We start from the raw sequence: 118807 nt of genomic DNA on the forward strand, positions 1-118807 counted from the left end.
TCATGATTAATGTACTGTATAAAGGTGAGAAGTCAAAACTCTCTTGCTCTTTAATTTTGTAATGATTTTTTCTTTGGTGGAAATTGGAGATTTCAATTTACAAACTGTCATGCAATGTATCCTGAGTATGAAGAGTGGTTGCACTTTCTAACATGAGCATTAAGATCAGAAAGCAATAAAGAGTTAAAATATAGATGAATGGACTAAAAGTGAAACTCAGGATTCATTAAACCTAAATGTAAGTATAGAATTACGATGTGATTATGGACCAGTGTATAACCTTCCAGCTGGGAAATGCAAAGGAGGATAATAATTGCTGATTATATATATTTTCCTGTCAGTTTGTTGTGCGCTGATTTTCATTTGCTGTAGAGCTAGTGTGACCTCTAAGAGTAGGTCCTGAAAGGTCTCCCATGTGGTGATAACATGCATCATTGGTTATCGAGGGCCATATGTGTACAGATTTATGTTTGCATGGGTACTCGAAGATGTAGGACAGATTTCAAATCAGACACACTGAATAGAGGAGGGAGGTGGATTGTGGGGGGAGTAAAGAACAAAGAAAATTAGAGATTATAATTAAAAGACATACTTTGGTTTGAATCTAAAAACAATCATAGTTAGTACATCTTCATTCTATTCGTAAATTCTACTGCCTTTTGATCATTTCTGAAACTATGGATTAGGCTATAAGATAACGATCTTGACATGTGAACAACCTACCAACATCCGGGCTGCAGACGAAAGATGGAATCAGGAGAAAAACAACTAATCCATCCATAACTGTATGTCTCGCTTTTAATGCTTCAGTTTTTTATTAACTGGTGACCTTCAGAAATTGATTTTCATACCTTTCGAGTCAGAAAAGTGAACTTATTCAAAATGCAGAAACATAACCTAACATAAAACTAAGCACCTCAAAAAACAACATTATTTAACATTAAACCCTGAAACAAAAAAAAATAAAAATAAAAGAACTTAAAACACTTTTCTTAAAAGAAAATCCATTACGCAAAGCCTAAAATTCAGCTAAACAAAACAAAAACCATACATTTCATAATGATAAAAATGTGTGAATAATTACAAGTTGTTTATATGTTTCCTTAAAAGTTGCCTTTACTTTCTATGATGTCCTTGGATTTTCTGTTTTTTTGTTGTGTTGTATTTTTAGAAATGTCTTATTTTATCCTACGCTGTTATATTTTGCACCACTATACTATCTTTTTCTATGTTTGAAGTCATGTTCAGCAAACAAACTAAGCTAGAATAAGTTGTCTCACTAGACTCTGTTCCTCAAAAACAAACACATTCCCCAAAATATCAGCTGCTTCCCGAGAATATTTTGGACTGAATGAGAATCGGAAGTGTTGAGTGGTGCATAGTTGTGTGTATTTTTCTCCATCTGTGGAGGACAACAGCATGTTAGACAGCTCATTATTGAAGCAGTTGGAGATGTCACTCTGACTGGGCACAGTATGGTACAGCCATGATCTTAAGACTTAGCTTAAGACGTTGTCATGGAAATCAGCAGCAACACATTGGACACTTTCATTGGTGTTGGCACAAGTGCTGCCTTCTGTCTGCAAGACATGTGCATGAGAATGAATACGCAAGTCTGTGACTTAAACTTAAATAAATTACACTGAGGCACTAATGGTGGCAGGACAAGAACAAGTCCTGCACATGGGCGCAATGGGATCTTCCAAAGCAACCTTAGATGTAGACCGTGCAAGATGGCAAAACAAACCAGCACATAACCATGTTAGATCTGGGCGTAAGATGATGAACTGTCTACATGAATATCATAACCAGTTAACTGGACCAAAGTGCAGGAATATCTATGCTGAGTATGGGTTGGAAACCCCAAATTCAAAATAGAAGATACCTCCAAGACTTTAGAGGAAGGCAGTAGTGATAGAAGTAACAATCCCAAGTGACACACTGGTAAAGGAACAGGAGAAGCTGAAGAAATACCCTAGAGTTCAAAGAGGAAGTAGAAAAAAATGTGGAAAGTCAGTGCAACAGTAGTAACTGGAGCACTTTGGGTTGTGACCCCCAAACTGAGAAAATGGCTCCAGCAGATTCCTACAACAACATCAGAGATCTGTGTCCATAAGAGTACAGTTACAGGATCAACTAAAATACTGCCTACAACTCTCGAGCTACAACATCTCTACTAGGAGACCCATGGTCGGAGAAGGCCGTGCCTGTATTGGTTTTCTGTAGGTCCCACAGAATACAAATGTGCATGTTAGGTTGGCTGCTGATTGTCTGTAGAAGTGAGTGTAAACATGTGTGGCAGGGGCAGCTGCGGATCAGTCTTTACAGGAAGGTTGCGTTTTAGCGGGATCGTCAGGGGATTGACCCCCAACCCCACTCTCTGACAGTGTTTAGGCAGAACAAAGAACTGCACTGCAGTATATATATATATATATATATATATATATATATATATATATATATATATATATATATATATATATATATATATATATATATATATATATATATATATTTATATATATATACCGGTATATATTTATGCATTATGATTTCATAAAACCAAGTGAAAATTTTATGATCTCATTTCAGAATTGTTGTCCCTACAGTTTTTGTAAACATTGTTGTTCACTCTGTTTTTATACTTTTATTTTGCTTGATTAGACATGTTTCTTATTTTATTGTTGATTTGGGAATTTTTAAATTGTTCTGGCCTTATATTCTAAAGAAATAAATTTGACTTGACTTGACTTGTGATTAATACCAGACATAGCCATTGACTACTGTAGCTGTCATCGCTTTTGCTACTTAGCACTGTCTGGACTTCAGAGCATAGCTTTTGAGCTGTGAAAAAAGACCCAAGACAGCACAGTCATTTATATTCCAAAGACAATACATTGTGTTTTGTTGTCAATTGTACTAGCTGGCCGCTGCTACTGGCTGAGGGTTGGCCTGGATGTGGCCTGGATAAAGCTTAGTTAAGTGTCAGTCAGCTTGTGCAGCAAAATGCAGCTGGAAAATGTGGTCGTCCTAACTCCAGCTCCACAGGTTCTCTGGCACGGCTCGAATAAAGAGCTGGGAGCCACAGCGGATTGTTCACTAGCTCCCACAGTCAGTCAGCCTGTGACTTGCGTTGGACCTGCAACAGACTGCATCAGGTCTAACTGCGAGTGGTGTGCTAAACAACAGAGGACCCCAGCAAAGCTCTCATAGTCCTTGTTTCATCTCTGGCACCACTCATTTTGGTGGCTGTTTGGGTAGCAACGTTTGAGAGGAGGATGTTTGGGCAGATTTGATCAGAACCAATGTAAAGTAAGCTAAGCCAGCCAAGCTAAAATAACGAACTTGATGACTGAAATAAGTTTCCAGCTCTGCACACTCATGGCGCCACATAGTACAAGGTAGAAACATAGACTGTATAAAACAACAGGTCAGGTGACCCCATTGGCTTTCATTGGTTTTGAAGCCTGTTTTTCTTCGTACGGAGCACAGCCATGTTGCTCAAAAAGCTAATGTGAACACACCCACTGTATACAAATCAAAGTTAGCTTTGGCTCCCAGCTCCTTAACCGAACCCCGACAAAATATCTACAGAGCAGCCGTCAGACGTTTACAGCAGAATATACAGTTTAACATGTTGACTTGAATGACAATCATGATTAGCTGACGCTGAGTTAATACAAATGGGTAGTTCCGTTGCTAAGCGCGGTAGCGTGACAATTAAGGATGGGAAAGTAATAATGGTTAGCCATTGGCTGGATCACTCGCTGAAATCTATTTAATGCTTGATATAAACTTTGCTGGTGTGATATAAAAAAATGAATCCTCTTAAGAAATAACCCAGAAGTGTTTAGGTTAGAGGCATGACAAGAGCTGGTCACATTTTAGAAAGGGAGTAAAGTGACTACAATGCTTCGTTTATTATCTCCTTAGATAATAAAGGAGATAATAAAAGACTCTGAGGTGTGTTTTCCTCTAATCAGAGCCCTTTAGATGCAAACAAAGGAACAACCTCGAGGACAAATAGGAGATACTTCCATCCCACAATTTGTTGTACACAACAGTTAAACTTGAATATTTTCTTGCAATCATAACAACTGGGATTCATGTTAATTTATGACGAAAGTAAATTGGTTTTGTCTTTAATTAATATTTTTCAAATTTGGCACACATTACAGATGTATATAATCACAATGGCTCTATTTGGAGGCATATCAGCGAGGATGATTGTTCACCTGATGACTTATCTGTTTATTTCAGAGTTAATTTTTTTTTAATGGAAAACTTTGCTTCATTTGACAAATTGATGCTCCCCATTTAACGAACCCAGAAAGAATGTGATTACCTAAATCTTTAATATATCCTAATTTCAAGTCAGTTTTCCCGTGGCATAAACTTGAATATCTATAATATATAGCACAAATATATTATCTGTATATTGCAATATGTACTTGTCCTCTGAGCAAACATTTGTGTAAAGGGTAAATTTATGTAATTGCTTTTCGACTGATCATTTGCATGCCGTAACATCGGTTATTCCATCTGACCGTGGGGTGTCAATCAGCTCATGCGGTGTGGGCAGCCTGTTCATGTGAGTTTGGCAGACAATAAAATCAAAGTGCTTTTAGTTTATTTCTCTGCTAGGTGAACAGGGTGATACAACAGGGTTAGTTAGTTTGACTGCTTTGCTACAAGAAGGTTCCTGTTTAAAATCTCAGCTGAAATGTTTCTGTGTAGTTTGTTTGTTCTCCCTGGACTTGTGTTGGATTTTAACTCTGGGTGCACAGACTTCCTCAACAGTCCAAAAACATGTGTTTTAGGTTTTTAAGTTATTTAAAACTGTCCTTATGAGCGAATCTGCATGATTGTATGCGTCATTTGTCGTTGTGCTGCCCTGTGTGGCCCTGCAGACTGGCATAGACTCCAGTACCTTCCATGACCTCGAATTGCATAGAAGTGTCTATGAAAAATGAATGAATGAAATTTAAGTGAACTAGCAAAGCAAAAATAAAATGCCAGAGCAAAGAAATGTTGACTTCCGTCTCCTGAGGTACAGCAGGTGCAACATGGAGTGAAGTTTGGTGAAAATACGACAAAACAAAAAAAGGGACTCTGGATAATTTTACTCTGAGCTGCGTCTGTAACGTAACTCTGAAGACATGGAATGACAATCTTTCATTCCCAGATGGCCTCAAAAAAGTGGAGGACCAAAACTGACATAATTAGAGATAAAGGCAAAAATATATATATTTTTCTTGTTTATTGACCAATAGTAGAGGAGCTGGACCGAGAAGGGCAGCCCTCATTTGCATAATGTGGCAGAAATGCATTTGGTAAGGTAAAAAGAGGAGACAAAGGCATGTAAAAACAACAAATGCATGTGTAAGGAAACGGAAATCACAAAATATATATATTTTTTCATCACAAAGCGTGAATAAGGAAAAGGAGAAACAAAAAATATATATTTCTGCTTTTATTTTTAATTATGTCAGTTTTGGTCCTCCATACAGATAAAGTTATGCAGGAGTTGATACTTCAGACACCCAAATACTCGATGTGCTTTAAAATAAAATGTTCTATCTCTCTCCCTTTAAAAAAAAAAAAAAAGAAATAATCCCTTTAAATCCTGTAGGGACTTTGTGAGTTCACCAAAAATGTGATTTCAAAGTAAGGCAAGAAAACACACCTTTGTGGTTGCTTCTACAACAAAGATGAATTATGAACAGATGAAGAAACACCATGTACATAATATTCTGGGCTGTTTAAGAACATTTAATTTCTTTCATCAATAAGATAACCCAGTTCAATATATTTTGCTTGCATCCATCTGCATTCCACCGACAGAGAGCTGATGTCACTCACAGGATCCTTGTATCTCCCGGTCAGAGCCGGAGGATATTACAGGTATATGCTTCTCCCTTTCCGTTCATGCCACAAGACACACTGTTATGATTCCTGGGTTTTGAAGTGGCCCTTGGATTTCTGGGTTCAGTATTCTATCTTTTTAATTTCTGTTTCACAGCAAAATCACTTTTCTCTAGTCACATTAGCTCCTGAAAAGGGAGATAATTTGCTTAGAATTGGTGTAATTCCTATGTGGTTAAAGCTATATTTTTGTGAAAGCCACAAAATTAAAGATGACTGGCTACATATTAATCACATCTCGATTCTTTATTGTTCTATTTCTAATCCACTGTGTTGGTTAAATACGAACAAAGACTAAGAGAGGGAGAGAAAAATATTGCTGTCCATGACCAGTAAGTTTTGTGTCCGATCCCTGACCATGCTTCATTCAGTTGACTCTTGGTAAAGCAAGATGTTGCTGAATAAAAAATGTCCTGTCTTTGTCAGTGGAACATGCAGCAGAGCCGGCCTTGGTTTTACTGTCTTTGCTGCTTTTTGCATTGTTTCTCCTGCGACAAGAAGGACATGACAGGCTCCTTCAGGATGCCCTTAGGCTGCCCTCAGTGAAGTGACAAAGTTCCTAACACGACTAGTTCAGCCGCCTCTGCCTCTCCAACCATTGCGGCTGCAATGTTTTTCAAGTGTTTTTTTTTTTCAGCAGCATCTTTTTTTTAGCAGCATCCTTTTTTTCAGCATCATATTTACCTTGCTTGTACTTGGGCTTTGTCCCTATTGCAGCTATGCACATGAAAGGTTTGGGCTTGGTGCTCTAACAAATCTAACCCCAATTGCCCGTTTTCAGATGACCATTTCACAGAGCACTTGTTTCACTCTGTTACTACTTTCCAAAACGGATCAGAGTCATAGCCGTGAAGGAAAGAAATACTACTGTTCCACGGTTTCACCCAGTGCACCAGGACAGACTAAAGGTGTTTCACATCTGTTTGAATGGGACCCACATTGATAGGCACATCACTTGTTTTTTTTTTTTTTATTTGGTTCAATAACAGCTTATAATTTATACATGACTTCTACGTTTGCAGAAATGGAAGAATAATCACAAACTCCACATAAAACAATCATAATATACAATCTGATTATTATGGACACCATTTGTATGATTAAAAAAACAAGATGTGGTCTCAAAGTATTTTGTGAAACTGTCATGGAAAGAATGTTTGCCAGAAATTAAGAGACAGGATCATTTATTTTTTACTTGCAAACTCTGTTTGGTTGTATTTAGGAAAGGCAAATTTATTTGTATAACATACTTCAGCAACTCTGCAATTCAAGGTGCTTTTGCATGTTGAAAACATGAAAAAAAAATAAAATAAAATGATGAGTCACAGTGCAGTGGCATAATACAAAAAAGTTAGATTTAAACTAGAGTTACACTGTAGTACTGAAATGAATGATATTGAAATTTAAATTCAAAATGGTTTAAATAATTCAGTCAAAGGCAAACGAGTGAGTTTTTCAAATGAGTTTTTTACTTTGATTTAAAGGAGATGAGGTTTCCGGCTTTCTTGCAGTTTTCTGAAGCATAAAAGCTGAATGCTGCTTGTCTATGTTTGGTTCTGATTCTGGGGACACAGAGCAGACCTGAACCAGAAGATCTGGATGGTTGATATGGCAACTTTCCTAGTCCTAGTGAGAACTCGGGCCGCAGCACTCTGGATCAGCTGTAGCTGTCTGATGGACTTTTTAGCCAGACCTGTGAAGACACTGTTGCAGTAATCAAGCTGATTGAAGATAAACGCATGGATGAGTTTTTCAATATCCTGCTGAGACATTAGTCCTTCTATCGTGGAGATATTTCTTCAAGTGATAGAAGGTGACATTTTAATGTAATGTATTTAGGCATTTAAATTATAGTCTTTACTTAACCACATAGTTAGCCATTAAAAGAATGCTTGTTTGGCCTAGGAAGACATTATATTTTGTATTAAAATAAACCAGTGCCTCCTTTTGTTTTCAATATTTGCTTTTTGACTGTTTTATAGTATATAGTTACTGTTTTATAGTTTATAGTTGAGGTCACAAATAACCTGGGACATTATTTGCGAGGACCCCACAGTGGAGGGCCCCCAACCCTTCACAGCTCAGCCAAGTACATCCAAGTAGGCTACATGCTACACTTCCTCGTGGTTAAACCAACGCATCCACCTTGTTTGAAGTAAACCATGAACAGAAATCAAAAAAAAGACACAGGTATGCTTAAGTAAATTCCTTAATTTGCTGGTGAGATTAATGAAGACACCCTAATAAAAATGGGGCATCATTTTAAGCGCTTCCTGAAGCATATTTGCACTGAATATGGAATTACACGTTTTTCACGTGATAGCAGACACATAGGAACCCCCAAACATTTAGGTTTCTGAAGGAGCTGTGATTGATGCTGCCGGCTAAATTAAGAGGAAAGAGAGATTAAAGGCTTAAAGGAAACCAAGCCAAGGCTGTTGCTCTTATTTGGTGTTTGAAATTAGACTGAATACTGAATAAATTTGGATCCTCTCAGACAAACCATTCCCACCGGTTATGCAAATCAGCCTCCAATTTCACACGATAATCTGATAATGTGCTGCTTTGTTTGCGTTATAGAGCACGTTATTGGTACTGGTTTAACAGAGAGAAGAGCAGAGCAAACAGCTTCACAAAATAAGCTGATTTGTGGTCAACAACCTTTTTGACTCTATTGCAGAAATGTGTGTGATCCCCTGTTTGGTGGCACCTTGCAGAACTGGGCTTGGCCTAATAAAAGCCTGTGTGATGTGAGACAGACAGACCGCCTTTTTGCTGTGTGGAGAAATCTGTTCAATCACCATGGCTACTGGTCAGAGGAGAGCCCCCGTTGTGGTCATTAGGCTGTCTCTGTCTGCCCAGCTCACAGGTAACAACTCCCTGTCTGTATTATGGATGTGAACGCGTGTATATGAGTGTGGGCTCAGGGTCGCCTGTAGATCTGCTGTGATTTAATATTGTAATTACCTCCTTTTATTAAGTGATGACGTTATGAAGCATCATCTGTAGAAAACACCTAAACTGGATTCTCAGCAGACTCCCCCTGCCTTCCAGCAGCAGCACCGATGGGAGAGTGGGAACATGAGAAAGCTTTGAGCAGTATTGATTCAGCTGAGTACTCTTAGAGCCAGCACCAGAGGATCTGAGAAGAGAATTATCCATGCACTATTTCCTCCCCTGCTCCTGTGTGGAAAATTCTGCACTTCCAGCTTTCTGGTAGCCTACATACAACTGAAACACACACACAGCCCCCCCCACCCCCACCCCCCTTGCAATTATGTGCACTCTAACACACGCTGCCTTGTGGTTTGAGAATAACAGCCATCTGATTTATTTATAGTCAGTTTGATTAGCTCAGCATATTTTTTTCTGTCAAATTAATCTTAAAATAGGGCACAAATAGAAGGAAAAACTACAAAGAGAATCACGCTTCCGAAAGAGGGAATTTTATTTATTTATTTATTTTCCCCATCATTTCCACGTCTCGATAATTGTCATTTTGGGTTTTTTTTTAAAGTGATCCCCGAGGTACCATAACTTTGCCCGAGGTCGCAAAAGCTAAAACAGACTCAAACTTCAATTTGACCATTAGTTCCTATTAAGAGATTATTTACAACAGTCATAAAGCAAAATAAATATCTGAGGCGCACAGCATTGTCTTAAGGCTGATTTATGGTTCCGCGTTACACCAACGCAGAGGCTACGGCGTAGGCTACGCAGTCCCCTACGGCGTACGCCCTGCGTCGATTTAACGCAGAACCATAATTCAGGCTTTATGACGCTTTGCCTTGCGAGTATCCCCCGCCTCTTAAACTCCCCACCCGGCTTCTCCTGAATAATACACGGCAGACCCCCACACCCCCCCTCCCGTGCGCTCCATTCCCCTGCCTTCCCACCCAGCTGTCCTCAGTGTCCAATGCAATGCGCGCATTTTTATCAAGCTATTCTGTGAGAGCCAATCCCCGCCGTCCCAGTGATCCCTGCACACCGGACGCCCTCCCATCTGGCCCCCGCACACGTAATCCGCGGAGCGGAGAGGCAGGCGCACAGTCGCCCTGGAGTTGGTCTCGGATGGAGATCAGGGGAGCGAGATTTGCTCCAAGAGACTCCAAGAAACCACATCCGTCCAACCTCGACCTGGACACTTGAATCTTGTCAAATGGGCTGAAGGAAAGTCTTGTAAGTATGCGACCAAATGCATGAAGTTCAATGTAGGAAAAAGAAGAAAAAAAAAAAAAGGTGGGGGGGAAAGGAAAGCAGTGTTTTGTTTAATCCAGCAGTCTGTGCAAACAGATGCTTCGCTTGGAAATTAAATAATGCTTTAGGATTTAAGAAAGAAGATTATAGAAGTTATTAATGTTGTTTTTTTTATGAATGTGAAGCCGGGCTGAATGTGACGCTCATTGTGATGAGGTTTGGGTTGGCGCTCAGCGCCGTAACCAGGCGGTTACGCATTTCTAACCATCAGATCATGTGTATTTTGTTCTTCATCCTAGTCATTTCGTGTGTGCGTGATTTGAGGCAAAACTCGTTTTCCAATTGCCACGTGAAACATTAAGCCTATTGTTTTTTTTTTATTTTTATTTTTTTTTATTTTTGCGCAATTGAACTTTTGAAATGCTTCCCAGGACGTATCAATGCACAGATGTTGGCTTTGCTTCTTGGAAAAGTTTTAACAATATGTTTAACAGCTCGTGCTGCTCAAAGGAATGCTGATGAAAGGCTGTATAAGAGTCAAACTTTGATAAATTCCAATCACCAGACAGCCTCCCCATGCTGGCCCGGAGGTCGGCGAGCACTGATAAATGGTCGCTATTATTTTTCAGCTGAACAATGCGCGCCGGCTTTGTGTGGACCATCTGTCATAATATCGACATTACAGCAGCGCTCCTGACCCAAAGACACCTGAGGAGCAGAAAACAAGACAGCAATCAGTCGAAGCCTCCACCCGTCTGTGGCCGAGCCCGACCCGTGATGTGATCCGTCTGGGAGGATGGGAGGATGGGTGCGTAAAACGCAGCCGGAAAGCGGATCGCCACCGGAACACGCACCGGTGCAGTTGGAACATGCTGCGTTCCGTCAGGATACGAGACACGCACACTGCGTGTAATATCTGTAATATTACCCAAATGTACGGAGAAAGCTCTGCTTTGCGCATCCCCAATTCTCGGAAACAGTCTTTGCGCATCTGACTTCCTCTCGGAATTTGGGGCCTCCGGCACATGGCAAAAGCAGCCAGACTGCCATTTTCAGGGTGGGCACTCCGGGAGAATGCACAGTCTCCAAAATAACACAATTCATCATGAGGGATGCGCACGGAGTTTTGAGTCTGCAGGTAATTTATTGCAGCTGAGACAGAATCTTTTAAAGGAGACTGTAGGAAATGCGCTGCTAGTCTCTCCATGTGCAGTGCCAAGCACTAATATGCCTTAAGGTTAATGAGGCACTCTCCATAAATTCTTCTGCCATCTGGATGCATTGGGTCTAGACGCTTAGAGCAGCACTACAATTTACAGGCTATGGAGTGTGCACAGCTTGCTTTAATGAGAAAAGTACATTCTTTTTTTAAAGTGGGGCAACAATATTTTTCCTAATGCTGACAGCAGATTGAGTGGATTTAAATTTCTTGCACAAAAATGGGGTGGAAATATCCATGTCTATCTCTATGAAGCAGTCTAGCAAATGAACAGTCCCAATAGATGCTGATGTGATCTGCTGTGGCCTTACTTCCTTCCCTCTCAGGGCTGAGTTACATTTAATTCACTTTAGCTTTATCCCGCCGGCAGAAAAAAAGTCAGCAGCCTCTTGCTTGCCTCCCAATAAAGAGCAGCAAATGTCCAAGTGCATGTCTGTTTAATTCAGTTTCCAGTTGCTCTTACAGAGTCATCAGGGAGGGATGAGTGAGCAGAGCAAAGCCAATGTCTTCCTGCTGCTGCTGTAATCTGGACAGGGGAGCATTTGGATGTCGACCTGTCTCATCTACTGCAGGAGCTATGATCATCATTCATGTTCAGCTCATTATCACATGTGATGAGATTCATCAGCTGCACCCTACAATTATGTTGAGAAGCAACCTGCTATCACAGCGGAGAGGCTCTCAGCCACAGATATCTGTTGTTCCTCCATTACACGCCTTCACTTTCACAAGAGAAGACAATCCATATTAAAAAGTAACGCTGCTTTAGTTTGTCTTTGTCAGTGAAAATGCGATTTTAGCATCAGGGGGTCCCATACGCTTTTCACACTCCCTCACAACACCCAGCTCTGGGCCTGCTGCCTTTGTTCTTTTGAGTTCAAATACAACACCCAAACACTATAATCCACAATTTAAAAAAAAACCCATCTGATAATGACGAAATTTGGGAAAATAAGAGGTCAAGATAATATATATGTATGTATATATATATATATATATATATATATATATATATATATATATATATATATATATATATATACATATACATATATATTTTTCCATCTCAGACTTCGTTGTCTGAAAAGCAGAGGTTTTTATCACAGCTTTTAACCTGAAGCATTTCTGTTTTTACGCGCTTTGGGAAAGTTAAAGCCTGAATGAGTTCACATCAGCAGGGACCAGTGTTTTCATGTAAAGGGGTTTTGCTTCCTTGTGCAGTGGAGGGTAAATGGAGAGGTTAGGTGATGGAGACCCCTGGCCCCTGCCTCGGGCATTGCGACATACTGCCATCTAGATGAGTGGTTGACATCTGACCTCTTGTCTGACCACGGGCCCGGGCTCTGCTCGGGTCAAGCCAGGTGACTTTCAAGAGCCTATTGGCCGGTTCAGAAGCATATGACATTTGAACTCTTTCTACTTCAGGACCAAATGTGCTCTTTTAGTTAATTAATAAACTCACAAACAGTGTGTATGTTTAATATAGATGCCTTGAAATTTTAGATTAGTGGGTTTAAAAAAAGAAGAACCGCTTACTGTAATTAGTGAGTCATAGCTGTCTTTATGATTAATAATGTTAAACATTTAGTCCGCAAACTGTCTGCTCTTTCACCTTCTTCTATCTCAAAGCGTGAACTATAATGTTGCACTTAGATGTGGAAAATATGAAAACATGGAGCCATTGGTAGAGGTCAAATGCAGGTCCACGAGCAGATTTTACACCAGATTACAGCAGCTGCGTTGCAGCTTTAATCATTAGATATAGTGAGACGCAAACTCGCACCAAACTCGTCACAGCTTAAAGAAACAGCCCGTCTCAATTCTGTCACAACATGCTCTCTCATTGTATCAGTGCGCAAGAAATTCCCTGTGGAAATTTTGGAATCTTTCCCATTGTTCCTAAAGGAAAGGGGGCTTTCATATGGAAGTGGGGAACGCCAGGAAATGACAGGCATTCTTTGTGGACTATTTGAAAATAAACTTGTGGCTCCTTGCTTCCCTCTTGACAACCAAGCAAAAACTAAAATTAGAGGAGAGGATTATGATCTGAACAATTCCTCATTGGCTTTTTCGCTCTCTTTCTCTCTTTTTTGAGTTGTTTCCGGGTGCAGCTTTTCCCCCCTGGTGTATATTTTTGTATTTAGCGTACTGAAGAGACATGCCCTCAGAGTTTGGGCCAAAGAGCTTTCATTGAGAGCTTTTCACTCTTGTCTCTACAGGTTTTTGAATGGTCGTGTTCTTATTTTCCTCCTAATTTGTCCTTATTTTGCCTTATCTCCACCCCACCCCCACCCCCACCCCGTGGCTTTAAACTCAATCCTGCTCCTTGAGCTGTCTTTTATGAGGTGTGACAGTGAGGTCTGGTTGCAGAGACGGGCACTGTGCCCTGGAACGTACAGCTTTACATTCAGCCGGCTGTGGTAAAGCTCGGGGAGGACTTAAACTCCCCACACCCCTTTACACTTCTGCATTTACAGGAACTCCCTTCATTCTGCTGAGATGGCATGAAAGTGCACAATAGGACGGAGGGGAGAAGGTTAAAAAAAAAAAACCCTGCCGTCTGTAACTTCACAGCTGGTGGTACCTCAAAATGAAAGAACATTGAAGCATCTTTTTTTCTGTGCTTTTTAAACCCAGTTATTATACATGGCCTCCTTCCTTTTGAGTTTGGATAACCGGTTTTGTTTAACAGTTCATCCTTCTTAACACACTCACACCTCATACCACTTCTCTCTTTCTGTCGCCCGTCTTCCTCCTCCTCTTCCTCCTGTTATTTTTCCCACCAGACCAATGGTAGTTCCCAGGTATTTGACCAGTGTAGCGTAGCCGGGAGGCCGGTTGTTCAGTCCTCGGTTAGACAAAGGCAGCGTGCCTCAAGGAGAGGGATGAAAGGAAACTGGGTTGTGCAGCCACTCCTGTTTACAATCGGAAACCTCCTTAGTGAGGCTGTAGAGCAAATAACCACCTTCTCTCTTCCTTTTTTCTTTCTTTCTTTTCTTTAACAAGCTCTGAGACTATGAGAGTGTCCCTGTCTTTTTTATTTTTTTTGTTTGGAAGGAGCAGTCCCGTGCATGTGCGGACTTTATAGTCGTGGGTTGGTGTGCGCAGAGAGGAAAAAGGCGCTCTTTTACATCTTCACAGAATGAATCTCAGCTTTCTCTTCCCTACACCTGACTGGTCTGAGCTGACAGATGGTGCTTTACCTTTTAAAGACGATTCCCGTATTGAGGTTTGTATGTGTTATGCTTTAAACTGCTAAAAGGAGGGTTGGAAGTTAAGAAGGCAATGCCGGAAAATTAATCCTTTATGATGTAGCAGATGCTGGAGTCGTCTGCCATCTTTACATGTTACTCGTGAATTATGTTTTCCATTTTATGCATTATAAGGACTGTATAAATGACATTGATTCAAATAACTCAGATCTAGAAAATTTGATTAGAAGCACTTAATTAAATGGAAAAATTTACTTAAGTGTAGTTATTAAAGAAAAAACAGATTTAGGAGAAAATAAACATATTCTTTCATTAATAGTCATGTATTTGTTGTTGAAGATTTGTATTAATCACCAGAAAATTGTACTCCTAAAGTAAAATCTTTGTGCCCTGAAACTTTGTGAAGTCACACAAACACATGTTCCTTTTATCTGGATCATTTTTAGTCAGACATCTACAGCTAAAATAGACACTTGTGCTATGAGGGTAGGTTTTTTTTTTTTTTTACTGTCCACATCATTACATGTTCTAGCTGAATTGCACATACTCAATTGTGTTTTCCGTGTCTCTGCTACATTTCTCTGCCCGCTCTAGCCCAATGCTGCTCCGACTTCTGTCATCATCTCGGGTGGTAGTCAGGGGGAGGGAGCGGAAGCCACAGGAGTCTTTTATAGCTCCGGCTCCAGAGACAACCTGTTCTCAGGCACCTCTCTGCTGGCACTTTTTTATGACATCATAAATTCCCCCATTTCCTCTGACCAGCCCTAGGTGGGTATAAAGGACGTACCTGGACAGTAATCGTCTGTCTGGCCCTCTCCTCTGTCAGCTTCCTGATGCTGCTGGTCAGACTCTCAAGACCTCCTGAACAAACACACATCTCTCTACGGCGAGGATCAACAGAGAAGGACTTTTTTAGATGTGTGGTTTTTCATACACATGTTTTATGGCATCTTTCTTGGGACTTTTGGGTCAGGAAGGACACCTGGTACCAGTGTTAGGGGCCTTTTTTCATGCGTGCCCTTCAGACCATCAACAAAATCCCACTCTTAGTCCAGTTGATATCTTTTGTTTGCTGAACTTTTTGGGATGAAGAGCAGAAAAGAAAGGATTAGAGGAAGAAAGAGGAGATTTTTTTTGGAGGGGGGGACCCTCAGGAACATTCATCGCTCACATTCATTTGACGCTCGGCTCGGCTGGCCTCAGGGAGGCTGGAACAATACACGCACCAGCGTGACAACATTCCTTAAGGTTAAAAAGGTCAGGGGTCACCCAGTGACCCCACCCTGCCAATCAGTCCCAGGGCACTAACTCAGTGCCTTTTTGCTTTATGTCTTTGCACTTGTTGAATAGACTCAGCACCTTGTGTTACAATGTGCCCTTTGCTCTCTGATAGACTACAATGGCGTAGTTTGCTTCTAACAGTTTTTTAACGCTTGTTAAATCAGTTTTAGCTGATGTTTTGGGTCATTTAAATAATCTGTGAGCAGGGAGCATACATTATCCTTTGAATTTGAAGCTACAGAGCCCCGTGACCAAAATGGTACACAAAACAAGGAGAGGCAAGAGAAAAAATAAATTAACCATAAAACATTTGATGCACAAATTCAGTTAAGAGTAATTTGGCCAGGTTTGTAATGTGAGGCACTTACAATAACCTTACCAGATGATTTGCAGGGCTTAATTATATATATGGTATAAAAACAGCCACTTCATGACAGCTAAGCTACAAATCAGCCCACAAATACTAATAATCAGTGCTAAAATGGTACCGATCTGGAGGGCCTCAAAGTCATAACTTGGTTCTCAGGAAAATCCAAATTCACTTTTTTTCCTGTGAAAACTGTGGCACATGCCATGGGCTGCTATTAAAATGTAGCGTATGCATGTGTAGGCACGGAGCGGCGTGTGAGCGGCTCTTCTCAGCAGACTGCACGTCTGTTAGTCATTATGACTGAATGTACAGTGTATAGTGGAGTGGACATTCAGATACATTAAAGCCTCACCCATAACCACATCGGACCACCCCAGAGATACACCGCTGGCACTTCCTCTGCTAGCCTCCACCGCGCTACCTCGAGGGAAGCGTGCTTTGGGATTTCCGGGGAATGCTCTGGACATTAATGTTTTGTTGATGAGGAAACTTTCCAGTGAAATTAAAATTAAATGTTGTCAGATTCCCAGAAAAGCTGGGGGAATTTCTGTTCAATGTGGGAAGTGTCTTTTGGGTCTAGCTAATGCGTGTTTATGTCTGGTTTTGTTTTCTTTTAGATGATCACGTGATTTCTGGGACTTCATGAAGATCATTTCTGTCAGGTACAGTATGCTGAACCACAACATAAAAACATACTCATAAGAAATATTTTCTTCGACACTGAATATTAACTAAGCGCCACATCCCAGCCCTCTCCTTCTTGGTGGATTAGCTACCCAGAAAGATGGTTAAAAAAAGCCCCGGATTCTTTTTTCCTGCACAATAAATCCGCTTACAGTAGAGGAAGGAGATATTGCTCTCCGTTAGTCTGCAGTTAGAAATGAAAGACTATCCGGCTGCAGCTGTGGAGGAGCTCCAAAGATGGGGACGTTTATTGTCAGGAACAAATAGAGGCCTTTTTATTTTGTGTAGCAGCTGACGCCTCTCCCCACCCACTCCTCTAAAACCGCTTTTGTCAGAAATGTAGAGTGGCCTGCTCAGGCAAGAGTGAGGGACCATGAGAGTTTCCGTGCAGGAAAAAAAAAAAACTGCAGGGTTTGATGGTGATAGGTTTGTGGAGAAAAGGCCCGGCTGTTTGCCATATGGTGTAATTATCTGCTATTTCAAAAGATTATATCCCTCCACCAGTATATCAGTATGGTGTTCAAATGAATAATGTGTATGGCCAAGTATGTCTGTGTGTGTGTGAGAGAGATAAAATGGGTAATGTTGAGACTCTTTGCACCCCCCCCCCCCAATTTAAGCTAAGTTTGCTCTGATCTAACCCCCCCCCCCCTCCGAACCATCTCTCCCTCCTTCCCACACACACACACACACACACACACACACACACACACACAGATATATAACACAAAAGAAATATTCCGCTGTAGAGAGGGGGTCCCCTCAGAGGGCGCGACATTGAACTGGGGGGGATTAAGAAAAAATGGCTGGCTGACACAGGGGTTGCCATGGCAAATCCCTCTTTTCTCCTCTTGTCGACCCTCTGCTTATTTTTCATTGTATATCTCATTGTGGGGTGAAGTGTAAGTGTGTTTGTGACTGTGATGGAGTGGGGAAGATGTAATTTGGCCCATAAATTCAGCGTCTTATCTGTAGCTGCCTTGCTTCACCCTTTGAGGAGACGAAACAAGAGACATCTACCTTGCGGGCCACACGGGTGGCGTGCAGGCACTCGGCTGTTTTTTTTGTACTTTACAAGGTGACAGTGAATATTGTACTACATTATTGGAAGTTATTTGCAGGCCAATATATTCCTTGTGGTTATAAAAAAATCATCTGTGCATTGTTGCACATTCATAGAGGCTAGCGTGCCACGAGAGAATGCAGAGGCAATAACTCAAAGACCCAGCATATTCACGGGACAAAGGGCATTTTGTCTGTTTTATTACTTTCTGAATTACAGCTGCAATAATGTGACACATTACTCATCCATTGTAGCCAGTGTCTTCTCATGTTAGCTTGATGCCGGCCTTCCTTGCCCTGACAGAGTAATGGATGCAGGTCTGGCTTGCACAATGACATCAGCACCCCGAGCAGATGAAATGGGGCGATGAATGGCCGTAGATCAGCGTTTGTCATTCTGACGTCAGCCCCTGCTCTCTGTGCAGCCAGCGACCCAGTGCCGGCTTTGCTCAGCCTCTGACATGATCATAGTCTGCGGTTATACGCAGCAGAGGGGGGTCTGGAGGAAGCTAGGCTGCACAGTAGGACGTCAGCATTGTTCCCTAGATTCCCATCTGAGTTAGGGAGGATTTGAAGATGGGTCAGTAATGTCAGATCAGTTTTTTTCAGTATAACAATATCACGGTACCCTTATTTTCCTATATGTTTTACATTTCTATGAATAAAAACTCTTCTGAACTAAAAAAAAACATGATTTTGCAAGCAATTTTTAAAATGTTTGTCTCTGCTAAAAAAACTAAAAAAATGGCGATCGATAGAATTTTTTCTATTGAAACAATGCCACACCTAAGATAGATTATCCTTTGTTGTCATTAAGTAAAAAACTTAAATTAGCAACATTTCAGAAGCTTTTGGGGATCATTTAGGTTTAGGATCATTTAGACATTTTATTTCTCAGTTATGTGACAGCAACTGATTTCTTTCCCCTCTATCGTGCTGCCATCAGAGAGCAACGTCTCAAAGGAAGTCTAATATAGAGACTATAACATCACTGCAGCTGCATGGCTGGATGCCACCATAAGAAAAAAAAACAGAACGTCCTTGTTTCTTTATAATTTTGTCTGAAAGTGGCTTTCAGAGACAGGAATGCTCAGTGCTAACAGCCTCTTGTTCATCTGTGTTTCAGATACTGGTACTGCCGCTTCTCCTCCGAAGATGAAAGACTTCAAGTTCCTGTGATTAATGGGATGGAAGTAAATACTATGAAGCAAAACTCCACAGTTTATGTTCAGGCTTAAACACATCAAGTAATGCTTTTTGTATATAACATGATCAGAACTGTCAGTGCCCCATGGAAAGAAGACTCACACTGCTGTCGTCTTGTGTCGTCACGTCCCACTGTTGTGTAACCTGACCTCTGCGATTTGATGGTCATCCCTGTCCCCTCGCTTCCCTGACTTCCTGCCCTCCCTCCTCGGCACGCCGCCTTCTCTGTCAACTCAGCTCACAGTCACAGCTGCTGTCCCGCCTGCCTCGGTGAACATTCAACGCTGTCGGTGAGTTTTGGATTGCATAAAAAACCATCGACCGTTGACTGTGCCCCGCGGCTCGCGCTGACGACGTCAAGAATGAGGAAAAAGAAAAGAAAAAAAAATCGTGAACAAAAGGGCATGCGGGTGCCGTATGCAAATGCCGAGAGAAAAAGAACCTCATCCGTACATGCACACAAGTGCCACTCTGTTTCCACTGTACCCGAAGACCAAAGGTCACAATCAACATTCATTGCTGTCGCTGGGTTGGACTGTGTAGTAAAGCTCACTGAACAATGAGTGCAACTGTGGCCCAGTTCTGCCTGACTCGCATCTCAGCCAATCAGCCGACCGGATGTGAAGCACTCTGATTTCCTTATTTATATACTTCTTGTTTTTCACTTCTATTTTCCCCTCTCTACTTCCCTCCCCGATGCTGGGAGTTTGAGGGGGAAAAGCGAGATAGACACAAATAGACTTCTGGCTGCTTGCTTGTCCTCTTCCTCCTCTCCTCTAATTGATGGTTATGTGTGCAGCAAGGGGGAAGGAAGCGCAGTGAATGTGTAATCATTTGGAGTCTCTTCTCCTTTAGATGTTTCATCCCTCTCTTTTTTGTTTGTCTAATTATACACTGAGCTCAGTTAACTGTGTGTCTGTTCTGGCAGGAAAGGCGGATTGGCAAAAACAAGGACAAAGGAGCAAAAAACTGGTAAAGCGATTACAGCACTGAAAATGTTCTCTGGTTTTGAGTTTTTTTCTGACATATTTCTTCCTGGTACTGCTGCTCCGCCATGGTACGACACAAGTCATTTTCAAATGCATAAAATGAATCATTTCCACCTTTCTGACTGAGGATGTCTCATTATATCTGTTTGATGTTCATGAGAGACTGTCTGGTTTCATGTCTGCCTCTGTGTGTGTGTGTGTGTGTGTGTGTGTGTGTGTGTGTGTGTGTGTGTGTGTGTGTGTGCGTGTGTGTGTGTGTGTGTGTGTGTGTGTGTGTGTGTGTGTGTGTGTGTGTGTGTGTGTGTGTGTGTGTGTGTTCATGATAGAAGACCTGTCCCCTGATCTCTGGGAGCAATATGTTATTTTCCTCTGATAGTAAAGCTTGCTCTCTCATGGGGTAAGGCAGTCTATAACCTTGTTTTCCTTCTCAGTCTGGAACTGCCCACCCTAGTGTCATTTTTCTTTGTACCTTTCTGCGACAACTCTTCCTGTGTCCATTCTTTTTCCAACATAAACACACATCTCCGATACGTTTATACTTGCATTGATGACTCTTATATTCCTAAGAAATCCTGAAACATGCTGCAAAGTCTCACCGGTAATTCACTTATTAACTCAATAAAGTTTAATCCAAGCCAGTTTATGGGCGTCTTATGTTGTTATTTGCTGCGGGATCACACAATTAACTCATATGCAGTGATAATTTGCTTAAGGATACCCCTCCAGCTTTATCGCTCAGCTGGCTGTACCACTCTCTCTAATGTACTTTCTCTGTCATTTAGTAACCAAACCCCATGTTCATTCCCCCCTCTCCCAAGTCTCTGTATTATTCATAGAAAAGCACTCTGTGCAGTGGTCCGGAAGAGTGGACGTGATGTAATAGCGGCTGCGAGCATTGCTCTGGACTGTCATTTGGGACAGATTTATGAGACGGGAGAAAATGTCCAGTTTGTTCAGCCATGTTGGTGCAGCCAAAGGCTGAAAACCAAAGAAATGAAATATCTAAATAACTGAAAAAAAGATGCTTTTTTTTAATGAAGTCATTTGAGACCTGATGTGTAACTTTCTGAATTAGATTCAGAAAGCTCTCACATCAAAGACTTGAAATCCGCTGACGAACCCATCTGTGTAAATGTGAGTGTTGAAAGTGAAGAGAAGAGTGTGGGAATGCAGATAAAAGGCCACGTGTTGGTGTGAACTTACCGAAGATTTGGCTGTGGCAAGATATCATCACCTAGAAGCAGTGCGGCTGCAGCGAAACTGATGCAAGCGTTGGTGATTGGTTATTTTGCAGCACTTTGAAGCGATACTATCTCCATCTAGTGTTGAGTTATTTATTCAGCTCAGACCGTCAGTGTTTGAATCAGACTAATCTACAACACAAACCACAAAAGTAAACTAACTTTTACATGATATTATTTGGTATTTGTGCATTGAATCATTTAATTTTCTAACAAGGCTGGAAACTATTTATACGTTTGTCATATGTCATATGAGCAGTTCAAATGAACTCAACAGCACGTTTGGGGTCTGGATGTAAAAGGAGAACTGATTACTTCTGACGAGAGTTTCAGCATCTGTTTCCTGACTCATCAACAAGAAATAAAATAAAATAATTTGTCTGTGCAGATGTGTTGTCTTTGGTTTTCACCAAAAATGGTGCTGTGCATTATTTTGCCAAACATCTCCACTTTGATCTCATCTGTACATTGCCTTGGGGTTTGTTTTAATGTAGCTTTGCATCCCAGATGTCATGCTGCTTCTCTCTCAATCTTTTATTATTTTTCTTTTAAATTGTGTGGTTCTGCTGATGTTTATTAAAAGAGATGCTACAGAAAAACGGGGCTGAGAGAGAGAAGAAGGCATGCAAAGAGAGGCCACTGGCTGGGCGGCAAACCTTGGCCTGTTACACAATAAGCCCCAAACATGGGCCACCTACTGAACCAAACAAACTGTCCAGCAGACAGCCTCTGTCTTTTTAAAGATGAAAGACTCACTCCTTTAATACGTCCAAGACAACAAGCCATATATGTGTAGTGTTGGTGTCATGAAATTTCACATGTAGTATTTCAACCAGAGTCTGAGATGTAGCTCCTTGGCACAGTCAGACTTAAAGGTAAACTTGCTGGAATGTCCACTCCTAGGAAGATGGGAAAGTGTCTTAAATGTTTTTTTATTCATTAATAATCTCCATCACCGTAGAATTCAATTCCAATTCTCCAATTCTCCAATTCGGCTGTATAACGCTTTCCAGATTGATGGATAACAACAATTTTCTAATGATCATTGCTGATGTCTTTCCTCTTTGCCATTGCCAAAACCTTTGCTTTTTAGAGGTTACAACACTCGCTAGTGATCAATCCTATGGCTGTGGGTCTCTCCTGGGCTGGTCCTCCCCAGTAGGGTACAGCCAGTGTCTGAGGGGGACCTGATATGATAAGGATGCTGGTGGCATTAAACAATGATGATAATAACTAAATTATTAGAGTTATTAGAATTACTTTCACATTTGTTTATCTTTATTGAGGACTGCACATTAATTTATGTGTATATACACACAAATGGATATATGGTAATTGACTGTATAGCTGAATGCATAAATATGACTTCATATTGGCATATTCATATTAGCATTTAAAGATAAATGTACATATATTTCTATACATAGATAATATGTATATGTTACTTTCATGTAATCGATATATATCTATTTAAATCTGGTATTAACCAATAATTAAATGTATATATGTTTATGTGTGCAGATAACTGCATAATTGTGTCTAATTTTGAGACACAATGAAAAGATGCGAAAAGTGCGTTCTTTTTGTTTGTGTTAAAGAGACTACAAACATATAAATCCTAACATCTCAAAAAACCTTTTTAATTGCATTTGTAAAAAAAAAAACTGGACAGACATCCACCAGACCTAAAAAAATAGTGGATTCCCTTCTAATAAGAAATCCAACGTACATAAAAAACATGAGAAGATTATTTTGCTAAATCTGTAAAAAACGATTACAATTCAAAACGGTATGAATTGCATGATAAGATTTATATGTCTTTTCTTCTCCACTGCTTGTTTCACACTTCTTTTCTCTTTTTCTTTTTGAGTGGAATAGGAAAGTGTTGTATAGTGTAATTTCCTGATTTATAATGGTGGTACTTGTGGTTGGTATTCACATATTTGCTAAACTAAATTTATTTGAAAATACATTTCCCAAATTCCCAAATTCCACAATTTACAAATTAGTTTACTAATTAAAAAGCTAAACTAACGGACTGGTTAAAATCTGAGGTCCTCCTCAGTCATGTTACCATATGACTGATGTTGGGAATGTTTGCATTTTTTCCTTTTTCTTTTTTTTTTGTCTAGGTGTGTTGCTGTTTTATGACTTACCATTTTTCAATCATCACTGAGCCAGGCTAAGTTACTGAGTCTTACATTAGGCTTACAAGTTAACTGAAAATGTCCTTTTATTCATTGATTAAGTGCACATCTGACTTAGGTTGATTGACCACCAAACTAGCTAGGGAGTTCAATGTTCAAACTCTGGCTGGGGCCTTTCTGTAGGGAGTTTGCATGTTCTGGGTTGTGTGGGTTTAATCTGGGTTTGCCAAGTACATTTAATAACCCACAATATTTGTTTACTGAGACTTTTTGTGTTTCAAGTTTACATCAGTTGCATTTAATGTACAATTCTTTTGTTTGTTTTTAGAATGTGCCTGGAAAAATTGCAAGAATGAGATAAAAATGCTCAGCCTCTTTCTTCCTTCCTCCACCAAAAACACACCTCTGCATCCCATCCCTTCTGTCAGTTGTCATAATCGGGGAAATGTCACAACAATATTAACTCTCATTTAACATCCTGCAACATCCTGTATTTGTTTGGCTGTTGCTTTCTTAAAAAATACTTTTTCAAGCCACAGCAGTTTTTGATGCATTTTCAGCCACCGAACTCGTCCTCTATGGTGATGCAGCTTACTGGTGTTACATCTGACAACTAGCGGCAGCTCCACCGTTCTGCCTCCACCTGCTTGCCTTCAACTTGTGCTCTGTATGCATGAGATGAATTCATGTAACTACCACAGAAACAAGAAAATGCTTATGTTTTTACAGTGCCCCAGCATTCATAGATAACCGAATGTTTCCCATAGTATCTTTGGAACACTTTATTTACTTTATTATTCATAATTGATATGTAAAAACAATTTCAGCAAACAAATGGAATAAAGGCCTCTTTAAATCATCACCTAACACTTAAGTTCTGGTATATCAGATAAAAAACACAAAGTTTCCGGAACAGAAATGTTGCAGGACCTGTATAAAGAGCAACTCCTAGGATTAAATGTGTCCTTAATGCTTCATTCTTTTATTTAGTACTCTCCATTTTCAGTCAGCGAAAAAACCAGGTCTGAGCTGGGCCTTAAATTAATCTCCTGGAACAACAAACTAAATAAATAAATTACAAAAGAAAGCGTTGACACATTATTTAATACTCAGTTTATTTTAAGGTTTGCACAGCATTCGTGCCTTGCTGCTGGTCATATCAATCACTGTATCGATCAATAAAAAGCAATCAGAATGGATACTGCAGCACATGTCAAAGTCCTGCTACTTCCATATATTAAGTAGGTAGTAGGGGCCAAAATATTACAATATAATCGTTTATGTTTCTCTTTCTTGTCTTAGGGAAATATGTTGTTTTTATTCCTGCTTTAGTCACTTTAACTGTGTTTTATGTTCAAAACAGTTTACTTTCTCTGCCTTAGTTTCTAACTTCCTGTTTTATTTTGCTTTATGTTTAGTTTTATTTCTTGTTTTTAAATCACATCAAGTTTCAACTGGTGAGATCTAAACACTTGTTATTTGTTTATTAATTTCATATTTGACTATTTATACCCAGTACTCGAGTTGTAAAAAAATACGGGGGGGGGTGGGGGATTTTATCATAATGGGACAGATAATTTGTGCTGATTACAAATAATATAATATATTACAAATAATAGCACTGACCAAAACACCTGCAGAAATACTGCAGGAATGACATAGCAGCAGTTAAATGCAGCCTTCTGTAAGCTTTAAATATCCACTGGGCTTACATCAAGTACATCAAAACACAAAAATAAAAAACAGTTTTCTGAACTTATCAATATGCCTCTGTCATTCACAGGATAAGTAAAATGATTCACTGCAAAAACTCAATATATTAACAAGAATATTTGTCTTATTTCTAGTTAAAATGTCTCATTTTATTAAAAAAAATCTCATTACATTTAAAACAAGACTCATCACTGGAAAAAACAACAATTTTCACCTGTTTCAAGTAGATTTTTACTTGAAATAAGTAGAAAAATCTGCCAAGATTTTTTTGCTTGTAATAAGAAGATAAATATTGTCCCACTTATTTCAAGTGAAAATTTACTTGAAACAGGTGAAAATTGTCAAATAAGTTATTTTCCTGGTGTTATTTTTCTGGTGATGACTCTAAATGTTGAAATAGCAATAATACCATATTCATTGATGAAATGACATAAGGGAAGGAAAGGGGAGATGATTTTGACCGTTTTTATTTCTGGGGGGGATGCCAACCCCCCTCATCCCCCCTCAACTCGAGTACTGTTTATACCTGCCTGAAGACTGTTAGATCCACTTTTGAGCCCTCCGCCAGTGCCACCTATTGCACACCTATTGCATAGCAGGTTATTGTAAATAAACTGCTATGTTGCTTTCCGAAATCATTTACCAATTCTGTCAGTGATCATAATTCTGATAAAGTCAAGCCCGAAGATGCATTAAAACATTATCGGAATATCACATTTTTATCAAATTGAAAGTGCTTGATCAATAATTTAACCATTACGCCACTCTATGAGGCAATACCACTTCTGACCAGATGGTGGCGTATAGATCTTCTGTGTTGACAAAAGAGCCAGTGGTGATACTGCACTAATCCTGCACTAATGATCTAGCGGCTCTGGCCTGTCTTAATAATAACATAATACCACTTTTCCCCACTATAGTTGAACTTTGCTGTGTCTTATGCCGCTTACTGTATGTAGTCAAATGTGGTATTGTTACAGCTTTTAAAAGTCAATCAATGTATTTTGATTTTAGATGCCAATTTTATTCACAGTACAATGTACATTCTTTTATTCTAGCAATGGATTTTGAATAACTGGTGTTGCAGTTTTTTGACCTATAGCAAAATTAAACTATTTTGACCATTCATTGACAACTAGTCATGTAAAATCTCAGATGAGGGAATACAAAAATTAAATAAACCACTGTGGTATCCGACTATGGCTGCACATTTCTTTTCATAAGATATCACAAATACAAAGTTTTGGAAACAATCAATTTCATTTTAAAAACATGTTGTATTTTCAAAGTCTGTTATTTTATCCATTCTCCCAAATTCTGGTCTTAAAAGTAAATATTAATGTGAGAAATAAAATAAGTGCTTAATAGATCAAGATACAGGAATATGAAAAGTTGTTCAAAATAGAAAAACCTGTTCCAAAATGAAATAAGTTAATAACTTACCAACTTAATAATTTACCAATTTAAAGGAGCATGAGGCAGGATTGAGGCAGGATTTATGAAAAAAATGCGTAAACGTTTTAGGTTTTCTAGTAATAATGTCAGATGAAGCGTTCCAAACCAAAAAGAATGAGCCCTCTAGCATATCTCTCCGTTGCCTTGAACAGGCTATGTGCTGCAAAATGTGCTGCAATTCCGGACCGGAATTTCCCGCACTGTCCTGCGGATGTGACAAATGACGCTGCATGCGCATTCTCGGTGGCGCACGAGTAAACATTGGATACGCGTTTGAGTCATGGAGGCAGCTTCTACTTGAATTGGGACTGAAAACAGATGCTGACATGGCTCATTTCCTACTGACCAGGTAAGATAACATTGTAAGTCATAAGGCACTGATCAGGGAAATAAAAAACAACAACAACAATTTTAATTTAATCTCAACATAACATTTGTTCAGACAAAGACATGTTGTAATTACACACAGAACATATTTGATGTGTTGAAAAATGACTCCTTTACAGCCGTGATGTTGGTAATAACTACACTCTAATACAGCAGCTTGTGCGGAGCTGGAAATACCTGTTCCTTTCGGTGCTTTAAATAAATAGTTCCCATAACTTCCTCCTGCTGATGTCACATGTCGGACTTTCTCTGTTTAATTCATTTCCAGGTTTGATAACAGCTCACAAAAGCTGGATATTTTGACTGTGAGAACTTTGAAAAGAAGGATATCAAATACATTACACTGTTGGAATGTGTGGCACTTGGTAAACATAGACTGCTGTGTAAAGTTAACACACACACACACACACACACACACACACACACACACACACACACACACACACACACACACACACACACACACACACACACACACACACACACACACACACACACACACACACACACAAGGATTGCATTAAGACTTGTCACTGATTAAGTACTCATTTTATTTGCAGCAGATGGTATACATACATGTACAACGCATTTTTTTTTTCACATACTGGGATTATAAAAATACACATAATACACATAATACACATACACATACACATACAGTGTTCTTACAACTGAGCAGATATCTGTTCCTTTTCTATTTACAGTAGGTTTTCAAGCTGGGGCTCATTGACCTATAAAACCAGGAAACCACCTTGTTTACTGAATAGGTGAAGCTGAGATGAAACTCTTTTGAAGGAGCTGGTCTTCTTTATGCATCTAGTTCTGCTGCATTCTGGTGAGCTTTTTGTGCTTTAGACCTGCAATGAAAATTGATTGAATTAATTCTCTGAGGTTAATTCTGTTACTTTTTGCTCACAAAAGCAGTGCACTTGTTAGTCATTTTGTTCATTGAAAACCCCACCTTATACTGTTGACGCGGTCCATCACCCATCTCAAAGCGGGATTAGTGCAGGCTTTACCCCTGGTTGTGTGGAAACTGAAAATGCAAAACATAAAGAAAAAACAACAGATGGATCAATATTTATATCAAAAGAGTTTATTATTACAGTAATAGTTTGAGATGGATGGTTTTTTTTTTTTTATACTTACATGATGGCATTGATGTTACACATCTCTGAAATGTCCTGCACTGAGTATCCTTCGATAATTGACAATCGTAATTTGCCCTTCATGTAGCCTCGGCAGCATCCCTGATAACCTGTGAGAAAAAGACAGGAGAAATACTGAATAAATAAGAGTAATAAAAGAAAGGCACAGCCAGATAAAAAAGCTTTGTTATTAAATATCAGAACTAGTAAATGGGAATAAAAATGAAAGGAATCTGGAGACACAGGTTATGAAAGCAAATCCCCACCCGAGATTGTGCTCGTGCCCAGCGCACACACAGTCAGGAGAGTGATCGCTATCGCAGTGACTTTGATTGACAGCATGTCTGGGTCCGCGCCGGCAGCAGCGACTCTGTTGTCTCCTCAGGTAGAGTCAGAACTGACAGGCTCTGCTGACGAACTGCTGATCACATCAGCCTCTTTTATGCCTCAGAGGGCTTTGGAAAAGCAGAGCCCTGCCCAGAGCAGAGAAGTATTGCAACAACTAAAAAAAAAAAAAAAAAAAACCACCGAAAGTTTCCCCCAAAGATGAACGTTTGAGATTACATTTACATACACGCTCATACAGTAAAGCACCGACGTTCTGATCTTCTGATTGTTTGTATGCAGATGAAATCAGAATGAAAAAGTAAATAAGTGTCGGTTTCAAATTGTTCAATCAAAATAAAAAGAAAAGAAGTGTTCTTGTAAATATTGTTGTTTCATATATCGTTATTAGCCCATTTACTAATTCATTAATGAATACATATTTTGTAATCATTAAAGGAACTTCCTGGAATTAACCCATTAATAAAATAGGGAGACTCTCTCCTTACATATAGATTGATAATTATCCTTTTTATGACAAAATCAACTCTCCTTTCGTGTTTTTTTTTGCCACATCGGTTGACAACATGCAGACTTATAAGATAAGACAAGATAAGATAAGATATTTTATCACGATATTTTGATTGAAAAATTATATGATTACGGTATCAGAGATACAGCTTTAAGATGGATCAAAAGCTATCTATCTGGTAGAGTCCAATATGTCCAGATGGGAACAAATACGTCTACATGCCTGGATGTCGTCTGTGGGGTCCCACAGGGGTCAGTCTTAGGCCCTAAGCTATTTACTCTATATATCAATGACATAATCAAAACATCTGATGTATTAAAACTTATTTTATTTGCTGATGATACAAATATTTTCTGCTCAGGAAACGACTTGAATATACTGGAAAAAGCGATTAACAGAGAAATGACAAAACTAAATACATGGTTTAATATAAATAAATTATCACTAAATCTGGCAAAGACCAAATTCATGTTATTTGGGAGAAATAATGTAAAGAAAAGCATAAACTTGCAAGTTAATGGATACAATATAGAAAGAGTGAGGGAACATAAGGTTCTGGGTATATTAGTGGATGACCTCTTGACATGGCGACCACATGTAAAAATAATTCAAAATAAGATGGCAAGGAGTGTGTCTATTCTGTGGAAATTGCAGAAATCTCTCAATTTAAACTCGCTTAAGACCATATATTCGGCACTAATAGTCCCACATATGAGGTACTGTGTAGAAAATTGGGGTTTCACTTACAAATACAATATTTAAATTGCAAAAAAAAGCGCTTCGCATCATTCATTCTGTCCCAGCCAGGGCACATACGAACGAACTGTTCATAAAGGCGAAATATCTAAAACTGAGAGAGATACTTCATTTTCAGATGCTACAAACAATTTACAAAGCAACACAGGCGGCATTACCAGTAAATGTTCAGAAATTGTTCACTCTTAGTCAAGGTCCTCACAGCATGCGCAGCTTGCTGCAGTTTCAACAGAAAAAGATAAGGACAACGATGGGAAGCCATAGTTTGTCAGTAGCTGGTGTGAAAATGTGGAATAGCCTAAACAATGAATTAAAGTTAGCAAGAAATGTAACTGTTTTCAAACATGGGTTAAAGAAACTGTTATTGAAGGATTATCAAACCTAGGTACACGAAGGCAATGTCTGGGTATGTGTACAAAACAATGGCAATGTGGGAAATTCAGCACGGGAGCACCTAGCATGGAAACAAAACATGGAGACTAAACAAAGTCACTATAAAATGTGTGTGTGTGACATTGAGCTCTATCACAGCACAGCAGATATCACGACCAAGCAGAACATAAAATCAAGAATGGAGATTCTGAACTGGTCAGTAAATGCTATTGACAAGATTTTTTCTACACGGCGTGCTGGGACAAGGGAACCGGCCTGTCCAGATGGGACATTCTTGGCGGGATACACCATGGACAGCTGGAATAAGTGGAAAGTAGTGTGTCTTGGGGTGTTGGATATAGAAGACGTGGAAGACGTCTATATATTCACGGGCATGACGGTGGGCCTAGTGATCCTAGGGCTTGGCGGGGTCTGGATGCTACAAAAGTTGAGAAAAGTGAGAGCTGATCAGGCAAAGCTGCTCTCTGGCCTCGCTGACATCCAGGAGAGACTGACCAGTGTATGGTCGGAGGTGTCCAAAGCTCGGGAGGAGATGAAGTCAGTACGAGCGGAGGGGGCAAAGGCGGCTAGAGAGCCAGAGGACGGCGACTAATCAAAATCTGCATTGACACACGCACCTCCATTGCAAAGTGGATTGCATGCAAAAAGAGGCTTGGACATTAAAATAACTGAACAGTGGACACAGTAGTAAATCACAGGAACGGTGATCAGGATGAGTGGACTGGACACGTGTACAAACATACATGCTATCTGGACTGTGAAGGATGAAATTAGACAAATTGCTATGTGGTAAACTATGTATCTTACTGAATTCTGTTGTTGATGTGATCATGAATCTTACATAGAACGGGGCGGGACTTTGATAAGCGTCAGCTTCTCCCGTACCCTTTTCGTCATGTGCTGAGTATGCAATGTATAATGTTCTGGAGATGAAATGTGTCTATATAAACATGCCGAAATAAACGAAAAAAAAAAAAAAAAAAAAAAAAGATAATCCTTTATTTTCTCCCTCAGTGGGGAAACTTACTTTGTTGGCAGCAGCAACTGGACATAAGTGCAACTGCACACAGACCCTGTACACTTTTTTAGTCATACAAAGTTTGAATGGCCCAGATTGGTTGGTAATGGCCCTAGCCATGATGAGGCATAAAATATAAAAATATATCAACATAGCTCTGTTGTCCACATTAATTGCCATTTTGCTGCAAACACATATTCCCTTTTAACTCAAAACTATTTTGATTCATAATGTTGTGCTCCCTAATAAAATTAAATTAAACTAAGCTGAATTAGAAACAAGCAAAACTAAACTAGAAAAAATAGACTACAAACAGGGATAAATGGGAGGCCAGATAGATGGATGGATGGATGGTCAGGTATGTAAAGCAATAGTTCAAATGTAAAAAAGAAAAAATAAGAACCCACTTGCAGGAAAGCTGATACTGTATCTTTCAAATGAAAAGATGCTTAAATGAATAAATACATTTTTTTAAATTAACTTTGCTTGTAATTGATGCTTTTAAATGTATGGCTATGAAAAATGCACAACTAACAACTTGTAAAATTACTTGTAATTCCTAGGAACGTGAAACTAAAGTTACAAATCAAGGAAACCAATACGGTGTTGTCTTCTCCCGTGTGATGGAACAGATTATGTACAGTATTATGTGGCATTGAAATAAAGAAACAAAGAAAGACAGTAAGACATTCAGTCCACAAAAGAACAAAAACAAAAACTTCATACACAATTGCAAGTCTAAGTTGCACAACTTTGGTGTTCCCACCAACATACTGTGATAAAACTCCCGCCATACCAGAGCAACCTGGAAATTACAAGGCGTGGTTGTTCTCCGTGACACAAGGGCATGCAATAGCTAATAAAAAAAAAGATGACATTCAAAAGTACGTGGAAAATGACTTGAAGAGGATGAAAGACTAAAGATCTCCATCCACACACTTACGAGCTGCGTAGTGGGCTGCTGTGTGGTTGCACAGAGATTCTTTTCTAGGTCAGAGGAACCCTTACTCTGTACTCAAGACCCGTGCATCAAAGGAAAATAAAGAAATTGAGAGCACTGAAATAGGTCATGATGCAGTCTAATTGATGTATCATCAAATTTCCATCAAACCCACGACACATTTGAGTTATATCACATTATTCTTTTTTCCTCCCGCTTGCCCTCTTGTATGGTTGCAGGGTCCCAACATTATGAGTCAATTTTTTTCCTGTTGAGTAAAATGGCTCAAATGAGATAATCCTCAAAGACATTTGTCTTTCTATAGTATAAAAAAATATATATCAAACAATCATTTCAATGTCATCCTGTCAAAGGCTTACTGGTTGTTTCACCTGCCCTCTGTGCAGACTGTACAAGAGACGACCTCTGATCATTTAGATGTTATTTAGATGTAATTTAGATGTTAAGCAAAATATACAATGCTTGTTAAATTCAATGTATGGAAATGTAAAATTTTTCAGTCAACAGAGAACAACAGAGGTGGGAAAGGTGAACCTCTGAAAAACTCTCAGATGAAAGAACCAGAATGCCTCAGAATCTACTAAATACATTTATAAAACTCTTTTTTGTGTATTTGTTCCAATAATAGAAAGTAGGTTGAGAATCTGGTTCTTTGTCACCTTTCATTTTTACATGTGGGAGCATAATAGTGTCTTATTAATATAGAAGAGTCATACCTGAAACCTAAGGAGGCCTTTCAACATCAGACTCTCTCATGTGCCACAGCAAGAAAAGTCAGTTAGTTGTAACCTGGATATTGTTGCTTTTGATTGCAGAACTGCAACATCGAGCCATTGAATAAATGCACTGCAGTCGTAAATGTTTACATCAGCTTTACTTTTTTGTATAAAGATGAGTTTTAGGACCTTTCAGGGAGTTAATGGAGGCCAGCCCTACAAATACATGTATGTTTTTCGTGATTCTTTTCAAACTAACCATATGTGGATACAACATGTCAGAAGAAAAATGGCTTGTGGTCATGATCATACACAAAATGTCTGTTCAGCATCGCAATAAGGTCAACAGGACGTTATGAGGTTTGGGGTTGTTGCATTTTGCATCTTGTTCTCAGGGCTTTAAACTGTAAACAGTAAATTATCTTTAGGCATCCAATGAATAAATATCACATTCATCTCTGCTCAATGTATATAACATTTACAGTACTTAAGTAAATGTATTACATTATAAATTATATTGAAGTAAAATTATCAGCAAAGTAAACATTCTCATCATGATATCAACGTTATTGTATACTAAATATTACATCCTCATTCTCCGGATGTCTGGAATGTTTTGTACCGAGGGGTTTTTTAATACCATCATGTGGGTAAAGTACACTCACGTCATTCTTCCTTGACCCACATCTGGTGGTTTTCCCAACTAGGCGTGTTTCCACTATAGGACCTAAGTCCACCAGAGAGGAACTTCTAACAGGTGTGTGGTTGGATGGTTCCCTTCTTCACAAACTATTTAAATCCACAGTCAGAGACTGAGAATGTCAGTTCATCCAGTGTGAGAATCCTGATCACTAGTCTGATTTACTGCTGAAGAAGATGGCGAAGCTTGCTGCGTGCGTCTCCACCATGTGTGTTCTGGTGCTGCTGATGGTGCTGAGTGAGAGCAGTAAGTATGACTTCACTAATGACACAATGCTATATAGTGGATGAATATTATTGATTCATAAGAAGAGATGGGTCATGTATGTATCATGTATTTATTTTGGATTATTATTTTTTTTTCCCTTATTTGATTTTGACTGACATTTCTGTGATTCTTTTCATGAAAGGTCCCATATTAGACTGCTGCAAAAACTACCGTGAAAAACCACTCGCCTTTAAACATCTGCAAAACTACACAAGACAAGACCCAGATTACTGCGACATCAAGGCAACTATGTAAGGACATTAAAAGAATTCGAATCAGTACTTTTATAAGCGTCAGCACTCTTGTTGTATTATGTTGAATATTTTTGTCTCATCTAATTACAGTTTCTTGACGAAGAGAAAACTAACTTTCTGTGCAAATCCTGAAGACACGTGGGTCATAAAGGCCATGAAGTATTTGGACAAGTGAGATACTTTCTCTAGCTGAGCCTTAACTCCAAAGTTCAACATGAGACTTGATCTAAACCTTTTCCTTTTGTGTTTTGTGTTTGTTCTGCAGACGCAACAGCAAACACTGAGCAGTGTCTACATGGAGGACAGCTGAAAGATCAATATCAACACATAAACATGATGTGTACATTTAAAAAAAAGAATGTATGTTTTGAATGTGAAATAATATATATTTCTGTAACCTCACATATTACGATTTCAAGAAAATAAAAGAAACAGTATTTTTCTAATAATTTCATTGTATGGATCAATTCTTTGTTGAGTCATGAACCAGAGGTCATCTGGTTCACGTATTTTTCATAAGATATCACAAATACAAAGTTTTGGAAACAATCAGTTTAATTTTAAAGCATGTTGTGCTCTTTTTTATTTTCTTGTTTTCTTTCCTCCTATTATTCTCACCAAGGACAGAATAATAGGAGGAAAGAAAACGTACACAGGGAAGACAAGCCAGAGAGGAAGAGAAACACACAAGTAAACATTCCTTAGCTCACGATTTTATTAAGCATATGTACATTAAACGAATGGATTCATACACAGCAAACAAACAGCAGTTTTCATGAATTTTTCTTCAGAATAGTGAAAATATCTTTTAAACCTTACAATGCAATTCATCCACACCACACATCCATTCAGTGAATCAAATGATCATAAAAAGCACCCACTCAAGCATTTCCACAGCCAGTAACATACATTTTGTACATTCAACATTTATATCTTATCAAATCTAACCAAAAAAAAACAGTGCAGGCACAACAAAAGGTGTGCCGTATTCTGCAGCATGTGGGATGTTGCTGGAGATTTTACTGACAGTCCATCTTTAATTTCAATTTGAAACGAAATAGGAGTTCAAATTAAAATAACCCAGGTCCTGGTTTTGCTCAGGGTCACCAGTTACCATAGGAGGCACTGCCGTGTCAGCCCTTCAGCGCCTTCACCAGTGAAGGAGAAATTCAGTGGAGTGACAAAGGCAAGGCAAGGTAAGTTTATTTGTATAGCACAATTCAACACAAGGTAATTCAAAGTGCTTTACATCAACATTAAAAGCAGCAAGACACAATTAAAATAAGGTAAAATAATAAAAAGCACAAGTTGTTAAAAAGTAAGGGCAGTAGAGTACAGCAGGTAAGTATTTAATTTAGGAGTACGCTTGAGTAAACAGTAATGTTTTTAGGCCTGATTTAAAGGAGCTGACAGTTGGAGCAGACCTCAGGTCTACAGGAAGTTTGTTCCACCAGTGAGGAGCAGAATAACTGAACGCTGCCTCACCTTGCTTGGTTCTGGTTCTTGGGAACCACAACAAACCAGATCCAGATGAACCTCAGGGGTCTGGGAGCTTCATAGGAACTAACAGATCCAGCATGTATTTTGGTCCAAGACCATTCAGTGCTTTGTAAACCAGCAGTAAGATTTTAAATTCTGTCCTTTGACTCACTGGAAGCCAGTGTAGTGATTTCATGACCGGTGTGATATGGTCCAGTTTCCTGGTGTTTGTAAGGACTCTGGTTGCAGCGTTCTGGATCAGCTGCAGCTGCCTGATTGATTTCTTGTTAAGGCCTGTAAAGACGCCATTGCAATAATCCAACCTACTGAAAATGAATGCATGAATAAGTTTTTCCATGTCTTGTTTAGACAGAAACACCTTAATTCTAGCAATGTTTTTCAGTTGGTAATAGTCAGATTTAGTGATAAACTTTAGATGGCTGTTGAAGTTCAGGTCTGAGTCAATAATTACAAAGGCTCAACATTCTGATCACAGCAGCATATAAATGTCACAGCTGAAATTGAGACTCATTAAGCCAATGTTGCCCTGCCCAGTTTTGGTGAAATGGGCTTACTAGAGCCTCACTTCCCTGTTCTTGACTGACATGAGTGGTCTTCACAGCAGCTGATGACCACCTTCTACACTGCCATCATTCAGTCTGTTCTCTGCACTTCCATCACTTGCTGGTTCAGATCGGCCACCGAACTAGACAGGCACAGACTGCAACGGATAATTAGGTCTGCAGAGAGGATAATTGGGACTAACCTCCCATCTATCCAGGACCTGTACCTGTACAGGACCAAGAAACGGGCAGGTAGCATCTCTGCAGACCCCTCACACCCAGGACACAGTCTGTTTGAACTCCTCCCCTAATAATAACCACAATCATATGCTGTAACAATCCATCTTTCAATAACCATGTCTACCTCATACTGCTGCACCTTTCACTTTTTTATTTTATTTTATATGAGCTGTCATTTGTCTATTTACTGTACAGGGAGCGAAAATAACCGAGTCAAATTCCCTGTCTTGTTTGACCTGACTTGGCCAATATACCTGATTCTGATTTTGATTCTGATCCTGATTCTTATGGAGGTAGATTTGTGTCTTAATTATTCAATAAAAAAAAAAAAGATTGCTTCAATCAAAAAATATATTTTCAATTAAAAATTGAATCTATGGTCTGACCAATGGGGAAGCATCCGCCCACTGCGGGATGTTTGTGTCAAAATGATTCAATAACAAAAAAAATCATTTTTAATCAAAAAAAATATTTTCAATCCAAAAAAAAGTGTTCAAATGCAATTTTTTGGCTCTCAAATATTTTTTTGCATTCAGACACTTTTTTCTTTGATTGAAAACTTTTTTTATTGAAGTGATTTTTTTCTAATTGACAAAAAAATTCTGAAGCAACTTCTTTTTTGATTAAATGATAAAGAAACACATGCCCTACCCATAATATGGCCCAAACACAAAAAACACTACTTCAATCAAAAAAGTTGCTTCAAACTAAAAAAAACTTCACTACTATCAAAGAAAAACAGTGTTCAAATGCATTTTTGAGTCTAAAATATTTTTTTGCATTCAAACACTTTTTTTCTTTGATTGAAATCTTTTTTTTTGATTGAAGTGATTTTTGTTTCAATTGAAAATATATTTTTTGATTGAAGCCATCTTTTTTTGATTAAATAATTAAGACACAAATCTACCTCCACATAATAATAGTAGATTCTGTCACCTGTATCTGTGAACACGGCCGGTGTCCGCGGAGGGTGCAGTTCCGCGTCCCGCCGCTGGGCGGCAGTGGCGGTCAGCCGCGCAGGAAGGAAGGATCCACTTCCTGAGCGCAGAATGACCAATACATGTCCAAAACAGCTAACCTGCTCTCATTCACAGCAATATGGCATGCCTTACTGACTAGTAAATATTGCTCAAAACCGAATGTTTCGAGTCGATAAAAAGTGGTTGCGGTCATAGTTGTGAAACTATGACAAGATAAAGAGATACGGGGATGCTGGCGTATCTGTATACTTAGCTGCAGCTAAGTAATTTGAATAATGGGAAGGATGCTGGAGGCAGAGGCGAGGTAAGACGGAGGAATATCTGAAACAACAGCATTAAGACCAGGATTACCCGTATGAGAAAGCATCCTTACAGCTTTTGTCTTATCTATAGCCATGTTATCACAGCTGTCCTGATCACTGAATAAGGATATGACATAAATACACTGTTTTACAGTATGACTGCTCTGTATGCTGCACCACAACAACCATATCTGATTTTACGAGGAAATAAATCCATTCATATTTGAATTCGATTGTTTACAACCCCTGCATGCACTTATAGTAGCTTCATGTAAAATATGTTGTCAGTGATGTCCAAATAATGTGCTCTTCATGAGTCAGTAATGCAGCTCTTCTGTGTAGGTGTGCTGCAAACACACACGGCACAGCCGGCTGAGGCTCACCTGCTGCTCCAGCATCAGGAACCATGAAAGAAGAAGGTAGTGCTGCCTGTCCAGCTCTGTTTGAGGACCAGGACTTCCCCTGTGAGGACTCCTCCCTGTTTCATGACAGCTCCACGCCCATTGCCAGGCTGCAGGGAGACATCGCTTGGCTGCGCCCGCAGGTGTGTTTACCTGTGGAAATTGGAAATTCTGTTGTAAATTCCCTGATTGTTTTGCGTTGTTATGGGTGTGGTGTTTACGGCCTGTTTAAAATTGGGACTGTCCCAAGTCAGGTGGTTGATTATTGCTATGAAAACAATACATGTAATAAAAGAAGTAATCACTGTTGTGTACAGGACTGTCTCAGAAAATTATAATATTGTGATAAAGTTCTTTATTTTCTGTAATGCAATTTAAAAAAAAAAAAAAAAAAAAAAAAAAAAAAAAAAAAAAAAAAAAATAATGTCATACATTCTGGATTCATTACAAATCAACTGAAATATTGCAAGCCTTTTATTATTTTAATATTTCTGATTATGGCTTACATATTAAGATTCCCAGAATATTCTAATTTTTTGAGATAGGATATTTGAGTTTTCTTAAGCTGAAAGCCATGATCAGCAATATTAAAATAATAAAAGGCTTGCAATATTTCAGTTGATTTGTAATGAATCCAGAATGTATGACATTTTTGTTTTTGTAATTGCATTACAGAAAATCACAATATTCTAATTTTCTGAGACAGTCCTGTATATTGTTTTTATCAGTGAAAGTTGTTTTAAATTGCTAAAACTAACTTTTGTTGGATTTAGACAGTTTGATCATTTAGGATAAAATCCAGCAGGATGTTTATAAATCTGTACAGATTAGTGCAACTGAATTTAAATTCTTATCTGAAGGAGATATGCCAGTCGCCATCTCTGTTCCCCACCAACATCAACTTGGCTCATGCAAAGCAAGGCCTGCTAGGAGACTGTTGGTTTCTCTGTGCGTGCACATTCCTGCTCAATAGTCAACATCTTTTAAACAAGGTAAACAATCATATGTATTATAATGTATGTATTAAGAGTAAGAGCTTGTTCCCTGGTTTTATTTCTTGCACTGTGGTTGGGTTCTCCATAGGTGTTGCCTCCAGACCAGCCCCAGTGGGGTGACAGCAGATACAAGGGCTCCTTCCGCTTTTGCTTCTGGCAGCAGGGACACTGGACAGAGGTGACTATTGATGACCGCCTGCCTTGTATCGATGCATCGCTCTGCTTCTCTTGCTGCCACTCCCCCTCTGCCTTCTGGGTAGCTTTGTTGGAGAAAGCCTATGCCAAGTGAGTAGCCTGTGGCATTTCCCTGTCTTATCTCTCAGCTTAACTTAATGTACTATCATGCTCAAAACTGGACTTTTTTCTTATGTAATATTCACTTACGTTGACGTACATTCTCAGCGAATCCTCTTTCCTTTTCATGTTAACCTGTACAGGCTTCATGGTTCATATGAGCAGCTGTGGGCAGGGCAGGTGTCAGAGGCCCTGGTGGATTTGACCAGCACTGTAACTGAACGCTGGACACCGGGAGACTCAGAGGAGGAGCAGCAAACAGGACACGATAGTGATCAAATTAGGAGAAAAAGGCTGGACCTGAAGCTCCTGGACCCTGTAAAGGATATTTGTGCGCTGAGCTGCTCTACTCACAGCTCCCATGGAGGTGAGAAAAATGATTTCCTTATAGATAATGGTGCGACTGATCCCATACCAAATCACCTGCTAAGATTTTTACTTGGTTTAGGAGCTGGAGACCCGGGTCAGTACCATGCTCTGACTGTGATGGAGTGGTTGGATGTGCCAAAAGTGTCAGGGGGGGAAGTGAGGCTGCTCAGGATCAAAAACCCGTGGGGGCGATGCTGCTGGGGAGGAGCTTGGATTTGGAGGTAGATTTGTTTTGTGGTGAGGATTAATCATTTAAAAAAGTGTGTTTTGATAAGTCTATCAAGCACTGTCGACACTTGTGGATTAGACGGTGTTCAACCCGGTGAATATAATATACATTACAAGATTAAAAGATTTTAAAAAAAAAATAAAAAATCAGTTGTTCAAAATGTACACACCTGACATGAACTGTTTTCCACCTGTTATCACCTAAATCTCATCTATTACACATATTTTGAGGATATGAGTATGAACTATGAAACTTTTATTAATAGATGATCCAGACACTGAAAGGACTCGATAAAAACAGTTCTTGAGCTCCATAGCCTCAGCTAGAGCTTATTGACTGCAAAACAACAGTTACTGTCTTGAGGAAGGCGGTCTCTGAATCATCTCCATGAAGGAACACATTCAGGCTTCATTCACATCTTAATTAGTTTTCTTTTCAATATTTAGGTTATCTGTGATTACCTAAATTTGTCAAAACAGATCCCGTGTTGTGGAATATACCAGTGTCCTGCTTGTTTTTGTTTTTAAACAGAGAACCTACACAGGTTGGTTTCTGCCGTGTTAATTCTTTTTAGTGTTTGTATTAATTGTACTCATCAAATAATTCAGTATGACTGTGAGGTGCAGCTATGGTTGGAGAGGAATGTTTTCGTTCTTGAGTCTCTGAATTTGTGTAACAGCACGGGAGGTTGTGAACATTGAACATTCTTCTATAATATACAGATCTGTGATCACAAAAGCATGATTTTTGGCTTCATGTCTGGTTTTATGGTGTTTCGGGTTCGGCCTCCTCACCAGGAGGACCACACTGGAGTTGGCCAGTCAACTTTGTTTTAAACTGACTAAAGCTTGTATGTGGCCGTAGGATTTTTAGACTCGTCATTGCCACAAGTATAAAAAGTGCCCTATCTTACATGTTTATGTACTGAGCTTGTGCACATCAGCTCTCAAATACACTTAAGGTATTTTATAAACTTGATTTAATCGATTTCAGTTGACCACAAGGTGGCTGTAACTGTTCATAAACTATGCTGACCACATACATGATTTTTGTAGGCGTATTTTGCTTACATATTATTTGTTTAGGCATTGAATTCTGTTCTGGTGGGTCTGTAACTGAACCATGCTCAGTTCCAGTCAGCTTTGTTATTTCTTGCTCCGAAAATGGCAAACTTCATTAAACACGTCTAATCTGTCTGTCTCATGTTGAACTATATTCAGGATAATTTCCTTGATTTTAAACAGAGGGCTCATACGATTTTCAACATAAATATTAGGTTCTATTTTTTAATTTTTCTTTAATTAATGCCTTTGAATCCCAGTGGTCTAAATTAGGTTTTTCTCTCCCTGTGCAGTGGTGCAGGTTGGAGTTCTGTTGACCCGGTTTGTGCCTCAGACCTACAAGCCAGACTGTCTGAGGGTGAATTCTGGTTGGATGAGGATGAGTTTATGTCCCAGTTTGATGATGTCACAGTAGGATATCCCCTGAGCGAAGACGGACACTTGAAGAGCATTTATACAGGTTGTTCCTTTATTTTGCTTTAGAAATGTTCTACTTTCATTGCTACATTTTGACCACATTGGCAACTTTTGTTCGCTTATCTCACCTCTGACAGGAAACCTTCTAAAACACAATCATCAGCTGCTTGGCCGGTGGATAAAAGGGCACTCTGCTGGCGGTAGCCGAAACAGCAGCAGCTACAGCAGCAACCCCAAGTTTTGGCTCAAAGTATGCGAGAGCGGAGAGGTACTTGTGACCCTGCTGCAGCATCAGAAATGGAGAAACTCTGACAAATATGTACAAGTGCCGCTCGAAAACGACAAGAACACAAAGCACCAGCATTACCAGGCTATTGCCCTACACATGTGGAAGGTTTGTGCTCCCATCTGCGTGAAACGCATGTTTATGTGTGGGGTTTTTCATCAGCTTACAAACATTTTAATTCTCACTCAGGTGGAAAAGAAGCGTTTTAACCTGACCCGGTTGCTGAGTAAACCTCCCTGTACTTCTACTCACTGCCATGCCTATGAGAGAGAGGTGGTCCTCCGCACTCAGCTGCAGCCAGGATACTATCTTCTTATCCCCAGCACGTATCAGCCACAAGCTGAGGCCCACTTTCTCATCCGGGTCTTTTCCTCCTCCTCCATATCCTTCAGGTAAAGATGAGAGCGTAAATAAGTACCGTATTTTCTGGACTATAAGCCGCTACTTTTTTCATAGGTTTTGAAACATGCGGCTTATACAAAGGTGCGGCTATTCTGTGGATTTTTCTTCCACCGCTCGGGGCGCTCTAACCGGTATTACAATCAAAACTAAGACAAAATAAATGCAAAGAAGAATACGCTACTTCTTGTTTAGCAGATGGAAGTAGAAGCAGATTTCAAACAGATAAATAGATAAATAAATACTGGTTATTTTCTCTTGGTTCTGTCCCGTTTTAATCAGCAAAGTTGCTGCCGTGTTAAAAGACACTGTTAGGAAAGGATCTATTTAGGTACAAACATGTACATCATTTACAGTTCAAAATCCTTCTGTACATGTAGTAAATATCTAATCTAACAACATAAATATCTGTGGCTTGCATATCTTTTTTTTTAAATAGAGTGGATGCGGCTTGTATATCTTTTTTTATTATTTTTTAAAAAAAATAGAGCGGGTGCCGCTTATATACAGGTGCGGCTTATAGTCCAGAAAATACGGTATGTTGTTGTTTATGAGATCTTAATAAGACCCAAATGTTTTTTTTATCTTTTTGGATTCAGGTTGTATGTTGGTAAATATGTATCAATTTAATTTTATAAAATATAATGTAGGTTATTGTGGTTAAAAGACCCCCCAAAAATACACATGAAGAGAAAATAATGTTAAACAGTAACTACTGTTGAAGAAATACAGAAAATACACTCGGTGATGCAACCACTCAGATTGTATAACAGAATGTGGATTTTCCCTAAATGACATGTATTTATCTAACTAATATGTGTGACTGTGTTATTCATGTATGACATAACAAAGTTATTGTCATTGCCAGTGCTCTGAAAAGCCCAGCACCCTCACTGCCATTGACAACAGATGGTGAATGGGAGACCAGCTGCTTCCAGGGCTCATGGGTGGAGGGAAGGACAGCCGGAGGAAGCAGGAACTTCCTGTCTCACTGGCAGAACCCGTACTTCCCTTTTACAGTGTTTGACGAGGCAGTGGGGACATCGGGAGTGAATGTCAGGATTACCCTGCACCAGAGTCGCCCTGAGACTGATTTGCATCCAATTGGTTTCCACGTTTATAAGGTCAGTCACACATTCATGGGCGACGACAGTGACAGCTAAAGTTGCTGAATCGATGTAAATCACTTGCAGTTCTGGATATTCACATGTTATTTGAACTTTATTCTCTATTTGCTCAAAACTTAAAACCAGAGTAAAGGTTTCCATGAAAAATCTGATGTGTACTACAAAATAGATTCTTTAAACGTGTTGGAAAACAGAACTAAGTTTTATTGAATCATGGATGATAAAGCAGAGTATTTTATGCTTGCAAAAAAGCAGCTCTGCCCCTGAGGCTATTGTTGTAATTAGGTCCCACTATCATCCATTTAGGGTCAGACAAGCCAATTATGCCCTCTAGCTGTGAATCTGAACTTGTATCTTTTGTCGACCCCAGAAGTTGCAGAACTTGTTCGGCTTGTTTTAACTCCAGAGATATATTGAAATAAGGAATTTAAATAACTTTCAGCTGAACAAAGTTAACCAGAGAATCTGATTTATGTTTGCTTTATTACGGGCCAAGTTAACAATCTCTTGGTGTAATGTATAGGGGACTGTGTCTGCCTGTATTTACTGACGTACACACCGTGGATTCAATTTAAGTACAACCAGTGTAATAAAGTTACGTGCAGAACTGATATTTTTAGATATTACATATGTGACTGATTTCTCCAAAGTGGTGTTTCATCAAATAAAAAATAATCTCTGTGAAGGGGTGACATTAGAAGGGCTCATCAGCGAATCACTTCAACAATATTCCAAGGATGAAGGGACATGTCTCAGAGCGATTTAGAAAAACCCCTTCCGTGCATTTGTCTTTAGTAGACTTGATTACTGTAAAGTGTATTTACAAATCTGCCTGATAGATTGATCAAACATCTGCACCTGATTCAGAGTCCTGACTAAGACCAGACCATGTCACTCCATCTCTGTGGTGTTGACACTGGCTTTCTGTCCATCAAAGGGTTCGTTTTAGGATACGGCTGTTGGTTTACAAAGCGTTTATTGTTTTCCAACCAGGTAAAAGAGTAGCAGAAACTTAAAATCATTGTTTATCTGTACAATAGGTCAGACAGGATCTACCAGAGTTTCCATTCAAATTTGAAGGATGTGATTTTAATGATGTCCCCAGGTACCAGAGGGGAAGTGTGAGCAAACAGCTGCCAGAGAACAGGATCCCGTGGCCAATTGCACCCCCCACTGTTACATGCAGGACATCAGTCTGGACTGCTCTCTTCCTCCTGGTTATTACATAATAGTGCCGTCCACTTATCACCCCGACTGCTCTGCAAACTTCACCCTCAGCATGGCTCGCAGAATACACAGGTTAGTTCTTAATTAAATACAAACCCTGGCAAAAACATGAGAATCACTCAACAGGGACAACAAAGAATCACAAATGGTACTTTGTTGCTCCTCCTCTGGCTTTCAAGAGTTTTAATTCTTTGTGGCTTGGACTTTACCAATGAAAAACAATATTTTTTCATCAGCTTGGTTCCAGCTTTATTGTATTGCAGCTGATAGCTGAGCTTTGCAGGATGGAGCCCGTCAACCAGGTTCTCCGTAAACCCTGTAGTGAGATTTGAGAAATGGAGATCCAGACTGTTTGTATTTTACATGACATGCAACCACATGTCATTAATGACTGTGGAAATGTGCTGGATTTTCATCCACATTTCCTGATTTCTCTTTAGCCCACTTTTTTTTCTTGTTTTTTTTCTGCTCAGGTGTTAATGATAGTTGTTTAGTTTTTTTTGCATACAAATCCAATTTTCCTCAACTATTTATCTTTAGTTTGATCCCAAACATTGACTTCTGTTTATATCCCTTTGTATTTAGGTTCATTGGTTGTGCATTTTCTGTTTTCAAGTTATTTTGTTTATTGTTTTCTGTCCTGATACATTCACCTCTACCTTCCTGCGATGCAGCTAACTGTGAACAGAAAAACATATCTTGCTATTTGTTGTACTGAGTTACTTTCTTGAAGGATTTTTATAACTTACCATTTCTCAGCTGACAGCATTCTTATTGGGACCATTCAGCTCATATATGTCCACAGGCACACACTTATCATAGCTGGTGACTCACTTTATTTATTGCAAGTTTGTGTTTGGAAATCCAAATCCAAGGTACTTTCACATTCCTTCATGTTTGCCTGATTCCATATTTGTATTCTTATTTGATTTGAACAAAAAATGCAATTAATAATACAGTTTAATTTTTGGATTCTTTACGGATCCAGAATGTTTAGCTGTTCATTGTAGTTTTTGGTACTGTTTTGATTTTGACTATTGATTCCCTGTTTTTCATCAGGGGTTGGTTGTGATTGATCAGTGTGACTTCACGTGTGATAGCGTCAGTTTCATTTGTAATTAACGGTGAAATCACTGGTTATTGTCTAATTGCCTAAAATGATGATGGCTTGTGCTTCTTTCAGGAAAGTGATGAAAAGTCAGGAAAGGCTAGGGAGAGCCATTCAGGAGGTTGGTTCATTTTTATTGAGTTACAAGCTTTTATTTTTCAATACGAGAACTAGATTGTTTATCTTTTATATTAAACTTGATATTTTTGGTTTTCTACCATTTGTCAAAGCTATCCAAAACTGTGAAGACATTATTTTGTGAATAGTTTTGGGCATTTATCCTTATGGTTGGTAATGTTTTCTCCATATTTTAATGCATCGGTCATAGCATAAGATACAAGATCATTTATATTTTTGTATTTTTTATTTTGTACATTAATTTATATTTCCATTATTGAATTTATTTGAAATTATTTTCTTTCATTTATTCTTTTTTTAAACATTAACAGGATGGGAACATGTGGGCTTTAACAAACAGTCCTGTGCCAAGGACAATCCGGCACATGTACATAACTGATATTTTCATTTTCTTTACTTCAATGATTGTCATCAAAAGAAGGCAGCTCTGAACAATCCTTCTGTCTTGTTTTGTCTGTTTCTGGGCGGCAGGTTTCTCACATCTCTGTGATGCAAAGCTAGGTCTCCAGGACCCGTCCTCCTCCACGGACATCAGCTCACCTCCCTGAGCTTCTTGGCCCGCGATGAAACAACCAGGGTCGCCATCCAACCTTGCCACAAAAGCCACGACTTTGTGTGTATATAGTGTAGATGGACCGTAAGTGGCTGCGAAGGCAGTTAGACAAATCGCTGAGGCTCAGGGTTTCTGTGCAGCTACACACTCATCAGCGATTAGGACATCAGAGGTTGTCGGTGGGCTGGGCTGCTAATGAAGTATGACGGGACTGGCTTGTGTAAACAAACAGCCATCACTGAAGAAGACCGCTGCTACTCTTGCTCATTCACTCACTGGTGCGCCTGCCGGCACAGAACAAAGGGTCCTCTCATGAAGGTCCCCACAGAGAAACGGGGGACGAGGGGTGAGGGGATGGTCTGCAACAGCAGAGCCAACCAAAACACACCACACCATACCATGCCATACTATCTCGGAGCTTTCCACTCAACCCATAACACTGTTTCTCATTTACCTTAACATGATATGTTTCAAAACTCAAACACTGATTTAACAGCCCCACACATCATCCACACAGCTTATAGTTGTGATAAACATTAAAGCTGAATCAAAAGAAAAACAATCTTCATCTTTGCCCACCAGCTCCCTTTTTGTCCCCCAGACTCGGTCCACAGCTCTTATTGGACCTTAACAGAGCCGCTGTTTGAAGTTGTCACAAGAACAGACAACAAGCAAAGGAATAAAACGGGGAAAGCGGCAGATCAGAAGAGGCCCTTTCGTAAGAAGACGCCGCTGCTCATGTGAGGTGGTGCCTGCTTGCCCGTACCCACTTCTGTGAGCGGAAGTCAATAGGTTTCTGGTGACCCACTGCAGGCAGAGTTAGTTCACTTTTAAAAACCAATGGATGACTGGCCAGTGCTCTACAGTGTTTTGTATTTATTAAAATATTTTAAAAATGGAAATGACTTTGCTTCTTAATATAGTGTGTTTGCGTGTGTGTTTATAGATGTGTATATATACACACAATGTGTATATATATATATATATATGTATGTGTGTGTATATATATATATATATATATATATATATATATATATATATATATATATATATATATGTAGATATGCTGCTACAGGCCTATGCTGCAGGGGGGCACCGACATGAAAAGCCACTGGGCGGTGCCTCTCACCCTTCTCTTCTCCTCTTCCCTTCTTCTCTTCTCCTTTTCCATTTCTATTTATTATAAGTATCACATAGCCATCATTTTTGTCCATCGTTCCTGTAGTTTCTTGTGCTGGCCCCCTTTTTTCTCTTTTGTGCGTGTTTGCAGGCCGGAGCTTCAGGAGCTGTGTGCTGGCCTGTGGTCCCCCCCGATGTTCATCCCGCTGCTGCTTCCACACGCCTGTGTGGATGTCCGCTGTGCTGCTGACGTCCCCGACCCCCCCAGTCTGGCCTTCGGTAGGAGGTTCCCTCCTTATGATCCAGGTCCTGCTCAAGGTTTCTTCCCTCCTAAAGGGGAGTTTTTCCTTGCCACTGTTTGGCTAAGGCAATGCAAGTTTATTTATATTGCACAATTCAACACAAGGTAATTCAAAGTGCTTTACATCATCATTAAAAGTGGCAAGACATAATTAGACAGTAAATAACAAATAAAATTATTAGAAAAGAGGTAAAATAATAAAAAGCACAAGTTGTTAAAAATAAGGGCAGCAGGTAAGTATTTAATTTAAGAGTACGCTTCAGTAAACTAATGTTTTTAGGCCTGATTTAAAGGAGCTGACAGTTGGAGCAGACCTCAGGTCTACAGGAAGTTTGTTCCACCGGTGAGGAGCAGAATAACTGAACGCTGCCTCACCTTGCTTGGTTCTGGTTCTTGGGACACACAACAAACCAGATCCAGATGAACCTCAGGGGTCTGGGAGCTTCATAGGAACTAACAGATCCAGCATGTATTTTGGTCCAAGACCATTCAGGTCTTTGTAGACCAGGAGGAAGATTTTAAACTCTATCCTTTGACTCACTGGAAGCCAGTGTGGCGATTTCATGACGGGTGTAATGTGTTCCAGTTTTCTGGTGTTTGTAAGGACTCTTAAGGGCTTAAGGCTTTTCTCCCACTAGGGGAGTTTTTACCTGCCATTGTTTATGTAATAATTGCTCGGGGGTCATGTTCTGGGTCTCCTGAAAGGTCCTAGAGACAACTTTTGTTGTATTAGACGCTATACAAATAAAATTGAATTGAAAATTGAATTATATATATATATATATATATATATATATATATATAGATACATACAGAGGTGTCAATTAACGAAGTACAAATAATTTGTTACCTTACTTAAGTAGAAATTTTGGTTATCTGTACTTCACTGGAGTAATTATTTTTCAGACGACTTTTTACTTTTACTCCTTACATCTTCACACAATGATCTGTACTTTTTGCTCCTTACATTTTAAAAACAGCCTTGTTACTCTATTTCATTTCGGCCTTTAAAAAAAAACTATCCAGTTAAATTGTGCCATCCAGATAGAGTGAATTTGGTTGTGGTTGTGGCACAGATGTTCTTGTCCAGTTTTGTTCTTACATCCTTTGCCCTCAGATTATTCCTGCAACTAAACTTGGATGTACATTCCAATAAAGGTTAGGATAAATGATAACATGCCTCTGAAGTTTGACTTTTTGCACCATTACAATACTTATAGGCAACTAGTCATCATATCTTCTCCTCTCTGAAACACATGTTAATGCTCAATAGTACACATATATGGTTCTTTAATATATTTGCATTATACTAAGATGCATTCATTTTCAATGGCTTTTGTCCTTAATGGCTTTCCCCCCCCCTTACATTACTTTTACTTTTACACTTTAAGTAGTTTTGAAACCAGTACTTTTATACTTTTACTCGAGTAAAAAACTTGAGATGATACTTCAACTTCTACAGGAGTATTTTTAAACTCTACTATCTATACTTCTACCCGAGTAATGAATGTGAATACTTTTGACACCTAATACATATATATACATACATATATGTATTTAATTTTATATATATATATATATATATATATATATATATATATATATATATATATATATATATATATATATATAAACCATGGATGTATTATAGAAACGATATAAACACACACAGACGTCTGCAGAGCTGGTTATGTGACCTTTGACCTCCAGCTCATCACTACGATCAACATGCGCGTCCACGTGTTTCTGCTGCGCGTCGCCGTTCCTGCGGACTTCAGCAGGCTGTGATCGGACCACCAGAATCCTGCTAGATAATTATGAACAACAAATTTGATGCGTGAGTATCAAAGCTTAGATCTGATGTGGGGTTTGGCTGATGCTGCGAGCATTGTAAACCTATTAAAAGACGCTATTCGTTTAAAATGAGAGGTGTGTCAGCTTTATAGCGTGGTGCAATATAAATGTGCTCCGTGTTCGTTTATAAAGCCGCAGGAGAGCGAGGTTCAACAACAGTCACACAGCCATATGTATTGGTCCAGACGTAACCAAGTTAGGGACAAACGTGAAGTTGATGATCTTTTATACAGAGGGACGTTGAATGTTGTTAGCTGTAGCTTAGCATGGCGCGAGGCCGGTAGGCCTCACATCCTCGGTGTAGTAGTAGTTCTGAGACCGGGGAAGGGTCGCACAGGCTTAGGCTACACTTTCATGGTCCGTAAACACGGGCAGATAGGCGTTGCGTCTTTCGTTTTTACAGTGTGACAGTTGTTAAAGGTCGGTGCAGATTAAATGGATGTCTGTCCTTTAAAACTCGACTTTTGAACAGAAAAAGAAAAGAGGGGAAAGGACTAAAACGTCAGATAGTTGAGCCTGTTACAGTGGTGTGTCATCCACACCGGGTTTACGGGGATCTTATAGTTTTTGTTAAGTGTTTCCAGTGGTTTAAATATGAATTTGAATCCAGGACATATAGGCTTTGTAAAAGTATGATAGTTGTAACGGCACACCTGAACAGCTCTAACAATCTGTCTCCACAGGGACCATGATTGATAAAAGCCCTTAAAAACGGTCCCTTTTATGAAACTGTGAAACATTGCATGCTTGTTAATTAACTATAACTGTTTGTAGTAGTTATATTTTGTTTTGATTTCTGTTTTTCCATCAAATCCAGTCTGAAAGACGATGACAGTGGAGACCACGACCAGGACCAAGGCTCACCGAAAGACAACGAAAAGGAAATAATTGAAGAAGACGACAAGGACCAGATCACTATCAAGAAAAAAGTGGGGCTCTCACTGCAGTTGGAATGATTTATTTTGATTGCAAAACATTGTACAACAAGTGACATGTGCATTTGAAGCCCCCATTTGAACTTCCTTGTTTTGGGCAGATGGTGATTCCAGGAGCAGGAGAGCATCCTCTTCAGTACAACTACACCTTCTGGTACTCCAGGCGGACCCCAGGCAGACCAGCTAGCACGCAGAGCTATGAGCAGAACATCAAACAGATTGGCAGCTTTGCCTCGGTTTGTGCCTTCTCGTGACTTCATTACAGGACACTGTTTGCATTTGTTTATCACCTCAATTTCAATTTTTGCTGTCACATTCTGGCACTGTTAACCATGAATATTTCCTGCTCTTCGTCAGGTGGAACAGTTTTGGCGTTTCTATAGTCACATGATCCGGCCTGGCGACCTGACAGGTCACAGTGACTTCCACCTCTTCAAAGAAGGCATTAAACCCATGTGGGAGGTGTGTATCTCTGTTGTCATCTTGTATTTTGCCAAACTATATATATATTTTTTTTACATTTTAGTTTATGAAGCTGTTTTGAAACTGCACTTGTATAGGATGACGCCAATAAAATGGGTGGGAAGTGGATCATTCGTTTGAGGAAAGGCCTGGCATCTCGGTGCTGGGAGAACCTAATCCTGGCCATGCTGGGCGAGCAGTTCATGGTGGGAGAGGAGATCTGTGGGGCTGTGGTGTCGGTACGCTTCCAGGTAAACCCACATTACACACTCAGTCATTGCATGTTATTGTTAGATCTCATGACATGATTAGGCTGATAACACTGGCCCACACAAGCACTGCTATTTTAACAAATTTTTCCACCTTTCAGTCTTTAAAAAAAAAAAAGGGAAAAATCGTGATTTTCCTAATTTTGGGATGCTCTAAGTCCCCTCACTTGTTAAATACGTAATTGGTCATTGTCCACACACTCAGAAGCTGCACACTTAACAGTTGATTTCTCCTAAATTTGTTTGCAATGCATTTTTTTTCAAAGAAAAAATAAGTTGCTTTTCTGCTGTAACACCTACTTGGTTTTCAGAGTTTTGCCATCAGCTGGTTCATTGTTGAATTATGAAACTGTGACCTTAAAGCATGTTCTGAGGCCTTGGTGTATCAATATTGTTTGTAACTAATTTATTTATGTAAAAAGTTGTTGCTGTTACCTGGCAATCAGTCTATGTTGTAACATCAAACCACAAAGATGGTCAAGCACAGTCTGACGTCACAAACCCAAAACTTAAAACTTCCAGGACACGCACAGTCATTACAATCTGAGTATCTCAAAGTTCATTTTCAGTGCCTAGAAACTGTGTTTGCATGTGGTCAGTAGGCATATGTGCTGAAAAATCGGATTTTGTTAAGAAAGCATTGTGTTTGTGGGCTCGGCCTCAGACATGTCTCCTCTCTATGCTTCATCAGGAAGACATCATTTCTATCTGGAACAAAACTGCTAGTGACCAGGCGACGACGGCTCGCATCAGAGACACCCTGCGCCGAGTCCTCAACCTTCCTCCCAACACCATCATGGAGTACAAGACACACACAGACAGCATTAAGTATGTATGTCTCGTCCTAGGATTTTTTTCTCTTAATCTTTCTTTCATAAATATGCATGTCGATAAACATTTGATCACTGGGGAAGTGGCGTGGGATTGAAATGATCATATTTGCTTCTACAGATTTATAAAGCACTGTCTGCTTCTTATATCTAAACTTTAAGAATTAACTTTGTAATAGATAGCAGAAGATATACATCTATAGATACAGTATCTAGATTGGACTGTGTTGTAACTATTCATATCATTATCTTTGTTACCTTTTTTTATCCTAATGATGATTTAATACTATTATTACATATCTTTGTCCATCATTGCAATTCATGTCTCATTGATTCTTCTCTCAAAAATACATTAATATCAATGGTTGTAATATATTGTGATGGATGATGCACTGTGTGTTCCTATGATTGCAGAGCCTGGGAAGACTTCCATGGTCTGGTGAATGCTAGTGGCGGACGTTAGCCCCCTACACAGAGATGCTCTGGGAAGAGTAAGAACTTATTACTGCAGTGGTTTAATGGGAACAAAAAATAATTTTCTCTGAACTGAGTCTCATCGTCATGTTCTGTCTGTTCCTGTTGCACAGGTGTGTGTTTATGTGACGTGTTGGGGGTTGGACAAGTCCAGGGAACGATTCCTCTGCGTGGGTTGGCTCCGGTCATCATGAAGACGGAGCCAAAGTCAGGAACAGGGGCCCAAAGACCATTCCCTTTTTTGTCAAATTGGACGTGTGTAGGAAAACCGGTCAGCGAGTAGCTGAAGAGAGAAATACTTTTAATTGACCAGAAAAAAACAACAGCCATTTTGTTTTTCTTTATTTTTCTTTTTTTCAGTGTGTCTTTTTTATGCAAGTTGTAACATCTGTTTACTTGCCACCAGAGGGAGGCTGTGTTACTGGATTCGGTCATTTGCTGTTGGTAACAACTCGACAAGATGCAACAAAATCAGTCTGATATAAAACTAGATGTAACTTTATTGCCTACCATGACATCACACCTACTCTTGAAATAAGCCTGTACCAATCAGTTTGTGGGACTCAAACAGGGTTGCTGGTAGACAATATTTTATTACAAAGCTGTATTTTAATTACCTCTGGTCAGTTTTGAACTTGGATACTATTGTGTACAATTTATTTGTAAATATGGTCCACTTCGAGATCACTTATTGGAATCAGCAATGATTCTTCACCTTTGACCTGAAAGTTGAATCCCACCAGACCATCCTGTGTTGGACAGATGCTTGTATGAGCAGCGTCTTTAAATTGAACTTCCGAGCTGCCTAAATCACAGTGCCTGGCCTCACGCCTGACCGGTCCCAGGTGTTTCTTCTGTAGGCTGCGTCTTAAGTCCAAATGGCCACGGAAAGGACTTTGCTTCATTGTCTTCAGCAAAGGTGTATTGGCGTCTTCAGACACCAACTTTCGCCCCATTTTCATTTTGTGGTTAAAGAAATGAAACTGGGCCCGGGGGAAGGGTCTGTTACAGATTTTATATTGGAGGGTGTTGTTTTTTTTCTGGAAGAAGAGCGAAAAAGGTCGTTCGACAAACGGTAATGCCGCCAAAATGTTGGTGTGATGATGAAACAGGTGTATGTGTCAAGTGAAGAAGCGCTGTTGGATGTACACCTGATGGATTATAGCAATAAATGTTATATTTGCATCTGCTGCTAAAAAATGGCTGTGTACTTTCATTAATGTAGCTGAAGCAGAATAGACTTCATGAAGAATATCCCCTTTTTTTCTATTATTACAATCCCATAGTCCACATTAGTTGGCAGCAGGAGCCTGGCACACATGGTGGGGTCTCTTGTTCTGTGAAACGCCCTTTGCACTCATCAGCTCATCTCAAAGAACATGTGATTCTGCAGAGAAATAATAACTGGTTAGATGCTTGATCATTGCTAGAGTATTTCATATTTACTCAGGGGCTCAATAGGCCTGAGGCTGATGCTGAATTGTGCCAACTGTGTTCCCTTCTAACATGTGCACTAACAATCTAGATATGATGGCACCGTATAATATACACCTTTAGACTAAAATTAGAAGTAATTCAGTCAAATTAACCCAACTGCAACTATAAAAGGCACTAAACATGAACATCCAATACACAACTGCATGATTATAGTGTAGCTTTACACTTTGAAGACAACATCCCTCCCCACAAAGAAGTAAAGGAAGATCATATACTTACCAACAAGAAAGTGGCTGCTAGAAGCAGGAGTTTGGTGTGTGACTCTAAACCCAGTGGCACTAAACCATAGAAATAGACCCACAAACACCAGGATTAATCAATTTAAAGAGTATAAAATCATACATGTACAACCAAGATATTTTTCGCACGGGTGAAAAAAATATATAACAAGCTTCACTAAAGAGTTTTGCCACATGCTGCCAGAGCTACTTTCATAATACATCTCTCATTGGGAGAAAGATGTCTGGTGAATTATTATGATCAGTCTGAACAACTTTATTTACATATTTATTGATTTTCCATCCGAGTAAGCCTGCAAAACACGCCTGTAAGATGCAGCCACGGCATTACGGAGCCATTGGATCGTAGTTGCAAATGTTTGCACTGTATTCCAGCAAAGCTAAATAATGAATCAGGTTTTAATGATCAAAGAAGCGATACCAGTCTGATTCTAGCAGGATTATCTTTATATCATGTTCTTACACCAAAGTCAGGAAAGCTGAATAAGATCCAATGTGTCTTGTGTTTCCCAGTCATTATAGTGGATGAATATATTCTGTATTTTTTGTATTTATTGCACAACAAACTGGTAATAAGACTTCTTTAGGCAGAACTCACCCTCCAGACCAAAGAATTCATGATCCATGTTACACTCTTCATTGAAGCCAGGCCATTTCTTCCATATCATGCCTGTTTGCTGACCCATATTGGAGAAGATCTGGGATATAATTTAAAGCCGTGTGAAGACCATGTGACAAAGGTACAGGTATTATCTTGGAATACACTTGTTTTCTACGCTAACTTCTGATCTCCACCTAAGTCACAATGACAGACAACACAATACACTTAAGATGGCAACACAGTCATATTTGTTAAAGACTAACGGTGCTGGTAGGAAAAAGTGGGTAAACCTTTGAGAATGACTTAATATCAGAGCTTTCAGTGGCTCTGGATCAAACCTGCACCATGTTCATTAGGAGCTTATTTCACAGCATCAGAAATTCTAACTCTGTTTTATCATCTTAAGCACATTCTGCTTATTTTTGTGGACAAGATGAACATCAAATCACATTTTGTGGCAAATTAATGCAGTAATCCAGGAAACTCCTGTTCACATACTTGCTTTTGTAGATTTATTATTGCTTACATAGATAAGACTACCTGGAATTGCTGGTTGGAGAAGCACCGGGACGGGCAGCAGGAGCCCTCAATTCTGATTGTGGATGATCCCTCTGAATCGCACACTTCCAGGAGAGGGGTGAACATGCTCCACCTGACAGCACACTCACCCAACACACAGCAAATAAGCAACCTGGCAGATAACACCAGCCGGTACTTCACACAGTGCCGCAACCCGCCGTTGATGCTTGGTTGACCACATTTTCAGCTGTCACGACTCTGCTGCACCAAAACTATTGTTTGCCCAGTGTCAGAAGAGCTCAAATTGGGGGCATGCTTTATTCTTGCATGACTGAGAGAATATTTATACCAAGTCGATCTCTGGTCACTGCAACCTCTGCCAGGTCCATCCTAATTGGACGCAACTTCAATGAGTGTTGCTTCTGGAAAACTCTAAATGCAACTCACAAAGGCACTCCGGCTAACCCCAAAGTCAGATTCAGGCCAAATGAAGAAGGGACTATTCTAGTTCGACCAACACTGATGGCCATTTGCATTATGAAGAAGGATGCCTCATTCCTTCCCTGTGAGCCCAAAGCATCACTGTTGGTGTATTTTGATGCAGACAGCTGTTTTGTGTATTCACTCCCACGTTCTACACACCAGCTGCATGCAACATTAAAGGTCGCTACTGTTATTTACAGAAAGGAATTCAGCAGAGGCCTCATGTGACATGGAAAATGACCCACGAGAAGTTGGTGAGTCTAATTATGATAATCATTACTATTACTGGTACAATATTCTCATCAACCAATCCACTTTCTAACAAAAAATTTAAACACTGGTTTGATGTTAACAAATTATCTTTAAATCTTAAGAAAACTAAATTTATGTTGTTTGGAAATCGCACAATCCCAATTGATACTGTGCAAATAACGATCAATAATGTACATATTGAAAGGGTGTATGAAAATACATTTCTGGGAGTGATACTGGATCACAAAATCTGCTGGAAACCCCATATAAATCATATAAGAACAAAACTGGCAAAGAGTCTAGCAATATTGGGGAGAACAAGATACATGCTGGATTATAAATCATTGAAAATTCTGTATTCATCACTAGTATTACCATATCTGGATTATTGTGTGGAAGTTTGGGGCAAAACATAAATAAGCAATTTACAGCTATTCAGACTGCAAAAAAAAGCAATTAGGATACTTCACAATGTGGGTTATAAGGATCACACAAACACACTGTTTTTAAAGTCGCATGTGTTGAAATTCTGGGACATTGTCAAACTAAAAACTATATTCAAAGCGAGAACTGATTCACTTCCAGGCAATTTACAGAAAATTTTTTGTGACAGGGAGGGGGGTTATAATTTAAGAGGAAAATGTAATTTAAAAAAACAATGTGTTCATTGTAAAAGGAAAAGCATGTGTATCTCAGTTGTTGGAGTGGATCTATGGAATGGGTTGGGTGATGGATTGAAGCAATGTAGAAATATAAATCAATTTAAAAAACGGTACAAAAAGGAAGTTCTGGGAAGTTATCTGATTGAGGAGTTATGTTAAGGAAAGATTGTGTTTGTTAGCTGGTTAGGTGCAAAACCAATGGGAAAATCGGTAGCCTAATAGGTAAATTAGCAGCCATTTATTATTAATATTTATGTTTAATTTATAATAGAGGTAACAAAGGGGCAGGGTTAAATACGTTTTACTTCTACCTGCTCCTTTTCGGACACTGTTTTTTTTTTTTTTTTTCCCTGTTTGTATTACATTTTTGTTGTTGTTGCTTTTTTTTCCCTGTGTGCAGGGTGTGAATAAAAACAGAGATAACTGTGAATCATTTAAGCATCGTCACATCACGACTAACCGCAGTGTTCAGACTGGCCCACCTCTGACGTACAGAGCCGATGAGACGCTTTTGAGGTGTGTAGGCTCTGATCTCCATCAGGCAGCAGCCAAGGCAGCAAGAGTCCACCCTGAGGGGCCTTTCAAAGTAAAAGACCTGCTGTCCCTGACAGTCAAAGCCTTGGAGGGAACAAGCCCGGGCTGGACCGCAGCACTGGAGGCACACACAGGAGCTTTCTGACCGAGGAAGCACATAGACACATGTTGAGAGTACACGGAAGCACATTATCATTCACCTTCTTTCACATGTGATATGTACCCTCCACAGCCACAGACAGCGGTGACCTGCTGCCTCCTGCGGTGATGCTGTAGATCCTCCTGGAAACACACTGGGGACCTGCAATGAAAACAAAAAAAAAAAACAAAAACAGGCAAGTCACAACTCAATGCGAGTCACCTCTTTAAGTGCAAGGATACAGAAATGAATCCCCTTGACTTGCCTTGCAGCTCTGGTCTAGCAGTAATCTGAATCTGGCTAATAGTCTCCAGTGCAGATATGAAGTGCAATCCCGCCGCGTCTCCCAGAATCTGCTCCTCCTCCTCCAGCCTCTTCTGAGGGGGGCGTTTGCAGCTGATCTCGATCTCTCTCTGCCGCCCTTCACCTTCCCAGTTTGGAGGTGTGTGGCATAATTTCTGTCCAGATGTTTGGTTCTGGCACTCACACGAAGGTTCACAGTGGTTCTTGAAAGCTTTGAAGATCATCTGGATGTGCTTCTCTCGTTCAAGTCGACCGTAAGGAAGGGGCTGGTTGGTTACAGCTGACATGACGCTCAACTGAAAATTTCATGCACAGTAAATGCTTGAATTCAGACACATTTGAAAGCTGCAAGAAATTCAGTTGACGTGTATTAAAAGTTCTTAAACAGGAACAACTAGAGTTGGAGAAGTTTACATGAATGGTTTTGTAAAAGGTATTTTGAACACAAAGGTGAGAAAAACAATCCACAGGGGAACATGTAAATCTGTGTGTTTTTATTAACCTCTTTGAGCAGTAACTGCTGGAAGGGGATCTTAGCACAAAAATAATTTCATGTCATGTTTACATTTATAAAATAAAAGCTTGTTTACATTTATAAAATAAAAGCTTGGAATACAACACAAATTGCTGCTTTTTAATGTAAAGAGGGATTACCTTTTTAACAATTGAGCTGATTCATCAAGTTTTGACCAAACGTTTAGGGAACACAGCTCTTCCCTGCTGCACTGTGTTTCTTACAGGAGGCTCAAGTCAGTTTCCTGGCTGCAATATTAACATCGGTCTCTGCACACCAGCCAGCCCAAGACTTTTCATTCCCATCACACACCAACAGCCCTTCTCTTAACGCGGTCCCAGTCTACGGCTGAAGTTTTACAATTCGTCCAAAGAGATTCTAAAAAACAAAAATAAATCACAAACATACTGTGGAAAACCATCCTGCAGCTTTGAAACGTAGAAAGACTAACAGAGAAAATGCTCCCTTGCTTCTTACCATTGGTGGTTTACCTCCAAGGACGTAGAGCCTCTGATCGTGGAACTGTGGGCTGCAAGAGGCCAGGCAAGCATTTCTGATCTGCTGGAGTTCAGCCCCAGCTTCTTTACCACGAGTGTCTGTGTGTGAGACCGTTCACGTAGCAATGTTTGGCTTTTTGAGCGTTTGTCTCTCTGGACGTCTCACACCAGCTCTCTCTGTCTCACCCTGACTCCGTTTCCATCCCAACCAGCCGGATCTGCCCTTTGTTGTGCTAGAAAGGCACCATTCAGCCATGTAATTGAAATCCTGCATCCAGAGGTGGGGGGCTACGCGCTGCGTTTGTTTTTCTGGTGGGAGGCCAGAGGTGTCCCTGCTCCGCACTGGCAGCTCCCTGAGCTTGGTGTCCGCCTCAGGATGATTAAAAACACAACATTGCATTGAGAACATCCTGGACAAAGTTGTTGGTACCTTTTCGTTAAAGAAAGTGTAAACCTTCAATGGTCACTGAAATAACGTGAAACTGGCATAAGTAATTATAAATAACAATTACGTAATGGAAATCAGACATTGCTTTTGGTGTACTATTGGACTATACTGATCTGTCACATGATTGCAGTGATTTACTCAAAAGGTTTTGCAGCAACAAATGAAATTACTTTTCCATAAGTTATTTACTGTTACCATTGTCATTTTGAAGTTGATTCAGTGGCCGTTGTTTTTTTTATTTCTTACCCTTAATTGAACGGTACCGACATGTTTTTCCATGTGTGATTATAAAAGAAATTGTCAGTGTTCTTATGTTGCAGCATTGTGACACTGTGGCTTTGGCATGTGTTAGATCCTCATTTCTGTTATGCAATGCCTCAAGTTTTGGTTTTATAAAACTGAGCAAATGAAAGAGGTCAACACTGAGGGGGAATCACTTCCTTGTAATTTACGTTACAGTGCAGTGTGTAGAGTTTTATTACAGTATGTGACAAAACATTAACTCTTTGCAGAACATTATAATGGATCTTTACAGGACGTATCCACATACATCCACCCACCTGTGGATCACATCATTCATTGCTGTGAAGAAGTACTTTCGTAATTAAAAACAAACAAAACAACAAACTAATAATATTTTCTTTTTTTTTGGCTTTACAGGTGTAACTTTATCTTCATAAATAACCACTGTGGACTTTTCAAGATTAAGATCAACATCAAGTACTATTTTGTCATTGTTATAAAACTAATGAGACATGAGTCATTTGGCATTAAGAGGAGACTGCCTGGGCGACGGTACAAGGGAGAGCTGAGTGTTTTGGCCTGAGGAAAAAAGGGTATCAAAGCATAGTATGCAGTAGATGTAAACAGAAAACAATGTTTTCATGGTGATGGGACCAAATCTTCTCCCTTGACTGCACTGGTCTCCCAAACAGTTCTGCTCTTAATGATTTTGAGTGCAGAATGGATAGATGATGTAATACATTTAAAACTCAGCAAAGCTTGTAACTGGCGTAATGAGCAGAAAACATTTTCAAAGAAATAAGGCATTATTTATTTATTTTTTACACTCAGTGCCACTGAGATGTATTTGCATTCTGTGATTTATTTATTTATTCCCACATTTGATATTGGCTATTTAAAGGCTGAAAGACACTTATGTAAGTCATTAGCATCACTCTTTCTTTCTTTTATTTCGTTCTTTTTAAAAGAACATTATAAATCCAAATTCAAAAATATGTTATTAATCCCCAACGAGGAATTAATAAAATTAACTAATTGATTAATAAAAGCTATTGATTTCACAAGCATGGAAAATCATTGAACTTTGAGGATTTATCAATCCAAACTATTCCTGTTTTTGTTTGTGTGTGTGTTTTTTTTAAAAAGGGCTTCACGGTTCCGCCACTAGAGGGGACAATGAGGCGCCAAACAGACGCACCCCATTTGGACAAGCTGTACGTCAGTGAAAATAACTACATACTGGAACATTATCATACCATTGCTCTAAGTCTTAGCATTTTAAGTTTTATAAATTCTTTAATTTCACATGCCTCATTTTTGAGACTTATCTTAAACGATCCAACCTGCAATCACATGAATTGTCATATAACATCTTGTCTTTCGCACTATTTGAATTACAAAGTTATGTTTTTGTTTGTTTTTATGTCTATAAATACAGTCCTTTTTTATTTTAATTATAACAAATCTGCACCTTCTTGTTTACAATGTTGTCTGATATAAAAACAGCAATTTCTCTTTAATCTGGTATATTTACATCATGTTTGACTGTGGTGACGTTTATTAAAGAAAGAAACAAAGACAAAGACGTTTCACAGATACACAATAAACTCCTGACAGACGCTGACAGAGCTCAAGTTTTGGTTAATAGGTGGAATCAAAGTGTTTCCTCTCCGGTCACCCCAGGAACCTTGCCAATAGTATTTAATGGGGGAAGATACTTTTTCGAATCCCCGTCGAAAGGTAAGGACGGTGGCTGGTTGAAATGGCCCATCAGGAAGATGCCAATCGTGCCGATGAAAAACACTAATGCCATGACGATAAAGCAGATCCTGTCGATCACCCGGGCAACCAGGAACCATTCTTCATTCTCCTAAGATTAGGTAATAAAATACAATTGATTATATTATATGCTAATTATTTTTCACTTTTAATCCAGTGACGCATCATCAGGGTCCCCTGACACAGAGTTGGAAGCGTCCCCCGTTTATAGGAACTGTTTGTAGTCAATTTGTCTGTGTGTTGGTTTTGGTTCTCTGTTGTTCAATTGACTTCTTGACGAAAACTGTATCATGTCAGACAGAGACTCAGGGGGCCATAGGGCTGGAAGAGGCCGTGGGCCACTTGAAATACCCGAGACGGCAGAGTTACAATTATGTTTGATGAAGCACCAAAGTAAATTGAATAAACAAAAGTACGTGTGCATGAGCTTACTCTCTCAAAGTTGCTCTGCTGTCTTGCAGTCTCTGCTATGAGTTTGCAGGAAGCCACACACTGCTTCAGCTGTGGAGAAGCCTGAGCCAGACTGGCGCTGAGCTGCTCGGCTGACCTTTCCACCAGCCCGTCCTCTGGAAGCAGGACAAAATGAATATTAACCTGGGATTTGTGTTCGAAAGTGAAACACACTGTTTTGAATACTTGAACACTTTCAAATACTAACGTAGTTCGTCTAACGCTGATTTCACCAATCCATTTCTCTCTTTGCGTTGGGCAAACATGAACTCAGATCGAGCCGTTTTCATTGAATATTCCTCTGCCTTGGAGATGAGAGTCATGGAGCTCTGACGTCTGCGGGAAAATCTGTCTCCCGAAAGCATATTACGATTTTCTGTTTTGGGGCTTTTGTCACTGTTAGGCATCCAGGGTCGCATCCGCATCCTCAGCAGCTGAGGCAGGGTGTTGAGGAGGATCTGAGGACGACACGGGGTTAAAGTGAAACCAAGAGGCAAATAGATGTGACGCTAAAGAAGATGTTCAAACAAGGATTTGGACTTGTTCTCACCTTTCTGACTTTATCTGTCATTATGTGGGTGTTGGGGGTTCTCAGGGACACGTTGAGGACGATCACACAGTTCATCACAACCATAGTGGTCACTGACATCACAAACATCAGGTACCTGCATTCAGAGGTTAATAACGTTTCTTTGCACGGATTTTATAACAGTGCTTATTGGAATGAAACTCACTCAAACTTACTTTCCAATAAGAGGCACTGCCTTTGAAGTCTCGGGGACCTTCTTAGCGATGAGGAAGAGGAACACAGTCTGGCCCAGAAGAGATGCAATAGACATGGTGCATTTCTGGCCGCCGGCTGCAGAAGGTGTAAAGTTAAACACTGCATTGTGTTAAGTTCACTAAATGCACTCTTGAGATGCAAAATCACCTCGGCCTCATAATGCTCACCCTTCAAAGTACAGTATGATGGAATATCATGGTTTAACAGAGGCGGGACTACAAAAGATCAGTCTTACAGATGCAAAAAAAGAGGATAAGAACCTTTGGCAGGTAAGTAGTAGACCAGCAGGCCGAGGGACGAGAAGAGCACACATGGAACGATGATGTTGATGATGTAGAAGAGAGGCTTTCTCTGGATGATGAGGAAGAAAACTAATTCCTGGTACTCCAGCTCATCTCTAGTGTACTGAGGGTTGGTCACCTTCTTGGCTGGCCTGTGCCTGATGATCCATTCTCCATTCTCTGAAACCACCACAGTCAAATACTTTTTTAAACTACAGAGAAAAACCCCACCATTTTGCGTTTTAAAACTCCTCTGAATGCTTGTAGTTTACACATTTGATCAAAATCTGTCTTCCCGAAGTTTCTATACCTGTAAAAGCTTCTGGGTCGATGTCCACCCACTCCAGTGTGCTGTTTTGATCCTCCTTGAGAACCAGCTCGATCTCGTTGGCACTGTACGTCTGGGAGCTGAGCAGAGAGCCAGGACATGAGGTTTGTCTCCACAACGAACACTGCAAAAAGTTTTACTTTACAAGACAGATTGGTGAGAAGGACCCATGACTGAAGAAACTTAACCACATACTGGATTCTACTTAATAAGTAAAGAGCAGCCTGTCATGAAAATATGTTTTATCTGTGTCACCCAGGGTCCTTGAGTCTAGTTATATCTCAAACAACCTTGTAGAAATGAAACAAGTCACCAATATATATCTGTTAAATTAGAATTTAAATGTCAAATTTACTCACAGCTGCAATTGTTCAATAATATTTCTTTGAAGTCAATTTTAATTATTTTCTATACTCTGCAGTACATTTAAACAGAACTGCTAATTCAATAATATGGATTAAACTTTAATTGGCCAGAATTTTAAACAACAACCACCGCGATTGATTGGTGTGTAAATGTCAGTAAATTTCTTCGAAGGTTATTATAGAACCGTAGTTGGTGGTTGTGTGTTAGTTGTGAGGTGGTTAAACTCATATACTTACCGGAAGACCATGGTGCAGTTTTGCCAATCAAAGGGGAAGTAGTTGACGGTGATGGCGCAGGCACTGCGGTAGATGGCGGGAGGCAGCCAGTACACACAGCCGTTAGGAGACACCAGAGCATTGCAATAAAGGGCCACGTCAAATTTTCCATCCACACTGGAGAAGATGTGGGAAAAGCAGAAAGATAGAGGAGAAGGTTTGTTACACAGAAAGTACACGAGCATGCCGAGTGCAAATATCATGCACACAGATTTGTGGATTCAAAGTGCTGCCTGTCACAATTTTTCCTCCCCTAAACTAGTTACAGTAGCTTCACAACAATTTAGGAAGTCTGTTATGTGTAACAGTTTTAAGATAAGAGATAAGATAGTCCTTTATTACTCCCTCAATAGGGAAACTCACGTGTTAGCAGCAGTACACTTAACATACACACACACACACACACATGCAGGGAAGGGGGTAAAAAGGTAAAAAAGTAAAAGATATACATAATTACAAAATATGGACAATATATACATTGCAATGGAGATGAAAAAGATAAAAAATATAAGATAAAAAAATAGTGCAAAGGAAATAAAAACAGTATTGCATGGATATTGCACATATGATTATTGCACATCTAGTTGTCGCACATGTTATTATTATTGTCCGTTAGCTACTGAGAGCAGTCCTGGTTATGGAGTCTGATGACAGCGGGGAGGAAGGACCTGCGATTCTTCTCAGTTGTGCAGAGATTGATTATCAAACTCTAGGGTTGACGTCAAATAAAATAATTCACTAAATCTTGATTTCCCCTAGATTTGCAGGTCAAATCCTATGGCTAAAAATCCTTGCTGGACAACTTTTATTTTAACTTTTGCATTATATTTAATTGATTTTCTTTTATGGTGGTTTAAGAAAATAGAAACAAATGTACATTTGAATTTTAGACTTTGTGATCATCTAATTAAAGGCCTATCATTAATTTATCATTCATGCACATAAAGGGTTTTCTGACTGAGCCAATATTTTGACAATCGTACGTCTGGGAGGATGTTCTCACTTATTCTCCAGTACGACGTCAGGCAGCCAGATGCTTCTGGAGGGGACACGCAGTTCAGATGTGATGCTGCCGTACAGATGTGATCTGGGGGGCTGGTCCCACCGGAGCCGGTAGTCACACCATTGCTGCAGACACACATTCTTGGGTTTGTCTTTTGACTGATTTACCAGTGTACAAATCCAGGAGATGAGGTGTGTGTGTGTGTGTGACGTTACCATTTCTATCCAGACGCTGGTTGTCAGGGCTTCCTCCTTTTCATTCTGAGGAGAGTAAGTTGTTAACTCAAAGGCCTTTGAAGCTACAGACACAAATAAGAAGGCTGAGCTGAGCTCACCAGTGAGATGAGGTTAGTGAGCGTCATCTTGATGAGGACCTTGGTGATGTCTCCACTCTCCTCCATGGGCCGGACGTTCTTGTTGTAGCCCTCCATCAACTCCTTGTAAAGCTTTGCCTCGAGGTTGACTGCTGAGGCTTTGCACCACAGAGAAATCAGGAAGAAAGAGAAATGAACTGAAAAGCCCAAAACATATCTGCCAAGATCTATAGAAGCTGCCTGGCTCCAGGAGCTAAACAGGACACAGCAGGACGTTAGTACGTCACAGCAACATCTGTAAAAGAAAAACAGATTTCTGCTTGTGTACTTTTACAGGGTCATCTAAAATATCAATTTCCTGGTTAATACTGTACCTTATGATAAACCTGATTTTTCGGACATTTTGACCTCTTCCTAAAAATGCTTAAACTGGAAAACTGGAGGAATGAGATTTGAACGAACCGAAGATTTTGAAGAAAAGACCTTCAATAATCTTTTAGTGGCGTTGTAAGAAATGTAAGCTTTATCTTTTCGTATTTTGTTTCTTTCCTTTACTGCAGCTTCTACTGAAGTAACAGTTATTTGTTTCAATGTTTATCTTTTACTCCTTTATGAAAAAGTAGAACATTGAAGTGTCCTGTAAATAGAGATAGGGCCTGCAAGTATATTAACCAAAGTTAAAGTTGTTTTTTCACCTTCTTGGAATATAGAAAATGAAGACATCTTAGAATAAAGAAGTGCATTTTGTTGCCTGTAAAAATCCATCCATTTTCTATACCCGTCTACAGGGTCACTGGGGTCTGCTGGAGCCTATCCCAGCTCCTTACAGGCGAGAGGCAGGGGTTCACCCTGGACAGGTCGCCAGTCCATCACATATACAGACAGACAACCTTGCACCTATGGACAATTTAGAATCGTCAATCAACCCAGCATGCATATTTTTGGACTGTGGGAGGCACACAAGCATGGGGAGAACATGCACAGAACATGTCCTGCTAGGCCCGGGAGTCAAACCGGGAACCTTCTTACTGTGAAGCAAGAGTGCTAATCACTAAGCCAAGTAAAAAAATCCAGTTGAAACAAATATTAGTAGGAAACCCATCTGCTAGAAACTGGAAGGCAAATTGACCAAATCAAGCAGAAATCTTGATGAAGTGGCTGTACTTTTACCAAACTTGTGCATCATGCAGATTTTGACTGATTTATGTTTTAAGTTTTAGGATTTTAAACATATTATAGTTAATATCATTGGGACATGCAATGATCTTACAATAATTGTAATATCAAATGAAGCCTGAAGTCTTTAACAAATTCGTAAGCCGAAAATGTATTTTACCATGCCCATTGAGATGTGCATTTAGGTAAGGTATTTCAATTTATATGCTCTTTACGTGCAACATTGAAGAATTACCTTTGTTTAATCCTGACCGAAATTTAATAAAAATCTAATTTTACTGATTTAGTCAATGTTGTGTAAAACCATCAAGATATAAGATCACTTCTCCCTGACAGAACTGTGAGTGCTTACCCGTGGCAGAAATCATGAACAGTCCTAGGAGGAGTGGCAGGGAGTGCTGAGGTCCTGAAGCCATCTCTGTGTGTGTATGTATGTGTGCGTGTGTGTGTGCGTTGTGGAGTGCAGTCTGAGTCTGAGCTGCAATCACTGGTCTCACAAATACAGGGACAGGTGGAGTCACTGCTCCCTTCACAGCAGAAGTCAGGGCTGATAGGAAGGCGGAATAGAAGAGGAGGGGATGAGAGTGGAGGGGTGGCGAAGTTGATGATTGTTATGTGTATTTCTAGCCATAGCCACCTGTTACAACACACACACAGTTTGTACGAGCATTGCACTCTTCACATGGCTGCCCTCCAGTGTTTCCCATGCTGTATTGTAATCCTGTTCCCTGCACCTGGCTATTGTCATTTAAGGGTTTGCATGAACAATGTAACACTGAGTCCTTGAGGGCAAATTAGGCACTGCAGTAAGTAACAAAAAGTATATGTATATATATATATATACATATATACATGTTATTACTTTGTATGTGCAGGAAAAAAATTGCTTGCCATTATAAAGCACACCAGCCACTCATTCACATCAACATGCCTAAAAGAACTGTTGATGGGCTGCAACAAAGCTACATGTTTATGTTTGCTCAGGTGTAAATCCCTACATATCTTATATAAGATTAGAAGTTAGAAGTGGCAAATTACTTTGGTTTTATCAGTCAATCATCACATTGCAAAGATGTGCTGATCTGTTACTCATACAGTAATTTTCTCTACACTTACAAAATTCTGCCTAACGACACACAACGAGAGGTTAAAAAGATTTATTTAGTTGTGGGACCCTGTCCGGGAAATAAGGAGAGAAAATAGAGGGTCTTTTGTCGTCATCGCCACACAGCAGCTGCAGTGTTGATGGCAAAGCTTCCACCCTTAGAGGGTGGCATGAATGAGGTCAGAGTGGGGTCACAGACATAGGCCAATCAGAAAATTGTGCTTGTGAGAGTATGGCGTGGCTAAGTGCAGTGGAAAAATACCTCAGGATAAAACAGCATTACTGTCGGCTCATTTGACCACGTTCTTTACTTTATGATGATTAAATTACGCTCAACCCAGTATGCCATAGCATTCATAGCAATTTATTTATATGTAGATTTTCTTTACAAAAATACAAAGACTTTCTCTATACAAATAAATATTGCAGGAATAAAGATAACATGAATAATATATACAGTCTATGTGCTCCATATGAAGCTCAGCCTTTGTAAAAGACAATATGAATAACTTATCATTTTGTACAGATTCATAAGTTAGACAAGCCCACGTCTCCAACCACATATAAAAGCTGTGGCATGGACGTTGGCCAATAGTTGGATCGATACATTCATGTTTAACATTTAGAGTCAAAGTTGGACCTCATTCGGGGAAAACACTTTTCCAAGAGACGTCAGAGGAAGAACGGTTTGCATGAGTTTGCTTGATGTGCATCTCTCTGTGGATAGAGTTACAGTTCCAAACTACAAGACAGGCCGCTTTGTGTTGTTGTCTCTTGTTTGAATGCTTTCATGCGTCTGTATAACTTAAACTTTAAGAGCATCCAGTGCCAAAGCAATGATCCTCGGCACACTGCGGTAGAAAGATTCGTTCTCCAGGCCTACAAGGCTGTAGAACGTCAGCATCCGTCCTCCCACTACAGCCTTGATCCGTGCCTGGTAAAGGCCTCTATCGTTTTTGGAGCTCAGATCGACTAACACCTAAAGAAAAGAGAGGCCCAGTAAGAGTTGTGAATCATCCAGTCTTGTAATTTGGACATGCTGAAAGTACAGTTAGTTCTCATAAGATCTTTATGTACAGGAGTTTACCTCTTGGAAGTTCATGCGCAAATTCTTGATTGGGATGTTCAACACCCAGCTGTAAGAGTCTCTGATTTGGCCGACCTGCAGTGAAGACTCTTTCAATCCAGGACAAACTGCAGGGAAAAACATAAATGTTTTAGTTCTGCAAATATATTCACCTGTGAACTAATACAGTATAGATTATTTTGTAAAGGTTTGCGCGTACTTTTCCCACTGCCACCTGGTGTTTGCCTCTTGTTCAGAAGGCTCCTGTATTTTCTGTGAAGACTTAAGAGCTTTACAGCTTGTCTAGGATTAGAAGTTTTTTTGTGAGGACTGTTGAGGACTTGGACTGTACGGGTTGTAAGTTCTGGGAATGGCAATTTCGAAGATTTTATTTCTACTCCATCTGCATTCTCAACAAATAGAAAATCCCCTGATCTGGTGCTCCTCTTCACAACAGGAGCAGCATCTCTTCTGGATCTGGTTTCACTTTTTGACTCATCTTCTGCCACAGTCTCATCTTGGATCCTTAATTTTTCAATATCCCCCATCCAGGCTGTCAGAAGTGACCAAGGCTCCCTCGGCTCCTGGGACTGGACGGGTGTTAGCGTGGCAGAAAGTAGTTCGCTTGGTGACCTATCCTGGAGGAAGACCGGGTCCAAGGGCAGGAGAGGAGGAGCAGCTCGAGAGCCCAGTTTGGAATGAAGGGCAGAAATTACAGTCTGATATTGTCCTGTCAGCTGTTGCACCGAGGAATCCTGTGTTTGTCAATGACATGAACAAATCCACATAAATATTAAGATCAGGACAAGATGAATCCACAGGAAGACAAACCACAAGATCAACACTTGCTCAAGCTAAAACAAATCATCATTCTGTATTATTGTCCAATAATGTTAAACAATGCTGAGCTATTTTGTGCCCTATTTACATTAGTTTCATGTATATCTTCCAACATTCTCAACAAACAAGTTAGCTTTGAAACTAAATTTAAGTTTAAATGTTTCTTATAGATCATCTTTATATGCTCACATTGCAAATTTAACTTAATAATCTACCTGTAGAAATAGGTTTTCCTCAAGTTTTCTTGTTGCAGACATGTCTGCAAATCCATCGGTTCGTCCTTCATCCATATCATCCGCCACGCTTCTCAAGTATTTCTCCCATTCATCCAAAGACGGTCCGACATCTTTGAATAAAGCTGGTGCAGTATAGGAGGGAGCCTGCTCGGCTGGCATTACTGCTCCACCCAGATGTTCTGTGTGTAATGAAACAATAGTTAAAACAGTGCCCCAACAAAAGCAACACAAGTCTATTCCATAAGATAATGCTGTGCTGTATCACACCACAGGAGCTAAATGAGCTTTTGCATTCTTCATTCATAAGTTAAATGTGTTTGAAAAATATGAGGGATCCAGTAGATGATACTATTACGGAATTATGTTTGGGATTGTGTAAACAATATGATTTATTTTTTGTACTATGTTTTGTATGTTTGATCTGAATAAGTTGATCATGTGAGAAGGGTAGGCGTAAATAAGCAATAGCTTCAGCCTATTCCTTTTCGGTTAGGTCTCTCTTTTTTTTTCTTTTTTTTTTGTGAACTAATGCTTTCAGTTGCTGTCTACATTAAGAATGACCTGACCAAAATAAATATATTTTCATTCATTCATTCATTCATTCTTGCCCAAACAGGCCTCATTATGCAGACTGTGCTGTTATTTGTCAATCCTGTACCTTTTATCTGTGCCAGACCATGGCTCAGGGCGAGGTCTCTCCTCTCTCTGGTGTGGGAGAAAGCTGTGCTGTACACATGCTCCACAAGCTGAGGCAGGGTCTGTGTGAAGAAAGTCAAGTCCACCTTGTCCCTGATGTAGTCCTCGGCCCTCTGGAGCAAGTCCAACAGGGTTTGCAAGAATGAACGCAACTCTGTGTGACAGGGAGAGAACAAGAGTTCAGAAACACAAACAGCAAACAAAATGTTTGTTGTACAACCATAATGCTGAGACGTTCAATCAGAGCACTCACGGCATTTCTTGAAGCGGGTGAGGCATTTGTCCTCAGCCATCCGGCTGCAGGTGCTGGCAGACTGACCAGGTGGACAGGTCAGGGTATAAAAGCGACACAAGGAGCCAAACTCTGACCTCTGTTCCTCTTCTGTCATTTCAGTTGTTTTTAGGAGTTCTGAACACGTTGGCTCCCGACTCCCAAATGACTCTTAAAATAGGAATTGATTGTGTAAGTGATGTCAGTATTTCTGTATTTGGACATGGCGTACTACATTTTGCAAACCAGTCAAAATAAGTTTTCAAGAGACATCAGAAGATTGCTGCATTACTGTTTCTTGAAACTTACTTTGAATTTCAGCCTGAATCCAGTCAGAGAAAGCAGACACCCGTGTGTATACTCCAGGCTTGCCTTTCTCCCCACAACCGTCTCCCCAGGAGGTGATGCCATAGAGCTGGAAGCGACCAGAAATTCGGTCCTGGTATATCAGCGGGCCCCCAGAATCTCCCTGTAGAAAAAGCAACATTTTCTCAAGATTCAGGGAGTTTATGATATTTTGAAATGAAATGAATAGATTTCAGTTCAATGTCTTCACAAAGCTAACAAACAGTTCAGCAAATACGAACTGAGATCTGAAAATAAGGACACTACAACTTAAAAATGATGCTTTTTTGCACACCTGACAAGAGTCTACGCCCCCGGAAAGGTAGCCAGCACAAAGCATAGTGTTGGTGACAAGTTCTTTGCCAAGAGCACTTTTACAGGTGCTTTGAGGCAGCAGGGGCACCTTGGCCTCCATCACCACATCAGCTGAAGGGCCATCTGGGCGGACAAAAAAAAAACACAGAAAGACAGTGTTACTACTCCCTTGTTATCATTTAAAATTATGAATTAACTTTGTATTATCATAACAAAACCTTGGTCAGCAATAGCACACTTTCTGAGATATTGAATATGGAAATGGTTCAATATTCCAAAATAAAAAAAGTCATTACATAAATCAATCAGTCAGTCAAAGGGAAATGAAACACACAGAAATATTTACGTTTCCTTGACGATCATCCTCCACTCACCCTCATAGAGGGACCCCCAGCCTGCCACCAGACACGGGCTGCCTGTGGGGGGGTCAGAGTCCGAAGGGAGGCATACAGGAGTGACATGCTCTGACAGGACCACCGGGGACGTCAGCTCCACCAGGGCAATATCATTGTTAAATGTCTTTGGATTGAACTGCAGGAGAGTGAAACAATACTTTTAATTAAAGGATCTTTAGATATTTTAAAAGACTTTTTTGATCGTTCACCTGGAATAATTGTTTTTTTTTTCTCTAAAGATAAATACGTTTTTTACCTTAGGATGGGGAATAATTCGGTTCACTTTGAGAACCTGCTCATCGGGGTCAGTCTTGGTGATGTCAAACTCGCCCACTACAGCCGTCCAGTAGCTCTCACTACGGCTGCTGTAAAGTTAGAAATAATAAGAAAACATGTAAGTGAAAGGGTGAAGATAAAGTACAATGATGCCGAACGCCATGAACTAATCAACTAGTGGCACGGGCCTACTTACCCGGCAAAACAGTGCGCAGCCGTGACCACCCAGGAGCTGTCCACCAGCACCCCTCCGCACATCAGTCCGCCATCGAGCTGCAGGTTAACTAACCAGGGCCAGCTTCCCAGAGGCGCAGGAGAGCCACCCACTATCCGGGAGCGAGGCTGTGTGATGTTTTGAACTGAGAATGACCTCTGACCGCACACGGCTGTGGGGACAGAGAGACATTGATGGTCAAAAACAAGCAACGAGCAAGTGAATGTCATGCATCTTCACAGATGATCCTGTCAGGAAAGGCATGATAATATTCAACTGATTAGTGTGATTCTGTGCAGATGTGTGCCCTCACCCTGTGCCTGAGACTGCATAGCAGGCTCCAGGTTCTGCATGGTGATAAGCAGGCTGCACTGCAGGACGCGGGCACTGCAACTCTCTCCCATGATCCTGATGCAGCTTTCGCTGTCCAGCTCACCCGGAGGGCAGCGGTACTGATAGTACGCACAGGCCTGACTCAGAGCCCAACTCCGCTCCGCCTCATCTTGAAGCTTCTGAGCCTTACTGATGACATCACAGCTGGGCTCTGACAGTGCACTGGAGGGAGAAACTGGTGGGCAGAAAAAAACATCTGGATGTCATGAACATAGTAAGAAAGCATTACAAACCAATGCAAGGATTTTCATTTTTTTATTTCATTTCATTTCAAGGATGGCCAAAGTATAACATTGTTCTTACAGCAGGACCCAGACAGCTCTCCACAGTTCTGAAACAGGCAGGGTACACATCCCCGACAGCTTGCCTCAGCCCGGTTTCTCTCAGATGATGCATGTTCAAGAGTGGAAAGAGCACTGGCCATGGCCGCCTCCAGAACAACCGTCCCACGATCTGACAGAGCTGCGTAAGAGGACAGGAAGAAAAGAAATGTGTTAGTTAAAAACGTATTAATGAAAAGCTTTAGTAGGAAACAAAGGCAGCGCAGTGTAAGACTGAAACGCACATATAAACCGACAGCAGCACATAATTGGGTGACATTGATATAAAAATACTGCCGAACTGAAACGCCGCCACATAAGGCAAATGTATGTAACAAAAATATGCTGCCTGTGTAACTAAACTAAAACCAGTTGAAAGAGTAACAGACTTTTGATGCATTTACAGATGGTTGTACTGAGTCAAATTTTTTTAATTCTAACGTAATCTCCAAATTTGGATAAAAATAATTTTGTCAGCAGATGAAAGCAAGTGCATGTATTTCACCGCATGAAAGCTGCCATCTGCAGTGGGAACACCTTGTTCAGTACGTATGTGAGTATTTGTAGCTTTCTGCTGTGTGGGCGTGTGACTTGCCCCCTTTTCTCATGCTGGTTTCCGAGCTCATTGGCAGCCTTTTAGGGAAGCTAGCTCACGCTCAGCGTGCTGGTGAAGCTTCTACAGACACACTTCAATCAGGCCGCTGACCCTGCAGCCCCCCCTCTGTGCTGCACTACATCACAGGACCGGCCACTAACAACAACAATGCTGATTGAAGACTTAATTAGAAGGCCGTGCAGGGCTAAGCGGACAGAGGCTGGGACCAGCCTTGAGGGCACCGGCTGGCAGGCATGGGGAGGCTGGGACCCCGCGTCCCACGTTGAGTCAGGCTACACTCAACGCTGCCACTACCAGCTGCTTGTATGAAATATCTGCTGTTCTCCACACTTCCACACTGAGCTCTGGTGCTGGTTTTGACAAGTTTCTTTACAGTAAATGCAACTATTCTCTGCTTTTTTTGAACAAAGCTGCTGAATATTCATTATTCTTAATATGAATGTGCTGGATTAATTATTTTATTGTTGAAAATCAGTTGATAATCTGTGAGACATTTAAGCATCTGTAGTGCCTGCAATAAGAAAACAGGGTGATGGCAAACCTCTGGGATCTCTGGGGTCACCAGATGTTTGGGAAACTTAACTCCTAGGGAGATATCAACGTTTGCAGGATTACAGCATCATCATCATTTTAGCTAAAATATGTGAAATGAAAATAAATGTAATGACGGTCAATAAAGAAGTAAAGAAGAGCTTTAGTGAATGTCTCCATCTGTGGGGATGCATCTAAAACTCAGCTTCAATTGCCAACATCAGATTTCCAACGAATAGTGACAGTTACTGTAATACTCGCTTACTTATTACAGTTGTGACTTCTGTCATTGAAATAACTGAGAAATGATGAAGAACTTGTGTAATTTGAGCATATGTACCTTTGAGTGCACTCTGGGGCATCCTGTAGACCTCTCTACCAGCCGGGGCACCCAACAAGCAGTCCAACCCCATCAGCAACAGGGATATGAGCAGCGGCATGATGTCAGAGCATCAGACCTCCGCTCCACAGCGGTCACAGAAGGACAGGCGAGACACCTGTGGGATGACCAAAGCGGATGCAGCCGCGCCGGAGATGAGGCTGGTCCGCAGGGTTTCCACGTCCGTATTGTCTGGTGGCTCTGTGCAATTATGAATTGTGTCCCTCCTCCTGACTCTCTGGGCTCTCTCCCACACAGTGGTGCTGGGCATCTGTCTGCAAATTTACTTAGAGGAACAATAGATGCTTGAAGTGGTCCCTGGAATATATAGAGTCCCCAAGGGAACCCCAGTAGGAGGGAGGGGGACCGGGATAGGGGAGGGGAGGGCGAGGTGCTCCCATGGCCAATACACAAACAGATGAATTCATTAAGACTGTGACAGCAAATCGGGTGCAACTTGCCAAGGCTGGACATCACAAAGAGGTTTGGTTCTATGAAAGGAAACAGAGGGAGGGAGAGAGAGAGAGAGGGAGAGAGATAGATGCAGATTGGGAGGGGGAAGAGGGTGAGCAGAGGGATTGGCTGAGCAGCAGGGAAAGGGGTGTTGTTTGAATTAATTACTGTGAGAGGAAGAGGGAGAAACTTATGCAGATAAGGATATGTGCTGATGTGATACCGGGGTGGAGGAATTTGGAGCAAGAGGGACGTCAGTCGGTGTCTGAAGCGAAGAGTCACAGCATGAACGGAGTGAGTGGGACACACAGGGAGCCCGAGTGTGAGAGAGCAGGAGCGAGGGAGAGGGAAGTGTCTGCCATTCGTGCCCCTCAAAGAGGGCATTGTCCCTGGTGTCCCTCTGAGGATGCCCACATCAAAGCCGTCCCCCGGGCATCACTTGGCTGCCGCCACCATTGATCACTTACAGTCTTTTATCCCCCCCATTAAAATATTGTCAGTTCACATCACTTTTGTCTTTCTCTGCTGAACTCTGCTTTTGTTACATAAAGATACAGTAACACACTGCTCAAGAACATAAAAAGAAATCATTTATTGAACAAGTTCAAACTTTTTGGACATCTCCTGCCTCTTATTGATGGTTATCATCCCATCTACATAATTGTGCGAGGATAAGGTGAAAATGCCACCGAACAGGACAGACAGGACAGGACAGTTTCTAAATCCTGACATTTGACAATTCCAAAATGTGTGACTATTGTTGCGTGCCAGCAACAGCTCCACGGGTACACAGCCAAAAAGGACACTTGGAAGGATCATCAAAAGGAACCGGTTGTCTCACAGTTATGATATAAACATTTTTCCAGTTCATACAAGCTTTAAAATGAGTCAGAAACAATCATGTTATTGAACCTATTCTAAAAGTTTTCTACTAAATCAAAGACTGAAGAGCAACCCGAGCTGTGTAGTAGTTTATAAAACAAGGTGCCATTCTATTATTGTGAAAAGTGCATGCTACTTTGATGTTATGTTACATCAGCTCTGGAGTATAAACATTTAAATAGCCAGCCGCTGTAAGAAATTATAATAATAATGCATACCAAGATGTTTTGAGCATTCACAGACTACAGACAGGGGAACGGTTACTGTCTGGATGGAGGCAGAAAGAAATCTTTACTGACCACTAACCCCTAAATGGTCACGTTTGAGCCAGCAGACGATAGAAAGGAGCAGTGGCTGGAACTAACGGAGCACCATCAAAAAGAGACGTCCAGTGCCGCCGCGAACCAACTCTGACAGAGTTCACGCAGACAACATCACACTGCATTAGTCTGTGTGTGACCGTGCTGACATTACAGTTGAAGTTCAAATACTTTGATATATGATAAAAAGTAAAAAACTAAATATACACAGTATACTTTTCTCTTGCTTCTTGACGCTGCTTCACCTGCCATCCAGGAACTCCCTCAGTTCAAACTGACTGGAGGGAGTTCTGGACCTACAAGCTGTTAAAGCCACTTGACCTGAACAGCATCAGCAGCTTAAAGGTCAGGAATTTCCCACCATTAGGTTTGAGGTGATGAAGCCTTCTGGATGGCACATATATGTCTTCCAACACAAAGAAAAAAGTTGAGATGACTTTGATTTGAACCTCTCAGGCGTATTTTTAAAAGCATGAGGAAGAGTGCTTTAGACTTTGGAGGAGTCTTCATTTGAAAAGTAAAAAAAAAAACAACTTCTAAAGTTAACTTTCATTTAAAGCCTTGCTCTTAGACATTTGTTAATGCGTGTTTGTTTTGTTGTGCCCTGGCCCCCTCCTTGCACCCGTTTGGCACAATGGTTGTGAGATCTGAGAACAAGCTCATGCAGAGCCGAGCGGGAACGTCATGGGACAAACGAGCGGCGCTCTTTCATTTTCCCCCCTCTCTCCATCCATTTGCCTTTGATCTCCTTTGATTAATTTGCCTTCTGCCCACTCTTCCTTCATCTCTCCGCTGAGCATAGAGTACTGTCTTTTTTTCCTCTGCCAACCTGTGTCAGTGTCCACTGCCGTGATGTTCTGCCTTATCTTCTGGCTTCATTACCCATCACACTGTAGGGGTCAGTTGATTCACTTCAATCTAAAGCTTTTTTACTGCCATTAAATCAATTTAATTAGATCTGTAAATTAGGGTAAAAAGAAGCATGAAGACTATTTTATTGAAAATTCTAAAATCAAGATAATAAATACATTTAGACACCATTCAAACAACACACAAAAGCTGCAGTTTTATTGCTTAATATCTATTAATGGAGGTATTTCATGTGTACTTATGAGGGTTATTTAGATCAAAACATTCCCACGACAACCAAAAGTTCAAACCCAGTGAGGTTACATGAAGTGTAGTTCAGTTTCTTTTATTTATAATTTAAATTAAAAAAGCTTAAAAAAGTCTTTTAGGGATCAACTTTGCTGATATTTTACAACTGTGGTGTCATAAAAATATAAAAAAAAATACATGGCATAAGCTCACACTGCAACGAGAACCTTCACAACTGTCGTGTGGAACAACACTCAGGTATTGTGTTCGGTTATAAAACCAATTCTCCCATTGTCTCATTGAGAAAACAATTGAAATCTGGGTCAGTGGGGTACGCAAGGGAGAAGAGGTTCCCAACATTTCAGTGCAGACAGACACTTGAAGCCCCTGACAATAGTCAAGCAGAAGCAGCTCGTCTGCAAAGGCCTGTTATAGGTCATTGTTGGACTTGTTGTTAATTAGATCTCTTATTACCCCCATTATCACATTAACTGCTATTAAATGCACACTGAATACTAACTATTCAATAAAGTAATATCCCATTTTCAGAATTTAATAAGAATGAATGCATGGATGTTTAGATTGTTTTGTGTTTTTGTTCTTAATTACCCAAAACAGATAGTTGATGTTGTTGTATTTTTAATTCAGAAAATGCTTTGTCTACAGATATTATTGTCTCTTCCAGACAACTTCTAGCCAGTGGAAGTCTTTCATATCACAGAGATTGGGGAGTTGTGTTTGAGGAACGGTCGTGGCAGAGAGTCGGCAGGGAGGTAAACCGTCCACGGATGAAGCAGACAGCCATTCTAAGTGGATGTTTCCACTAAAGAATCATGTAGACATGACAGTAAATGAAAGCAGAATCATCATGCTGATCTGGAATTATTATGGGTTATTTCAGTGTAATTTTACCAAATGGAAAATGCATGTCTTTGCCCTTGCAACCAAGATTCAGGGGTGAAAGCCTGCACTCTGAGACTTGCTGAAACCACCTCTGTTCATAAACTCCTACAATGAGTAGTGAATAAATGCCTTAAGACTGATGTACAGTACAATAAAGATTAAGTGTTTGAGTGTGAAGAGGTACTTAATATTGTGTGAGCTCATAGTTTCCCACAGGTTGCTGTTATTTTTCAATCTGTGATATTGACTCATCAGCCCCTTCAATAACCTCCCACACATTGCTTTATGTCTTCCATCCAATGAACTGAAGTTTGAAGAGCTGAAATGCATGGGAATTGTATGATAAAAACAAGTATATGTAGGTTTTATTTCTAGTGTATCACAGATAATTACTGATTACATCCAGAAGTAAACTGGTGGCACTTTCAAATGACCCCTTTTCAGACTTCTATTAAACTGACATTCACTCCACAGGTTGCAGCTGATTTGCAAAGACTGACATCTAGTGTCAAACTACCCACACTTTCTCCTCCAGTCCTGTCTGGCAGAGTCTTATCCTATCCTCAGAAAGCAACATGATCTCAAATAAGTAAAATAAATGCACTTAGCTGATTTTTTTTTTTTTTTTTTTTAAGGAATAAAAGAAAAACATATAACTATGGGGGAACATACTACATAGGATCCCAATAGGTGAATCAATAAGTAAATAAAATCCGATCATACTGTATGTCCCATAATGCCTCCTCCACTGGCAGGATAATGCACAATTTCTGACGTTACGTTTCTTCCAATGTGAGAACTCTATGAGTCTTTTAGAGGGAGTAAGGTACTTGCAAGTTAATATTCCCAGTTCTTAAAAATACACCTCCAAAACTGTGAATCATGTCTTCTTATTCAGTATTCTGGCAACCTGAAGATATAGTATAGAATAAGGAGCGCCACATTAAGTTTAAGTGAATGGCTGCAAGGAAAGCACTGTCAAAACAAGGTTAAAGAGGACGCTAAGTTTAAGTGTAAATCATTTGCCATTTACCACTACAGTACACTGCTAATGCAGCAATTTTTTACTAAATAAAAACACAATTTACCGTAATACTAGCACAATTGAGTGGACATGTAAATTTTTTATTTATTTCTGCAATCCACTTTATATATATACTGCAATGGACTGGACCTGTCCAGGGTGAACCCCTGCCCCTCGCCTGAAAATTAGCTGGGATAGACTCCAGCAGACCCCTGTGACCCTGCAAAGGATAAAGCTGGGCCAATTCTTCTGAAATGTTTTTGAGCAGCTTCCTCTGCAGATTTCACGTGGAGACAACCACATAGTGCTCTCTCAGAATAACGACATCTACTCATGGGGCTGCAGAGAGAGTGTGGTAAAAATCATTACTGCATTCAGGGCTGTTTTAGGCTGATGTTAGTTGGCATCTGCCATTTAGTTTTAACTTTTTTAATTTTAGCCACCAGATGGGGACAGTGGCTCTAGTACATTGCCCTTTAATTTAGTTCTTTAAATGATATTGAGATGTTTTTACAAATTTATTTTACGCTTGCTGTCATTATTGTTATTTTGAGCTGGAGCTACGATTACTGCTTTACTTGTATTTGTTTTCCTGTTGCAGGACATCTTGGCTTAGAATGTGAAGACAACTCTTTTTCCCCAATGCAAGTAAAATTCACCTCTACATCAGACAGGAGCCATATTTTAACACATCTCAGTGTCTGAGCTCCGGTTTACTTTTTTTATTCTCAAAGTGGAGATACCTAAAGGTGCCATCATATCATAATGCATCATATCACATTGAGACAGCACTGATTTGAGTCATGAATGACCTTCTTATGGTCTCAGATAAGGGATTAGTGTCCATACTGGTTCTACTGGACCTCAGTGCTGCTTTTGACACTGTAGATCATGGCATCTTACTGCACAGGTTGTTGGGAGGTTAATACAGAGGAGACCTCAATGATGTTGATGGCAAATTATACAGGAGATAACTTTGGCCGTGACAGCTTTGTAACGATAAAAGCTGATGAATCATTTATTTAAAGCAGAATCTTTTAACTCAGCAATATTTTTTTTTTAACAGAAGCGAGAGGACATAGGGTTCATTCATATACCTAAGGAGTCTGAGCCATCCACTTATGCCCAGCTCTTCTCTTTCTGAGTATTGCTTAGCTGTATGAGAAGCTCTCTCTTCTCTTCTCTTCTCTTCTCTTCGACTGTACTATCTGAGGCTGATGAGTAATGGAAATATAGAAGGTTGCTGTTGCTGACAATTTTCAACAAATCTGTAGAGGCATATACAAATTACTCACAAGTGTCTATTTTGGGTTCAGAACAACATGTAAAGAGCTCCGACTTGGTTGTTAGACAGATTTAAATAAATCTTCACAACAATTCACATGCTGGTCTTTTAATGGCACTTTATTCCATTATTACATATTGATGGAAAAAAAACATGTCCTTAAAATGTCTCTTATTTTAAAAACGGTGATGAAAGAAACATTAAAAAAGGTTGTCCAGGTTCTCAGCCTGTGTATCTGATGTGAATACTAAACTATTACTAAACTATTTAAAGATGGCTAATTAGATCTCACTTTTTTAAATACAGGACTGTCTCAGAAAATTAGAATATTGTGATAAAGTCCTTTATTTTCTGTAATGCAAAAATGTCATACATTCTGGATTCATTACAAATCAACTGAAATATTGCAAGCCTTTTATTATTTTAATATTGCTGATCATGGCTTACAGCTTTAAAAAACTCAAATATCCTATCTCAAAAAAATTGAATATTCTGGGAATCTTAATCTTAAAATGTAAGCCATAATCAACAATATTAGAACAATAAAAGGCTTGCAATATTTCAGTTGATTTGTAATGAATACAGAATGTATGACATTTTTTTTTAATTGCATTACAGAAAATAAAGAACTTTATCACAATATTCAAATTTTCTGAGACAGTCCTGTATGAAAGCAAAACTGTTTGCGTGCAGTTTATCAAAATCATACTAAGAAGTGTCCTGTATCTCTAATAAATGCAATACAATTCAAAAAGGCCACATGGTGGCAGGATGGTACACTGTTTAGAAATACTCACTAGCCTGTTTCTCTCTCTCCCTCTAACACAGCTACACACTCACAAAGAGTGGACATTTGAGCAATATAATCAGTTGTTAAGCATATGTCGCTACATATTAGTCGTATATGTTTAAAGCTGATTTAGATATTTAGGCATCCTCAATTCAAAGTGCAGAAAATACTGTGCATGAAGAATATACTGCAGTATTCTTTGAAAAACAGTTGTGCAGTTGCTCTCAGGATACAACATTAACATCAAAACAAACTCTTGAGTGCTTTCCTGGAGTGAGTATTGCACTCTTCTGACCTTTTCTGGCTCCACTCCCTTTGATTATGTCCAACTGTTTCAGACAAAAAAAGAACTGCAGGATCTAAAACTGAAAATTAGCGGAAAAAAAATTCAAATGAAATAGCTTATCTAATGCCCAATGTTGTGAAAAGCAGACAAATATGGATGTATAATACATTTCAATAGTGTAAGGTAAGATAATGATAGCATACAGTAAATAGAAACTTTACTGTCATGATTTAAGGAGAAATAACTTCATACAAGCTTTGAAAACGTACTTTAAAGATTAAAAAACGCAACAACATAGAGTCAAATACTGTGGTTGAGTCTTATCTCTTTACTTGTGTGTGTGCTCCACATTATATTTTTATCTTGTGCTCATGCAACTGTCCTTATTCTTTTTACTTTGTCTGTTGGACCCCTTAAAGTTTACAGACCTAGAGCTACTGATTCTTTGGTCTCACCTTCCCATGCCTGCTCCTGCTGCTATCTGACTTAGGAGAGGAAGAGCACATCATCCCCCTCCTCTCTCTAGCCAAGCCATCAGCCATGAATTATGGGGCTGCTACCATCACAGCCAATTGTCTGGATGAAAAGCAGGCTCTGCCTCACTTACCGTTGTGTGCTAGCTTCTGCCTGAGCAGCAGGTTCACACGCTGATCAGCTCGGTGGTTCAGGTCTGAGCAGGTAAGGAGATGACATTTCCCATAACAGGCAAGGCAGGGCTGTGCAGAGCTGCATGCTGGTAATGGAGCACAACATTGAAATATGTGTGTGTGTACTCTTAAAGGGGCACTTTAATTTGTATAGCGACTGCTCCAGACTGAAAATTGATTTCATGAGGTCATTCATATTGGGTTTGAACAAATGTCCATGTCATAGCTGTTGTATACATTAAGAACTGGGAAAAGAAAGCTGCTTGTGTGTGCGTATATATACATATATATATACATATATATATATATATATATATATATATATATATATATATATATATATATATATATATATATATATATATATATATATATATATATACTGTATATAGACACTCACCACATGTTTAGCTTTGTGTTTCTAAAGTCATATAATCGAATTTAAATTGTAAATTGACTTTCTTTGCAGGGCAACCGGTGGCTTTGTGAGCGAGAGAGACTGAGAGGGAGAGAGAGAGAGAGAGAGAGAGAGAGAGAGAGAGAGAGAGAGAGAGAGAGAGAGAGAGAGAGAGAGAGAGAGAGAGAGAGAGAGAGAGAGATCAGTCTCCGTTACCTCTCTTCCAACCTGTCACTGGGAAACCCACAAGCAGATGTGATAGTGGAGTGATGGAGAGACTGGACACAGATGCAAATGACCTGACACTGCACTGAACAATACAGTAAGTCTTCCTGGATGATCATGTTGCTTGCTATCTGGGGTTTGCAGCTGAGATATGGCAACTGCAGTGTTTTCCAGAGCTCACTCGACCAGGTACGCCAGGGAAAAATAGACAGATTGACTGGAACTTACACTGCATGTATTTGTGATGCTAACAGTTTGATTATCTGCTGCCACAATAATTTTGCTGCTTTCCAAAATATGTCAGTGAATCTTTCTATAAATATTTTAATTTATAAGCATCTACATTTGAGCTTCTGGCAGAACTTGCAAAGATCAGCATTTTCATGTGGTAAACAATAGCACAGTTCCCTCTACTTCATTTGCTGATGGAACTTTCTCAAACATACAGCCCCTGTAACTAAAAAGAAAAATCCTTGTCACACCATACATGGGTTTTTTTCACTGGTAAAACTGAAAAACCAGTCATAATTATTATTAAGATTTGCTAGAAGTCAGTCAGTAAGCGTAGAGCTTACAGTAAATGGGGCACAGTTTTGTACTTTTCCTTTTGTGTTTACGCAAACCACAACAGTTTACCACTAGTTTAACAAACCAGGCATTTATTAGCTTGTTATGAGCTGAGAGTGCAGTAGCCAGATGGAGGCTGTTGATCTTGTTAGAAAGGTATATCTGAGAAGACCATTACCCTGATAACAGCAAACACACATGCACACAAATGCACTCATGTGTGCATACTCAAACACACACATGCACACAGTTTTGTGTACTCTACTTGTAACTTGCTAGTCTTCACACTGGTCACAACACCTTTTGTTTTAAAGTTATTAAGGGGTAAGTCATTAAGAATTATTTTGTAAGGGAACCTGAAATATTAAGAGAGAAAAGTAATTAAAGTGAAGTTAAATAGTAGTAGGTACACATGGATTTGCATAGTGTTTGGCCCCTGATTGCAGATGCTACACATGATGCATAAGGTAATAAGTGGCTGCCTGTAATGTTAATCATTGACTCAGCCTGCTATAAAGAAAAGTACCGCAAGTGGTTGCTAAGGGCTGCAGGACAGGAGACAGCTTGGGTAAATGTCCAACAGCTGATGTGTACTTCAATAAACAAATGACCTACATACATACACAAACAAATAGACATCTTCCATTTCACATGCCTTTAACCCATACAGCTAAAAGTAAGTCTTATTTACAGAGGTCATTGGGATTACACCTAATATGGAAAATGAGGAAATTGAAATGCATGCTCACATTTTCCTCTTCCTGTCTGTTAAGGCCTTATCCCTAACTTGTGTACCTCTGCTTTTATTCCCCCTGCAAAGTCAAGAGTGGCTGGTACTGAAAAGATGGTGGGGCTGAGAAACCGTTCTACATGGGAACCACTGTTACTCAAAACCTCCTGCATCAAGTCTTGTGCCAACGGGTGCTCCATGGGTATTACTGCACACCTTACGTACGTCAATGCCGACACAGAGTCTGTGGAAGGTGAGTCTTGGGATAATGGAGTCTTCGTGGTCATTTTTATGTAGTATACTTTATTCCCCAAGACATTTAAATTAGTGTGGTGTAACTTCAGAAAAATGTACTGGACATTTTGAAAATGGTAGAGGGATAAAGATTGACCCTTGAGGAACACCGCAGGAAAAGGGGTGTCCTGTAACAACAATGGCTGTGCTTGTGTCGTAATTTTTTAATAAGAAGAAAGTAGATCAAATAATTCTGTTCCTTTATCTACTTTATTCTTATTAAAAAAAACATAAATATGTATGCCATCTTTTTGTGTTATATAACTTAAAAAATACCACAGAAATATATGAACTCCAACCATTAGCTATAGCTTGATGTACAACAATAGCCAAGGATTTGAGACAAAATGATTCAAAATGAAAGGGAATTGTAGATTACAAAAGTTTGCCACTAAAGGTCCAATCTGTAACTACAAAATTAAAACTTTGATTTGCTGAGAATCAGTGAGAAAGATGACAAATTCTCCAATCCACCAGTCTCAGGTCTGCAAGTTACTAAGCTTTGTTGGGTTGAAAAATAAAAAGTTACCAGCAGGTTACACAAACCAGAAGAAAATCTGTTACACTTAAGACATTAATGTCGTCATCAATTTGCAAAGGCAAAACTATTAGGTCACAATAGGTCATTTGTACTGACCTTCCAAACAGCTTCAGTAAGAAATGGCTCCTGAGTGACATAGAGAGCCACTCTTTGAATGTGATATAAACTGTTTTTTTAAAGTCTGGACGGCACATCAGGTAAAACGGAAGCCCCTTAAGAGTTCAATTTTTCTCAAAACTGCAAGCCATATTACCATAGGAGCTCTTATCAGTATGTCCAACACTATGGTGGGGGAAAATATCAATGTGATAAGAGCTTTTACTTTACTTACACGATCACCTCTGTGCTCTCATAGTGTGTGTAAGGGAAAGATTTCAAGTGGAGATACAAACTCTGTAGTGATCATTCTTTCTTTCTTGTGGTTTGTCCCATGTTGTAAATGTCATTTAAATGTCGTTAAGGGTTGTATTATGTTCTTCGAATACATCAATGTATTTTTTTTACGTATATCTCTGTATTTTTCAACAGAACCAAGAATCTAAACTTTTTCCTCTTAGCAGTTTTGAAGAATGATACAGGCTAATTTTAAAACATGATATTTCTTTCACTCTTTATGGAGGTGTGTTTGTGTACCCTCTGGGTGAAAAGGAGGTTGTGGTGGGCTTTGAAGCTGTGATTGCGGGCCGGCTGGTGGGAGTGCAGATCCAGAGCCGAGAGAAGCTGAAGGACTGTTGTTTGGATTGCTGCCATGGATCTGGACTTGATGGGAGCGGTCGGGAGTGGGGCTGCTGTGGAACGTCCAGCCTGGACATACAATGCACCAATGGTGAGGAGGGAGGATGGAAGTATGCAGTGGGGAAGAATACACAAAATAAAATATTAATAAGGTTTCCATGCTATTATCGTGCACTATTTCATGAACTCCAGAGTACGGTTTATACATGTATTGTTGCCATTATTCATGGTTTTGTGGCTTCTAATTATCTCAAACCATTATTTAAAAACAGAAGAATTATGTCTATGGGGTTCAGATCAACTGCATTCATAATTTATGGATCAGACCTCTTTATCCTGTGGTTATGTTTATTTTGTAACCTCCATTATCCGTGAGACTTTAGTAATTAATGACAGAAAAAAAGGTATGCAAATCTGTAATTTTACTGTAATATGCTGAAAAATAACTTGATTTATACACTGGTAGTTATTTTGAGTTTGCACTGGATTTTAAAAGTAAATCTGGGTAATTGTTGTAGGTCTTTAATGCAGTTAAAGATAGCATTTAGCCGAAACCCACCCAAATAAGAGTTATCTATGTCTGAATTGTATTGTGATGTCAGTATTTTGGTTTTAGGACATCTCATCCTGGATGAGGACCTGGAAAGAACTACTTTCATCATTGGCTGTGGGGTCATTGGACCCATGGATATAGTGTCCGTCATCATAAGCACCACACTAGAACTACCAACATTGGAAAACGGTGCAATCCGGATCATCTACCCAACACTGCTTACTCCGGTTGTCACTGGCCAGATGACTCATAGCAAGAGTGAGAATGGAGGAAAATCTGAGGCCTCTGGGTATTTATGAAATTTGGGACTAATATTTACTATAAAAACAAGCAAAAAAAGGTGTATCATGGACCAGCTGATTGCTTTCCAAATAATTTATAATAAACTTTTCCATAGGGCGACCAGCTGTTTTGGTGCCGCATCAGGAAAACAAGATCAGGCTTTAAATTCTCATCAACAATGCTCCCACACCATCTTCACCAGTCCAGCTGCCAACCTGGCTCCCTATGAACTCAACTTCCAGCTCTTGGTCAGAGGAGCTTGTCTGCTAGCTGGTACTGCCTGCTTTCTCAAATTAGTCTGATTCATACAGTTGTTGTAAAGTATTGTCTCAGTGGGCAGTGTCATTATAAAATAAAATTAACCGCCTCATTTAGAAAACCTGAGTCCAAACGCAAACAGAACACACATTTCAAAGGTGTTAGAAAGGTTTTAAAAACAGATTCTGGCCTCTCTGCACTGGCTTCCTGTTCACTACAGGGTTGATTTTAAGATTCTGCTGTTAGTTTTTAAATCACTAAATGGCTTGGCTCCCCAATACCTTACAGAACTTCTCCACTCTCACACACCAGCCAGAGCACTGAGGTTGTCAAGTCAGTTGCTTTTGGACGTCCCTAAATCCAGGCTTAAAACTAAAGGTGACCGAGCTTTTGCGGTGGCTGGCCCTAAGCTGTGGAATAGTTTGCCACTGAATGTTAAATCTGCTCACACCCTAGAGGTTTTTAAGTCTTCTTTGAAAACTTATTTATTTTCTTTGGCTTTTGGTGTACGATAAATAGTTGCCTACATTTGTGAGAAGTGATTGTGCACTTTGTGTGTCTGTTCATTGCCATCTATTTTCTACTTTCTATCTTTTATTACTATTTTATTGATCATTCTAGCATGTTAGTGATTTTATTGTTTCTACATTTTGAACTGTATTTTCTTTTGGTATTGTTTCATGTTATTGTATACTGTACAGAACTTTGTTCGACCTCGGTCGTTTTTAAATGTGCTATATAAATATAATTGACATTGACATTGACATTGACATCATCATCATGCACATTTGCATTTGCCTCTTTTCCTTTTTGTTCTACATGTATTTGCAGGACTAGAGAGCCCCACTCATGCTCTGAGGGCAGATGCAGACCCCAGCGCCCAAAGTGCCTCTGCCACCTACATCACCTTGGCACAGGAGCATCCATATGACAGAAACATAGAGATCATTTTACACCTCAGTGGTGAGCAATGCCAAGATGGCCCAGAGATGTTTGCAGATTTTTTCTATCTATGATTTGACTTTTAAACCTTTATATTGAAACTCTTCTCCAGAACCTCACAGTCCGCTGGTGATCTTAGAAAGAGGCCGACTCTCCTTCAGCCAGTACGAACAGCAGCTCTCTTCCCGCAGGGACTTCATTCGCTGCGCTCGCAAAAATTCAGAGACTGAAAAAAAGGTTGATGAATACTCACAGTTCTTTAGTAGTTGTGGTTTATATAACTTGTGCATTTATATACATCTGTCCTGTGATGCTACTGTTCAATACCATTTCTGTCTTGAAGCTGGAGTTTGTGAGGAGACGTTACCATAAGGACATCCTCTGTAACCCCGTCTTGATGCTCAATTTCTGCCCTGACTTGCTGTACGAACCTCTGGAGCTGCACAAAGCCACCAGAGAGTTGCTGTTCCTTGTTGATCGAAGTGGCAGCATGAGTGGCACTAACATCCGCCGTGTAAAGGTGAGCTCTGATCAGAACTGTCAGTTAACAGCAGCGCAGTACCAGTGTAGTACAGGCTGATATGTCTCCATTTATTTCATTTCATTTTATTCTTTATTTCATTCAAAAAACAAAACAATTCAATACAAATACAAATGTTCCTAACTTGTGAATGAAAAGGGAGCAGAAAGAAGAAGAATCTTATCTGATCTGCCCCTTTCACAAATAACATAAATTAAAAATAATAATAAAAAAACAACAACTAAGTGAATAAAAAAACTAAAATAAAATAAAATTAAAATAACATTAAAATAAAATTACCGCCGCCTAGTGGTATGTCAATCAAACTCAACTAACATTTTTCATTATATTTCCTTAACATACAGGCTTTAATTGTTCTTTTGAATGTAAAGTTTGATTTGGATTCTTTGTTTTCTTTATTCAGTTTGTTCCATAAATTGATTCCTTTCACAGAAACACAACGTTCCATCAATTTTGTCCTGCATCTTGGTTTAAAAAAAATCTCTGTTCCTTTTAAGTTATACTTGCTTTCTCTTTTTTCAAATCTTTTCTGAATGTTGATTGGTCCATTGCGTCTGTCCTCTCTTGTTTCATCAGGAAGCCATGGCGCTGGCCCTCAAGAGTCTGCCCTCTGGTACAATGCTCAACATCGTTGGATTTGGCACGACTGTCAAGCCTCTATTCACCTCCAGCAAGCTTTGCACAGATGTTAGTTTTAAACTGTTGCCTTTCCCAGAAAACCTTAGTTTGGCTCATTCATATGATTTTCACTTAAACTAAAGAAGTTACATAATATTGTAAATTCCATGTTTTTGACCATTTCTTTTTTCCGTAAAAGAAACTATGTGCTGCATTCAGATCACGTTTTCTAAATGCAGATGTTATTCAGTGATGAAGACTATTTGTTCCAGTTCATCTCCTCTCTAATCAGGCACTAGGTCTGTTCCTTGGGTTGCCGTAGTAGCAGAGTATCAGGTTTTATGCAGACCAGGAGCTGCAAGGACAAACAGTCTTTACACACTCTCCTCACCATATGGTGGCCTTTCATGCATTTTCACCGAGGCAGGAGATGTCCTTCCACCTCCAGCCCTGCCACTTAAGTTTGTTTACAGTGTGAACAGAGGTAATTTTAAGGCAGGTGCTAATGTGTTTGTCTACACTCACTTTATTAGAAAGGAGCTGAATCAATTCTCCCACAACCCAGAGCATGAAGAAGAAGGAATAGAATATGGACAAATGAATCAATTCTTTGCAAATATCACAGGCTATTTTAGGCCATATGACATCACACAAAATAATCAAATTCTGTATTAATGGTGGAAGTACACTTGGATGTTTTTTTGTTTGCTTCCCTTATGATAGATCTAATTGCATCCTCATTGTGTGCCTCTATACTGGATAATCTAGGTAATTCTGATGCAAGCCTACGAGTATGTCCAGAGGATGAGAGCGGATATGCGAGGTACCAACCTGGCGGGAGCCCTGACCTGGCTCTACCAGCAGCCCATGCAGCGCTCATATCCTCGTCAGGTCTTCATCATCACAGACGGGTCCATCAGTAATGTGGCCAAAGTGCTGGAGTTGGTACGCAGAAACACATGTGCTGGCAGGTATGGATCATGTATGAATCAAGTGGATACATACTGTAACATGGACAAAATACTGGTCAAATTGAGATTTATTCAAACACCTGGTAAGCAGAAGTGTGTTATACAGGTTATATGTGATAGGACAGATTTACTGGGAAAGTCTGAAACAGTGAGTGTAGTTATAAGGAGGGGAGTCATATGAATGAGATGCTGCATGGAGAGGAAAGACTGAGAAAAACAGAGCAAACAGGGATCTTAAAGAACCTGGAGCAAAGAACGGTGGATGAAAGGAAAGGAATGGTTGAGGTATCTTTCAGCCCCGCCTAGTAATCCCGTTGAGTGCTCTGCTCTGCAGTAAAAGTCACGCCCCTCAGTTTTCTCCAGGCTCTTCCCCAATGCTGAATAACTCCATTTATGTCTCATTAGTATTCTGCTGTTGGACTGACTTTCTCCACTGTTGTCTTGAAATTGCACATTTGTCGTTGGATACTGTCCAAAATAGATAGATAGATAGATAGATAGATAGATAGATAGATAGATAGATAGAATAGATAGAATAGATAGAATAGATAGAATAGATAGAATAGATAGAATAGATAGATAGATAGATAGATAGATAGATAGATAGATAGATAGATAGATAGATAGATAGATAGATAGATAGATAGATAGATAATAAGTTGACCATATATGTTACCTGTACCTCTGCAGATGTTTCGGCCTAGGTCTTGGTCCTCGGGCATGCAAGAGACTCTTGCAGGGCATTGCAAAACTGACGGGAGGGACTACAGAGTTCTTGGATGAGGAGGAAAGACTCCAACCCAAGGTCAGCAGAAGTCTATTACTGCCACCTATTGGACAAACATTAACAATGCAGCAATAACATCCCAAAATACATATAAGATGTAATACATACATCCCAGTGCTTTGCTATGAACTTCATGAGGTTTGAGTTGCTCTAAATTGGCTCCTCATTTTCAGTAGCTGTTCGAGCAGCTCTCCTGATCTCCACACTGAAAGAGAAAGTGTTTTGATCATTGTCTACTCCAGTGCTTCACACAATATTGTGTGAATTGTCTGTTTAGAATATTTTGTTGTCAAGACTCAATATTGTTCCATCTTAATTATACTATGAACTGTTACAGTAGATAGGAAGCTAAGGTCATTTAGCTCAACCGTGTGATCACTTGCACAGGGTTTTCTGAACCTCTGTCACATCTCAGAGGTAACATGTTCACATACAGTTTTTTAAGAAAAAAACAATCATTAGTCAGAGCTTTAAACTGAAAATCTTGTGACAATTTTCTTCTTAAACTTTGCTACAGTTAATCAAGTGTCTGAAAAAGGCCTTTGAGCCTGTTCTGACTGATGTTCGGATTGACTGGTATCTGCCAGAGAACATGGAGGCTCTTCTCTCCCCCAGTGAAATCCCTCCACTCTACCCCGGTGATCGCCTCGTTGGTTATTGCACTCTTTATGACATGTCACATTTCAAAGCAAAGAAGACCGAGGTTTGTTGCATATTGCTCTGTTATAAAAACATGACTGCGTGGCTTGTAATGTGTCGGCATAAGATCTTTGCATTTTATTTTGAAGCCTCAAGGATGGGACTATACAGATTTACATCGTGGCTCTGTGGGTTCAGTTTTTGGCCACTCAAATGACGAGTTTTCCCCTCCGTCTTCTGAGCTAATGCCTGTGGCATGTACGGATGGCCCTGACCTGGAAGAGGCGCTTCGGGAAATTTCCAGAGAAATCTCTTCTGAGTTCTCCTGTGCCAAAGACACAGATACTGGAACAAGTCCAGGTCAGTCCCTCATAGGGTTGCAAAGGGGTGGAACATTTCCAGTAAATTTCCGGAAACTTTCCATGGGAAGTTAAGCTGGGGAATTTTGGAAATATTCCAAATTGGAAACTTTCCATGGGAATTATGGGAATTATGGGAATTTATGGGAATTATTGGGAATTTATGGGAATTAACTGGAAATTGGGGGTAATTTAAACAAACTGTATCATATCCAAACATAAATGTAAATATTTATTTTGTCATAAGCAGATATCCATGGTCCAATGGTTACAGAAAACCGTCTTGCTGGAGTCAGAAAAAACAGCATCAAATTATAATAAGCTAGCCTCTTAAATGGTCAATGAAATGAAAAATAGCTTTCATTTAGCACCTAACTTACCAGCTAGCTAGCTACTGTGTTAATACATTTTTATTTAATATTTGCAAGTTAAACATTAATACCATTATAGATCAAATATATTTACCCCATAATATTATCAAAACTTACTTGACTTTATATAGTCCGTGGGCTCAAATGTGTGGCTTCAATAGTCTTGTGCTTTGAGCTCAAATGTGTGGCCTCCAGGCTTCAAGAAATCACCTGTGCATGTGATGGAGGAATGCACAGTGCCTGTAGGGGGCGTGGCCTCAATAGCCCTGCAGTAAGCAATGTGCTGTGTGCATGTGATTGAGGAGTGTACTTGCATTAAATCTGGTTGTTTTAGCCAAGACTATGCTACAATATATTTCCCCCAACTATATTTAAGTTCCCTGTTAAGGGCCAACCTTCAATTCTGTAAATTTCTTATTTATTCCCGTTAATTCCCATATATTCCTGTTAATTCCCTTATATTCCCGTTAATTCCCATGGAAAGTTTCCAACTTTGAAAATTCCCGGAATTTTGCAACCCTAGTCCCTCATCACTGAAATCTATATTTGCCTTCTGGACATCTTTGCCCATGGTGGTTAACAGCTTTTTGTCCACTCTAGGCGTGGAGCTGGACTGGTCCAGTGATATAAGGAAAAGGATACAGGAAACCTCATACATTCAGGAGCAGTACGTCCTCACACACTGCTCCCTTAGCTCTGAGCGCAGTCTCCAGACACAGTCACAGTCTCAATCTCACATACACGCCTCAAGCTCAGACTCGGCAGGCGGGGCCTTTCTGCCCAGCTCTCATTCCTCTGGTCCAGTGTTGGATACAAGGTCTCTACCGCAGGGACTAGAGAAGATGCCCTCTCCAGAAAGTAGATCATCTTTGTCTCGTTGGGCAGACCCAGCATGGCAGCAGAACCTTTCAGCTGAAACCCCTGACAATGGGACAAAAAAGGCAAGAGTAATAGAAATAGATTCACTCAGTGTTGAACTCTCTGTGTATTCCAAATATATATTCAGAGACAAACAGAATGACAGTTAAACCTGGTTTGAGGCCTATTTTAATTTCTCTCACGCAACCAGAATGGGCACCTGGGTGGAGGCCTGGAGTCTCATCGGAAACAGAAAGCTCTAGCCCGTTCTACCATGGCGGCAAGGAGTTTCTCATCCCCCCAGGGCGAGCTGGAGATGCATCGTCTGAGGAGAGCCCTGGAGAGGGTCTCGTTCGACCAAGCTTTGGGAGGTCGGCTGGATGAAAGTGATGGAGAAACAAAGCCTCCATCAAGAGCGACACTGTCCCACAGAAGCCTCACTGATTCCAGTTAGTAAGCATGAGTGCAAAGTAGGGATGGGCGGTATGGACTAAAAAATGTATCACGATAAGTTCTGGCATTTATCCCGATAACGATAAAAATGACGATAAAAGAAATATCAATTCAACTCCATCTTTTTAACTATAAATCTATCACCACATTCAGTTGATCAGTCATCAACAGGGATCTTTCTTTCTTTCTTTCTTTCTTTCTTTCTTTCTTTCTTTCTTTCTTTCTTTCTTTCTTTCTTTCTTTCTTTCTTTCTTTCTTTCTTTCTTTCTTTCTTTTTCTCATTTCTTTCTTTCTTTCTTTCTTTCTTTCTTTCTTTCTTTCTTTCTTTCTTTCTTTCTTTCTTTTTCTCATTTCTTTCTTTTTCTCATTTTCTCATTTCTTCCTTTCTTTCTTTCTTTCTTTTTCTCATTTCTTTCTTTCTTTCTTTCTTTCTTTCTGGCTCATTTCCTTCCTTCCTTCCTTCCTTCCTTCCTTCCTTCCTTCCTTCCTTCCTTCTTTCTCCCTCTTTCTTTCTTTCTTTCTTTCTTTCTTTCTTTCTTTCTTTTTCTAATTTCTTTCTTTTTCTCATTTTCTCATTTCTTTCTTTCTTTCTTTCTTTCTTTCTTTCTTTTTCTCATTTCTTTCTTTCTTTCTTTTTCTCATTTCTTTCTTTCTTTCTTTCTGGCTCATTTCCTTCCTTCCTTCCTTCCTTCCTTCCTTCCTTCCTTCCTTCCTTCCTTCCTTCCTTCCTTCCTTCCTTCCTTCCTTCCTTCCTTCCTTCCTTCCTTCCTTCCTTCCTTCCTTCCTTCCTTCCTTCCTTCCTTCCTTCCTTCCTTCCTTCCTTCACGTATGTTGTGCATGGATTTAACAAATTAACAATTGACAAATTCTTACCGTGGGGAATTTTTTTGACGGTTTATCGTGAACGGTAAAATATCGCCCATTCCTAGTGCAAAGAGAAATGAAAGTACCTTTCCTTATTTGGTCCTTTTCAATTCAGTCTCCTTTGTGACTCTAAACGTAGATGGGCTCTTGTTCCCGGCCTCTCCCCTGGACTGGGACAACCTCACAGACCCAGAGTATCTCTTCAGCGCGGCTCCACCAGAAGACCCGCCCCCAGGTCAGTGTCGCTCCCTCATCCATGGCCACCTGAGTGGCCGGCCGGTGTCCTGGGAGGTGACCGTGGACCTGGGGCACCTCTGGGCCCCTGAGGGCCAGGAAGTCGCAGGGTTTGAGAGGTGTGGAGGAGACGAGGAAGATGTAGGAAAACCGTGGGAGGAGATTATTCACCAACTGACTGCTCGCTCAGTCATAAGAGACTTTGAGAAGATGGCAGAGAAGGAGAGCGAAAATGGAAACGGTGATTGTTTTGTTTTTTTTTTTAAACTGGCTATGAACTATGCCACATATGTACGGTCCATTTTCACCTGTCCTGTCCCGTTTGGCTGCTTTTTCTTTTTTAGGATCAGCTAGGAGGCACCGTATGAAGGCAATCCAGACAAGTAAGCATTGTAACATCATCTGTATGTACACGGGCTTCACCACCATTGACAGCAACTCCAACAGAAGCCTACAGGAGAACATCGACATCAGAAACACAGGTGTGCAACCAGGCTACTCATGCAGCATGCACATGGGACTCAATGTTGGGTCATGGTCAGAAGTTTTGAATTGTCTTTAAAAGGCACGCTACTTTCAATGCCTTATCCGGACAGGTACTATTTGTGCCATGTTCGAAATACCACTGAAAATAGCAGTTCACTTACAGCACAAACTGTAGGACAAGTACCCACAAGTGTATACGGCGTATGTTTCTTCACGTGTCTGTGCAGGGATTCATATGGGGAACAGACAAATTTCTCATTCAGGCAGTCGCAAGCTGAAGCCCTATTCTGTAGGTCTGGGTCGACGGCGGATTAGCAGAGAAAGTGAGCAACTTGAAGACACCTGGAACTCAACAGGTAGAGTGGCTGAATGGCACCAGCACACGTTTCTGTTTTGAAGACCTTAGGTCATCAATGATCTTTGTATCCCTCAGACAAAGATGACACTCCTGCTTCACCCTGTAGCATGACATCCTGGGACTCTAGTAAGTATAACTGTTCGCTCAGTGAATAGAGTCAAGAGGAAGTGAAGCCTCGAGGACAGAGGCTTTGGATTAGAGGACCAGTAAAGGACATAAAAAATTAAATAAAATTCAAAAACTGTGATAGGTTTGTTTTGTACAAACAGCAGTACTTCTCAGCCTTAACAGCATTAAAATGACTTCTTCTGATGCAACCCCAAATCAGAATGTAAAATGTAAATAAAAACCAATGTGGTTTGAAAATGTCAAACTGGTATTTTATTATTGATAGAACATGGGAAAAAAAAGAATTTGGAAAGACATTTTACTGTCATGATTAGCAGTAAAGTATTAGTTCATTTGAATTTGATGGATTTGAAAAATAAGGTTGAGGAGAGCTTCACAAACCTTAAAGGACAATATGGAAAGTTGAGAGTAATGTTCTTCAGTGTAAAATTGTGAAAAGGTTGACTATCATCTACATAACATCATCTACAGCACATCCTTTCATCAAAAGATTCTGAATCTGGATAAATCTCTTTGTGCACAAACTGACAATCAATATCAGACTCTTTTCAGTCCCTCATGTAGCACTGTATTAAAAGAAAATTTGAATTAGAAAGACTTTATTGTCATTGCATGTCAGACATAAAATGAAATTTGGAACGCTTCTGAAAATGGACATGATTCTGTGGTAAGTTGCTGCACGGACTGAGGAACACATCTAGAAATCAGGCCATCCAAATGCAGGTTAAAGCTCTGGGATGCAGAGAAAAAGCCATATGTGAACATGATCCAGACATGACTGTCTTCTCAAGGCCAGAGCTCAATTAAAGCGTGAAGAGGCAAAGTGGAAAACTGTAATTTGGTCAGACGAATCATGCTAAATACTTAACCACATACTACATCGATTACAAAAGCTGATTTGACCTGCCTGCAGTCCAGACCTTTCACCAACTGAAAACGTTTGGTGCACCATGAAAAAATACGGAGCACACTTTTTTGCTTTCACGTTTTGACAGGTTTTCTGTGTTCCCTTGTGAATAAAAAAAAAAGATTTGGGGATTGTAGTGTCAAGTCAAGAATATATTATTGAATTTTTCCCACTCCAAGCCAGTGGGGATACATTGGATCTTGTTGCAATTATCATTTGTTATCAGCACTTAATAGCAGGGACATTGCTGTGCTCTTTCAAAGGCTGATCCTTTAATGCAACATGACTTTATCACAATGCTGATGAAACAATGCAGTTTAATACATTCCTTCTCAATGTTGTGTCAGATTTAGGTGGCAGTGGTTACTACACTGCAGCTCCTGCAGCAACAGGCGCCTCATGCAATCGCTTGCAGCGATCCATTGAGAGTAAGTCCATGGAGAGCTTCTTTGGCACCAGGTAAAACCAGCAAACACCTCATCAACTGAGTAGTAATGTGTGTATAAAGAAGTTATACTAAAAGCAGCTCATAAAAATGCTCAACTATTTTCCTCTTTAATACTTTGCAGTCCGTGTTCTTTTTCCACTGGCATTACTTCCATATAAAAGTGTACCGTATATGTACTCCTGTTTTGACTCCTGTGTTCTAGGTTCCCACTGGTTAGACTCAGGTCCTCCATTTCATCAGGAAAGCAGGTTCCTCTCAAGTCCCACTGTCTGTCTGCAGAGACGGACAAACAACCTGAAAGTGAAGCTCCAGACTACCTGCCCCTGGTGAGCTGACAACACGTGTAGCACAAGGAGAAAATGTTGAGGATACCCAATAGTAAAATAAAACATAATAGTTGGATAGTTATCAGGGCTGCACATAGTCAGTCCTCGAGGGACGTGTCCTGCAGGTTTCAGATGTTTCCCCCCTTCAACACACCCGGATGGACACGGCTGTGTCATTAACAGACTTTTCCAGACCTTGATGACATGCTGACGATGACCCTTAATTAGAATCAGGTGTGCTGAAACAGGGACAGCTAAAACCTGCAGGACACCGGCCCTCCAGGGCACCCGTTTATTTATTATTTAATTTATTACAGCGACATACTGCTTAGTTCTTGGGTAGTTCAGTTGTGTTTAACGCTGTGTGGACTATAGTCTCTGTTCTTCTCTGTTACTAGTGTTGATGCAGCCGTTTCAGCTTGTGATGTCCTGGAACTCCTGTATAACAGACTTTCTGTTGGCTTTGTGGTCTCGTAGATGTAGAAATCAGCTGAACATTTATTACTGGGGTCTGGAGTCTATAGATCCAGATCCCTTAGCTATCTGCTGAAGGAGTTTAGGAGGTGGTTGTTATTGTGGGGGCACTAAAGTAAAAGGAGAAGCAGCTTTTAACAATTGGAGCATTGCATTATGATATTCAGATGAGCCTTTGCTCCCTTGATGCAAGAAATTAAATTCTGTTTAAATAAAACTGGTCTTGCTCCTGAGTTGTTTTTTTGATTTCGCACTACATGTTCCACCAAAGGTTGCTTTAACTAAGATAAAATACACAAGTATAAGTATTTTCTCATTCTCTTTTGTGCATAACGTTAATGCAGTCCCAAAAAATTGACTGTACAAATGTAATTCATCCACTTCCTGTCTCCTCAGGTCAATCTGCAGCTGGCATCAGGAGCTTTTCTACTGACAGAAATCTACTCCGACTGTGTCCAGATCCCCCTGGACCGTCTCAAAAGAGCATCACCTTACAGTCTCCACCGCCGGAGCCTCAGCCCGGCCTTCCGCTGTACATCCCCTAGTGCTCCCTCCTTATCGACTGCTGCCAGAGCTCCCACAACTCACCACGTTACCTTTTCTCCTTCTTCATGCTCCCTTGCCAAAACGGCTGCTCCTCCTTTCCATCACACCCCTGACGACACCGCTCTGATTTTGGAGTCGAGGTTTCTGCGTCGACACCTATCTGACCGAGATCCTCCCACGTCACCCCCCGACCTGCCCAGCTCTGAGGAAGGCTCCTTGGAGCTGTCCGTCGGGCCCTCTCAGAGCCAAAGCTTCGGACAGGCAGACAGCGGCCGCGGGTCAGAGACCGATGTGTGCGAGGGCTCCTTAGTGGAGCCAGCTGACCTTCAGGGCAGCAGCCAGCTGGCCAAGGAGGATCTGGAGGGCTCGACCTGGGCCACTGCTGTGGCTCTGGCCTGGCTGGAGCACAGGTGTGCCGGCTATTTCATGGAGTGGGAGCTGGTGGCAGCAAAGGCAGACTTCTGGCTGCGCTGCCAGGAGCTGCCAGAGGGAGTGGACCTGGCAGCTCTCAGAGGGGCAGCCAGACAGCTATTCCTGCTGCTGCGCCACTGGGATGAGAACATCAAACTTAACATGCTGTGTTATAACCCCAATAACATGTGAGACAAGTGCTCGTCACAGATGATAATCATTACACACTTTACATGGAAAAGTTAATGCTGTATTTTATTAACTGATATAATCCAGTGCCAAATCCATTCTGATTTTACATGACCTAGACCGAGTGGCCTTTTATTATAACTCCGCTTTATGCAAACACAGGAATGCCTTGATCATCTGAATAAGCTTTTTATAGTTTAGACTTTAGCTTGAAGCCAATGTAATGCATTACTGTGATAAATGCATTATTATAATAACTGTAAAATCTGAATGAATATTTGATAAGCCAATAAAAGCTGAACATACAAAATAAAATGCCTTCTGATTTACATAGTTATGATGAAATACAAAAATATAACTTCTTGTAATTTGTAAAAATGAAGAAAACTACATGTCTTGCTGTTTCAGTGTCGCGCTTGCTTCACATTAAAATGATGTGAACTGATTACAGAGAATGAAGTGATTAAAACAGACAGATATAACTGTATACAGCTTTGTTTCACACATTTGTGAGAGGAAAAAAAAAATGGACGGATAATATGTTGGCCTATGTTTGCTAATAGTCAGACTAGGCCAGAGGAAAGTAGTGCTGAATTTGTAGTAAATTTACCAATCCAGAACTTAATTCTAGTTTTTTGTGTAAAAATTCTTCAATATACCTCTTTCTGTAAACACAAGATGCTTTGTGCACCAATAAATGACAGCTTTGTACAATTTCTGAATCTGAAATTCTGATAAATTACTAAGTGCAGATTTTCAATAAGTAGGAATATCATGTAACAAAGTCTTTTCACATTGTACTATGCACCACTTTTCCAATTATGTCACTAAAAACAAAATTTGAGAATCCATCATTTCTCATCACCTCTTCACCACAAGTGACAACTACGAGCCATTGCATCACCCAGACGCTAGCTTCTGTCACTTTAGAAGTGATAAAAAGTGTCATATAGCTCCTTTTATCCACTTAGAAACTGTCTACCACAGGGACCTCTCTCTGTACGGATGTTGCAATGATGAAAGAGAGGAGGACGATGGAGGCCGTACAGCAGCTGATCAGGCTGCATACAGTTCCTGGTCCCATCACGCTGTGGCTCAGTGACGTTTGTCCTTAGCAGTCGTGTGTTCATGCTCCTGTGACGGGGCTGAGGACAAAGGTGGAGCCAGCCACAGACACAGGAGGATGATGAGATGGCAGACATGAAGGGCAGCTGAGCTGCTGTTAGTGGAGGGATACGTGTTCCATGAAAGCTCGATCAGACCCAGGATCAGGACTCTGTACACCAAAATAAATCAGCTTGTCATACCCATGACATTCAGGGTCTTTGGGATCACTATACTGAAAAATTTTTACTTTATTTTGGCCTCTACGTACCTGAGCAGGTGGGCCAGCTTCTTGACTCCTCCACTCCAGAGCAGGTAAGGCAGAGTGTGGAAGTACCACACGTAAAACTGGTAATGCAATGAACGGCTGAAGCACATGCCAATGAAGTTAGAGGTGAACAGAATCAGCACTATCTGTGATTTTCTGTTAAGGTTCAACAAAGTCAGGAACAGCTGTCATTTAATATTGTTCAGACACATTTGACTAATCTAGAAGTGTTGGGATGCAGTGACATCCTGTGGCGAAGTTGGTTGAATACATCCTCCTCCTAAAAAAAGAAACCTGACACACCTATATATAGATATAATATTGTATTTCTAACTAGAACAGAAGGATATGATCCACAGAACTTTTCTGGGCAGGGGTTTTCCTCTTGTTTGGCTCTTTAAGTAGTTCAACAATGCTTTCTCCTGACCTGGTGAGAGAAATCAGAGCTTCAAGTTCTTGTTTTTAAGGACAGCAAAGCTAAAAATGGGTCAAAACAGTGGCTAGGGTTGTTTTAAAGAGGAACTCTCCGATGTTCCCTCTCACCTACTGCTGGCAAATGAAGTGGATATGGTCAGAAAGCAATAACAATCCCCATATTTATCCTACACATTGGGACTTGTTTACAGTCTTTCCTCTTTTGTGTCAATATGGTGGCAGCAAAAAATGCAAATAGCTTGCTAACTGCTCTTCACTGGAATATCACGCATTCAACATCTCCAAGCCCGTCACTGCATTCATTCTGGTCATATACCGCCCTCCAGGAGGCAACATAGATGAGTTCATCTCTGAAACAGGATTCTCTCTGACCTTCCTGATGAAGGCTCTACCTTATTGTACTGGAAGAAATTAACATTCACATTGGCAAAACACAAGCAAATTAGTTTCTGGCGCTTATCCAGACTTTCAATCTTACATTGACTCCTCCAACACACAAAGTTGGTAATATCTTTGACCTGGTGTGGACCAGAAACTGCACTACAGCTGATGTGTGTGTCCATCTCTTCTGCTAGGAATCTTGGTGTCATGTGAGACAGCCAGCTGACCTTTGACAACCATGTTGTCTCGCCGATTTTCTCTTGGTTCAGGCTCTAGTCATGTCACGGATTGACTACTGTAATTCCTTGTTGGTCGGCCTCCCTGCATGCTCAGTTAAAACTCTACAGATGATCTAGAATGCAGCAGCACGTCTGGTTTTCAACCAACCCAGGAGAGCTCATGTCACTCCGCTGCCAATCTCTCTGCACTGGCTTCCAGTTGCAGGACGCATCAAGTTCAAAGCTCTGCTTCTGGCTACCAAACAATTACCCGAACGGCTCCTGCCTACCTTCACTCCTTCACCCAGAGCTACACTCCCTCTCGACAGCTCTGCTCAGCCAGTGAAAGACGCTTGGTGCTCCATCACAATGTGGCGTGAAATCAGTAGCCAGACTCTTCTCATCCATTGTTTCCCAATAGTGGAATGACCTACCAAACTCTGCCCGATCTGCAGGGTCTGTACCTACTTTTAAGAGCAAGATAAAGGCCTGGCTCTTTAAGGAGCATTTCTGCATCTAGTAAACTTCTCTGCTCAACAGAAAGAGTTAGAAGATTTGTCCAGCTCTTTGTATGACTCAGCACTGAGAAAGCTGCATTCACTTATGCCAAGATGATCTTTTGATGGTGTATATTAAGACCTAGTTTTCCAGTATAAAGGGACTGTTGTGTTGGGTGGGAAGGAAACACACACACAAACACACACAAAAAAATCCTCTAGCACTAGCATGGTGGGACCCGTGTCCAACTGGACTCTCAGCAGTCTGACCAGCACTTATCCAGCTGGACCCTCCTATGTGATTTATTGCTTTTGTTTATCTCTCAGATGTAAGTTGCTTTGGATAAAAGCGTCTACTTAATGACAGCAGTAGTAGTAGTAGTTGCTGAGTAAAAAGGAGTTAACTACTCTGAGCTGAAGTCTGTGATGCCTGTTCCTAATCTTTATTTAACCTATTTTTTAACCTCAGTCCTAATTATACCACCGCAGTAACCCTGACACAGACAGTCTTTCTCACCTCTTCCAACGGCAGAAAGCAAAGAGGAGCAGTGTGAGCAGGTGAGCAGCCAGTAGGACCAAGTGAAAAGAGCGGTTCAAGAAAAACCACTCTGGCAGAAAGCGCCAGTTGACGGTCCACTTGAACATGAACTGGCGACCGAGATCAAAGGCCCGGCTCACGTAACCAGCTGGATTCTCTAAGAGGAAAGGGAGGCCCAGCAAGAGCTGAGGTTCAAAAAAGAAAAAGATAAAGATGGAGATTAATGTTGACAGAATATATGTGCCTGGTTTTATATTAAAGAGTACTTACCTGGATTCCTGCACACAGTGAAAGTTTAGGGATTGTCTTGATGAGACCAAACTCCCCCAATAGAAGGAAAAGTAAACCGGGTGCAAAAAGGAGGACGTTCATCTTCACAGACACTGCTAAACTGTCAGAAGAGAGGAAAGATCGAGCTGTAATGTTTTACAATGTTATGGTATGGATATATATATTGGCAATAACTATGTATAAAAGGTTTACAAAAAACAAGTTATATCTGTATACATATTCTTCATGATGCCTAAGAAAAACAACTAGACGAAGGAGGAGTGTGTAAATGCCTGTAAATGCCGCAGCCTAGCGTCCAGTATCCATCCATGAAGAGATTAATAGCTGCAAACAGCAGCATCATGGCCACCGGATCATTAAAAAGACGGAGCACAAAGATGGAGTGGATCCGATATGAGGCACAGCACACAAAGAAGAATACATAGGGGGGAACCTGAAGAATGTCAGAAGGAAAAAAAAAAAAATTGAGAATCAAGAGAAAGTACACTGCTTTTCAATAATAAAATAAATAGATATTACCATGAAGCATATCTTATGTTAGCAATGGAAAAGATGGTTTTAAATGTTGTGGAAAGTTACACAGCAGAAAACGCTGCGGTTTTAAAGTGTAACAAGTTTTTCCAACTCAAGCAGACCAACCTTCTTTGTACGGTGGTATATCCTGAAGACAAGCAGCAATGTGATTAGATAGAAAACGGCAAAAATGTACTGGCCCAGGCGGATGTTCACCCCATGGCTGGTAATGTAGTACAGAGCTGTGAAGATGTAGACAAATCCAGCTGGGTACCTGCAACATCAGGTTGCCAATTTAACCCGGAGGCCTGCACAGAAGGACGGAAAGACCTGCATAGCCAATAGTCTTTCAAACTTACACCAAAGGGCCAGTGTCTCCTTTGAGCTGAGTGTAGTCGTAGGTTCCATTGATCACCCCCTCCACCTCATCCATGTAGGCTTTCCAATCAATCTCAGTGTCTGTAGTAAATGACATGAAAAACAGTTATCACCTCTGCTGAAGTCTTCCAGTTCCACAGTGATACTCATTAAACAGCTTTTTCATTGCAAATTTTTGATATCTACGACATCACTTTTTTGTTGTAGCACTTTGAGATTCACCGAATGGAAAGTGCATTATAAATTAAATTCATTATTATTATTATTAACTAGTAAAACTATTAAATCAGCCATCGTTTGCCTTTGTCCAATCATCTATTAACCTACTGAATGTTTGAGAACAATACACATATTTCAACAGTCAATCATTTTGATCATTAAATGCTTGCAACCTAAAATAAGTAAAGATGATCAATATGCTCCGTCTCTTACTTCTAAACTATAAACTGTTTTTCAAATCTTTATTTTGATATAGCATTTACCTTCAGATATTGACATTTGCAATTTTAAACAACTACTGGGAACATTTACGTGCTATCAGTTTAAGGACTAAATGAGAAAAGTACGTTAATCATAATAGGGACCAATTAACTTTAATTACAGCTGATACTTCTGTAGAGTAAAAATTACATTCTTAAGTTATTTTATTTAAGTCTGAAATACTTGCAATTTACCCATTTTACATTTTTATATTAAAAAAATTAAAGAATGCTTCAAACGAACACTTCACACGCCTGCGCGAATGCAAGGACAATAAATTGTCTTTGACAGGCAGCAGCGTGAGTTAGCAGCTAAGGCTATCTATTTAGCATCCATGCGCCTTCAGAAAAGTGACAGACACTACAGCATGCTAACTAGCTGCGCGACTACTTACAGGCTACTTTTTGTATGACCCATACATTGATTCCTATCTCCATCAACCACAAAATTGAAACGACCAGCAACGTATACTCTGTCTTAAACAAGATTAAATGCTTGTCCTGCCAGACTGTGTAAAGTTTTCCCCACAACGGAGACGGAGAAACCGTAGACTTTTTGCGGTTAACTCCTGCCATGTCGGCGGACGCTACCGACGTGGTCGTGGTGCGCAAGTGACATGCGCCAACTTGTGATCACGTGACAATCTTAAAGGACACGTCACGTGACGACAACGTCAACGTCCACTGTAATATGTCAACTTCACCGATTTCGTTTCTTTAGCAGGTAAAAACGACCGAATTATTAATATAACTAATGGAACTTTTTCATGAAGACAGATTTATTTGTACTGATGTATTATGATCGCTTATACGATGAATGAAGGAAAGGCTTTATAAACCTTCAGAGGTCACTGCTTCTCCAGCTGCCGTAGCAACGTTAGCAGGCTAGGAGCTAATGTTATTTAAAGGAAACATTCTTGTACTTTATCCACTACAGATCATCCGCTAAAGGGGACTGGTTCTCAGGTTATTTACGCTACCCGTTCAGAAGAAAGTTATAAGAAAGTCAGTTTTGTTGTGTGTTTGGTATGACGGGTCTTTAATAACAACAGGTGTGCAGTTTACAGTGAATAATAATGGTTTTGTATTAAATATCGCCTTGTATGGAAGTGTTTTTATCTGTTCACAATAACATCCACCATCATTATCACTGTCTGTCATTTTTAATGTATAAATGACAGCTATATTTGTAAATAGTTTAAGATTTATAAGTCTTCCTTTCTGATGGTATTTGAATAGTCTTGAACCTAATCTGTGGTTTTCATTATAACTTGAGCACAATACATTGCACTGTACTTTCTAAATCCATAAATGCACACACTGGATTACAGGGAAATTAGTTTAGTTTAGTTTATTTCGGTCATGACATCACTAAAAAAAAAGAATAAAAATGACAACAAGAAAACTAATACACTCCTCAAAGAAAACATTACAAAAAAATTCCAATATACAAATAAACAAATAACATCTAGACCGAAAAAGATGTAGGCTGAAGCAAAGCTTATTATTTGCCTACCCTCAAAAAGATGAATTAAAGTAATGAAATGAAAGCAAGAAGTAAGAGAAAAGACTGACAGTAAAACAAATTGCCTCCATGGGGATAACAAAAATTCCTCAGTAAAAAATAAAAATAAAAAATAAGGTGCAGTCTACATGTTACCTTCATCCTTAAAAAATCAAATCAAATCACTAATTAAATAAATACCCAACTCAACATAGCAAGCATCACCACTCATTAATTTGATATAAAGAAATCATCCTTCTTTTCAATGTTTTTTTTAAATAAGGTTAAGGTTCTACATTCTAATTTCAAATCTCTATCTAATTTATTCCATACATCCACCGCTGCCACTGTAATGCATCTCAGTTTGGTGTTGGTTCTGATTGTAGATTTCCTGTATATGCTCTCCCCTCTGAGGTTGTAATGGCTTTGTCTTAAATTGAACATATTTTGAATACAGTCTGGCAGCATGTTATTGTTGATTTTGAACATAATCTGTGCAGTTTTGAAGTCCACCAGTTCATTGAATTTAAGCTGATTTTAATCTATAAATAATTGGTTGGTTGGTTGGGTGCTTGTATCCAACTTTGTTTATGAGTTGCATTGCTTTTTTTTGGAGTAAAAATATTGGTTTCGTGATTGTCTTAAATGTGTGTCCCCGTACTTCTATACAGTAAAATACTTGCATGTTGTTATATTTGTAGCCTCCCACCAATATTTTACATTTTTCAGCATACTATCATAAAAGCAGATCAGTGATATCATGCCTGCACATATCTCACATAATATAATGAGTAAATTACTTCAATAAATAAAAGTTGATAACTTGGTTATCAGAATTATACTTAATACCAGCTAGTATACTTTAGACTTGCTGACTCAATTTGCCCCAACCAACTCAACCAAATGTTAGATCAAAACATTGTAAGTATTAAAGTATGTCACAATTGATCAATGGTCATACTGCTTTGGGTTTATAGACAGTTACAGTTGATATTAATTGACTTTGTTGGGTGTTTTTTGTGTATTTTGGTCTGCTTTTAGGGTTGTTACAGGTCACGCGGAGGCAATGGAAGGATTTTCTGTGACGGTTACAGAGGCTGTATGTCTTGGGGCCAGCCTTGCTTTCTCAGGGATCTTCTTCTATATGCACAGGAAGAGCAAGACAACTGTCAAGAAATTAGATGTAAGTAGAGTTGTTATTTTTTTTTTTTTTTTACTGAAATACTTTATAATGTAGTAATGTGCTCTAATTTTTTTGCTATTCAAGTGTTTCTGGGTGCTAATTGTTTTAGAGTAGACAAACCTTCTGTGCAATTCATAGCAATTTCATAGCAACCTTCATAGCAATTTTTAAGAAATAAATGACCCCCCCCCCCAAAAAAAAAATTAGAAAAGAAGAAAAGTTAAAATACAGAGCTTCAAAACATATTTTTTTTTTTTCTTATTCCATATGTGCTGCATTGTACAGATGTGGTGCCTAGTTGCAAAGTTTATTTTTGCTGACAGTCTGTCAGTGTGATGTGTATTAAATCCAAATCCTGTTTGTGTAATACCTTGACAATTTTAACAATATGCGTTTTATGTTCTCAGAATGCTCCACACTTCATTATAGATGAAAAACTCAAAGACCTTTTAAAAGTTACCCCAGGGGCATGTCTAAGTTATGCTGTTGTTGAAGGTAATCCAATTTTTCATTGATTGACACATTTTTTTTCTGACTGCATTCGAGTATGTGTGTGTGTATGTACATATATATATATATATATATATATATTTATATGTATGTTTATATATGTTGTAGGTGCCGTGGAACCAGTAGGCAAGCCTCTGACGAGTCACTTCCACAAAGAAATAGTTGGTGTGTTGCAACGATTCACTTTAAAGGAGCACAAGCTGGTGTGGAGCAGTATTTCACGCATATGGTAAGAACTGTATTAAGTAAGCAATAATCTGTTAACACATGTTTTGAAATCCTGCGTTTGTCTTATTTAGGATGGATGATAGTGTAGAGATGGGGGGGAATCACACATTAGAGGCTGCATCAGAGATGTTGAAAAACTACTAAGATTCAGCAACAAGCAATTAACTGTCAAAACCCTAAATTCCCCAGATCTGGGGACGTTGATAAGGGAACGCAAGTATGAGTAAAATAGGCTTCGGGTTCAAAAGGAAAACAGAGAGTGTACAAGATTTAAAAGAATAATAATTTGAACCTTGGTCTCCATTGAGAAGTTTTTGCATGTATTGTCATCATCATACAGACTAAAAACCTCTTTGTTTCTCCCTTTGCCTGCTGCAGGTTGGACACTGAACAAATCTTACACCAGAGAGTGAATATGGTGCCCTTTCTATTAGCTGGACTGGATAACACCACAGTCAAAGTCCAGTCGCCCCTGGTAGCCTCTGGAGTACACACAGAGATCACCAATGAAAAGTTTCACCAAGCCAGTTACAGTTTGGGACAACTTGTACTACAGTACCTCAGTGGAGAGAAACCCAAAGGTCTCCTGGAGATAGAGGAAATGCTCAAAGTTAGTTGTTTTTTAGATTTCATCTTCTGTCTACAATGAGTTCACATGACATTTACAAACAAATGTTGATGCTACTAGGGCAGATAGTAACAAATGTTACTTTTTTCTCTAGGTGGGAACAACCCTAACAGGCATTGGCGAGTTGATACTGGATACAGATGGCTCTGTCTGTCTCCGACCCCCCTCGGATAATTCACAGTATTTCTTGAGCATGGCAGACTTTGAAATTCTGCGACGAGACTATGACAGTATAGCTAACTGGTGGAAAGCACTAACTATTGCCTCTGCTTTGGCTGGAGCAGCGACTGTCTTCTGGGTTGGTCTACGCTTCTACAGACACTTAAAAGATCGCTGGGAGCAGGAGGAGGAAAGCAGGGAATTCGCAAGACGGCAAGCGGAATCTCTACCACCTCATGCCCATGAAGCAGGCCCCGACGCCACACCAAATGGGGCCGACCACGACACGAGAAATATCTGTGTAATTTGTCTTAGTCACCCACGAGACTGTGTCCTTTTAGACTGTGGACATGTATGCTGCTGCTACGTCTGCTTCCAGTCCCTGCCCCAACGCACATGTCCCATCTGCAGACAGAACATCGTCAGAGTGCTGCCGTTCTTTCAGTCGTGAGGCACCTGCGTGATGACATGACCGTTATGACCTCAGTGAACTTTTATACCTGAGACTGTGACAGTTTTACACATCAGCAGTCTAAAGTGATGCACTTTTAATTTGAAGATACATGAGAATTAAAACACATTGAGCAAACATGTTTCACTCTGTGAGGTATGTCTTTCTGAACTTATATTGAGAAGTTAAGGAAAATTAAGCAATACAGGCGTTTATTTTATTAAATGTGCCTTTTACTGGTAATGACGTAGATGCTGCTGTTTCTAAATTATAGTACTGTAACATTTGTACCTGTTAAAAAGGAAGCTTCTGTTTTAGACATACGGTATGCTTTAGTAACTCAACAAACTGAAAAAAAGATTGTTTTGCTGCACTTTACATCATGCTTTATGGAAAAGGGGTGTTTGAAAGACTAGTCTATGTAACAAATTTAGATAAACATCACTCTTTGTGTAATAAGCATTTAACTTGCTAACGAGTATCAAGTTGTGAAGTGTACTGTTACATACCATATGTGAATAAACGCATTTGCCAGTGTACAAAAAAAAAAGCCTTTTCAAGGAGTTTCACAATACCATAATCTGCCTGAAGTGATGCTGAAGAAGACAGTAAATATATCGACGTGTAGCTCCTTGGCTGCATTTCGAGGTTGAAGTCAGGAACTCAGTTACACATAATGACAAATTCAACTTTGACAACTACACGTTGTCACGTTTTGTTTAGAGTCTAAACAAAACACATAATTAACTCTTCAAGGAATATGTCCCATACAATGCTCACAAATATATTTGTTTGAATTATGATCTGTTTAGGTTTAACAGAACCAAAACCTGTTTGTATCTAAGTGAGATTATGGAAAAAATATAAATGCCATTAAAATTTAAAATAAAACAAGACTATAGGGGTGCTTAAGACTTTTGCACAGTACTGAAAGTGAAGCAGATAATTTACTCTGTAATTACTGATGAATATTTACTCCACACACCAATCATCTATCATATATCAATCATAAGTTAAATAAGGGAAGCTGTGAACTCATCGTATAAAATCCAAGTGATTTGATCATCTTTTAACAGTGAGCAACATGAATTATTGATACATTCTGCATTAATTTATGCAGTAGTTGTCTGAACTAAACATTCAAATATAGTGTATCATGTTCAGCATTTTGGAAGAATTACTTCATAATTTGGATTACTGGTGAGAAGATCTACAATGCCAGACTTTGAATTCAGATAAAGTGTTATTAATCAGACATTTGTTCTTGGTAGATAAGTTAAATACATTTAGATAACCTTATATATCTTAAGCCAGTATACTACCAACCTGTATCTCAGAATAACAGCTGTTACAGAGAATAAATGCTGCTGCTTCTTCAATCAGGAAAGTTCAGGCCTGAATACCCCCACATTTCTCTTTCAAGGTTCTCAGTACATGTGTTTACTTGGTTTGGGTGTCAGAAAGCACAAGTGCTTGTCGGGAGATGAGAGTGTATTTATGTGACTGGAAAAGTAAAGAGGTCCAGCATCGGAAACAGGTTTGAGAGAGAGAAAAAGAAACCAAGTGGATGGACAACAAATGATTACATTGAACCTATCTTCATCTGCTATCAAACAAGTTCACTCAGTAGGAGTACGGGTAAAAACAGAATTTGAATTTCTCTTTTCAATTTGATAATATGAACAACTGCTAATAGAGGTAAGCATGAAAAATGAGTGTGTGTGTGTGTGTGTGTGTGTGTGTGTGTGTGTGTGTGTGTGTGTGTGTGTGTGTGTGTGTGTGTGTGCGCGTGTGTGTGTGTTTCAATTAAATACCCCCTGCATTTCTACCTTTATTTATTTATTTATTTATTTATTTATTTATTTATTTATTATAAATACTAAAAATTCCTTGATGTACTTAATTACTATTATATCCTAATTTTAAAATGTACCTGCTTTTCATTTAATTATTTATTTATTTTTTGGTCTTTCTTCAGTGTTTCCTCCATTATTGCTCTACTTCTAATATTAGTATCACGTGTATGTGCATGTGTTTTTTATGTGTGCAATCATGATAACATGTTGTGGTGGTCAAAGCAGGGAGGTTTTTTTTGTTTTTTTTTGTCTTTTAATTATGTTGGGCACTTTCTGTTTCACAACTTGTATGAAAATACTGATAAAGTTTGATTGATTTATTGATTTGTTATGTTTTTTACATTCATTTAAATCAGTTCCGTTGGAGCCATGCTTCACATGTAACACCTGTTTCCACCGCTAGGTGTCCACCTTCCTTCACTTGAGGTAGTGAGAAACATCCTGTCCTGACTAACGGTGAGGGGACAAACTGACACCAGTGGGTGGTTTCCACATCACATGCAATTATTAAGCGCTGTGAGGATCCACTTTAATCCACTCTGATAGCTGCCAGACAATTTAGATGATATGATTACTCCATAATTGGCTTTGCCAAACGGGTGGAGAGTATGATTTATGAAGATGAGGGTGCAATCCACCACAGCGAATTACTGTAGTTCACTGTACAGGCGTGACTTCTGGTCTATCCCACCACTTGATTGAGACTATCAATAATAATACTTATATGAAGTTATATAATCCTTTATTAATATATTTAAGGTTCCTTTGAAATATACATTTAAATTATCACCTGATATAATCTAGTCAAGATTTTTTTTAAATTTGCAGAGCACTTTTTCTTTCTCTTGGTGTCATGATATTGTTTTTTGTGTCAAAGTCGTGGATCAGGAAAGTGATCATTGCAAACCAAAGAACAGCAGGTGGAAACCAATGCTTTATTTAGAACGATAAAATAATAAATACAATCGCTCACCTCCAGCCCATGACAACAAAAGTGTGATAAATCTTTGTAAATCCTGTCATTTCATGACCTTCTTGTATCCACAGAATGGCCCAAGATGGGTGGAGGTTTTCTTTTTTGTTGTTTTTTCTTTGGCTCCACCGGCCAGACTTTAGCAGACGCTCCAACAGAGATGCATTATCTCAGCAGAGAGGGTCATCACAGCTTGCCATAGTCCCTGATGCCAATTACCGCTGTCACCCATCTGCTTTGGGCATGCAGTGAAACGTGGGATAAGTGACCTACTTTTTGACAGTACAGTGACCGCAGTGCTTCTCTGCTCATCAACAAACAGCTCCCACCCTAAGGAGAAGGAGGCAGGGACAGGATTGAGAGAAATAGATATTAGAAATGAAATAGAAACTAAAATTCTTTTGTTTGGATTTTAAATTTAATCAGATTGCATTCATTTTAATTTAATTCGCCTACAAAAATATTCCACTAGCCCAAACAGAGTACCTTATCTTGTGGATACTATCAATCTTTGATATTTCTCTGGGATTATAATATATTTCTCCTAGGTTTCTGCTGCCCTTCAACAGAGAGAAACACTTGTTTTACTGCAATACCTATTGTATTTAAACATAACCTTACAGATATATCACTTGATTTCACTAGTTATTTCCTAAACAATGAGAACTGTCAATTATCAAGAATAATTGGAACATTGACATATAAAAATCTTTTGTGAGTGGAAATGTGAAATGTGAACCCAACCTGTGAGTAAGAAAAACAAAAACTTTAAATGTGTTGTGAGTGTTAAAGTCCATCAGCAGGACAGAAGGCTCTCCTCTAGCTATCTTCAAGCACTCCACTCTGAGACTCCGAGAAGAACAGGAACTCTTAACTGTTGTTTGGTGCACAAGCACACACAGCGTTACAACCACTATGCAATTATAATGTGGACTGAAGGAGACCTGTCTGCACTGACACTGCAGGTACCAATTAAATCCCCCAAGTGCTCTCTGACTCCCACCCAGGGTGTCCCCACTGCACAGCTCTTTTCAAGGAAACTGGAACCCTTGCTGTGCGTCAAAATAAATCAAACCATATCTAGATGGTATGCCTTAATCTCCCCACAAAGACCTGGGCTCCTTCCCCATCACTGAAACAATGTTCCATGTGCCTGTGAGGGACTGAGCCGGTCAAACATGAGGACACAGTAACATTTCAAAGAAACCATGTTTTATTCCCCAAAATGACAAAATTCAAAACAATTGTTACAGGGCCCTTAAAAGAGGGCAAAATAAAGAAGACTAAATTCAAGTCAAAATTATGATTTAACATAAACCAGCAAACTAACTGCCCAAACAAAAATAAACTGATCTGCCACACAACAGATAGAGGGGACTTAAATACCAGCTGATCAGACCAGTGTGACACACTAGGAAGAGGGAAGGGGAATATCTACACTCAAATTTAACAATATAACTAAACCGTTAGTTTAGGAATGATCTTAAATGACTAATAACTAAACACAGAGTAAACAAAATAAGCAAATCACAAAAGCAGAAGAAATTATGCACAAATCATAATAAGACTCCATGGTCTTCCCCCCATGGTGGAGCCTGGCATGGTATCATCCAATCAATTTGGGATTAGAATATGCCAGCCAGATTGGTTCAACCCAGTTCAAGGAACTCCCCCACAGCACCAGCAAAACAGAAAACACCACATTAAGTTGACAAAATGAAATATACAAAAGCTAACTAAATGTGTATGCTACAATTAGAACTAATGCATTTTAATAGTGTCAAACATCTGTGTACTGCAGTGGGTGTGATGTGTATATGAAAACTCAAAACAACAAAGTGTGGGTGCGTGGGGTTACCGCAGGTTTGGCCATCACAGTGCCTATAACCAGTTTCAGCAGCCAGGGATCAATTCATCTGATTATAAGGTCATTCTCTTTAGAGTACCATCACCCTTCCATCACTGTATTCATATGAGGTGCCTTTAAGCAAAGCAGCAAACCTCACAGCTGCTCCAAGCTGCACCTGCAGCTGTTTACTGCTCTGGGTGTCTACTGCTGTTGTTGTTTGTGTTCGGTTGATCATTGTTCGTCATATCCATTCATGATTAAATAATAGCAATAGCAGCTTTCATATACAGTCAAATGTATTATATGTAGACTCAGTGGTCTTTATATGTCAAATATCAACAAAAACTCAAAGACACAAGTAAAGCTACTAGACATGCCACGAGAGGTCATTTCACCCTGCCCAAACCTAAAACCGATGCACTAAAAAGAACAGTAATGTACAGGGCAGTTACTTACTGGAATATACTTCCAGAAAATCTTATTTCAACTAGTGGCAGAGTTGGCTTCAAGAGGAGACTAAGAAAGGAAGTTCAAAAGAAACTGGTTGTTTTAGATCGTGTCTAATGGTTTTAGCCGTTTTTTTGATTTTGTTTTTGTATTTGCCTCATTTAGTATGCATTTATTTATCTTTAGTTGTACTTGGATTTATCTTTAATCTATCTGTTTTTGGTTGTTATTTGTTTGTTTTTTTCATTTTCGTTTTTTTCATTTAGGAAAATTAATTTTCTTTTTTTTCATTGTTTTCTGCTTATTATTATCTTTAGTTTTTGTTTTTTGTCTTGTTTTTCTTTTTAGTTGTTGTTCTTTGTACTTGTTATCTATTTTGTTTTATTCTGTTTAACTAACATTTTATATTGTACTGTAAAAGTTTTTTAGAAATGTATATTTGTACTGTTGGACCCCAAGAAGAATAGTTGCTGCTGAGGCAGCAACTAATGGGGATCTGAAATAAATAAATAAATAAAGCTACCTGTATAGACAATGCAAAAGAATAATAATCATTAAAAAATCTTTGAAATGCATAATCTTGCTCAAGAGAATATGTATCCAATGTGCAAGAAATGCAGCAATACAAATCCCCAAAACACAATCAAGTAGAAGCAAATCTAGCAAACACGAAGTTACAGTACACACAAATACACACACAGACAAACACCGTGGCTTCACATACTGGTATAACACATACAAACCTCCATGTCAAAAAGATAATTCCTTCCATTCTTCTTGACTTATTAAACTTCACTTCACTTCACTTTAAAGTCAACAATATGGAAGTTAACAACCCACCTTAAACCACAGATTTAGCCTCCTAAGTGAATGAAGCGTGGCCTCTGCAGCTTCAGTGTCCTGTACACTCCAGCTGTGAGCTTTTTTAATTCAGATGTGTGCTCACTGATCCGAGAGCAGGAGCTCTGCCAATGTTCACACAATCTGCTGCAGGATGTTTATGGCACAAAGCAAACAGCATTAATCTTCATGACAAGAAGCGCAGATACACACAGTGCTATCACTTGGTCAGTGACTACAGTTGGTGTCGATGTCTCCTCTTTCTGAAGGTACATTAATACTTTTGCTGAAACATAAACCTGCTTCCTGCAAACAGATACACGCTTGTATTTCCATCTCCTGAGAAGTCCGTGTCTGAGGAACTCATTCCAGATCTAAGCATAATCAGCACTTGTCTTAACACCAAAATGTAATGATTTACATGAACAGGACTTGCTGTTTGAATCGAACACATAAAGACAGGCGTACACACACAAACACACACCTGAAGTGCTAAATTGATCCTGACTCTTAGCTCTAAGCTTGTTATTGGTGTTTTTTTTTCTTCCCCAAGCTGCAATGTCCCTCAAGGAGGAACATAGTGTGTTTATGTGCAAGTTGGGCAGAGTGTGGTCTGTTTTAGGAGAGAGAAAGGGAGGGGATAAGTGACTCAGCACAATGATTCAATTGTAATTGAGAGCAGTGCTTCAAGAGCACAAGCACAAAGACAAACTTCTTCCTGGTGTTTTTATTGTGTCAGAAATGATGAGATTGACTGAGTGAGGCTGATCATGAAAGTGATCAAATAGCTTAAGCTATGATGCTAATTAATAGTTATCAGAATTATATTATTGTCCCATCAGAAGCACAACAGAATGTGAAAATATAGCAGCTCTTGTAAAAGAGAAAATTCCAACATTAATTCTGATAAATGAATATCTTCTCCCCACACAGGAAATCCAGGAGCTCTTCCAGCAGCCCAGATCTCAAGACTGTCAGCTGGTCGCTTTAACCGCTCAGCTATGCAGACTGGCTGCTAACACAGAGGAAGGCCTCTTCAATGGAAAGGTTATCTGGTGTTTATAGGCAGGTCAGCTGGCCCAAGTTCTTGAAACCACTTTGGTCCATTAATAGCCATTCTGTCAGTTCTTTATTCAAGCTTTTTATGAGGCACCATATGGTATGAGGACAGTATTCTTTAACTTGCTCCAGGGAAGAATGATGTCATTTCAAATGTGACTAATGATCAAATTTTTTATAGTGCTGAAGTGATCTATTTGTGTATTTACTCCTGGGACACAACCAGGACCATCTCACTATCGTCAAGGTACAGTTCAGATCTTTAGCTTTTAACTAAGTACAGCTATTGTCACGCGTATGGTGAGCACCCAAATGCAAGCACAGGCAGACGGGATATCAGTCGTTAATGACCTTTATTATTCACTGCAGTCATTAACAGTTTAAACAGTGGCAGGGTGAAAAGTCTTGGCTCACAGTGATCTCCTGCAAGATCAGAGAAGGAGTGAGCCTGGTGTCGCTGACTGAAGGCAAAGCCAACAACTGGTGGATTACCGAGCTGGCAGACAGGTCCAGTGGTGAGCTGTGTAGCCACAGAGCAGAGCAGGTGTGTAACCAGGAGGGAACAGGCGAAACTCGTGTTCGAAGACAGAAGGCTGAGGTAATATCCAGGGCAGAGACGAGGCAGGCAGGTTGGGGACAGGCGAGGTCTGCAACAGGTGATCAGTCCGGGGGAAAATGCTGGAAAGTCAGGCATGACACAAGAACAATCGGGCACTGAAGCAGAGGCAGGAGGAGCTTAAATGCAGCCAGGGCTGTCGCAGGTTTGGAGAGTTGGCCTGATGAGGAAGCGTGGCTAACAGGTAGAGTGGAGCAGAGACAGGAGATGAGCAGACTGTGATAACTATACCCAATATACCTAATAACCTATAGTTATTACTCATCAATAATGAAACAGTACGTAAATATTATAATTACTTGTAGACTACAATAAACAAAAGAAAATTATAATCTGAAACACATACAGCCAAATATTATCTAGTAAAAGTGTTTTGATCCCCCGTTAGTAAAAATCAGAGACCTCCTTTTTGGATTGTTGCTTCTCATCTAAGGAAGTGAGTTCACTAACAGTTCTACCTAAAAACAATGCCTAAACAATGACTAAATAATGGTATCAAAAAGTCATCCATTGGCAGCTTTTCCCCAACAGTCTAAGGGAAATTTAATTTCACCAGGTCACAAGCCAAAAGTGAAAACATGGAAAAGTGGCTCTGAAATCATGACACTGAAATGTTGGATCTGTGGCTGGGAACCATTCCAGGTCTTCGTCCCATCTAACATGTGGTTCATCCTCAAACATTAGCTGGGCAAGTGGAAAACTACATAGTATGATAAACTCGGGGCACTAATACACCAAGAAAGACCTCTGTTGATCAGGATTTGGACCAGAAATCAATATCCTAAATTCTAAAGGAAGTTCTTGGAGAAGAATGGTAAAGACAGTGAATGCTCTCTTTGAATAAATCAATATATTTTTCAACAAAACCCTTTATAAATGATTAAATGCTCATAAACTGGGTTTTCTATGAATGTTCTTCACTAGAAACTTGTTAAAACATGATCTAAGACGTATGAAGTATGAAGGTTTGCAGAAACTCAGATTTGCATCACTTTATAAGACAGTACAAGCACTGACCTTTGCTGCACAATGCTCATGAGGATATTGGAGACATTGCACTCGAGAAAAAAGTCGAAATGTTGAGAAAAAAGTCAAAATTTCGTGAATAAAGTTGAAATGTTGAGAAAAAAGGCGACATTTTGACTTTATTCTTGAAATTGTATTTCAACATTAATCTCGACATTTCGACTTTTTTCTCGTCACTTCGACTTTTTTCTCGAAATTGTGTCAGGGCTGGTAGGATGAGGACCCAGATGCAGGAGAGCGAAGGCAGGAGTTCAACAAAAAAAGGGTTTATTTACAAAAACCAAAAGCGCTGCTTGGCAGGATCAAAAAACAGGGATCAAAAAACTTAAGCAAAAACTTGGCAGGACACATGGAGGGAAGCACAGTACGGAACCACCAGGAGCAAGGGAATGACAAGACCAGATATACACAGGGGATAACGAGACACAGGTGCAGACAATCAGGGCAGATGGGACACACAGACGGGGCAAAACAAAAACAAACTGGGGGAAATGTCAACCACTGACAAATTGTACTTCAACATTAATCTTGACATTTCAACCTTTTTCTCGACATTTCGACTTTTTTCTCGACATTTCAACTTTTTTCTTGAAATTGTACTTCAACATTAATCTCGACATTTCAACTTTTTACTTTAAATTGTACTTCAACATTAATCTCGACATTTCAACTTTTTTTTTGGAGTGCACAATAAAAAAAAAAATCTTCCCTTCTCAAATATTTTTTCTCCTGCATGGCCCTAATACTCTTCCGTATGATACAGCAGGGTTCATATCAGTATAAAGTAAAAAAAAATGAGTGCATTGATTGTATTGAGCTACAAAGGAACACCCCGAGGAAGCTTTTCCGTCTCCAGGTGCAGCTGCTCCGGCAGCAGCGATGCCCTCCCTCGCCTGCAGGTGTCGCTGTTGCTCCTCTCGCAGCCGGAGTCCCCAGCGCGCACGCTCTCGCGCTCCAAGCCCGGATGGATGACTTCACCGCTTTGCCTGGGTTTCCTTTATGATCTCGGGATCTCCCACTTCCCTCGCCAGACATCAGCCAGCCTCACAGGTGAACGCAGCTCTCTCTGCCTCAGCTTCTCTTCTCTCTCCCCCTCTCTCTCTCCCTCTGCCTCACACACACACTCACACACACACGCATTGATCAGTGTGTCTGCAGCTGCACCAGAGCGCACAGAGACCCTTCACCACCCGGACCTCACGCACCGGGGCTGCACAACCACTCAACAAGGAGCCCTGCAGGAAAACCCGCTGCACTTTGCAACAAAACGAGGATCTACGACTCCCGAGGAAGACTGCTTTATTTCCTTCTGTCCTTTTTTTGTTGTTGCTGCTGCTGCGCCGGTGAATCTCCTTATTTGAGCGTGCCACAATGTCCGAGGTGCTGCCATACAACGAGGGCAAGATGAACGGCTACGGGGCTGACAGCGAGGTCAGCCAGATGTCCTTTAGCTGCGGACTGCAGGACACCAGCGCCTTTTTCGCCGCGTCGCAAGCGAAGAGACCCCCAAAGCTGGGCCAGATCGGGAGAGCCAAACGAGGTAAGAGGATGGCTCAAACTAAAACCGTGTTGCACTTAAAATTTGTCTTTAAATTGCAAGCCACAAATAGGAAATTGATGTGATGCAAAGTGAGCAAAAAATGCACGAAAAAAGCGCAAAGCAAAGCTGCTACGGATGAAGGGGCTTAAAGCCTGAATTATGGTTCTGCACAACCAGCACTGCTCACAGTAGACCACATACAACCTGACAATAAATGTACATAAGGGAAATAATGTGCAATATCTTTCACTCACTGCAACGTGCAATTATGTAAATATCCATCTGTAAATATCCGTGAGTTATCTTTTTTATATACTAGTATTTCTTATTATTTATCTTTCTTCTTCTTATTATTATTATTGTATACCAGTTACTGTTTATAGTGTGTTATTATTATTACTG

At 39.9% G+C, this 118807-nt stretch overlaps 11 protein-coding genes across 16 annotated transcripts in view; 6 read left to right on the forward strand and 5 right to left on the reverse strand.

Moving 5' to 3' along the window:
• Nucleotides 1-26976: 26976 nt before the first annotated feature.
• Nucleotides 26977-34585, forward strand: ccl20a.4 (chemokine (C-C motif) ligand 20a, duplicate 4). Its single transcript, XM_061731100.1, has 5 exons — nt 26977-27050; nt 33742-33882; nt 34046-34154; nt 34248-34328; nt 34423-34585. Exons 2-5 carry the CDS (start codon nt 33813-33815, stop codon nt 34439-34441), a joined length of 279 nt encoding a protein of 92 aa, XP_061587084.1. The 5' UTR covers nt 26977-27050; nt 33742-33812; the 3' UTR covers nt 34442-34585.
• ccl20a.3 (chemokine (C-C motif) ligand 20a, duplicate 3) lies at nt 27616-28664 on the reverse strand. Its single transcript, XM_061731099.1, has 4 exons — nt 28503-28664; nt 28238-28346; nt 28050-28124; nt 27616-27945 (listed from the first exon to the last, which is right to left on the reverse strand). The coding sequence occupies exons 1-4, from the start codon at nt 28576-28578 to the stop codon at nt 27897-27899; spliced, it is 309 nt and encodes a 102-aa protein (XP_061587083.1). The 5' UTR covers nt 28579-28664; the 3' UTR covers nt 27616-27896.
• Nucleotides 34586-37491: 2906 nt separating the features above from the next.
• On the forward strand, nt 37492-47220 carry capn10 (calpain 10). 2 transcript variants are annotated; one of them, XM_061732153.1, is made up of 13 exons: nt 37492-37723; nt 38064-38265; nt 38983-39114; nt 39206-39402; nt 39555-39778; nt 39860-40001; nt 41364-41530; nt 41625-41881; nt 41963-42165; nt 43041-43296; nt 44405-44598; nt 45710-45755; nt 46244-47220. In XM_061732153.1, exons 2-13 carry the CDS (start codon nt 38128-38130, stop codon nt 46271-46273), a joined length of 1986 nt encoding a protein of 661 aa, XP_061588137.1. In that variant the 5' UTR covers nt 37492-37723; nt 38064-38127; the 3' UTR covers nt 46274-47220. The 2 variants fall into 2 exon arrangements, with proteins under 2 accessions (XP_061588137.1, XP_061588138.1); XM_061732154.1 differs by lacking the exon at nt 37492-37723 and having other exon boundaries at nt 38129-38265; nt 38983-39070; nt 39206-39295.
• Nucleotides 47221-49448: 2228 nt separating this feature from the next.
• Nucleotides 49449-53759, forward strand: eif4e2 (eukaryotic translation initiation factor 4E family member 2). Of its 5 annotated transcripts, none has more exons than XM_061732158.1 (8): nt 49537-49582; nt 50417-50528; nt 50636-50770; nt 50892-50996; nt 51095-51247; nt 51930-52093; nt 52510-52586; nt 52683-53759. In XM_061732158.1, the coding sequence occupies exons 1-7, from the start codon at nt 49563-49565 to the stop codon at nt 52556-52558; spliced, it is 738 nt and encodes a 245-aa protein (XP_061588142.1). In that variant the 5' UTR covers nt 49537-49562; the 3' UTR covers nt 52559-52586; nt 52683-53759. The 5 variants fall into 5 exon arrangements, with proteins under 5 accessions (XP_061588140.1, XP_061588142.1, XP_061588141.1 ...); XM_061732160.1 differs by having other exon boundaries at nt 49538-49582; nt 51930-52097; XM_061732161.1 differs by having other exon boundaries at nt 49538-49582; nt 51957-52093.
• On the reverse strand, nt 52901-58085 carry LOC133452659 (phospholipid scramblase 2). The gene is made up of 7 exons (XM_061732155.1): nt 57761-58085; nt 57580-57657; nt 57305-57497; nt 55447-55558; nt 54904-55003; nt 54286-54344; nt 52901-53956 (listed from the first exon to the last, which is right to left on the reverse strand). Exons 1-7 carry the CDS (start codon nt 58083-58085, stop codon nt 53930-53932), a joined length of 894 nt encoding a protein of 297 aa, XP_061588139.1. The 3' UTR covers nt 52901-53929.
• A 1782-nt stretch (nt 58086-59867) lies between these two features.
• chrng (cholinergic receptor, nicotinic, gamma) lies at nt 59868-66695 on the reverse strand. The gene is made up of 12 exons (XM_061731101.1): nt 66608-66695; nt 65101-65237; nt 64982-65026; nt 64767-64891; nt 63725-63880; nt 63105-63202; nt 62774-62974; nt 62474-62588; nt 62280-62394; nt 61938-62187; nt 61712-61845; nt 59868-61370 (listed from the first exon to the last, which is right to left on the reverse strand). Exons 1-12 carry the CDS (start codon nt 66669-66671, stop codon nt 61155-61157), a joined length of 1656 nt encoding a protein of 551 aa, XP_061587085.1. The 5' UTR covers nt 66672-66695; the 3' UTR covers nt 59868-61154.
• Nucleotides 66696-67790: 1095 nt separating this feature from the next.
• On the reverse strand, nt 67791-74514 carry prss56 (serine protease 56). Its single transcript, XM_061731102.1, has 14 exons — nt 74215-74514; nt 72711-72869; nt 72328-72582; nt 71997-72186; nt 71781-71889; nt 71504-71660; nt 71110-71252; nt 70779-70938; nt 70452-70640; nt 70161-70352; nt 69482-69681; nt 68647-69181; nt 68448-68554; nt 67791-68339 (listed from the first exon to the last, which is right to left on the reverse strand). The coding sequence occupies exons 1-14, from the start codon at nt 74312-74314 to the stop codon at nt 68166-68168; spliced, it is 2670 nt and encodes an 889-aa protein (XP_061587086.1). The 5' UTR covers nt 74315-74514; the 3' UTR covers nt 67791-68165.
• An 8055-nt stretch (nt 74515-82569) lies between these two features.
• vwa5b2 (von Willebrand factor A domain containing 5B2) lies at nt 82570-99129 on the forward strand. Its single transcript, XM_061732162.1, has 22 exons — nt 82570-82660; nt 83951-84113; nt 85315-85521; nt 86047-86272; nt 86381-86538; nt 87355-87486; nt 87578-87702; nt 87809-87985; nt 88583-88693; nt 89393-89595; nt 90286-90400; nt 90900-91085; nt 91171-91381; nt 92352-92692; nt 92821-93058; nt 94066-94401; nt 94505-94642; nt 94874-95002; nt 95080-95130; nt 96388-96499; nt 96691-96814; nt 97685-99129. The coding sequence occupies exons 2-22, from the start codon at nt 83975-83977 to the stop codon at nt 98435-98437; spliced, it is 4212 nt and encodes a 1403-aa protein (XP_061588146.1). The 5' UTR covers nt 82570-82660; nt 83951-83974; the 3' UTR covers nt 98438-99129.
• Nucleotides 98474-104159, reverse strand: alg3 (ALG3 alpha-1,3- mannosyltransferase). The gene is made up of 9 exons (XM_061732163.1): nt 103932-104159; nt 103039-103138; nt 102806-102953; nt 102439-102599; nt 102146-102266; nt 101855-102060; nt 100156-100233; nt 99810-99953; nt 98474-99710 (listed from the first exon to the last, which is right to left on the reverse strand). The coding sequence occupies exons 1-9, from the start codon at nt 104110-104112 to the stop codon at nt 99530-99532; spliced, it is 1320 nt and encodes a 439-aa protein (XP_061588147.1). The 5' UTR covers nt 104113-104159; the 3' UTR covers nt 98474-99529.
• A 39-nt stretch (nt 104160-104198) lies between these two features.
• Nucleotides 104199-108337, forward strand: mul1a (mitochondrial E3 ubiquitin protein ligase 1a). The gene is made up of 6 exons (XM_061732164.1): nt 104199-104260; nt 106082-106223; nt 106631-106718; nt 106842-106962; nt 107340-107571; nt 107684-108337. Exons 2-6 carry the CDS (start codon nt 106107-106109, stop codon nt 108197-108199), a joined length of 1074 nt encoding a protein of 357 aa, XP_061588148.1. The 5' UTR covers nt 104199-104260; nt 106082-106106; the 3' UTR covers nt 108200-108337.
• Nucleotides 108338-117880: 9543 nt separating this feature from the next.
• camk2n1a (calcium/calmodulin-dependent protein kinase II inhibitor 1a) overlaps nt 117881-118807 on the forward strand; it is a 3337-nt gene continuing 2410 nt past the window's right edge. The window contains exon 1 of the mRNA XM_061732165.1: nt 117881-118405. Within this exon, the coding sequence (XP_061588149.1) occupies nt 118237-118405 (169 nt within the window). The 5' untranslated portion in view covers nt 117881-118236. The remainder of the gene's footprint in view (nt 118406-118807) is intronic.

The sequence above is a fragment of the Cololabis saira genome, chromosome 10 (assembly GCF_033807715.1).
Source record: "Cololabis saira isolate AMF1-May2022 chromosome 10, fColSai1.1, whole genome shotgun sequence".
NCBI classification, from domain to species: Eukaryota; Metazoa; Chordata; class Actinopteri; order Beloniformes; family Belonidae; genus Cololabis; species Cololabis saira.

Coding starts and splice junctions, on each gene's coding strand:
- ccl20a.3 (XM_061731099.1), bottom strand. CDS start 28,578: ATGCTGTCAATCAAAGTCACTGCGATAGCGATCACTCTCCTGACTGTG. Junction 28,125..28,237: donor TGTAACATCAATGCCATCAT/GTAAGTATAAAA, acceptor TTGCATTTTCAG/TTTCCACACAACCAGGGGTA. Junction 27,946..28,049: donor GACCGCGTCAACAGTATAAG/GTGGGGTTTTCA, acceptor TTTTCATTGCAG/GTCTAAAGCACAAAAAGCTC.
- ccl20a.4 (XM_061731100.1), top strand. CDS start 33,813: ATGGCGAAGCTTGCTGCGTGCGTCTCCACCATGTGTGTTCTGGTGCTG. Junction 33,883..34,045: donor GATGGTGCTGAGTGAGAGCA/GTAAGTATGACT, acceptor TTTTCATGAAAG/GTCCCATATTAGACTGCTGC. Junction 34,155..34,247: donor TGCGACATCAAGGCAACTAT/GTAAGGACATTA, acceptor ATCTAATTACAG/TTTCTTGACGAAGAGAAAAC.
- capn10 (XM_061732153.1), top strand. CDS start 38,128: ATGAAAGAAGAAGGTAGTGCTGCCTGTCCAGCTCTGTTTGAGGACCAG. Junction 40,002..41,363: donor GGAGGAGCTTGGATTTGGAG/GTAGATTTGTTT, acceptor CTCCCTGTGCAG/TGGTGCAGGTTGGAGTTCTG. Junction 41,882..41,962: donor TTGCCCTACACATGTGGAAG/GTTTGTGCTCCC, acceptor ATTCTCACTCAG/GTGGAAAAGAAGCGTTTTAA.
- eif4e2 (XM_061732156.1), top strand. CDS start 49,563: ATGAACAACAAATTTGATGC. Junction 49,583..50,416: donor ATGAACAACAAATTTGATGC/GTGAGTATCAAA, acceptor CATCAAATCCAG/TCTGAAAGACGATGACAGTG. Junction 50,997..51,094: donor GCATTAAACCCATGTGGGAG/GTGTGTATCTCT, acceptor GCACTTGTATAG/GATGACGCCAATAAAATGGG.
- LOC133452659 (XM_061732155.1), bottom strand. CDS start 58,085: ATGTCAGCTGTAACCAACCAGCCCCTTCCTTACGGTCGACTTGAACGA. Junction 57,658..57,760: donor TGCTAGACCAGAGCTGCAAG/GCAAGTCAAGGG, acceptor TTTTCATTGCAG/GTCCCCAGTGTGTTTCCAGG. Junction 55,004..55,446: donor TCTCCAACCAGCAATTCCAG/GTAGTCTTATCT, acceptor ATTATATCCCAG/ATCTTCTCCAATATGGGTCA.
- chrng (XM_061731101.1), bottom strand. CDS start 66,671: ATGGCTTCAGGACCTCAGCACTCCCTGCCACTCCTCCTAGGACTGTTC. Junction 62,589..62,773: donor CTACTACTTACCTGCCAAAG/GTTCTTATCCTC, acceptor CACCTTCTGCAG/CCGGCGGCCAGAAATGCACC. Junction 61,846..61,937: donor ATCAGCGTTAGACGAACTAC/GTTAGTATTTGA, acceptor TCCTGCTTCCAG/AGGACGGGCTGGTGGAAAGG.
- prss56 (XM_061731102.1), bottom strand. CDS start 74,314: ATGCCGCTGCTCATATCCCTGTTGCTGATGGGGTTGGACTGCTTGTTG. Junction 71,253..71,503: donor CTGGGGGTCCCTCTATGAGG/GTGAGTGGAGGA, acceptor TTGTCCGCCCAG/ATGGCCCTTCAGCTGATGTG. Junction 70,939..71,109: donor GGGGCGTAGACTCTTGTCAG/GTGTGCAAAAAA, acceptor CTTTTTCTACAG/GGAGATTCTGGGGGCCCGCT.
- vwa5b2 (XM_061732162.1), top strand. CDS start 83,975: ATGGTGGGGCTGAGAAACCGTTCTACATGGGAACCACTGTTACTCAAA. Junction 89,596..90,285: donor AGAAACACATGTGCTGGCAG/GTATGGATCATG, acceptor GTACCTCTGCAG/ATGTTTCGGCCTAGGTCTTG. Junction 96,815..97,684: donor CTCCAGACTACCTGCCCCTG/GTGAGCTGACAA, acceptor CTGTCTCCTCAG/GTCAATCTGCAGCTGGCATC.
- alg3 (XM_061732163.1), bottom strand. CDS start 104,112: ATGGCAGGAGTTAACCGCAAAAAGTCTACGGTTTCTCCGTCTCCGTTG. Junction 103,139..103,931: donor GGTCATACAAAAAGTAGCCT/GTAAGTAGTCGC, acceptor CATTTACTACAG/ACACTGAGATTGATTGGAAA. Junction 102,267..102,438: donor CTAGGCTGCGGCATTTACAG/GCATTTACACAC, acceptor CTCTTCTGACAG/TTTAGCAGTGTCTGTGAAGA.
- mul1a (XM_061732164.1), top strand. CDS start 106,107: ATGGAAGGATTTTCTGTGACGGTTACAGAGGCTGTATGTCTTGGGGCC. Junction 106,224..106,630: donor CAACTGTCAAGAAATTAGAT/GTAAGTAGAGTT, acceptor TTATGTTCTCAG/AATGCTCCACACTTCATTAT. Junction 107,572..107,683: donor AGATAGAGGAAATGCTCAAA/GTTAGTTGTTTT, acceptor TTTTTTCTCTAG/GTGGGAACAACCCTAACAGG.